This window comes from Tamandua tetradactyla, chromosome 7, assembly GCF_023851605.1.
Source record: "Tamandua tetradactyla isolate mTamTet1 chromosome 7, mTamTet1.pri, whole genome shotgun sequence".
Taxonomy (NCBI): domain Eukaryota; kingdom Metazoa; phylum Chordata; class Mammalia; order Pilosa; family Myrmecophagidae; genus Tamandua; species Tamandua tetradactyla.
This window is the reverse complement of record NC_135333.1, coordinates 45,099,872-45,242,529: the sequence shown is the minus strand read 5'-3', so window position 1 is coordinate 45,242,529 and position 142,658 is coordinate 45,099,872. Positions and strand designations below refer to the sequence as shown.

The 142,658-nt window shown below is 47.9% G+C and overlaps 3 protein-coding genes, 1 long non-coding RNA gene and 1 pseudogene across 4 annotated transcripts in view; 4 read left to right on the top strand and 1 right to left on the bottom strand.

Annotated features, from left to right (window-relative positions):
- The window catches only part of TTLL8 (tubulin tyrosine ligase like 8), a 92,014-nt gene extending 85,799 nt beyond the window's left edge, over window positions 1-6,215 (top strand). The window contains 5 exon segments of the mRNA XM_077168193.1: window positions 4,029-4,043; window positions 4,046-4,271; window positions 5,428-5,654; window positions 5,657-6,016; window positions 6,109-6,215. Of these exon segments, the coding sequence (XP_077024308.1) occupies window positions 4,029-4,043; window positions 4,046-4,271; window positions 5,428-5,654; window positions 5,657-6,016; window positions 6,109-6,215 (935 nt within the window).
- A 103-nt stretch (window positions 6,216-6,318) lies between these two features.
- LOC143691159 (uncharacterized) lies at window positions 6,319-8,174 on the top strand. The gene is made up of 2 exons (XR_013179380.1): window positions 6,319-6,522; window positions 7,737-8,174. It is a non-coding gene; the product is annotated as an uncharacterized LOC143691159 (long non-coding RNA).
- A 33,409-nt stretch (window positions 8,175-41,583) lies between these two features.
- Window positions 41,584-87,220, top strand: IL17REL (interleukin 17 receptor E like). Its single transcript, XM_077168192.1, has 15 exons — window positions 41,584-41,762; window positions 45,168-45,195; window positions 83,740-83,889; window positions 84,054-84,163; window positions 84,499-84,613; window positions 84,811-84,855; window positions 85,096-85,235; window positions 85,308-85,379; window positions 85,453-85,507; window positions 85,936-86,099; window positions 86,160-86,204; window positions 86,387-86,444; window positions 86,666-86,829; window positions 87,003-87,083; window positions 87,179-87,220. The coding sequence occupies exons 1-15, from the start codon at window positions 41,625-41,627 to the stop codon at window positions 87,218-87,220; spliced, it is 1,407 nt and encodes a 468-aa protein (XP_077024307.1). The 5' UTR covers window positions 41,584-41,624.
- Window positions 51,087-52,740, top strand: LOC143689631 (acyl-protein thioesterase 1-like; annotated as a pseudogene).
- A 32,713-nt stretch (window positions 87,221-119,933) lies between the features above and the next one.
- PIM3 (Pim-3 proto-oncogene, serine/threonine kinase) lies at window positions 119,934-123,358 on the bottom strand. The gene is made up of 6 exons (XM_077169220.1): window positions 123,039-123,358; window positions 122,836-122,945; window positions 122,676-122,726; window positions 122,215-122,584; window positions 121,093-121,269; window positions 119,934-120,993 (listed from the first exon to the last, which is right to left on the bottom strand). The coding sequence occupies exons 1-6, from the start codon at window positions 123,121-123,123 to the stop codon at window positions 120,806-120,808; spliced, it is 981 nt and encodes a 326-aa protein (XP_077025335.1). The 5' UTR covers window positions 123,124-123,358; the 3' UTR covers window positions 119,934-120,805.
- Window positions 123,359-142,658: the final 19,300 nt, after the last annotated feature.

The following is a 142,658-nucleotide window of genomic DNA, read 5'->3' as shown; positions in this document are numbered from 1 at the left end:
TGTCCCTGCCAGTGCCCCCCACATCAGCCATGAATGCAGAATTCCTTTACATTTTTCAAATAACTTTAATTTGGAAGAGTTTAGGATTCACAAGAAGTTGCAAAAATAATAGCTATTTACCCAATTGCATTGAAAACTTATGTCCACACACAAACCTGTGCAGCAGCATTATTTATTATTGACAAAACTTGGAAGCCAGCAAGAGATCCTTCCATGGATGGATGGATAAAGGGCACTCATCCATGCAGTGGAGTATGGTTCTGTGATAAAAAGAAACAAAGTATCAAGCCACAAAAGGGCAAGGAGGAACCTAAATGCATGTGGCTAAGGGAAAGAAGTCAGGCTGAAAAGACAAAACTAAAGAGACAGCAGAAAGCCAGGTGGTCACCAGGGGTTTGGGGAGGGAGAATGAGCTGCTGGAGCCCAGGCATTTTTAGGGAGGTAAATAAATGGTGGATACGTGACATTATACATTTGTCAAAACCCATGGAAATGGACAACTCAGAGAAGGAACCTAAGGAAACTGAGTGATTCAGCACATGTAATAGTAGCTCATCAGGGGTAACAAGTGTGCCAAGCCGTAGTCAGAGGGGAGGCTGAGTCTGGGGGGAGGGGTGCTTTTGCAGCATTCTGTTCCATCTGCTTAATTTCTATGTAAATCTAAAACTACTAAAAATAGTGTCAGTTATAAAAAAAGACAATGGGATTGAAAAAACCATACTGACAGTCCCACATACCCCCGCCCACTCAGGGATCAGGCCGTGGGTGAGCGGAGCTGCCAGCCCCAGCAGGTAGGCATGGCTGGCACAGATGCCAGCTTAGGCACAAGCCGTTCTCATTCTCCAGTCCTCATGAGACCTCCCGTGAGATTCTGTCATGCATGGAGGTTGGAGTGGCTGTGCTGGCGTCTCAGGGGCACTGTTCCAGCCCCTCGCGCTGCCCCCGACCTGGGCCCTGGCAGCCACCGTTCTGCTCTCTGCCTCTATCACGTTGCCACTCAAAGAACCTTCTAGCAATGGGATGCATGGAAGTGACCCTGGCGGATTGGTGTTTCTCCTTTGGCACAAGCCTTTGAGATCCACCCAGGATCAGTAGTGCCTTCCCTTCCGTGGAAAGATTGCTCCTCAGTCGGTTCAGCCACCCTCCCTTGGGATGGCATTTGTGCGGTTTGGGACTAGTTCAGATAAAGCTGCTTTAACAGTTGAGGCAGTTTTTCATGTGAACAGAAGTTTTCATTTCTCTGGGGTAAATACCCGGGGCACAGATTCTGGGTCCTAGGGCATGTGCATGTTTTGTCTGAAAAGAAGTGAACACATGGTTTTCCAGAGTGGCCACCATTTGTGTTCCTGCCAGTCACACGTGAGGCTGGTAGCTCCCTGTGCCTGGGACAGGCCGGTACCACCAGGGCTTCCCACCTCACCTGTGTTGACAGGTGGGCACGTGTATCTCACTGTCACACAGCTTTACCATCCCTAATGGCTCCTGGCCTTGAGCATCCTTTCCCAAGCTACTTGTATATATAGTTCATATATCCTCATGGGTGAAGTGTCTGTTCAAGTCCTTTGCTCATTACCTAATTGGATTCTTTGTTATTTATATATCTAGTTCTTTACATATTCAGGATCAAGCCCATTGTCGGACAAGTGATATGTGGTATCCCCTACCCCAGGCTTTTGTCTTTCATGGGGTCTTTCCCAGAGCGTCCTTTGCATTTTAAACCCCTCCACAACTTTGCACTGTCTGGAAAATGTAGTCCAGACATACCCTGCACAGCCCTGGAGGCTCTGTGTGGATGCCCTAGCCTCACGACCTGCTTCTTCTTCTGACTTGGGATCCTCAGAGGCGAGCTGCAGCCCCCGGGGGCACCTTGAGGACATGGTGGAGGCTGTCTCATCCATGGCCCATGGCCCATGTGACACAAGCTCCCACCACCAGCAACCCAGGGCTGAGCGGGCCTGCTGAGGCCAAGTAAATGCTACAACCTTCGGGCACTGTGTGACTGTGCTGTGGGGCTGGCATGTCGGGCTGGGGTGCGCTGGTCGGCTGTGCCCAAGCCAACCTAGGTGCCTGCCGCCCTCCTCTCCAGCTCAGAGAAGCCTTTGCAGGCGCCAACTTCCAGGAGGGCAGGCCTTGGCAGGGAGGCTGTCGCCACCTCCGTTGGCCTCTGGTGCCTTCATTAGCCCAGGAGGAGGCCTGTTATTGTGTCTCACCCTCACCCTCATCCTCTGCTGGGCTTGGCCACCTCCTGGGAAATGAGGCAGGGACATCAACCAGGAGCAGGGAGCCTCTTATCTGCTCCTCCCCCTGGGGGACCCCCTAGGGCCGGCGGCAGCCAGGTGAGGACCCCAGAGTTGTGCAACACTTGGGGTGTGGGTGCCACAACCTCTACCCCAACTCCCGCTCCTCCAGCCCATCCTCTGCCTCAGTTCTCTCTTCTCATCATTATTCCCGTAGCATTCTGTGGTGCTTAACAAACCTGCACACAGGCGCCAGCTCCCAGCCTGGCTCCTGCCTGTGGGCTCCCTGCGGAGCCTGCGCAGCCCATCTCTCTGCTCCCAGCACAGCCTTTGCCGGCTCGAAGCTTGGTCCTAGGCTCTCATCTCAGAATAGCAAGGCCTCAATTTACTGTAACTTGGGAAACAAAGTCTTATAATAAGGAAACATCTCAACTTCAAATTATTACTGCAGAAAGAAGTTTTGACTTTGTAACTGGTAAAAGAATTTAGCATGAGATGTATACCCATTGTCATTTGATGTTAGGACGTGCGTGTCTGACACAGAGGCAGCACTGGGTATGGTTCCCTCCACCTTTGGCCCCTGGGGAAATAGCTCCAGGCACCAGGGTGAGAAAAATTCACCAGGTCTCTGCAGGCATTGTTCCCTTCACCCTTGTATCAGTCAGGATAGGTTAGATTGTGCTGCCTGACAACAGTCCCAAAACCTCAGTGGATTTCAGCAACAAAGCTTATCTCCCACCCTGTTTGTGGTCCCTGCAAGACAGCAGGGCACGGTGATAGTTTCCCACACCAGTTGGCTTCACACAGGAATTTATAGTCTCAGGGTTTCTGAGGCTGCAAGTTCATAATCAAGGTGTTGGAAAAGCTTCACTTCCTCCCCAGAGTCTGAGGCCATCTGGGGCTGGTTGCCACAACCCTGGGGGTCCTCAGCTAGCATCTGCAACACCTGGCATCTCTCCTTGCATCTGCTGTCCTGGCTTCCACTGTCTTCTCACTGCTCCCTGCCGCCCCTCCACCTGGGTCTTAATTTCTTCTATAAAGGACCCCGTCCTGTGGATTAAGGCTCACCTGAACCTTTGGGCCACACTTCACAAGATGCCTCCTCCAAGGCTCCTGTTTGCATTGGACTGTGGGTTCACTCCCACAGCAGTGTGGCTTGCCCTCGAGCAGGGCTTGGTGGGCACATAATTCAGCCTGCCCCCCATGGCAGGGAGGGCACCCCTGGGGACCCCCACTGTCTTGCGACACCACTCTTTGGAGGCTTCACAATTTCCACAGACAAGAGAATTTTGTTCTGTCACTGGCATGGCGTCATCTGCTCACGGCTAGTCATGTGACCTTGCTCATCTTTGGGGTTGGGGGCAGGAAACTGCAGTCCCATTCTGTAGGGGAGAGAGGGCTCAGGGTGAGCCCGAGGCGGAGGGCGGGTCAGGGTGAGTCTTCGGGAAGAGTGGACCAGGGTGAGGCCTGGTGTCCCTGCCCCAATCCCAACCTTCCCAGCTGCACCCACTGGCCATTAGCCTCACTGCCCCTGACCCCTTGTTCACACCCACAGTGCAGCCCAGAGCTCGCTCAGCCACTGCTGGTCCCAAGGGCTGACCCTGGCTGCAGCTTTGCCCCTCTGGGGATAGCCTTCCCCGCTCCCAGCTCACCGTCCTGCCCTGGTCCTGGCGGAGGCCAGGGTGGGCCTCAGGGCTGATGTGGCCCTGCCTGGAGGTGGCCAGGTGCAGCGGGCTTGGAGCCCTGCGATGTGGTCAGAGGATTCCGTGGGCTGAGTGGCACATCTTTCAGACATCGTGTGCATGGACGTGTGGAGGACATCCTGGAGCTGGTGGCCACAGACCATGCCTCCAGCAAGGACAGCAGGTGGGTGGTGCAGAAGTACATCGAGACGCCACTGCTCATCTATGACACCAAGTTTGACATCAGGCAATGGTTCCTCGTCACGGATTGGAACCCCCTGACCATCTGGTTCTACAAGGAGAGTTACCTGCGGTTCTCGACGCAGCGCTTCTCACTGGACAACCTGGACAGGTCAGTAGGGGCATGAAGTTTGATGCCATGGACACCTAGGGCATGAGGCTGGGTGGGCCCTGGCTGCACTTCCCTGTGCATACCCTCACCATTGCTGCTGCCCTGAGAGGTACAGGTCGGGATATCTGTTCCTGGGAGGTACAGATGGGGAAACTGAGGCTCGGGGGGGGGGCGGTGAAGGAGCGACAGGTTGCCAGCCTCCAAAGCCAGGGGCTTTGCTCAGCTGTGGGCCTCCGTGAAATGCTGGTGGCATCTGCATCTCTCTGCAGGGAGGGTGAGTGGACAGCCATGTGCTCATGGCTGCCCATGGCGGGGCCACATTGGCCTCCAGCTGTGTGGTTGCAAATCCCAGGACTCCTCTGAACCCCAATCCTCGAGCTGGACCATAGCTCATTCATGACCCTGCCCCCCCCTGCCCGCCCAAACCCAGGCTGATGTGGGATTCCCTGAATCTGCCTCTGTGCAGATGCAGTTGAGCCCTGGTATGGACAGAAAGTGAAGAAATGGCTCAGTGGTTAGTGCTGTGTCCATGAACAAACACCACCATTCACTGTGTTTCAGATCTCTTCTCTGTACCATGTTTCCTTTCATTTACATTTTTTTGTGAGTGTAACCTGTCGTCACAGGTGTGGGTCCCACGTGGCCACCTCGTGTAGTCCCCACCCAAAACCAGATGGAAGCATCCCAGCCCCCAGAGGCCCCCTCTGGACACACCTCGAGTTTACATCAAAATGACCCTGAGAATGTGCGCACTATTTTATAATCTCTGAAGAGATGTGATTTTTTTGGAATCCTTTTTAGAACCAGACAAATTAACTGAAAATATCACCATTAGGTGACTCTTTCTTGTCCCGACCAGATCAACCCCCAGGGCCCCTGCCCCATCTCCACAGGAGAATCAGAGGCTTAGGGAGGCTGTCACTTGCAGGAGCCCCTAGTTGGTGGTCCAGCCTGTGGGCTCTGCCCTGCTCTGTCCTGCCAAAGTCCATGGTACCCCCAGAACCAAGTGGTCCCAGGGCTGCTTCTGGGGCAGGGAAGCTGCACCCAAACCCCACTCCAGCCAAGCCCTTCCTGCTACCCCTGCACCCAAGCGTGGGATCCCAAGGCAGGTCCGGCGGAGCCACCCAGCAGCCATAACGCGGGCCACACCTTACAGTGCCATCCACCTGTGCAACAACTCGATCCAGAAACACCTGAAGAACGCCAAGGGCCGCAACCCCCTGCTGCCGTGCCACAACATGTGGACGAGCACGCGCTTCCAGGAGTACCTGCAGCGCCGCGGCCGCGGGGCCATATGGGGCAGCGTCATCTACCCGTCCATGAAGAGGGCCATCACCAACAGTATGCGCGTGGCGCAGGACCACGTGGAGGCCCGTAAGAACAGCTTGAGCTCTATGGCGCCGACTTCATCTTGGGCCGGGACTTCAGGCCCTGGCTGATCGAGATCAATTCCAGCCCCACCATGCACCCGTCCACCCCCGTCACTGCACAGCTGTGCGCACAGGTGCAGGAGGACACCATCAAGGTGGTCCTGGGACGCAGGCTCGACCGCAACTGCGACATCGGCAACTTCGAGCTGCTGTGGCGCCAGGTGAGCGGGGGCGGCGCGGGCCTCCGACCCGACCCAGCCCGCCTAGTGGTGCAGTCTCCCTCCTTCTCCCTGCCAGCTGCCCCGGTGCCCACAGGAGTCCGTTTCCGGACCTGCAGCTGCCTCCTCTCCACCCAAAACCCTCCACGGGGTGGAGGTGGGGGGTTTCCTCGGGGCCCTCCTAACCCGCCTGCTCCCACCTGGCTTTGCTGTTTGAGCCCTGAGCCTGTGGGCGCCCCAAACCGGCAGGAGGGACGCGGTGGGTGGCCAAGCCGCGGGAGCTGGGCAGGGCTGAGCTGCTAATGCTTGGGTCAGGGGCCTTTAACCTCGCGCAGCAGAGCCCGGGAAGAGCGTAGGGCCCCTGGACTCCCGCCAGGATGAACCCCTCCCCGAGTAGGTGTCGGCCCGGCCCTGCTGCAGCTTGGTGCCCTCAACTGCTGCCTCCGTCCTCAGCCGCCGTGGAGCTGCCGCGTTCAGCGGGTCGGACTCTGCGTGGAAGGCTTCAGCGTGAAGAAGGCAAAGAAGCAAGTCACGCATCTCCAACTTTAACTTTGTAGCTTCGCTCTCAGGTATTCAGCCACTAAAAGCTAGGTGCCCCTCGGCCATGACCCAAGGACCTCCAAGAGCTGCTCCCAGCAAGACCCGAAACTGAAAGATGAAAAGGTACTTTCTGCACCTTACCTGGGCTTAAATAGGCCGCCCGGGAGAAGCGGCAAAGTAAAGGCCTGCAGAGAATTTGAGGGAGAGCTAGTGTTCCCACTTGTGATTCCAGCGTAGACAGTAAGGGCACGAAAAGCGGCTGGCCCGGAGCTGAGCCCGCCAGACGCTCAGATCCAAATCTGAGCGTCCACCCAGTAGCGTCGTGCTTCACAGCTTGAGGACGGTGGACCGCTCTGTAAGTCAGCACGCACAGCGCCAGGTAACCGTGGGGGCCGCGTGCTCGTGCCAACTGGCCGCGTCCCAGGGGCCGGATACGCCCCACGGTGACAGTGGGTACCCCCCACCCCATCCCGAGCTTGGGCGCGGAGTTTGGTGGCGTGCTGGGGCCCATAGAGGGCCGGCCCAGATGTCTCCAGCGAGGGAGCTCCAGGGTGGACTGGCTGCTGGAAGCCAGGGTCCTCAGGACCCCACTGCAGGCCCGGGGCGTCGTCTTTGCCTGGGTATCTGTGGTGTGTCACGCAGGTGGGGGCTGAGTGGGAGGATGGCACGTGGGAGCGACCCGGCTGCTGGGCTCTGGTGTTGGGTTTCCCGAAGCTTCCAGTGGAGCCAGGCACCAGCCTGGGGCACAGCCCAGACGTGGCGCGTCCATGGGTCAAGGGCAGGTCTGCAGTCTATGCACCTGAGGCCGGGATTGGGACTGGCCGTGTTGCATCCCCCTGCTCTGATGCCCCACAGTGCACCTGCCCCTCCTGTTCTACCAGTGCTGGCGCTTGCTGTTGCCTCTGCCAGGAGCCTTGCCCCTCCCTCCTATCGCCCCCAGTCCTTCTCCCAAAGCCCTCCTGCCCCCCCAGCACCAACAGCCCCCCTAGCTTACTTCTGCTTCTTTGTAATATCTGTCACTGTTGTGGGGGCTTCCTGCTGCTGCCCACCACCATATCCCTAGCACTGGGACCTGACTGACACGAGGCAGGTGCTTGATACGTACTTGCTGCACAAATGAAGAAGCTGAAGTTGGCTCACCCCTGGCTACAAGGAGCTCCTGCTTCCAGGACTGGCAGTGCCCTTGAAGGCCACCAGCCCTGCCTCTGCCTCACCCCACCTCCAGGCTGTCACCATGGCCTGTCAAGCCTTCACTTAACCACTTGCATCTCCCCATGAAGACAAGTTTCCCATTATGGAAAAGTGTCCCCTGGTACAGGTGTGTGCACTTTCTACAGGTGTCGTCCCTGGAGTGAGAGGTCAGTAAGGTATCCACGCTTTTACCTTAACTCCGTACCGCAAGGGAGGCCAGCATGATCGTGCTAATTTCTCCAGCACGCGCAGCCATAGTCTCAGCACTTGCCATCAGCAGACGTTTTACACTCACCTCCCTGGAGAGCATGCATGGCTGGTCGTGTGCACTGTTCTGATTTCAAGTGAAGCTGTTTTCAGGCTTTTTTAGCCTTAGGATTCTTCTCTGCAAACTCCCTGCCAAAATTCTTTGTCCATAGAATCACGTGTCTTACTGATTTGTAGGAATTGCATCTCTTCTGCAGTCCTGTCCGTTTTCAGTTAATTTGTTGCACATGTTGTCTTCTACTTGTGACTTTCTTTCTCACTCCTTTGTGTCTTTTGGTGTAAAGCAGTCTTAATTTTAATAAAATCAGAGTGATCCACCTTTTTCTTATGGTTGGTGGCTTTTGTGGCTTAAGGATGTGTCTTTAACCTGAAGTCATGAAGATAATCCCCTGCGGTACCTTCTAGAAGCAGTACTGCTGCCCCTTACGTTTAAGACTTTTAATATTCCTGGAAGTGATCATTGATTTGGCATGCTGTTTGACACAGGATCTTACCAGTTAGGGTTCTATAGAGAAACAGTCAATAGGATGTATTTTTGAGATTATTTGATTGATTTATAATGGCCCAAGCATTTGTGGACCTGGCAACTCTGAAATCCATTGGACAGGCCAGTAGGCTGAAACTCAGAAAGAATTTGATGCCAGGGTCTTGAGGCAGAATTTTCTTCCATGGGGAACCTCAGGTTTTGCTCTTCAGGCCTGCAGCTGATGGGCTGAGATCCGCTCATGTTATGAGGCCCATTGCCTTCACTCAATGTGAGCAGATGGTTGATGCCAACCTCATCTACAAAAGGCCTCCACAGTCACAGGGATGGGTGTTCCATTGAACAATGGGGGACACATGAGACTGACCATGCCAGGACCTAATATTTTTACAAGGCACCCAACCTCCAGGTTGGAAGAAGCCTCTTCCTCACTGCTACAGATCTACCTTGTCACCACCTGCTGTCCATGTATGCAGGGGTCTGATTCTGTCATTTTCCCTGGGTGGGCACCACATGTGTCCATCACTCTCTTCACACCAATCCTGCAAAGCTCCCGTCTCTTTCTTTTTCAATGTCTTGGCTGCTCTCGACCCCCTGTACTTCTATATAAATAACAGAATCATATTGTCAGTATCCATCAAAAATTAAAAAAAAAAAAACTTTTGGAATTTTGATCGAAATTCAATTCAATTATGTATCAATTTGGGGAGAACTTGGCAATGTCAAGTCTTCCAATCTATGAACATGGTGTATCTCTCTGTTTATCCCTTAATGTCTTTCAGTATAACTCCTGTAGTTTTCTCTTTAATAGCCTTGCCCATTTTGTTAGATTTATTTATTATGTTTTGTTATTCTATTATACCTGACCTCTTTTGTCAAAAAAAAGTTTCCACAACTTGTGGCTGGTTTATAGAAATATAATTGATTTTGTGAATTGAGTTTTTATCCAGTCATCTGGCTAAACTTTGTGTTCTGGTTGCTAGCTGCCGGAATGCAACACCAGAGACGGACTGGCTTTTAATAAAAGGGGATTTATTTTGTTGGTTCTTCAGAGGAAAGGCAGCTAACTTTCCACTGAGGTTCTTTCTTACGTGGAAGGCACAAGATGGTCTTGCTGGTCTTCTCTCAGGCCCCTGGGTTCCAACAACTTTCCCCAGGTGACTTCTTTCTGCAACTCCAAAGGCCTGGGCTGAGCTGCAAGTGCTGAGTGAGGAATGCCGAGCTGCTTAGGCTGTGCTGTTGTGTTCTCTCATTTAAGCACCAGCCAATTAAGTCAAACGTCACTCATTGTAGCAGACACGCCTCCTAGCTGATTGCAGATGTAATTGGCAACAGATGAGGTTCATGCACCATTGGCTTATGTCCACAGCAACAAGACTAGGTATGCTCACCTGGCCAAGTTGACAACTGAATCTAACTAATACACTTTGCTATCAATTTATTAATTTATTTGAAGATCCTTTTGGACTTTTCACATGCAACATTATAGTATCTGCAAATAATGACAGTGTGGTAGTTAGGTTCAGGTGTCAACTTGGCCAGGTGAAGGTACCTACTTCTATTGCTGTGGACACAAGCCGATGGTATGTGAACCTCATCTGTTGCTGCTTACATCTGCAGTCAGCTAGCAGGCATGCCTGCTGCAATGAATGATGTTTGATTTAACTGGCTGGAAGCTTAAATGAGAGAGGTTAACATAGCACAGCCCATGCAGCTCAGCATACCTCATCTCAGCACTTGTAGCTCAGCCCAGGCCTTTGGAGATGCAGAAAGAAATCACCCTGGGGAAAGTTGTTGGAATCCAGAGGTCTGGAGAGAAGGCCAGCAGAGATCACCCTGTGCCTTTCCGTGTAAGAAAGAACCTCAGTTGAAAGTTAGCTGCTTTTCCTCTGAAGAACTACTGTCTTTAATGAAGTAAATCTCCTTTTATTAAAAGCCAGTCCATCTCTGGTGTGTTGCATTCCAGCAGCTAGCAAACTAGAACAGACAGTTTTTTTTCCCTTGCAATCATTATACCTTTCATTTATTCTTCTTCTTCTAGTTTGCCAGCTGCCGGAATGCAACACAGCAGAGACGGATTGGCTTTTAATCAAAGGGGATTTATTTTGTTAGTTCTTCAGAGGAAAGGCAGCTAACTTTCCACTGAGGTTCTTTCTTACGTGGAAAGCACAGGATGGTTTGTGCTGGTCTTGTCTCCAGGCCCCTGGGTTCCAACAACTTTCCCCGGGGTGACTTCCTTCTGCATCTCCAAAGGCCTGGGCTGAGCTGCGAGTGCTGAGGTGAGGAATGCCAAGCTGCTTAGGCGGTGCTACATTGAGCTCTCTCATTTAAGCACCAGCCAATTAAGTCAAACATCACTCACTGCAGCAGACATGCCTCCTAGCCAACTGCAGATGTAATTAGCAACATGTGAGGTTCACGTACCATTGGTTTATGTCCACAGCAACAAAACTAGCTATGCTCACCTGGCCAAATTGACAACTGAATCTAACAAACACACTTCTTATTGGGTTACATGGGTTTAGGGTCTTATTTTATTCATTCTTTTTTCTTTATTATTAATTAATGGAAAAAAAAAGAAATTAACCCAACATTTAGAAATCATACCATTCTACATATGCAATCAGTAATTCTTAACATCATCACATAGCTGCATGATCATCGTTTCTTAGTACATTTGCATCGGTTTAGAAGAACTAGCGACACACCAGACAAAGATATAGAATGTTAATATAGAGAAAAGAAACAAAAGTAATAGTAATAGTAAAAACAAAAACAAAAACAAAAAAACAAACAAAAAAAAACAAACAAACTAACTAAACCTGTAGCTCAGATGCAGCTTCATTCAGTGTTTTAACATGATTACTTTACAATTAGGTATTATTGTGCTGTCCATTTTTGAGTTTTTGTATCTAGTCCTGTTGCACAGTCTGTATCTCTTCAGCTCCAATTACCCATTATCTTACCCTGTGTCTACCTCCTTCTGGACTCTGTTGCCAATGATATATTCCAAGTTTGTTCTCGAATGTCCGTTCACATCAGTGGGACCATACAGTATTTGTCCTTTAGTTTTTGGCTGGACTCACTCAGCATAATGTTCTCTAGGTCCATCCATGTTATTACATGCTTCATGAGTTTATCCTGTCTTAAAGCTGCATAATATTCCATCGTACGTATATACCAGTTTGTTTAGCCACTCTTCTGTTGATGGACATTTTGGCTGTTTCCATCTCTTTGCAATTGTAAATAACGCTGCTATAAACATTGGTGTGCAAATGTCCATTTGTGTTTTTGCCCTTAAGTCCTTTGAGTAGATACCCAGCAATGGTATTGCTGGGTCGTATGGCAATTCTATATTCAGCTTTTTGAGGAACCGCCAAACTGCCTTCCACAGTGGTTGCACAATTTGACATTCCCACCAACAGTGGATAAGTGTGCCTCTTTCTCTGCATCCTCTCCAGCACTTGTCATTTTCTGTTTTGTTGATAATGGCCATTCTGGTGGGTGTGAGATGATATCTCATTGTGGTTTTGATTTGCATTTCTCTAATGGCCAGGGACATTGAGCATCTCTTCATGTGCCTTTTGGCCATTTGTATTTCCTCTTCTGGTAGGTGTCTGTTCAAGTCTTTTTCCCATTTTGTAATTGGGTTGGCTGTCTTTTTGTTGTTGAGTTGAACAATCTCTTTATAATTTCTGGATACTAGACCTTTATCTGATATGTCATTTCCAAATATTATCTCCCATTGTGTAGGCTGTCTTTCTACTTTCTTGATGAAGTTCTTTGATGCACAAAAGTGTTTAATTTTGAGGAGCTCCCATTTATTTATTTCCTTCTTCAGTGCTCTTGCTTTAGGTTTAAGATCCATAAAACCGCCTCCAATTGTAAGTTTCGTAAGATATCTCCCTACATTTTCCTCTAACTGTTTTATGGTCTTAGACCTAATGTTTAGATTTTGATCCATTTGAATTAACTTTTGTATAGGGTGTGAGATATGGGTCTTCTTTCATTCTTTTGCATATGGATATCCAGTTCTCTAGGCACCATTTATTGAAGAGACTGTTCTGTCCCAGGTGAGTTGGCTTGACTGCCTTATCAAAGATCAAATGTCCGTAGATGAGAGGGTCTATATCTGAGCACTCTATTCGATTCCATTGGTCGATATATCTATCTTTATGCCAATACCATGCTGTTTTGACCACTGTGGCTTCATAATATGCCTTAAAGTCCGGCAGCGCGAGACCTCCAGCTTCGTTTTTTTTCCTCAAGATGTTTTTTGCAATTCGGGACACCCTGCCTTTCCAGATAAATTTGCTTATTGGTTTTTCTATTTCTGAAAAATAAGTTGTTGGGATTTTGATTGGTATTGCATTGAATCTGTAGATCAGTTTAGGTAGGATTGACATCTTAACTATATTTAGTCTTCCAATCCATGAACACGGTATGCCCTTCCATCTATTTAGGTCTTCTGTGATTTCTTTTAGCAGTTTTTTGTAGTTTTCTTTATATAGGTTTTTTTGTCTCTTTAGTTAAATTTATTCCTAGGTGTTTTATTCTTTTAGTTGCAATTGTAAATGGGATTCGTTTCTTGATTTCCCCCTCTGCTTGTTCATTACTAGTGTATAGAAATGCTACAGATTTTTGAATGTTGATCTTGTAACCTGCTACTTTGCTGTACTCATTTATTAGCTCTAGTAGTTTTGTTGTGGATTTTTGCGGGTTTTCGACGTATAGTATCATATCGTCTGCAAACAGTGATAGTTTTACTTCTTCCTTTCCAATTTTGATGCCTTGTATTTCTTTTTCTTGTCTAATTGCTCTGGCTAGAACCTCCAACACAATGTTGAATAATAGTGGTGATAGTGGACATCCTTGTCTTGTTCCTGACCTTAGGGGGAAAGTTTTCAATTTTTCCCCATTGAGGATGATATTAGTTCTGGGTTTTTCATATATTCCCTCTATCATTTTAAGGAAGTTCCCTTGTATTCCTATCCTTTGAACTGTTTTCAACAGGAAAGGATGTTGAATCTTGTCAAATGCCTTCTCTGCATCAATTGAGATGATCATGTGATTTTTCTGCTTTGATTTGTTGATATGGTGTATTACATTAATTGATTTTCTTATGTTGAACCATCCTTGCATACCTGGGATGAATCCTACTTGGTCATGATGTATAATTCTTTTAATGTGTTGTTGGATACGATTTGCTAGAATTTTATTGAGGATTTTTGCATCTATATTCATTAGAGAGATTGGTCTGTAGTTTTCTTTTTTTGTAATATCTTTGCCTGGTTTTGGTATGAGGGTGATGTTGGCTTCGTAAAATGAATTAGGTAGTTTTCCCTCCACTTCGATTTTTTTGAAGAGTTTGAGGAGAGTTGGTACTAATTCTTTCTGGAATGTTTGATAGAATTCACATGTGAAGCCGTCTGGTCCTGGACTTTTATTTTTAGGAAGCTTTTGAATGACTAATTCAATTTCTTTACTTGTGATTGGTTTGTTGAGGTCATCTATGTCTTCTTGAGTCAAAGTTGGTTGTTCATGTCTTTCCAGGAACCCGTCCATTTCATCTAAATTGTTGTATTTATTAGCGTAAAGTTGTTCATAGTATCCTGTTATTACCTCCTTTATTTCTGTGAGGTCAGTAGTTATGTCTCCTCTTCCATTTCTGATCTTATTTATTTGCATCCTCTCTTCTTCTTTTTGTCAATCTTGCTAAGGGCCCATCAGTCTTATTGATTTTCTCATAGAACCAACTTCTGGTCTTATTGATTTTCTCTATTGTTTTCATGTTTTCAATTTCATTTATTTCTGCTCTAATCTTTGTTATTTCTTTCCTTTTGCTTGCTTTGGGATTAGTTTGCTGTTCTTTCTCCAGTTCTTCCAAGTGGACAGTTAATTCCTGCATTTTTGCCTTTTCTTCTTTTCTGATATAGGCATTTAAGGCAATAAATTTCCCTCTTAGCACTGCCTTTGCTGCGTCCCATAAATTTTGATATGTTGTGTTTTCATTTTCATTCGCCTCTAGGTATTTACTAATTTCTCTTGCAATTTCTTCTTTGACCCACTTGTTGTTTAAGAGTGTGTTGTTGAGCCTCCATGTATTTGTGAATTTTCTGGCACTCTGCCTATTATTGATTTCCAACTTCCTTCCTTTATGATCCGAGAAAGTGTTGTGTATGATTTCAGTCTTTTTAAATTTGCTAAGACTTGCTTTGTGACCCAGCATATGGTCTATCTTTGAGAATGATCCATGAGCACTTGAAAAAAAGGTGTATCCTGCTGCTGTTGTGGGATGTAATGTCCTATAAATGTCTGTTAAGTCTACCTCATTTATAGTAATATTCAGATTCTCTATTTCTTTATTGATCCTCTGTCTAGATGTTCTGTCCATTGATGAGAGTGGTGAATTGAAGTCTCCAACTATTATGGTATATGAGTCTATTTCCCTTTTCAGTGTTTGCAGTGTATTCCTCACGTATTTTGGGGCATTCTGGTTCGGTGCGTAAATATTTATGATTGTTATGTCTTCTTGTTTAATTGTTCCTTTTATTAGTATATAGTGTCCTTCTTTGTCTCTTTTAACTGTTTTATATTTGAAGTCTAATTTGTTGGATATTAGTATAGCCACTCCTGCTCTTTTCTGGTTGTTATTTGCATGAAATATCTTTTCCCAACCTTTCACTTTCAACCTATATTTATCTTTGGGTCTAAGATGTGTTTCCTGTAGACAGCATATAGAAGGATCCTGTTTTTTAATCCCTTCTGCCAGTCTATGTCTTTTCATTGGGGAATTCAGTCCATTAACATTTAGAGTTATTACTGTTTGGATAATATTTTCCTCTACCATTTTGCCTTTTGTATTATATATATCATATCTGACTTTCCTTCTTTCTACACTCTTCTCTATACCTCTCTCTTCTGTCTTTTCATATCTGACTCTAGTGCTCCCTTTAGTATTTCTTGCAGAGCTGGTCTCTTGGTCACAAATTCTCTCAGTGACTTTTTCTCTGAGAATGTTTTAATTTCTCCCTCATTTTTGAAGGACAATTTTGCTGGATATAGGAGTCTTGGTTGGCAGTTTTTCTCTTTTAGTAACTTAAATATATCATCCCACTGTCTTCTAGCCTCCATGGTTTCTGCTGAGAAATCTACACATAGTCTTATTGGGTTTCCCTTGTATGTGATGGATTGTTTTTCTCTTGCTGCTTTCAAGATCCTCTCTTTCTCTTTGACCTCTGACATTCTAACTAGTAAGTGTCTTGGAGAACACCTATTTGGGTCTAATCTCTTTGGGGTGCGCTGCACTTCTTGGATCTGTAATTTTAGGTCTTTCATAAGAGTTGGGAAATTTTCAGTGATAATTTCTTCCATTAGTTTTTCTCCTCCTTTTCCCTTCTCTTCTCCTTCTGGGACACCCACAACACATATATTTGTGTGGTTCATATTGTCCTTGAGTTCCCTGATACCCTGTTCAAATTTTTCCATTCTTTTCCTGATAGTTTCTGTTTCTTTTTGGAATTCAGATGTTCCATCCTCCAAATCACTAATTCTATCTTCTGTCTCTTTAAATCTATCATTGTAGGTATCCATTGTTTTTTCCATCTTTTCTACTTTATCCTTCACTTCCATAAGCTCTGTGATTTGTTTTTTCAGTTTTTCTATTTCTTCTTTTTGTTCAGCCCATGTCTTCTTCATGTCCTCCCTCAATTTATCGATTTCATTTTTGAAGAGGTTTTCCATTTCTGTTCGTATAGTCAGCATTAATTGTCTCAGCTCCTGTATCTCATTTGAACTATTGGTTTGTTCCTTTGACTGGGCCATATTTTCAATTTTCTGAGCGTGATCCGTTATCTTCTGCTGGCGTCTGGGCATTTAGTCAGATTTCCCTGGGTGTTGGACCCAACAGGTTGAAAGATTTTTCTGTGAAATCTCTGGGTTCTGTTTTTCTTATCCTGCCCAGTAGGTGGCGCTCGTGGCACACGTTTGTCTACGGTTCCACCAGTAAAAGTTGCTGTGGGTCCTTTAACTTTGGAGAACTCTCGCCGTGGAGGAGGGCGGCAGCCGAAGCGGCTTGGAAGAGTGCCAGCCGGCCCGGGGGTCCAAACGCGGGGAGGGTTGCCGGCCGCCGCAGCCCGGGAGAGCGCCCGACTGAATTTCCTAGTCGGCTCGGGGCGCCAAGCGTGGCAGGAGGGCACCAGCTGCCGCAGCCCGGGAAAGTGCACTGTTCCCAGCTGGACCGGGGAGTCACGTGTTTGGAAGGGACCCCCCGGTCACCGTTCTCCGCGGTCTGGGGATTTCTGACTCAACTCTCTCAGTTGGTCCGGGGGGCCTCGCGTGGTGGGGGCGCCAGCCGCCGCGGCCCAAGGGGACCGCCTGCCCAATTCTGCCAGCTGGCCTGGGAAGGAGGAAGGGAGGGTCTCCGGCCGCTTGCTGTCCCGCCTGGGAAAGCCCGCGCCCCTCGGCAATCTCACCGGAGCTGGTTCTCCCAGACAGGTTGCCATTCCAGAATGGGGTACGCCATCCCTTTGATCTCCATCGTGGCTCCGGGAGCTGCTCTGTATTGTCTCCACTCCCCCAGTAGCTGTTCTGGAGGAGGAAAGGTGAGGGTGGCAAGGCTGTCGAGGCCGGTGGCGGAGGAGCCGGTGAAGGCGGAAGAGGGCACGGTGGTGGTTGGAGAGCTGCCAGAGCAGGAGGAGAAAGGGAAGGATAAGATGGCGGATGGAGCGCCGCCGGAGCAGAAGGGGGAAGAGGAAGAGGAGGGCGGGCTGGCTGGCAGGGCGTGAGCGCCGCTCTGGGCCGGCGGTCAAAGAGGGAGAGGACGGCGGGCTGGCTGGCGGGGCGTGAGTGCCTCGCCGGGCCGGCGGACAAAGAGGGAGAGGAGGGCAGGCTGGCTGGCGGGGCATGAGCGCCGCGCTGATTTTATTCATTCTTTCATTTATTTTCTCACTCCATTGGCTCTCAGGTATATATAATCTGAGTGATCATAATCTGGTCATGACACACTTTCATCTTCTGTTCTTGCATGGCTCACTTTAATTTATATATTTAGGAAGTTTTTATGCTGCACCTGCAAACAATGACCCATATCCAATCATCTGGTCCCCCCATTCCATCCCCTGCACCCCCACCAGGCATCATCATTTTCCTTAATCCCTTGTTCATCATACCCTTGCTTTCCTTTTTTTTTTTTTTCTTGGCCTGGTCAGGCACCAGGAATCCAACCTGTGTCTCCAGCATGGCAGGCGAGAACTCTGCCTGCTGAGCCTCCATGACCAGCCCCCTTGCTTTTGTTTTTGGTTTAGTTTTTTTTTTTTTTTTTGTCTCTATATGTGTTCTTTAAAAGATTTTAAATGTTGGTAGTTTTGACTTTTTAAGAGCAGTATCATACTGTATGTGTTATTTGGATATTTTCATTTTCACTAAATACCCTATTACTACATTGCTAGAGGCCAGGTGGTTCATGTGAATACATTACAATTCACTCACCCACTTTCCTGCAGTTGTGCCTTTAGATCGTGCTGCCATTAGTGTTTGTATATATGCCTCTCATTGTACGTGTGCAAGAGTTTCTTTAGAGTATATGCCTAGGAATGAAATTGCTAGGTTATAGGGGACATGAATACTCAGCGTTAGGAAGGAAATTTTACAGAGTGCTTGAAGCACTTTCTATCCCCGAGATCCTGTGGATGCCCAGGATCAATGACACTTGGGGTCTCCAGACCCTCTCATTTTCACAGATCAAATGGATGGAAGGAGGTAGCTCATGATTTTGAATTGCATTTCACAGGTTAATGGTATTGGATACCTAGCATATGTTTATTGGTTATGTAAATCTCTTCTGTGAAATGTCTGTTTATACCTTTTTTCTATGGAGTTATTTGTGCTTGGATTATCTATTGTGATTTCTTCTCTGAGTTTGTAACGTGCATTTTCAGTTTTTTTGAAGGTGTCTTTTGATAATCAAAAGCTGTTAGTTTTAATATGGTCAAATTTATCAGTCTTTTTCTTTTAGTCAGTGCTGTTTTTTGTCTTAAGAAACCTTTCATTACCCTAAGGTTTAAAGAATTATTTATCTATATTTATTAAAAGTCTCACATTTTGTTTTTGAAGTATAAGTCTGTCATGGTCAGGTTCATGTGTCATCTTGGCCAAGTGGTGGTGCCCGTTTGTCTGTTTAGGTAAGTACTGGCCTGTCTGTTGCAATGAGGATATTTCATAGAATTAAATCATGATCACGTCAGCTGCATCCATAGCTGATTCCATTTGTAATCAGCCAAGGGGAGTGTCTTCTGCAATAAGTGGCATTTAGTCTAATCACTGGGGGACTTCTAAGGAGGATTCAGAAGAGACAATCCCTCTTCCTGCTTCGGCCAGCGAGCCTCTCCTGTGGAGTTCGTCCAGACCATTCATTGGAGTCCTCAGCTTCACAGCCTGCCCTATGGATTTTGGACTCTACATTCCAATGGGTACGTGAGACAGTTTTATAAATTTTATATCTACAGCTATTTCCTGCTGATTCTATTTCTCTAGAGAACCCTAGCTAATACAAAGTCCTAATCCATCTGGAGTTGATTTCTATGTATGGTATGAGGTCAGGTTCATGTTTCGTCTTTGTCTACATGTATAACATTTTTCAGTCATTTCTTGAAACACCCTTTCTTTAACCCATTTCTTTACCTCATATCTCTGTATGTGTGTGGGTCTGTCTCTTCCACTGGTGAATTTGTACATCGCTGAGTGGATGCTGCTCTGTATTAATCACCACACCTTTATCTCTGGTTGGGTAACTTAACCCTTCTGCTCTTTTTCATATGTGCTCTGGCTCTTCTGGCCTCATTATCATCTATAAAGGTTTCTTAATTGTCTTATCAAGCTCCATAAAAAGACCCTATTGAGATTTTGGTTAGAATTGCACTGAATTCATATAACAATTGGGGGGAATTGACAAATTGATGAAATTACATCTTCCTATTTATGAATATGATATATCTCTCCATTTATTTAGATCTTTAAGTTTTACAATTTTCCCTATAGAGATCTTGTATTTATTTGTAGTTACTTGGTGTATAGATACTACTTCATATGTTGTCATCTCTATAAATAAATTTTTTCAATGCTTACTCCTGGTATATAGAATACTATGTGCCTTTTATGGATCGATTTCTATATAACTACACTTCTAAATTCCCATTATTTCTAGCAATCTATATCTATACCCTTTTGATTTTTCTATATAAATATATCATGTGCAAATAGTTTTATATCTTCCATTCCAATCTCGTTACCTCTAATTTCTTTGTCTTTTTGTAGTGGCCAGAGCTTCCTATCAATATTGGGGATTATTGTCTAATTTTTAATCTTAAAAAGGGGACGTTTCTAGCATTTCCTTTTGTTTGATGACATTTGCTGTCTTTATAAAGAAACTATTATGATATAAATACGGAAGTATAACACTGTAGCATGTTAAAGATGTTTCTTTATACTTCTTACTTGCTGAGTATCACTTATGAATGTAAATTAAATTTTCTAAAACAATTTTTACATCTATAAAATTACATTAAGATTTTTCTCTTTGATTCTGTTAAAGGTATGTATAACATCTACTGATTTTTTAATGTTAAGCCAACCTTGCATTCCAGGAATGAACCTTAGTTTTACAGAGTATCCTTTTGATATATAGCTGTATTTGATTTGTTGCCTGTAGTTAAAGTTCATTCTCAACCATGATTTATTCATTCATGCTACCATTGCTAGATATTTATTTAGATTGTTTCTAATTTAGGCTATTACAAATTGTGCTTCTATGAATGCTCTTGAACATTTCTTTGGTAAACAGATATTCACATCTTTGTATAAATGGAATTGTTGGGTCATAAATTCAGCTTTGGTAGACATTTCCAAGAGATTTCCCAAATGGTTGTGCCACTTACAACCCACCACAGTATATAAGTGTTGGAGTTGTTCCAAACTCTTGTCAACACTAGCTACTTTCTGTCTTTTTAACCATTCTAATAGATGAGTAATGGATTCACATCATGGTATGAATTTGCATTTCCCTAATGTCTAGTGAAGGTGAGTGTCTTTTCACATTTATGGCCTAGCTGAACATACTCTTGCAAATTGTTGTAAAAGTGTTTTGTCCATTTTTCTATTTGGAAAGATTTTTCTATTGGTCTATTCTTAATCACTTTGTTAGAAGTTTTTATGTATTCTGGACACAAGTCCTTTGGTGAATACAATATTGCAAATATCTTTTACTTCTCTATGGTTTGCCTTTCACTGTCTTAATAGTATCATTAAATGCACAGAACTATTAATTTTAATATAGTCCAATATATGTTCTTCTTTTATTATTAGAATTTTTGTGCTGTGTTTAAAGAATCTTTGCCTTACTAAAAGTCAACAAAATTGTTGCTTCTGTTTTCTTCTAAACATTACATTATTTCACTTTTCACAGATAGAGCTATATTCCTTCTGGAATTTTTTGTGTGATGTAGGTTTAAAGATTCATTGTTTTTCCATATGAAGATCCAGCTGATCCAGCGTAGTATATTGAAGGGACTGTGTTTTCCTCGCCTTGCTGCACCATTGTCATAAAACGGGGTGGTAAACATGTGGGGTTGGCTTCTGGACTGTACTCCAATTGTCTGACTGTCTACCTTTGTTTACTAGTCAGGTTTCTGCAGCAGTGATGCTACATAACAAAGAGCCCTAACCTCACTGGCAACAGCAACAAGCACTTATTCCTTATGGTCTTTGGTCAGCTGTGGTCTGCTGGGTTCCATTGAGGCAGGCCACACTTGGTCCCGGGCTGCAGGTTGGACTCAGGTCTGCTCCACAGGTCTCCATCTCTGGAGCCAGTGGCTCCTAGGGCCTCCTCTCCATGTGGTTTTCTGTCTACAGACAGTGCACAGACCACCTTTAAGCCAGTGTTTGGGGAGAGACTCTGCTCCGGGGGCAGAGAGGAGAGGAGCAGTTGTCCTCTGGACAATAATCTAACTCAGGGCAGTCCCACCTCTTCCCTCCTGCGGGCAGAACCCATGCACCTCCCGCCTCCCAGTCACGAGAACTTAGGGTCCTCCATCTGCTCAAGGTATCTCCTCATCTGGGTAACTGTGAAACAAAAAGATGAGTCATCAGACCTGGGACCTGATGCTACCGTCCTTTCAAGTGATGGATGTAGCCTGTCACTGTTCGGTGGACATGAACAGAAGACAAAAGCTCCTGGGTCAGAGGCGATGCACTTATACCCAGCCTGATTCACTTGGACCTCACCTTAACCACATGGGTCCACACCCACAGGAATTGATTGAGCTTAGGAACGTATTCTTCTGGGGTTCACAGATCCAGGCCACCACAGAGGTAGAGTCACATTGTTTTAAGTTGACTTTTTTTTTTTGTATGCTGTGTGGCGGGGTCACATTTCATTCTTTTTCCATGTGAATATCCCTTTATTGCAGCACCATTTGCTGAATATTTGTTTGGTTGGGTTTTCGTTTGTTTGTTTGTTTGTTTGTTTGGGAGGAACATGGGCTGGGTATCAAGGCTGGGTCTCCTGCATGGCAGATGAGAGTTCTACCAGTGAACTACCCTGGCTCTGCCTTAAGTTGACTTCTGAAGAGGCCCTTCCATGCTGGAAAACACCACGTGCCTTAGACTGGACACTCACTGGGCGCTGAGATCTTCATGGGCAAGGAAGCAGCATAAGGCTCAGGCACAGAGCCGAGGGTGAGGAGCCTGGTATAGGCAAAGGGAGGGGCCTTCATTGTCAGCCTTCCTGTCTCCATTTGGTGGAATGGCTATCGAATACCTTGACTGTCAGCCCCCAGCTGGGTGGCTGTGCAATAAAAGAGTCATCATTGATGGATTATAGCTCATCAGTTGGCAGAACATAGCCTGTGGGCAAACCTGACCCACAGCCTGTTTTCAAATGGGGATTTTACCAAATGAATTTTACATTTTTAAAAGGTTGCAAAAAAACGAGGAATAATATGTGACAGACCATGTGTGGTTCACAAAGCCTGAAATATGATTACTGAGTTGGAACAGGTCTCCCCCTGCCCATAGCGGTCAGGTTCTCCTGTTTGGGACCAAAACCCCCCAGGGTGAGGCACTGCAAGAACATGAGCTCTTGGGAGCAGGTTAATAGCTGCCCTTAGATTAAGGGTGGGGGTGCTTGGTAGCAGGTGCTGCTGGACAAGAGGTGGCAGCCCTTACTCTAAGCTGGGTTTCATCCTCCAGGAATTCCATGCCGTATCTGCAGGACTACCTAGAGGCAACGGGAAGCAAGTCAGAGGGACCAAGTACAGGTGTCCGCATCCCCTCCACTTGTGGCAGTCCCCCAGTGGTACATCCCACAGCTGGGAGAGTGCAAGTATATGACACATGATGTCTGTTACATGCTCAGATAGAAGCTGAGTGGAACCAAGGGCCACCCATGAGAACACTTTAACTTCCCTTCCCCACTGGAGACCCGTCCATAGCCCAACAGCTGAGGGGGTTGGCTACATGCACAAATTAGGGACTGCAGCAACAGCTGTGCAATTGGGTTCTTTGCTGTCTGGGAGTCTGGGGATGCTGGTGGGAGGGGGGATGGCAGGGACAGTGAGGAGGAACCTCTTTTGTTTCCTCTGGCCCCTCACCCTTGGCTATGTGCCTGAGCCTTATGCCACCTCCTTGCCTGTGAACGTCTCAGTGCCCAGTGAGTGCCCAGCCAAGGCCTCCCTTTTCCTGCTCCCTCTGCCCCCCCACTGAGTTTTGCCTACAGTCCTTGCCTCTTTCAGCTATCTCTGGTCCAGCTCTCTGACCTCAGCACCCGGCCAATCAGGCAGACACGCGGCTGGCTCTGAATTCACTTTTGGTTTTGAGTGGCCCCCGCCATGACTCAACCCAACAATTTTCTATTGTTTTGGTTGGGCCAAAGCTCAGTATCAGATTGCAAGGTCCCCATGGCTGACATCACTTGTTTCCACTCTGGCCACATTGGGCCCAAGACTTGGCTGCTGGTCGTGTAACATCCATCCCTCCCATCCAGAGGAGAAGGAGCTATAGCCATGGCACCAGCTGGGTGCTGGTTTCAGGTATACATCCTGCTGCTGAGCGTCTAAATGGAACTCAACTCCAGCTCATTAACAGGACACTGGGGACCTATGCCCCTTACCCAACACTCTGGTGAGCATGTTTCTATTGGATTCTAGGCAGCCTTCCCACACCCTTGAGCCAGACAACGACCTTAGTCCTTCTCTTCCAGAAAGCCACGTCCCTGCCGAAACCCCACCCTCATCACCCAGACTCCTGGGACTGGGATTTGCTTCCTCCCTCCCAGGCCACTAACATAGCCCATTACTGTCTGTGGCGGACACGAGCTCCTGGGTCAGAGGCAGTGGACTCAATCACAGGACAGCAGGTAGTACCCCAGGTCCCCAGGGGCCATGACATGTGGCCCAGATGGACCCTACATGTCACAGCTGAGGAACGTGGTGCCTCAGAGCTCACCCCACTCCTCAAGGTTGCCTGTGATACGCACAACCCTGAGAAATGATCTTGGGGCAGTGCTCAGGCCCTTGGATTCGGTGCTTGCAGAAAGGTGCAAGAGCATGCAGGGAGCCCAGGAGGGCAGATTCTCCCAACATAAGGTAGCTGTGTGTGCACATGCACACACATGCACATGCATGTACACACAAGTGCACACACATGCACACGTGTGCATTCCCACATAAGTGTATGTGCACACACAAGCATACACATGCACAAGTGCACTCACACACAAGTGTACACACACATAATCACACATGCACAGATGCAAATACACAATATGTACACACAACATATAGTGGTGGAACAGAGGCAGGGTAACTGCAATAAACACGTACATACAAAGTGAAACTATGGGAGACACAAAAGTGGCCCATAGCAATTCTGAAATCCCAGCGGGCACGTGTGCCCCCTTCCCAGGGGCAGGGACTGTGTCTTGATTATGCTCCCATTCTGCCTCCAATCCATTTTTCTCAGTGAGTCCTGTCTCTGCCCTCTGGGAGGTCCTTCCCCCACACACACATACACTTAGGGGCCAGGAGGTCTTCTATGACTCAAACAAGCACTCTCTTTTAGTCCAGGCTGGCAGTACTTTTGCTGATATAATTATTTCAAACAAAATTTAAATGTATTTGATTCCAGTGTACCTAAGTCCACACCCACAATACTTTTCAAGACCTGCCCCTATCTCTAACTTTATTACAGTTACTTTGAGAACGCCAGGCTTCTGTGGGGTGAAATGTTTTGTCTCCTTATGTGGAGTCATTTGTCTCACTAATGGGCTGAGAAGCATACACTGGACTGTGTTAGCAAAGGGTGAGGCAGCGGCTCTCGACTGGGCCACTGACCTGAGGCTGAGTCCTCATGGGCCTTCCCCCTGAAAGTATTCTCCCTTCTTCCACCCCCGCCATTCTGTGTGTCTGGGTTCTGTCTGGGCTCCCATGAGCCCTCCTGGTCCTGCCCGCTCTTTGTGTGCTTCCTTTTCTTGGACCCCCAGTTGCTGACCCCCAGTCGGCAACTTCCCTGCCTCAGTCAGCCCTCCAGCCCAGGGCTGTTTCTGCTACAGGCAGTGGTGTCTTCAACATCGTTTACGTATACCCTCATCAACGCTCGATGGGAGAGGCCAGAGAGTCTAACGTGAAATTCTCAAGAAGAAGTGGGGAGGTTTGTCCTTCTTTTTCCACCCATTTTCTAAATAAACCCCTTATGCCAAACACAAGACCATTAGGTAGATGAGCTGCTTCCTGAGTTGCTGCAGGCCACAGTCTACCCTCACCTGCTCAGGTCCCCTTTTTTGCCTCCCCACCTGCCTGCTGCCCACAGAGCCAGTGCCACAGGTGCAGGCGGCTTTCCCCATCACGCCAGCGTGCCAATTCCTATAGACAAGGCAGGGTTCTCCTGCCAGGTCACACTCAGCAGAAACTCAGATGCTCACTGCTCACAGCAAGCGTTGCTCGGGAGCCTACAGTCAGCTGTGGCTGCATGCACGTGTGGGGTTGCTGGTCCTGCTTGAGCCCCACCTCACCTCCAGAGCTCCACCCAGGTACCCGGGAGTGCTTGCTCCAGGCACCGTGCCTGCCAGAGGTGCATTTGCTCAGTGAGCCAACCTCGATGGTGCCATGAAAACTATGCCTGGAAGGTCCCTGGGCTGCCACGGGTCACTCAGCCAAGTCTGGTCAGCGGCCCAGGGAGCACACTCCCCACAGGGGCGAGTCTTGGCCCTTTGTGTTTCCATATATATTTCAGAATCAGCTCGTCTACTTAGGGGAAAAAAAAAAAAGATGCTGGCATTTTGATTGGGATCACATTGGATCTGCACATCAATTTTCTCAGTTGCATCTTGTGCTTTTCAGGGTAGAGTTCTGGCTCCTCCATTCCTTTTTCCCCAGAGACATTTGGTGGTGTTTAAAGGCCATGCCAAATGGCATCTTTATTCTATGATATAGTAAGACACAACTTACTTTCAGTGAGTGTGACTCTTAAGTATGCTTAGCTTGATGGGTTTACATCTTGTACCCCCCAGATCAAGGGCACTTCTTACTCTATAAGATTCCTTTCCAGTCCCCTCACCCCCAGCACAAGCACTCTTTTGACATATCTTTGGAGATTACTTTGGATGGCTCTTGTACACTCAGTGAGATCACAGTGCTTATCTTCTGGGTCTGGCTTTTTTCACCTTGAGATACAGTTGTTGTGTGTACTTAGAGTGGGTTCTTGTTTATTGTTGCATTATAATCAGAATTTCACTACCCAGTCTGATGTTGATGGAAATTTGGGTTTCTCCCAATTTAAGGCTATTGTCATAAATAAAGTTGCACTGATCATGGTTAAGCAAGGCTTTCTGTGGATTTGCGTTCAGTTCTTTGGGCATGTGCCTAGAAGTGACACTGCTAGGTTACAGAGAAGGCACACGTTCTGCTTTAGTTCAAAATGTCCAAGAACTTTCCAAAGTGCTTGTGGTACTTCACACTCCTACCAGCAGTGTCTGATCCACATCCTCACCAACACTTAGCATTGTGAGACTCAGTAATTTCAGCCATTCCCTTAGATAGGTAGTGGTGTATCATCGTGGTTTTGCTTTGTATTTCCTTTATGATTAATCATACTGAGAAACTTTTCATGTGTTTGTTGGCTATTCAGATATCTGTCTTTGGGGACTGCCTGTTTATCTTGTTCCTATTTTTAAACTGGGTTGTCTGTATTTTTGTTATTTACTTGTAGTGCTTTTTATAAATTTTGTACATTTTTGTCAGATACGTGTATTGGGACTATTTTGTCTGTCTGTGCTTACCCTTTTCACTTTTTAAATAATGCCTATTGAAGAATATAAATATTTTATGAAAAAAGGGATCACTTTTTCCCTTTTGTGGCTAATGCTTTCTGTGTCCTCTCTGAAATATCTTTGCCTACCCCCAAGTTGCAGAGATGTCCCCCTGTGCCTTCTTCTGGAAGCCTTTTGGCTTTGACATTCACATTTTGGTCTGTGACCCACCTAGAGCTGACTTTTGTGTATGGTATGAGGGGAATGGCACAAAGTCCATTTTGTTGTCATCTAGATGTCCAGTTATTCCAGCACCAGTTATTGGGAAGACTTTTTTCCTCCCACTGAATTGCTTAGGTGGGAGAAATGGACTTTGTCAAACAGAAATGGACTCTCCAGATTCTCAATTCTCTTCCATTGATCTAATTACCTATCTTTATGCTAATACCACACTGTCTTACTGTAGATTTGAAATAAGTTTTGAATTTTGTTTCTTATATAGGATTACCTGGGTTTTATATATCTTTTTTAAATGTTTTATTATTGTGAAATATAACATATATACAGAAAAAAGAAAGAAAAAGCAATAATTTGCAAAGTACATTTTAACAGGTAGTTACAAAATAGATTTCAGAGTTTGTTATGGGCTACCATTCTACTATTTCAGATTTTTCCTTCTAGCTGCTCTGAAATACTGGAGGCTAAGAGAAATACCAATACAGTAATTCAGCAGTCACACACATTTGTCCAATCCTGTTTTCTCTGTTATAACTCCTCCTTCTTTGATCCTTCTCGCAATCCTTAGAGATCTTTGGGCTATGCTCATTCTAACTTTTTCATGTTGAGAAGAGTGTTGACAAAAAAGGATAGGGGAGTGTAATTAGTTGATAGTCTTAAAGAGGCTGGCCCCTCTGGGTCTCAGGATTTATCTGGCCTGGGAACCCTCTGGAGGTTGTAGATTTCAAGAAAGCAAACTTAGTGCATGAAACTTTTTATGGAGTCTTCATTAGAACCCTAGGTGTTCTTAAAAGTTAACAGGAATGGTTTTGGTTGGGGTTGGCAAACTGTGGTAATTAGCAATGTCTAGCTGAAGCTTACATAAGAGTAGCCTCCACAATAGCCTCTTGACTCTATTTGATCTCTCTTAGCCATTGATAGTTTATCTGTTACATTTCCTTTCCACCTTTTAGTCAGAAAGGCATTGTCAATTCCACAGTGTTAGGGCCAGACTCATCACTGGGAGTCATGTCCCATGTTGTCAGAGAGATTTTCACTCCTGGATGTCATGTCCCATGTACGGGAGGAAGGTACTAATTTTCCTTGCACAGTTGGGCTTGCAGACAGAGAGGCCACATCTGAGCAACAAAAGAGGTTTCCTGGAAGCAACTCTTAGGCCTCATTATGAACAGTCTTAGCTTCTCCCCTATAGAAATAAATTTCATAAGGGCAAGCCTCAAAATCAAGGGCTTAGCCTATTTTTTTTTTTTTTTTTTTGGAATCCCCAAGATTTAAGAGGGTATCCAGAGTTTCCCAGTTCATTTATCTCTTCTTTAATCTTTATTTCTCTTCTTCTGTTTGCATTCTGGTTAGCTTGCTGTTCTTCCTCTAATTTCTCCAGGTGAGAAGTTAAGCCCTTGATTTTTACTTGTTCTTATTTTTTAATATAGGTATTTAGGGCAATAAATTTCTGTCTCAGCACTTCCTTTGCTGCATCCCATAAGTTTTGATATGTTGTATTCTCATTTCACTTGTTTCCAGATATTTACTGATATCTCTAACAGTATTCTCTGACCCACTCATTATTTAAGAGTGTGTAGTTTAATCTCCATTTATTTGTGAAAGTTCCAGCTCTTTGGTGGTTAATTTCCAGCTTCATTCCACTGTGGTCAGAGAAAGTGCTTTCAATAATTTCAATTTTATTAAATTTATAAAGATTCAGTTTGTGTCCCAGCAGATGATCATTCCTGGAGAATGTTTCATGAATACTAGAAAAGAATGTAAATCCTCGTGTTCTGGGGTATAACAACCTATTAGTTCTAATTCCCTTATTGCATTGTTTACATTGTCTGTTTCCTTGTTGAGCCTCTGTCTAGTTGTTCTATCTATAGTGGAGAGTAGTGTATTGAAGTCTCCCCCTATTATTGCTGAAATGTCTATTGTGCCCTTCAGTTTTGCCAATGTTTGTCTTATGTACCTTGGAGCTATTTTATTGAGAGCATGAACATTTAAAGTCTATTTTCTGTGATTTTAGTGTAGCTACTGTTTTCTTTTGGTAACAACTTGCATGGAACATATTTTTTTCCATCCTTTCATTTTAAATCTATTTGTATCCTTGGGTCTAAGGTGAGCCTCTTGTAAACAACATATAAATAGATTAAAAAAATTTTTTTATTAATTAAAAAAAAATTACAGGAAAGAAACACAAACATTCTCAATATGTGATCATTCCATTCTACATATATAATCAGTAATTCACAATATCATCACATAGTTGCATATTCATCATCATGATCATCTTAGAACATTTGCATCAATTCAGAAAAAGAAATAAAAAGACAACAGAAAAATAAAACAAAAACAGAAAAAAATTATACATAACCATACCCCTTACCCCTCCCTTTCATTGATCACTAGCATTTCAAACTAAATTTATTTTAACATTTGTTCCCCCTATTATTTATTTTTATTCCATATGTTCTACTCGTCTGTTCACAAGGCAGATAAAAGGAGCATCAGACACAAGGTTTTCACAATCACACAGTCACATTGTGACAGCTGTATCATTATACAATCATCATCAAGAAACATGGCTACTGGAACACAGCTCTACATTTTCAGGCAGTTCCCTCCAACCTCTCCATTACCTCTTGGATAACAAGGTGATATCTACTTAATGTGTAGGAATAACCTCCAAGATAACCTCTCGACTCTGTTTGGAATCTCTCAGCCATTGACACTTTAGTTCATTTCACTCTTCCCCCTTTTCGTCGAGAGGGTTTTCTCAACCCCTTGATGCTGGGTCTCAGCTCATTCTAGGGTTTTTCTCAATCCCTTGAGGCTGAGTCCCAGCTCACTCCAGGATTTCTGTCCCATGCTGCCAGGAAGGTCCACACCCCTGGGAGCCATGTCCCACGTAGACAGGGGGAGGGTGGTGAGTTTGCTTTTGTTGCGTTGGCTGGAGAGAAAGGCCACATCTGAGCAACAAAAGAGGCTCTCTTGGGGGTGACTCTTAGGCCTAATTTTAAGTAGGCTTAACCTATCCTTTGTGTGGTTAAGTTTCATATGAACAAACCCCAAGGCTGGGGGCTCAGCCTATAGCTTTGGTTGTCCATACTGCTTGTGAGAATATCAAGAATTCAACTTGGGGAGGTTGAATTTTCCCCCATTCTCACCATTCCCCAAAGGGGACTTTGCAAATACTTTTATACTCACTGATCAAATCACTCTGGGATTCATTGGGGCATCACTCTGGACAAACCAACAAAATCTCATGTCCTACCCAAGGTTCCATGTACTTATGGTGTTCAAGCATGCTATCTACATAAGTTATATTAGGAAATGCACTGGTCAAAATATTAATTTTGTACCAAATAAACATTTTTTGCTTTAGTCTCACACATAAGTTGAAATTTTAAAATATTAATTACCGTCTATTTTTAGCACCCTACAGTAATGACATTCCTTTGTTCTTCCTCATGCAAAAACATTTTTAAAATTTGTACATTTAGTCACTATCATTAACACTCTAGGCAATCCTAGATTATACCATCTCAATCTTTATCGTCTATCTTTCTTTCTGATTTCATTTGTGCCCCCAGCCCTCCTCCCTCTATCATTCTCACATGCAGCTTCATTCAGTGTTTTAACATAATTATATTACAGTTAGGTAGTATTGTGCTGTCCATTTCTGAGTTTTTACAATCAGTCCTGTTGCACAGTCTGTATCCCAGCTCAAATTACCCAATATCTTACCCTATTTCTATCTCCTGATGGTCTCTGTTACCAATGAAATTCTCCAAGTTTATTCACTAATGTCAGTTCATATCAGTGAGACCATACAGTATTTGTCCTTTTTCTTCTGGCTAATCTCACTCAGCATAATGTCCTTAAGGTCCATCCATGTTGTTACATACTTCATAATTTTATTGTGTCTTAACAGCTGCATAATATTCCATTGCATATATATACCACAGTATGTTTAGCCACCCATCTGTTGATGGACATTTTGGCTGTTTCCATCTCTTGGCAATTGTAAATAATGCTGCTATAACTGTTGGTGTGCAAATGTCCGTTTGTGTCCTTGCCCTCATGTTCTTTGAGTAGAGACAGCATATAGGTCGGTCCCGACCCTAATCCGTTCTGTCAGTCCATGTCCCCAGATTGGGAAGCTTAATCCATCAACATTCAGAATGAATCAAAATTCATTCTACCATTTTGCCTTTTGGCTTTTATATGTCCTTCTAATTTTCCTTCTTTTTACCGTTACTCATAGTCTTCCTTTCTACACTCTTCTCCACACCTCTCTCTTCTGCCTTCGTATCTGTCTCTAGTGCTCCCTTTAGTATTTCTTGCAGAGCTGGTCTCTTGGTCACAAATTCTCTCAGTGATTTTTTGTCTGAAAATGTTTTCATTTCTCCCTCATTTTTGAAGGACAATTTTGCTGGATATAGAATTCTTGGTTGGCAGTTTTTCTCTTTTAATAATTTAAATATATCATCCCACTGTCTTCTCGCCTCCATGGTTTCTGCTGAGAAATCTACACATAGTCTTATTGGGCTTCCTTTGTATGTGATGGATTGCTTTTCTCTTGCTGCTTTCAAGATTCTCTCTTTCTCTTTGACCTCCAACATTCTGATTAGTAGATGTCTTGGAGTATGTCTATTTGGATCTATTCTCTTTGGGGTACACTGCACTTCTTGGATCTGTAATTTTTAGGTCTTTCATAAGAGTTGGGAAATTTTCAGTGATAATTTCCTCCATTAGTTTTTCTCCTCCTTTTCCCTTCTCTTCTCCTTCTGGGACACCCACAACACGTATATTTGTGTGCTTCATATTGTCCTTCAATTCCCTAAGTCCTTGCTCATATTTTTCCATTTTTTCCCTATATTTTCTTTTTCTTGTTGGATTTCAGATGTTCTGTCCTCCACTTCACTAATCCTGTGTTCTGCCTCTCAAAATCTATCATTGTAGGTTTCTGTTGTTTTTTTCATCTCTGAATAAAGAATTCTTGGCTGGAAGCCTTTCTGGATAAAGAATTCTTGGCTGGAAGCCTTTCTCATTCAGGATCTTAAGTATATTGTACCACTGCCTTCTTATTTCCATGGTGCCTGTTGAGTAGTCTGAAGTCAGTCTTACATGGATTCCCTTACATGTAGTAGATCACTTTTCTCTTGCTGCTTTCAGGACTTTCTGTTTCTTTTCAACATTTAACAGTTTGATTAGTATGTGTCCTGGAGTAGGTCTGTTTGGATTTATTCTATTTGGGATTCATTGGGCCTCTTTGATTTACATATGTATGTCTTCTATTAAGGTTGGGAAATTTTCCATGATTTTATCTTCAACTAACTTTCCCAGCTCTTTATCTTCTCTTCCCCTTCTGGGACACTGATGATTCTTATACTTGTGTGCTTCATGTTGTCCATCATTTCCCTGAGATCCAGTTCCATTTTTTTCCACCTTTATTGCCATTTGTTCTGTTGTGTGTTTGCTTGCTAGTTCTTTCTTCTGCTTCATTGAATCTGGTATCCAGTGTCTCTAGTATATTTCTAATTTGATCTACAGTATCTTTCATCTCTGCAAGATATGCTATTATTCTTTTAAATTCTTCTATTTTATTCTTTTTGATGTTATTGTAAATGAAATTGTTTTTCTTTCCATTTTTGTTCATTGCTAGTGTAATAGAAATAACACTGATTTTTGCAATTTGATTTTGTATACTGCAACTTTGCAGAATTTGCTTATTAGTTCTAACAGTTTTTTGTCAATTCTTTTGGGTTTATATATATAAGATCCAGTTGTCTGTTCACAGAGATCATTTTACTTCTTCCTTTCACATTTGGATGCCTTTTATTTCTATTTTGTTGCCCAATTGCTCTGGCAATACTTCAGTAATATATTGAGGAGAAGTGGCAAAAGTGAGCATCCTACTCTTATTCCTGGTATTGAGGTGGGGGAGGGTTTTGTCTTTCACCAAGACTATGATAATAGCTGTGGGTTTTTCATATATGGCCTTTATCTTTTTGAAGAAATTCCCTTCTATTCCTAGTTTATTGGTTTTTTTTTTTTTTTTTTTTTACATGGGCAGGCACCAGGAATCGAACCCGGGTCCTCTAGCATGGCAGGCAAGCACTCCTGCCTGCTGAGCCACCGTGGCCCGCCCTTATTGGGTTTTTTTAATGAAAGGGTGTTAGATTTTGTTAAATGCTATTTCTGTGTCAATTGAGGTGATCATGGGGGTATTTTCCTTCGTTCTCTCAATGTATTGTATTGCACTGATTTATTCTGATATGTTGACTCCTCCTTGCATTCCAGGAACAAATCTCACTTGGTCAAGGTGTGTCATACTTTTAAAATGCTGCTGAATTCAGCTTATATTTTGTTGAGGATTTTTGCATCAATATTCATAAGAGATGTTGGTCTGTAATTCTCTTTTCATATCTTTGCATGGCTTTGGTATCAGGGTAATGCTGGCTTTATAAAATAAGTTAGGTCATGTTCCTGCCTGTTCACTTTTGAGAAAAAGTTTGAGAAATGATGTTAATTCTTCTTTGAATGTTAGGTAGACTTCACCAGTGAAGCCATCTGGTCTTGGGCTTTACTTTGTTGGCAGGTAGTTGGTTATGAATTCAATCTCATTACTTTCTATTGTCTAATTAGATTTTGTATTTGTTCTTCAGTCAGCTTTGTTACTTCATGTGTTTCTAGCAATGTTTTCCATTTCATTTAAGTTATCCAACTTATTGGCATACAGTTCCTCAGAGTATTATCTTATAATCCTTTTTATTTTTGCAAAATTGGTAATAATGTCCTCATTTTCATTTCAAATTTTATTAATTTGAACCTTCTCTCTTTTTTCTCAGTCAATTTAGCTGAAGTTTTGTCAACTTTGTTGCTCTTTTTACAGAACCAACTTTAGTTTTGTTGACTGTATTATTATACGTACACATATACTGTTATATATGCAATGTATAATATACTGTATACCCATGTACATACACACATTGCTGAGACTGTTCTCCTTCACTTAAAGTCAAATGATTGTGGATGCTAATCCCATATATGAAATACCTTCACAGTAACATCTAGGCCAGTGTTTGACCAAACAACTGGAGACCATAACCTAGACAAGTTGACACATGGAATCAAACACATTGTTTTTCTGTATTTTTTCTATTCTGTTTCATTTCTCTACACTAATTTTTTATTATTTCCTTCCTCTGTTAGCTTTGACTTTAGATTTTTTCTGCTTTTTCTAGTTCCTTAAGTTGTACAGTTAGGTTACTGATTGGAAATCTTTCTTCTTTTTCAATGTAGGTGTTTCAGCTATAAATTTCCATCTTAGTACTGCTTTCCCTGTATCCCATAAGTTTTGATATGTTTTGTTTTCATTTTCCATTCATCTCAAGCTATTTTCCAATTTCCATGGAAAAACACATTGATTGTTTAATTTCCACATATTTGTGAATTTTCCAGTTTTTCTTTTGTTATTGATTTCTAATTTCATTCCATTGTGATCAGAAAAGATAGTTTGTATGATTTCAATCTTTTAAAATTTTATTGAGATTTGTTTGGGGGCCTAACATATGGTCTATCTTACAGAATAATCCATGCACTGCACTTGAGAAGAATGTGTGTTCTGCTGTGATTGGATGGAGTGTTCTATAGATCTGTCAGTTCTAATTAGCTTACAGTCCTGTCCAAGCCCTCTATTTCTTTATTAGTCTTCTTTCTGGTTGTTTGATACATTACCAAAAGCAGGCTATGAAGTCTCTAGCTATGCTACCAAATTTTGCTTCATATATTTTGGGGCTCTGTTAGTGTCGTGTTTGTTATAATTGTTATATCTTCTTACTGGATTGTATATTTTATCATTATATAATGTCATTCTTTGTCTCTTGTAACCTTTTTGACTTAAAGTCTTTTTTAGCTGACACTAGGATAGCCACCCCAGCTCTTTTAGTTAGTATTTGCATGGAACATCTTTTTCCATACTTCTACCTTCAACCTCTTTCTGTCTTTGTATCTACAGTGAGAATCTTGGAGACAGCATACAAATGATGTTTTTTTAATCCAATCTGCCAATCTCTGCCTTTTAATAGGGGAGTTTAGTCCATGTAATTTAAAGTGGTTACTGATAAGGAAGGATTTACTTTTCCCATTTAGCTATTTGTTTTCTATATGTCTTATATGTTTTTGCTCCTGAATTTCTCCATCACTTCCTCTTTTTTTGTAGTGAATCTTTTGATTCCCTCATTCTTTCCTTTTCCTTTTATATTTTTACTTATTTTCTTAGTGGTTACCTTGGGCATTACAATTACCATCTTAAACTTGTAACAACCTAGTTTGAATACTACCAACCGAGCTTCAGTAGGGTAGTCATATTCTTCTCCTATACATCCCCATCCTTCTCTCTTTATATTGCTATTGTCTCAGATTACATTTTTAGACATTGTGGTCCCATTAACATAGATTTATAATTATTTATGCCTTTTAAATCATGTGGGAAAAAAAAGAAGCCTAACAAACCAAGACTAAAATAAAAATGGCTTTTTAATTTACTTATGTAGTTCCTTTATTTTCTCTTATGGCTTCAAGTTACTGTCTTGTGTCCTTTCATTTCACGCTGAAGGACTCCTTTTAGCAGTTCTTATAGACCAGGTCTACTGGCAATGAACTCTCTCAGCTTTTGTTTATCTGGAAACATCTTAATTTCTCTTTCATTGATGTGAATTATTGGTTGACATGTTTTTTTTTTCTTTCATGATTAAAATGTCATCCCACTAACCTTTAAAATTTTCCTTCTCTTTATTGATATTCTCATTTTGTTCATACATTGTTTTCCTGATTTCCTTTAATTTCTTTTGTCTGTGTTTGCCTTTAGTTCACTAAACATATTAAAACCAGCTGATTTAACATCTTTGATGGGTTTTAGTTTGCCAGGCTGCTATGACAAATAACCACATAATGGGTTGGCTTAAACAATGGGAATTTATTGGCTCATGGTTTTGAGGCTAGAGAAGTCCAAAATCAAGGCATCAGGAAGGTTGATGTTTTCTCCCCAAAGTCTGCAGCGTTCTGGTGCTGGTGTTTCTTGAGGTCCATTGTCTTGTATCCCTGCCTCATGTCACCTGGAGACGTCCTCTCCTTTCTCTTCTCTTCCAGCTCCTCCCTGTGGCCTTCTCTCCTGTGTCTAATTTCTTCTGCTTATAAAGGACTCCTGCATTCCTGGTTAAATCCCATCCACACTGATATCTTCAGAAGGTTCTATTGACAACAGATTCACACCCACAGGGGTGCAGAATGTGTCTAAATTAGGGTACACAGTTAAATCTGCTACAATTGGTAATTCCAATCTTGGCTATCACAGAAATGAGTTCTATCAAATTCTTTTTTTCTCTCTCTGACGTGGCCATACTTTCCTGTTTCTTTATATACTTGTAATTATTTATTGAGAACTGGACATTCTGAATATTATAAAATGTAGCAACTCTGGAAATCTGATTTACCCATTCCTCAAGGATTGTTGATTTTTGCTTGTGGAAGGTTAGAGCCAGCCATTTGTGACTTTTTCAAACTATTTTTGGCAAAGTATTATTGTTTATTGTGATCACTGGAGTTTCTCTGCAATCAGCAAATGACCTGACAAAAATTTTCTCCCTTAAAAAAGGGAGATGGATGGGCACCAGTCTTGGTCTCTCCTGGAGCTACCAGACCCACCAAAATATGCAGCTGCATATTTTTGGAGAACAAGGTCTATCTTAGTTTTCCAGAGCTGTATAATAAATACCAAAGACCAGATGGCTTAAAGAAAAGGAATTTATCTCATGGTTTGGGAGGCTAGATGTCCAAAATTATGCGTTCTCTGATGTGGAAGCATTCTGCTGGTGACTTGCATACAGCCCATAACTGGGTGTCTGCCCTCAACACATGGGCATCAGTCTCCTCTGTCTCCTCTTCTCTCCTGCTCCAGGGTCCAAATTACCTTTGCTGATAAGGACTCTAGTCATATTGGATTAAGGCCCACCCTGATTCAGTTTGGCCTCATCTTAAGAGGATCTTCAAAGTACTATGTGAAGTGAGTTCACATCCACAGGTCCGAGGGTTAGGACTTACCACTATGGGTGACATGAATCAATCCATACCAAGGTCCCTACAGTCTGCTCTGGCACCAGCAGCTGCTCTGGATCACTGGGTCACGTCTTCCCAGCCCTGGATTTGCTGAGGGATGGAGTATGGAGCCTCTCCCTCCATCAGGCATGCCTCCGGTGGTTGTAGGTATCTGATCAAGTTCCAGAGTTGCAGAATAGTTGATTCCAATAACTCTTTCTAGCTCAATGGTTGCTTCATGGAGAGACCAACCCCTGGAGCTTCCTACTCTACCATTTTGCATGACATCTCCCCATATCTCTTCATCTCCCATTAATATGCTTGGGATTCCCTTGGCTCTCTTTGTTGCATTCTGCAGTTGTCTCCTTACCTATCTTCTACTTCATTAATTCTGTCTTCATCAATGTCTAATATACTATTAACCCCACTGTTTGAAATTTTCATTTCAAATACAGTTTTAATTCTTCAGAAATTCTACTTTTTGATAAAACTATTTGGTCATTCTTTGTAGTTTCTTTTCCTTGTTTTACTGTATAAATTGTATTTTAATTATGTAGTTATTTAGTATTCTGTGTTGGGCAACATCTCATAATTTTCATAATTGGAGTCTTTGAGCATACTTGTCCTGTTGGTTGTTTCTGCTGGTGTTCATATTTTACTGTGAACTGTTCATTTTCTTTAGAAAATTAACTATAGGGATTCTTTGCATTCCTTCCAGATGCATGTGTTCCCTCAGGGATGGCCTCTGCTCTGCCACACCCTCAGGCATCACATTCCATGCAGCTGCAGCTCTGGGGGACCACTCAGGGATGAGACTTTGCCATGCAGACCTGTTTGTGGGTTCACTTCCATGTCCCTTTCTCAGGGATTTCCCAGCATTCCCAGTGCCGAGGCACCTTTACTGGCCTTCACCTTTACTGGCAGGGTAGGGGAGTGTGTTTTTGGTTCACCATGCACTGAGGGTATAGCCCTTCCAGGTTGCTGCTTTACTAGGGGTGGGGGGTGTCTTCCACTTGCCTTGTGCATGTCTTCTCTCCCTGCACCCAGGAGGCCTTGGAACCTAGAGCTCTGGGTGTCCCCAGTTGGCAAAGCTTCAGCACAAAAGGCTTTTGAGTCTCACCTTCCCTTCACCTGTGACCTGATTACTCCTTACTACTCACTCACTTTGTGTTGCTTTAAGATGCTTTTCATATTTTATGTCCCAAGTTTGGTTATTTTCACCAAAAGGTTGGTCTGTATACTTCATCCAGCAGAGCCCTGAAGCCCCTCTGAACCACCCACACCAAGTGCCCATGGTCCTTGGCCACAGTCTGGGTGCTCCCACCCCACAGACCTCTAAGCATAGCCAGCACTCAGTCCCCAGACCATCTTCCTCCACGGCACTGGCCTGCACAGGACGCCTCTGCTCCTGGCATGGGTTCACGGCCTCCAGCCCCTCACCCATCTTGGCTGCAACAGGAGCTGGCCTCAGTGCTCAGGCATGTCACACCTCCCATGGCCAGGCTGTGCCATCCACCCACGCCAACCCACCCCAGTCTCCCCAACCGCCTGCTTGCCAGGTGCAGCCACAGCACCTGGCCAGGAGGGCTCATGGCCTCTTGGATGCCCTCACACGCCCCCTTGTCCCAGACCCCCGCAGGGATGGGTGTGGCTATGGCTATCAGCCAGACACAGGGCCTGTGGGCAGCTTCCATTTGGCAGCTTCTGGGCTCAGAGAGGCCCACAGCCCAGCCACATCCTAGAGGCTCCAGGCTTGGGAGGCGCCTGGGCGAGGCTCAGGTGGCTGGAGTCAGCCACCACGAACACAGGGTACCCCAGAAGCCAGTGGGCAAGTAGCCTCAGGTTGGGACCTTGGGTTCATCCAGCACCTGGAGAATGCACCATCCTGGTGTCCACTCTCCTCAGCGGTCCAAACACTGCCCTGATGCCCTGCAGCTCCAGGGAGACTTGTTCCCAGGGGTACAGTGGCAGGAATGAGGTTCTGGATCCCAGCCCTGCAGCAGGCAACTGCTCACCCCCCTCTTCTTCTGACCTCGGCCCCGAGCCTCCTGCTTGCCTTGGACCTGGCCCAGGGGGACAGGAGGGGACAAGCCTTCAGCTTTGGGGGCTGTGTCCAGGCCCTGCCCGCGGCCAGCAGAGAGGCCACTCCTTCCGGAGCTGTCTGGCCTGGCCGACCTTGTGGGCACTGCCCTCCTGGAGAAGGCCAAGGGGAGTGAAGAGCTAGTGATGTTGGGGCGGCCCATCTAGCACCTGGAACCTCTGCCTCTGCTACCTCCTCCTGCCTCAGCCTCCTAGCAGGGCCTGGGACCAGCATAGGGGTCACTGGGTCCTGTCCACGCTGTGTGTCCTGCCCCTGAGTGTGGATGCCCCAGCTGCCTTTGTTTGGAGATTCTGGGGTGGTCATGGGGCTGGGGGGTTCCGGGGAGCTCAGGCTTGCTGGTCATATCCTCTGCCCAGACGGCCAGGGCCACTGCCCTCTGTCCAACAGGATGGGGTGGCCCAGGGCCTCTGTGGGGAGGGGGAGTCAGGCAGAGGGGCCGAGAGAACCAGGCCTGGGTTTGAGCCAAGCTCCAGACTTTTCTAATGCTAGGGGGCAGCAGTGGGGCGGGAGCCCAGGCCTGAATGGACTTGGACTCCCCTGTGCTACTGCCTCGGGGCTTCTGGTGGGAAAGGGTGGCGCCCTGGGGGCTGGAGGGGCGCAGGTCTCACAGCCATGTCCCCCCAGGGCTGCCACGGGACCTCCCAATGCCTTGCCTGATCTGCGGCAGCACCCTCCGAGCCACCAGCACCTGCAAGCACTGCCGCTCCTTCTGCGCCTGGGTGCTGCAGGGCACCGCCTTTGTGCCGCTCAGCGGGGGGCAAGCCCAGCTGCGGTGGGCTCTGATGCCCAGGCCGGGGCCAGGAGAGGATGAGGACCAGGCCACCTGGCCACAGCCACCAGAGCCACCTGTTTCTGACACCCACATATAGATGGAGAACTTGGATAAGAGCTATTTTAGAGAAATTGTGTAATTTCATCATGGCATTTTTTTATGGAGCCCCCCATGCAGGTCTCAGGTCTTGTACCCTCCACCCCATGACCTCACCTTATACCCCACAACCACAGCCCTAGTCCCCACCCTGTGTCCCTCACTTCACACCCCCAACCCCCACCCTGTACCCCACACCCCCCCAGGCCTCACCCCCAGCCTCACCCTGTGCCCCCACCCTACAACCCATGCCCACATCCCACACCCCAGCCCCCATCTTGTTTCCCCAGCTGATGCCTGCCAGCCCTCACTCCCAGCCACCAGCCCCCACCCTCGCCCTGCAGCCAACCGGACTTTTACCCTAACAAGGTTTAGAAAGGCCCCTATGGGCTCAGATCTGGCCAGAACGACCTCCGGAGCCTGTGAGCCCCTCCCCAGGACGCCCCCACCTAGCCAGGCCGCTCTGACCCTGTCTGCGGCCTCCTGGGCTGGGCGACTACGGGGCACTCAGCGTTTCTTAATCACTCGTTCATTCAACAAAACCTGCTTGTGCCGCCCAGGCTCTCACCAGGTGCTGCCTTCCACCCGGGCCAGGGGCTGCTGCGCAGGCGCCCTGGGGGCGGGGATGGGGGAGAGTCCCCTGTGGTCCTTTGGGCTCAGTCTTGAGGGGGGCGCGGCAAAGAGACTCCAGGCCTACTCTTGGTGGACATCGGGGCGTCCTTATACCGCGGCCCTCAGAGACCGGAAGGGGCCCCTCAGCCGCAGGCTGGGAGGGGGTGGGGAAGGGTAGCGACACCCGCAGCCAGGGGCGCCGCTCCATGTGCGCCTCTGGGCCTGGAGGCCAGCACCAGCCTACCCCCCAGGCCATCCACTCCTGGTCGCGGCAGGTCCCAGGGGTCTTGGAGGGGCTGAGGGACCCCCACGGGGACTCTCAAGTGGGGCTCGCCACCTTGAGGAGTGACGGTGCACAAAAATCAGCAGACGTCCCTCTCGCCAGCGCAGAGGTAGAAGGAGAGGCCTGCCGGGCTAGGTCACTGTCTGGCTCTGTCACCTGCCGGCTCCCGGGACCTGAGGGCCGCGAGGAGGTGGCCCACGCACGCCTTCTCCTACCCGGTTTGCTGGCCGAGCCATGCCTGGACCCCACTGCGGGGACCGGGGGGCGGGGGGTGGGGGAGCACTGAATCCTGCCCACCAGGCGGGAGGGGGCCGGGCGCTGAGGAGGGACTCGGCCCGTCAGGGACTGGTGGAGCCGCGGGTCTCCTCCAGAAGGCACTTCTCCTGGGGAGGGCCGGGCTGGGACTGGCAGCGCCAGGGTGCAGGCTTCTCTACCAGCGACTACCGTCCCCGCCGCCAGCGCCAGGATGCTAGCTAGCTCAGCGGCTCCGGCCCCCCAGGCCGCAGGCGGCCCTTCCGGAGCCCATTACCCGGGACCCAGCAAGCAGGTCGTCTCCTTGGGCCACTGAGAAGCTCCGCGCGAGCCTTGCCCGCGCTCCCCGCCCCTCGCCAGCCACCGGGGGTCCCCAGATCCCTACAGGGCCCCGCCCTCAGGACAGGCGGGGCTACGGGCCGCCCCGCCCACTCAGGGAGTGCCCCACCCCACCCCCTCGGTCTTTTCCCTCTCATTCGCTTGTGCTTGGGGCTGGCGTTACAGGCTGCGGTGCCCCGGAGCTCACTCCCTACCTTCACACACATGAGCCCGCACATTCCACACCAGCTCACCGGACAGATGCCAGCCCCGTGGGCGGTCGCCGTCCTCGCCCTGGCCTGGGGCACCTTCCAGAGCTCGGCCCTCCCCCGCATGGCAGAATGTGGAGTCTCTTGCTCTAAGGTGAGCCCGTGCCCCGCCCCTGCCTGTCTCTCCCCGTGGGGAGGTAGGTCCTGATCCTTCCACAGGTGGGCACGGGCCTGGCACCATCAGCATAAGAGTGAGAGGCAGAGGCAGTAGGGGGATGGGGTCTGTGCAGGGCTTGTGGGCTGGGGGTCAGGAGAAGAGTAAGTTTACTGAAGGGCTAAGTGGGGAGTTGCAGGCGGACCTCTGGGTCACCTGTGACCCGGCCCCTGAGCGAGAGCCTCTTCAGACCCACAACCTGCACCCCCAGGTGCCAGCCGAACTGTGCTGCATGGCCCCTGGGCGGGGCTTCGGGCGGTGAGCAGGCTGCACAGTGGATGCTCGGAAAATAAGCTTTGGGCTGTGGCCTCGGAGCAAAGTCCGGCACGCACCTGGGGGGGCCACGCACCTGCGGGGGTGGGGGCGCACCAGTGAGGCAAGCCCAGCGTGTCTCAGGAAGCAACCCCCAGTACTGGCCTAGGCGGGACACGGCAGAGAAAGAATCCAGGCTTGGAAGGCGTCATGGGGACAGGGACACAGTGGTGGCAGGGATAGGATGGGGCAGGGGTGGAGGAGGTGATAGGGGATGTTGGGGACAGGGGGAAGGGAGTTAGAGGACAACCGAGTGGTGGGAATGGAGGATGGTGGGGAGGGGGGACAGAAGATGGGGGTGAGGGCATAGGACCATGGGGACAGGGACAGGGGGACAGCATGATGGGATGGTGAGGAAGCAGGCAGGGGATGGGGACAGGGGATGGGGCAGAGGATGGTGGGGACACGGGATGGTGGGGAGAGGGGAAGGGGGACAGGACCCAGAAAACTCTCCCCAGCCTCCCTCCCGCTTGCCGTGTGCCCAGCACTGGGGCGAGGCTTGGCTCCTGTACTAGTTGGGGGAAACCAGCAATAAACAAAGTAGAAGTGTAGGCGGTGTTGGGGTTCTGACATTGAGGAGGAAATGAGAAAGGGCAGCGATCAACTGTGGGGTGGGTGCCTCTCCAGGTGGGGGCCAAGCTACTGCGGGAACACTTAGGGGACTGCCTCTCCTCCCTTAAGAGAAAAAGCAGCTTGATGAGGCCGAGGCTGGAGGCAGGGCTGGTCTGGACGGGCGGGGTTTCTGAATGGCCGGGGAACGGGGCATGAACATAGTCCACAGTATTTGACTTCAGCGTCTGGGCCAGTGGAGATGGTTCCTGAGATGGGGAGGTGGGGGGCGGGGGGCGGGGGGCGGGCCCCGGGGGCCGGGGGAGGAATCACTTGTGAAATGCTGGGTTTGGGGTGCCCGGTAGACTTGGAGAGCCGGTGGGAGCGGCAGGACACAGGTGCCGGCCAGGAAGAGGTCTGAGTTTGGGGAACGGGAGTGGGGGGGAGGATGGTGGGGAGGTGGCCCGGGCCTGTGACAACAGACAGGCTGAGGACTGAGCCCTGCCCCAGGGTCCCCAACAGCAGGACGTGTGATGGGGGAGGGAGAATCCTGGTGGAAGAGGGGAAGGGCAGCCTGGGGGAAGCTGTGACCAGGGAAAGAATTCTGGAGGGAAGTGGGCTGGTGGGCGTGGCTAGAGGAAGAAGAAGAAAGGTGTAGGGGTGGCCGTGGGTGGGTGAGGCCCCAGCCCCCACTGAACTCTGCCCAGACCGCCGACCCCTGCCACCGGGAGCCATGCTGTGGGAAATGGGGGAACAGGGCTGATGGAGGGCTGTTTTTAGGACTGCATATCGGGCAAATCCGAGTGAGGCGGGGATTGAGCCGGAACGCGAGAAAGCTGCGGAGGCAGCCCTAGGGAAGGGGTGGGGGGCCATGGGAGAAGCCAGGGTGAGAGGGGGACAGGCAGGGGGTACCTCTGAGGGACCCTCGCCCTGCACGACCCTCCCTACGGCCGGCACGTGCTCACGGCCCCTGCGCCAGGCAGGAATCCGTCGGCGAGGAAGACAAGCCCCCCACGGGGTCCGCAAGGAAGACAGTCGCAGGAGCGCGGCTCAGGCAGGTGCCGAGGTCAGGGCGACCCCTCCGAGGAGGGGGCAGTGGAGCAAAAGTTGAATAAAGTGGAGTGGCTGGCGCAAGTGCGCCCGGGACTGCCTTGCCACCACAGTGCCGGCCGTTCGCCCACCCTTCCCTCCCCCCCTCCCCGCCGGGTGTGACAGGTGTGGAAAGCTGAACAGTGGCCGGAACCGCGCGCCCAGCGAGATTTGAACGCGCGGCTCTGGCCGACCGCGGGGCCCCTTTCTGGAGTTCAGTGCCAAAGGGGACATCCTGGGGCCCAGCCCGGACTGGGCGTCCAGGCCCCCAGGCAGCCACCAAGCGCGGGGGAAACCCGATGGAAAACCCCGCAGCCCCTCCCCGGCCCCACCCCGGCCCCCCCTCCCGCCGGCTTCCCGGACACCAGGCGCGATGTCTTGATGGCGCTCTCTGCAGGCGCTCTGCCGTTGTTCCCTGCTGCTCGGTCGTTCTGAGTCCCTGGCCCGTCCAGTCCAGGGGTTTCCATGAGGGGTGTTGGGGGGCGTCACACCACTCAGCGGTGAGCTGCACAGAGTAGGGAGCTGAAGTGCCCCCAGGTCCACCAGGCAGCAGTGGGGCCAGAGCAGCTGCCGTCAGCCCCCAGTCCACCCCTCTGCTGTGTGGCCTCTCAGGGCTCTCTTTCCCTTGAGCCCCAAGGACATGGGGGAAGTGGGGGAGAGACCCGGGCCACCAGCCCTCCTCTGGCACCTTCTCAGCTATCTCCCCATCCCCACCCCCATCCCACCACATTCGGGAGAGAGCATCTGGGATGGGCTCAGCTCCTTCTGTCTGGACAGAGCCCTCCTGCAGCTGCCCCTGGTCAGGGGCTCCGGGCTGTGCCCCTCACCCAGCCGCAGGGGTCAGGACTCAAAGGTGTCAGCTCCCGTCTGGGTCCTCAGACTCGGCCGGCCTGGAGACCGAGGTGGAGGGCAGCACCACCGAATTCTGGCAGAAGTCATTATCAGAATCAAAGTAAGGGGTGGGGAGGCCAGAGGCAAAGGGCATGCTAGAGTGGATCTTGGAGCAGAAACGGGCTTTATCAAGGCAAGCCTGGGGTCACAAGGCGCCCTTTGGGTCCCTGGTTTTACCCATACTCCTACGAGATGGTATAAGGTTGCTGGGGTACACAGGTGTTGGTCCTGTCTTTGCAACTCTTCTATGAGTCAAAGTTACTCCAAAACCAAAAGTTATTTAAGATGGGGGCAGAGGTGTAACCGCCCAGTAGTAGCTACTCCTCAAACTCTGGAAACAGAAATGGGCCCACCTTCCCTTTTTCCATTTTTCTGCCTGGGCTGCTGGGAGCAAGTCCCCAAGTCCCACCAGAGACTAAGGGGCAGTATGGGGCCGGACAACGGGGGCCAGGTAGCTGCGCTGACCCTCTGGCTTCTCACTCCCTGTTGTTGTTCTGTCCCCAGGGCTTCATCTGCAAGAGCCGCATGAACAGTGAGTACACCCGGGCTGGGTGGGGGTGGGGGGACAGGCTTCACCCACGGCCACCAGGCCTGCCAGGGGCACCTGTCCCCTTGCACCAGGCAGATCCGCCTGCAGGGCCCCAAGCAGTTTGGGCCTGCCCACTCATGGCGTTGGCCTCCCTTGAGCAAACAGGCTCCCTGACTTTCTCCCAGAAGTGGGTTTGCTGGGTGTAGGAGCCGCATGTTTTCTACTTTATTGGACAAAGCTACACTGGTTTCTGAAGGGGCTGCACCAACTTACATTCCCACCAGCCACATGTGCAAGTCCCATTTCCTCTAAAAAAATCTTTTCATTTATGCCCAATGCAAAAGGACCTCATGGATTATTAGTTTTTTTAATCAACTTTACTATCTCTGTAAACATTGTATATGTTTATTAAAGGAATATAAGTGTGGCAGAAAATTTAAGGAAGAAAGTTCAAATAAAACTCCAAACCCTCTAATAGAAGTAAGAATTATTTACATTAGGTAAATATTGTTCTAGACATTTGTAGGTAAAGATACAGTTAGTAGGATAAACCAATAAAAATAATTTTATGAAATGAAAGTAAGGGTGCACATGTGGTTCAGTTGTTCAGTGGTAGAATGCTTGGCTTCCATGCAGGAGACCCGGGTTTGATTCCCAGACCAAGCACTTTTAAAAAAATGAAAGTACCCTGTATTTTATTTAATTTTATTTAAACCTAAAAGAAAAAATAAATTTAAAAATTGCTCAACTTGAATGAAATGTTTCTCCACTCGAAATGTTTCTTCTCGAGCAGAGTTGCTCTTTGCTCAAGGAGCCCCCCCAAGTTGAGAAAAGAGAGTATGCAAAACATGGAATGGGAGGCTGTGTCTTCCAGTCTTGGCATGTCCATTTGGGATACTGTGGGCTGACCGTCTTCCCTGGGCCAGGAGCTAGGGCCCTCTCCACTGCCCTGGGTTATCCATTGTGCTGTTGGTGTGAGATTGACCAACCATTTGGTGGTTGTGTTATTTAATGAAGTCAGATTGAGTCACCAGTATTCTGCTCCAGGGCTCTCCCCTGTCTGCTGTTTTATACGTGAGCCATGCCTTGTCTGATGGTGCTGCCCCCGAGTTACATGTTCTTTCTCTGCCCTCACCCTCATCAACATCACCATGTTGGATGCTTCAGGAGTCCTTCCACTGTCTCTGACCTGCCATTGCTTCTCCACCCAGCATGCTGCATCCCAGCATGCTCTGTCAATCCACAGATTTGGTTCCTTCATAATTTCAGGGACATTTTGTTGAATTATGTCTTTGAATGTTTTTGTGCATTCCCTGCATTAATGATTTCAATTCTTTTTATTTGATTTTGTCTGTGTTCCATTATCTGGTAGTATCTATGGTTCCATTAATCTCTTGTCCTGTTTACCTGCTTTTACTGTGATTATCTGAGCCATTCTAAGCCAGCAACTTAATTTTCAGCCCCATTCTCTATGCTGCTAATGTAGCTATGTATTCTATGATGGCATTGTTTGGGTCCTCAATTTGTTTCTTGGTTTGGCAGTCCTTTCTGATTATGTTGCTATTTGGCCATTTCTCTCTGAGTCCTTATTTTTTTAGTCTGTGTTCTTAATAAGATGTTCTACAACTGGAAGCAAGTGCAGGGTATTTCCTACTATTTATCTTTCCCTTAGGTTACATTTTTTTCTATCCCTTGTACTTCAGTGCATCTCGAGTTCTGTGTTCCTTTCTTCTTCCAACCAAAGCAGCAAGAGGAAGGCATGTGTTATGTACAAGGGAGTCCCAATTAGATTCTGTATAGATGTCTCATCAGAAACCATGGAGGCAGAAGATAGTGGGTTGAAATACTGAAAGTGCTGAACAAAAATAGCCAAGAATTTTGTATCTGGTGAGGCTTTCTTTCAAAAATGAGGGAGAGAAATGACATATCAGATAAAGGTCTAGTATCCAGAATTTATAAAGAGATTGTCCAACTCAACAACAAAAAGACAGCCAACCCAATTACAAAATGGGAAAAAGACTTGAACAGACACTTCTCAGAAGAGGAAATACAAATGGCCAAAAGGCACATGAAGAGATGCTCAATGTCCCTGGCCATTAGAGAAATGCAAATCAAAACCACAATGAGATATCATCTCACACCCACCAGAATGGCCATTATCAACAAAACAGAAAATGACAAGTGCTGGAAAGGATGCGGAGAAAGAGGCACACTTATCCACTGTTGGTGGGAATGTCAAATGGTGCAACCACTGTGGAAGGCAGTTTGGCGGTTCCTCAAAAAGCTGAATATAGAATTGCCATACGACCCAACAATACCATTGCTGGGAATCTACTCAAAGGACTTAAGGGCAAAGACACAAACGGACATTTGCACACCAATGTTTATAGCAGCGTTATTTACAATTGCAAAGAGATGGAAACAGCCAAAATGTCCATCAACAGAAGAATGGCTAAATAAACTGTGGTATATACATACGATGGAATATTATGCAGCTTTAAGACAGGATAAACTTATGAAGCATGTAATAACATGGATGGACCTAGAGAACATTATGCTGAGTGAGTCTAGCCAAAAACTAAAGGACAAATACTGTATGGTCCCACTGATGTGAACCGACATTCGAGAATAAACTTGGAATATGTCATTGGTAACAGAGTCCAGCAGGAGTTAGAAACAGGGTAAGATAATAGGTGATTGGAGCTGAAGGGATACAGACTGTGCAACAGGACTAGATACAAAAACTCAAAAATGGACAGCACAATAATACCTAATTGTAAAGTAATCATGTTAAAACACTGAATGAAGCTGCATCTGAGCTATAGGTTTTTTTTTTTTTTGTCTGTCTGTTTGTTTGTCTTTTTTTTGTACTATTATTATTATTTTTATTTTTTCTCTATATTAACATTCTATATCTTTTTCTGTTGTTTTGCTAGTTCTTCTTCTAAATCGATGCAAATGTACTAAGAAATGATGATCATGCATCTATGTGATGATATTAAGAATTACTGATTGCATATGTAGAATGGAATGATTTCTAAATGTTGGGTTAATTTCTTTTTTTCTTTAATTAATAAAAAAAATTAGGGGGAACAAATGTTAAAATAAATTTAGTAGATTGAAAAAAAAAATGAGGGAGAGATTAAGACATTATCTTAAAAGGTGAAGGAGTTCCTCACCACTAGCCCTGCCTTACAAGCAATGCTGAAGACAGTTTTTCAGCCTGAAAGAAAAAGGCACTAGACAGTGATTCAAAGTGGTATGAAGGAACAATAGCCTGTGGTTACGGTCAACATTTGGGTAATTATAAACACTAGTATTGTTGTCGTGTATTGTTTGGTATTTAATTTCGTTCTTCCTACAGGTGCTAAAATGCAAATTCATGAGAAGAAGTGATAAATCTATGTTCTGGACATACAGTATACAAAGATATAAGTAGTAATATGTACAAAAGCAAAGGCAGGGAACAGAGGGGTATAGGAAATGTATATGTGGCATGCTACTGAAGTTAAATTTGAATCAAACCAGATATGATTGTTATATATTTATATATTGTTATATATTTAGAATGTTACATTTTAACCCCATGATAACCACAAGGAAAATAGATGAAAAATTTATCCAGATAGAAATGAAAAGGCACTCAATATGGTACAAAACAAATAATCAATTAAATTAAAAAGTAGGCATTAATGGAAAAATTGAAAGACAAAAAGGTATAAGTCAGACAAAGGCTAACTATTAAAATGGCAGAAAGTCCTACATTATCAGTAGGGACTTGTTTGCTAGCTGCTGGAATGCAACACACCACAGATGGATTGGCTTTTAATAAAAGGAGATTTATTTCGTTAGCTCTTCAGAGGAAAGGCAGCTAACTTTCATCCGAGATTCTTTCTTATGTGGGAAGGCACAGGATGATCTCTGCTGGCCTTCTCTCCAGGCCTCTGGGTTCCAATAACTTTCCCTGGGGTGATTTCTTTCTGCATCTCCAAAGCCTGGGCTGAGCTGCTAGTGCTGAGATGAGGTATGCTGAGCTGCTTAGGCTGTGTAGGTTGAGCTCTCTCATTTAAGTAGCAGCCAATTAAATCAAACGTCATTCATTGCAGCAGGCACACCTAGCTGACTGCAGGTGTAATCAGCAACATATGAGGTTCATGTACCATTAGCTCATGTCCACAGCAACAGAACTAGGTGCCTTCACCTGGCCCAGTTGACAACTGAATCTAACTACCACACATACCATACCCTTACTCCTCCCTCTCATTGACACTAGTATTTCCATCTACCTAATCTGTTTTAACCGTTGTTTCCCCTATAATGTGTCCCCTTTTAAAGAACTCCGATAAACTAATCAAGACCCACCTTGAATGGGTGGAGTCACATCTCCATCTAATCAAAAGGCCACACCCACAAATTGAGTGTGTCATATCTCCATGGAAACAATCCAGCTGTAGCCTCCTACCCTAAACAATAGGTCTGGCCCCACAAGATTGGATCAGGATTAAAACATGGCTTTTCTGGGACACAAAGCCCAAAGAGGAAGTAGGGCATGAGTTGTTTTTTTATTGTTTTGGCTCTGGAGGATTCCCCCACATAATTTTATCAGGGTTGCTCTCCTGTGACCTATCATTCACACCCAGTTCAGTTGTTTGTTCTTCCTGTCCTTGACCCCACCCAGACTTTTCCTATTGTGGGTAACTATTCCTGGACTATCCTTTGACTCACAAATATCTTCCCCCACCCTATCCTTTTTTAACCCTGTTTAGAATATCTAGTGCTGTACAGAAGTTTTTAATTTTAATTTAATTTTAATTTTAATGTAATTTTAATGTACATTAAAGATGTAATCCATCTTTAATGGATTTTGTGAATTTTAAGTATCTTTTAAGACTGTCTTCCCTATCCTGAGATCATGAAGATTTTCTCCCTATATTTCCTTCTAAATGTTTTAGAGTTTTTCACATTTAGGTCTTTAATTTGTCTAGGGTTTATTTCTAGGTAGAATGTCAGGTAGCTCTCCAATGTTAACTTTTCTACCTGGAAATCTAGTTATGGCCACAACCCTCAGTACTTAGTTTATGCCCCCCTCCACAGGTGCCTGCCTTCCACGTACACTGTGGCTGGTTTCCTGGCCCCTGTTTCTGAGCCAGTATCACACCCTCTCAGTCATTATAAAGCTGTGCTATTATTGAGGGAGTGACTCCCCCTCATTGTTCCTTTTTTTTTTCCTTCTTCACATTTCTTCTTCTTCCATCGTCAACAGGAAGATGGTGGTGACAGTGACAGCACAGGTGTTGGACTTTCCTGAACCCTCAGGTACAAACAGAGCAATTAGAGGGTAAAGCGGGAAAATGCACATCCTTGATGACCAAGCTAGGAGCAACCCCCAAAAGCCTGAGACGCAGGCCCAGGAGGATGAAGCAGAAGGAGGCCCAAGGAGTCTGGCAGACACACAACCAGAAGAACCCAACATGGACCATGAGTATCCATGAGAAGTGGGCAGCCAGCCTGAGAAGAGAATGGGTGAGGAGGGGAGGCTGGCAGGGAGGTTTCCGGGCCAGGACTTGCCTGGCCCAGTGACTGAGAACTGGCCTCCCTGTGAGCAGACCCCACACGGTGAGTCACAGTGGAGCAGAACCAGGACAACAGAGCCAAAGGAAGGAGGAGGTGCCAAGCCAGTAGAAGAGAGAGGACACAAGAGATGTGGAAAAGCAATCCATGCTATTTTAAAATACTGCAGAAAGAGCAGTAGAGGGAGGTTCATGAAGTTAGTAAAGTATTCCAAAAAGCACAGGAAAACAAAATTCCCATAAACACAAGCAACAGAATCATATGAAGGACAAATCCCATACAAATTTATGACAGAGTAAAGAATAAGGAATGCCAAGCCGTGCATGTGCGGCAACAACATGACAGCCCCGCTGCCCACCATCGTGCTTGCCACCCGCAAGGCCACAGCGGCAGTTGTTTTTCTTCATGGATTGGGAGACACACGGCATGGATGGGCAGAAGCCTTGGCAGGTATCAGAAGTTCATATATCAAATATATATGCCCGCATGCACCGGTTATGCCTGATACAATTAAACATGAATATGAGTATGCCTTCTTGGTTTGATATTATTGGGCTTTCGCCCAATTCACAGGAGGATTAACCTGGAATCAAGCAGGCAGCAGAAAACGTCAAAACTTTGATAGACCAAGAGGTAAAGAATGGAATTCCTTCTAACAAGATTGTTTTGGGAGGATTTTCCCAGGGAGGAGCTTTATCTTTATATACTTGTTCTAGTTTGCTAGCTGCCAGAATGCAATATACCAGAAATGGAATGGCTTTTAAAAGGGGAATTTAATGAGTTGCTAGTTTACAGTTCTAAGGCTGAGAAAATATCCCAATTAAAACAAGCCTATAGAAATGTCCAATCAAAGGCATCCAGGGAAAGATACCTTGGTTCAAGAAGGTCAATGAAGTTTAGGGTCTCTCTCTCAAGTGAGGCACATGGCGAACACAGTCAGAGTTTCTCTCTCATCTGGAAGGGCACGTGGCAAACACTCTGTCATCTGCTAGCTTGTTCTCCTGGCTTCCCATTTCATGAAGCTCCCCAGGAGACATTTTCCTTCTTCATCTCCAAAGGTCACTGGCTGGTGGACTCTGCTTCTCGTGGCTATGTCTTTCTGCTCTGCTCTCTCTGAATCTCTTTTATTCTCCAAAATGTTTCCTCTTTTATAGGACTCCAGAAACTTATCAAGACCCACCCAAATGGATGGAGACATGTCATCACCTAATCCATCTTAACAACCACTCTTGATTAAATCACATGTCCAGGGAGATGATCTGATTACTGTTTCAAACCTACAGCATTGAATAGGGATTATTCTGCCTTTACGACAGGGATTTTGATTAAAACACGGCTTTTCTAGGGGGCATACATCCTTTCAAACCAGCACAATACTGCTCTTACCACGCAGCAGAAACTGGCAGGTGTTGTTACACTTAGTTGCTAGTTTCCACTTCGGGCTTCATTTCCACAGGGTCCTATCAGTGGTGCTAATAAAGATACATCTATCCTCCGGTGCCGTGGAGATTGCAACCCTTTAGTTCCCCTAATGTTTGGTTCTCTTACTGCTGAAAAGTTAAAAATATTGGTAAATCCAGCCAATATAACCTTCAGAACCTATGAGGGCTAGATGCACAGTTCATGTCACCAGGAAATGATAGATATCAAGCAATTCATTGATCAAGTCCTACCATCAGTTGATTGGCATTACTAAGAGGACTTGGGTAGAAGGACACCAGCATCATTGTAGTAGAGTAAAAACTTTTAATGTGCCCAATCCTGAAACTTCTTGTTTGCAGTGTTAGAATGTTTTGCAAATACATACCAATGATACAGACTAAATAATGTCTCCTCATGGTAAATGTACTTTCCTTTAAGTTTCTATACATATATTTGTATAATGTGATCCCAGAGTAATACTAATAATAAAATAGGTGAAGTAGCTGGCTTTTTCCCAAATGTGATTCAGAAAAATAATAAAATACTGCAACCAGAATATTTATTACATCATTGGGAAATTATTATTCTGCTTAATGAAAATTTGTTTTTGTATAAATGAGCAGTTAAGATATAAATGATTTAAGTGCACTGTGACTTAGACTATGGATTTATTCCAAAATTACCTAGTCACTATACAATGGCCATATTTTTATATATGTATTCATATATACATAATAATTATAATACAAAATAATGAGATGGTATATTATTCCTAATAATAGGGATAATACTTTGAAGTGTGAATGAAAATAATATTATTGCTCTCCTCAATTAATGGCCCTTTTATTTGGGGATTTCCTATCATTTCCATTTAACATTCTTTTCTCCTTTCTAGAAAAGACATGTTCTTTTATTATCCTTCAGAGGAGACCAAATATTGCTTCCCTGCCATAGACATCTGGTGTTAGTAAATGCTGTAATTTGACATTTAAATCTCAGACACATAGTATTTATGATATATTTATACTTAATGAAACCAGGCATCACTTAAAACTTCTGCACTGCTTATTTCTTCAACTGTATCTTAGTCCAAATTTAGACTTATTAGAATCTTTAGTTTAGGGAACAGGAATATTTCTGTGATTTTAACCCTTATGCACTTAATTGGAAGAGTGATTAGATCATACTTTAGTATGTTCTGAAATATTTAAGACTTGATCTTAAAAATTGTAATTTCTGGGTGGGCCGCGGTGGCTCAGCGGGCAAAGTGCTTGCCTGCTATGCCGGAGGACCTCGGTTCGATTCCCGGCCCCAGCCCATGTAACAAAAACGGAGAAACAGAATACAATAAAACAAGAAAATGTTTAAAAATGTTTCCCTTTCTTCCTTCCTTCCTTCCTTCTATCCTTCCTTCCTTCTCTCTGTCTTTCCTTAAAAAAAAAAAAAAAAAAAAAAAAAATTGTAATTTCTAAGATGATGTGGCTTAAGATGATTCTTCTTGTCACATGGAGTTTAAGTTTACTAATTTTGTACATGTTTGAAACCAACTACAAAGGAAAATTAGAATCTTTCAGAAAATTTTGCTTTATTTTTATCTGCCAATGAACTTTGAAATTTTGACTTTAGTCAAATGAGTTCATAAATTAGTTTTTGTACAAGCATAAAAATAGCAATCTTTTGATTTTATATGGTCAGTATTTTCAGAGTACTGGTAAAAATTATTTGAAAACAAATTTCTGGGTAAAAAAGGTTAGTCAGAACTTGATACACATAGTATAATTACCACACAATTTAATATTTAATTGAAGTGTATGCTTGGTATTTTTGAATTGCTAATTTTGGGGCTGTATTCCAACTAATCAAAACAATGAAGGGATTGCATCTGTATAAATGGGTGCTAATTGATAATGGAAATAGTTCAGCAGTGTACAGTATAGAATGTTAATAATTAAGCCATATGTTTATGTCTGAATTTAAAATTTTTAAACAATCATTTACAAATGCATTGTCTTCTACTTTGAAGAATATAAACAATTATATTCAGTTATATAAATCAGTGCCTTATTTATGGTAAGATATCTTATTCCATTGAAAAGTTTTGCTGTAGTGTGGGAAAATGTAAATCTTCTTCATGGTTTCTATCAATGTGAAATAAAATTTAATTCTGAAAAAAAAAAAGAATAAGGAACAGAATAATATCCCTACAGAAATTGAAGTGCACCTAAAAGGCATGTAAGAAAAAACCAAAACTGTAACATTTCATTGCAAAACAACTTAAAATACTCAGGAAAATGATACAAGACATTAAAGAACAAAATTATTCTAATTAGAAATACTCAGAAATTAGGTTTCAGAACTAAGAACTAGAAAGAAAGTGGAGAATCCTTTTAGAAAGGAAGACAAAATTAGAAGACTACAGAGTGGAAAAGCCCAATCCCAAGTACCTTAAGAGAAACAGAAGATGAGAAGGAGGAAATTTTTTTAAAGTAAAAAAATTTTAAATGATGTAAGAGAAAGTGATAACTGTCTAAGACAGGCAAAGGAATATCCAAATAACAAATAATAGGGGACCCTGAAGACAAAAACCAAACAACTTAACAAATATTAAGAACTATTTGCCAAGAAAACTTTTCAAGATAAAATTTTTTTGAAACTACATATTGAAAGGACAAACTATGTATCTGAGGATATCACCAAAACATATTCTAGTAAAATTACTGAATTGTAAAGAAAAATAAAAATTATCTTGAGTATCCTATGCACAAAAAAAACCATGCAACTTATAGAAAAATAAAAGTATATTATCATCAGTCTCTTCAACAGCAACATTTTTATGCTGGAAGAAAGTGGATGGCAAAACTGACCTTCAAGGATCAAGGACACAACGTGCAAGAACTCAGAGCACATTGTCCCCGTGGGCTCATCTTGAGGAATCTACCAGAGAGCAAGCTTCAGGCAACCAGAATGACTAAGAGACATCAATGTAAGAACTGGTGGTGAGACTGAAACGTCTGATTTTTGTAAAACCAAGACTAAAGGTTGGCTAAAGGAGAGACAGTGTGGTATGCAATAGCTGTGTGCTTTGACAATGGAGGTATGGGCCAGCAATAAAAATGGGAAGAGCACCTGCCAAGAGGTGTTTTTATTGTTTCTGGCCATTATTTTTGTTCATGTTGGACTAGCACTGAGACTTGTTATGTGGAACACAGCAAATGAGTAATTATGACAAATTTTAATTGTATTACCCCCCGTGTCTTTGAGAATCAAGATTCTCAGCATGGAAGAAAGGAGATGTGGCTGCCATCATGAAATGGTTAGGCACAACCTTTATTTTGACTTGGAAATATAAGTATAAGCTCTACCCACAGAAAATTCTAGAACCAGTGACTAACTCAGCAAGAGTCTCCCCTTTCCCACTAAAAGAAACCAGGCAGGGCATTTTGGAGAAAGGGTCAGTCCCCAGTCTGAGGCAGAAGATGCACAGGAAGGGGCTGGACCACCCTGTCACACCAGCAGGCAACATCAAAGACGGGGAACCTGTCAGGGGACTCAGGAGCCCCTTGAGGGATCTCACACTAGCCAAAGGGGACATATGTGAGCCTCACAAAAGAATAAGAATTGCAATGAATCGCAACCCATGTTTAAAACCATGAGTTCCTAGTGATGTATCTCAAAAATAAAAATAAACGAATTGTTCATCCCCTTTGAATACAGGGAAACAATTCATTATCTTGAAAACTGTAAATAAAAGAATCACGCCTTGATTCTGCTCTCCCTCTGTGAACTCCACCTCTAAGAAACTAAGACCAGATGAGAAGCATCTCACAAAACTATGCCAGCTAAGAAATGAAAACAAAGGATAGAATTAGAGTGTGACCATTTTGCATCCCCAATGAACTGAGCACCAGAGACTGCTAACATCAGCAAAGAGAAGCAAGCAGACACATGCACCCTGTGAGAGCGCCCAACTCCACCTCTCCTGCCAAAGGACCCAACTCCGACAGTGATCAAGCCACTGGGTCCCACTGCCCATTTGCCAGAAATATAGAGGACAGAAGAAAGTGTTGCAATGCACCCTGAGGAAAGCAAAATCCAGGCCACGGGACACTCAGCTGGTCAAAGAGCCTGGCTTCTTCAACAAAACATCTGTAAGGAAAAGAAAGAGCAAGAAAAAAAGCTTGCAGAAGAAAAGAGACCTAATGAATATATCAAGTTTTTAAAAATGGGCAGGACCAAACTATCGTGTCTGGAGAAGCCTATTTGAATGATAAAACTATAGAGAAATGCAAAGAAGTAACTGCTATAAAAATAAGAGTTGTAGTTGTTCTTGGAATAAGGAAGGAGCTAAAATTGGGACTGGCTACATGGAAAGGCAGTCTGGGTGTTTGCTCCAAGATGATTCACCAAGCCACACATTTCTCTTGTGTGATTTTCTATGTCTTCATTTTATTTTTCACAATAAAAAGATTTAAAAAGAATCTTAGTATTTTGTATACTGTTTCCTGAATTTTAGTAGGCATTCCATTGGAATTGCATTGCATTTGTTGATCAATTTGGGACAGGAATGACACCTTAACAAAGTTGAATCTTCCAACCATGACCATGGTATGCCTCTCCATTTAGCTCAGTCTTCACTCAGAAGTTGAAAAACACTGTGGATGTTACCTATTTAATTACTTTTTCTAATTGGTACAGCTGGTAAGCCACTGTAAATACAGTAAATAAAGCAAGGCTATTTTTGTATTTGATCTTGTATCCAATACGTTTCCTAAAATCTCTTTATTATTTCTAATAGATGTACCATTGAGTCCCTTAATTTCTTCTATATAATCACATATTCTGCACATAATGAACTTATGCATTTTATTTCTTTTTCTTGACTTATGGAATTGGTTCAAGTCTCCAGACAATATTGAATGGGGAAAATTCTTATTCCTGCTGTAAATGGTAATGATTCCAAAAGTTAACAATGTGTGCCCTGGGTAGGGGGGGGACTACAAAGAGAGAGCAAGCATATTTGAAAAAAACAAATAGAATTTATAGCATTAAGTTTATTGTATGTTTGTGGTAGAGTTCCCTGATTTAGGCAAAGAAGTGCCTTTTTGTTCCAGTTTGTATGATTTCTTTTTATCATGAATAAGTAATGAATTTTATTAAATTTTTCTGCATCTGTGAAAATAATCAAATGATTTTTCTCCTTTAATCTTTTAATGAGGTGAATTTTACTGAGAGATTTTCTCAGAGTACACCATGCTTGCAGTCCTGAAATAAATTCTAATTGGCAATGCTTTTAATATATTGTTTAATCTATTTTCCAAAGTTATGTTTAGAATTTGCAACTGTATTCATATATGAGACTGGTCTATTACTTTTAGGATAAGACTTGGAAAATTTAATCATCATCTCAAATACTGTTCCTTTCCTTCCAGAACTCCAGTGACAAATTTTAGGTATTTCATGTCATTCTCCACATATTTTTTAACGTCTTCTGTATTTTCCAGCTTTGCTGCCTCCTGGATAATTTATTCTGATCACTTTTCCAGTTCAAGAATTCTCTCTATAGTGATGTGAAATCACATTACATTTTTAATTTCTGTTGCCATAGGCTTCGTTTTTAGAAGTCCTCTTTGTTTCTTTCACATAGGCTTGGCCTCCCTCTACAGGTGTTTTCACTGCACGGCTCTTTGAGCTTGTCTTTTCTCCTTAGATCCAGCTAGCCTGGTGACTGGTGCCTCCCCGCCCCCGCCTCCCCCCCCCCCCCATGCCCAGCTATCTGAGGACCTTCGGGTGCGCACTGCTTCTAAGGCCCCCCAGTTTTCCCGGTGCATATATCCGGTCTGCGCGCTTACCTTTGACTGTGTCTGCTCAACACCTTGGAATTCCCCGCAGGCCGGGATTAAGGGACCTTCCCCAGGCAAGATTTGCATTTGTCTTGAGTCGTGTGTTCCCGTAAAGCCGGCTGGAGCCCGTCCAGGCTTAATTCTCAGGCTGAGACTTCCCGGCCCCTCCGGGTGCTGGGGCCCCGGCGCGCCGAGGCAGAGCCGCCAGCATCCCGAGAGCCTCGCGCGAGCCCCGGTTCACGGGCTGCAGCGTCCTCCTGCTTGACCCTGAGGCGGGGCGCCAGCTCTCCCAGGGTCCCCCTAAAACGGGGGGAGGCGCCCTAAGATGCACCCGGGGCCCCTAATTCTCTGGTTTGTGGCCGCTGTTTCCCCTTGGGGCAGAAGGGGCCCCTGCACGCGGGTCCTCAGTCCTCTCTCCTGGTGATTCCTTTAGTCTTTTATCAGCTCTTAGATGTTCTCAAGATTTTTTTTTTTCCAAAAAAGACACGTTTTTCTCCAGGGTTGTGTTGTTTGTAGCTGGAGAGTTGGACTAAGGAGTCTACCTACCATATAATGGGAAATGCAACTTCCAACTGATTTTATTCACACAAAAACTGGTTTCTCCCCCTCCTGCACTTCTCTCAGTTCTAATTCAAATTCATCACCCTGTTTCACCAGTTTTTTTGCTCTCTGCTCCTTTTTGTAACCTACTTCTTCCTTGTGAGTTCATAGTTCTCCTTTTTAAAGTACAGCTGTTACGTATTCTTTTAGGAAGACTTTTGGGGTGGTTTTCAAATCTTTGAATAAGGAAAACTGTACTTCTCCCTAAGTCTTTACGATGAAGTAACTATTTCCACATGGTACTTGATTCTCAGTGTTCTGTCCCACATACAGTTTGGCACATTTTCACTTCACTTGTCCTTTCTACTGGACAGTCTCCTCTTAAACAATTTTATAGGAGACTACTTTTCCTGTGAGCCCCATATTCACTTTGCATGCTCACCACTAGTTCTCTTCTATGGCATCCCCAGTTGCTATATTCTACTTTTGGTCCTTTTCCTGTTTGGCTGGAATAGATCTTTGTGCATGTCGTATTTTCAGAAAGGGTTAAGGGATGTGTGTTTCTCATTTTTTGCATAAAGGAGGAAGTTGAAAGGTTTAGGAGGCGAAAGGGTGAGAAAGAAGAAAGGTAGACCAGGAAATCTGAAGTGTGTGTGGGGGGGTTATTTCTGCGCTCCTGGGCAGAACACACCAAACCCAAGATGGAGGGAGGTGAGTGCACGCGCGGGCGTTGGCGAGGGCAGCTTTTAAGGATGGAGGTCAGGTGACGTCCGGAAGGGGCAGTTCAGTAGTTCCAGAAGTCAGGTTGGGAGGGGAGACACAGCCTCCGCAGCTCCAGTTGCAGTGCCCTTCCCTGTTCCGGCGACCTAACAGAAGTCTTTTAGTTGCCTTCATACATGAGGATGACAGCTCCGGTGAACAGAGAATCCTAAAGCACAGTCTTTCTTTGCTCTGAGAATGCTGTGGCCCTGGGGGTGGGGCGGTTTCCCACATGCCCCTCCCCCATCCACTCTTCCCCCTCCCTGTGTTAACCAAGGTTTTCTCCCTAATCCCTTGGGTTGACTGTTCAGCCTGTGGACAGCCAGGGTTTGGGGGTTTGGGGACGGAGACCAGGGTCTCCTGGGTGGGGCCGGCCTCCGATCCCAGCCTCCTGTGTGCAAGCATCACCTGTAGGTGCCCCAGAGGCCCATTAGATGCCTGCACTGGTGCCTCAGCTCCAGGCAGCTGTGCACGGGTGGCTGGGCTGGGGGCAGGGTGGGGGGCCAGGGGGGTTGCGCAGGGTGGGGGCAGGTGCAGCCAACAGGACAGGCGTTCTGTTCCTGACACGCGGGGTAATCACCAGCTCATGCTGACAGTTAGAAGCAGGCCGCCTTTCACCTGCTTTGTTGTTTTAACCATATGGGCATATGGGAGGTGAGGGGCCAGCAGTCACACCCCAAGGCCAGCTGAGGAGGAGAAATAAAAGAGGGGAGACACATGGGCACGTAGGGGTTAATGCTGCATACCATTTCTGGGCTTGTATAAACTTGAATCTGGGGTCTCCCTGTCTTCTCACCTGTGTCACAGGCTGGCAGGGAAAAAGATGATATATAGTTGACATACAATAAGCTCACATACTTAAATTTGCAAAGTTTTGACATATGTATGCACCTGTGTTTTCATTTTCTGGATGTAAACCATGGGATTTATTAGCTTACACTTTGAGATCATGAGAATGTCCAAATCAAGGCATTGTCAAGGTGATGCTTTTTTCCCAAAATCTGGGCTGCGGGGATCCTGGGCTTCTCTGCCACACGCAGGGAACATGATGGCCTCTCCTGCCCGCTCCCTTCTCTTCCGGGTTCCTTGCTTTCTGCTTTTTGCTTCTGTTGTTCTCTCTCTTCCTCTCTCCCTCTCTCCCTCCCTCCCTTTCTCTCTCCTGTAGAGGATAGAGACCCATGCTGGGTGAAGTGGGTCACCTCCTAACTGAAGAAGCTCCATCGGTAGTCCTGCTCAAACGGCCCACAGGAACAGGAATAGATTAGCGCCAAGAACAGGCTTTTCTGGGTAGACTCAGCTTCAAACCACCACAGTACCTAAAACCCTTCCCACAACCACGACAACCAATAGCCATCACCCCCAAATCCTCTTCACACCCTTTTTTTCTGAGTTATTTTACTTTTTTCTTTTTCTGTCAAAATACATTTATGCATTTTTTAAAACTTTTTTTATTAATTAAAAAAATTAACAAAACATTAAGATATCATTCCATTCTACATATACAATCAGTAATTCTTAATATCATCACATAGTTGCATATTCATCATTTCTTAGAACATTTGCATCAATTTAGAAAAAGAAATAAAAAGACAACAGAAAAAGAAATAGAACTATAACAGAGAAAAAAAGATTATATATACCATACCCCTTACCCCTCTCTTTCATTTACCACTAGCATTTCAAACTAAATTTATTTTAACATTTGTTCCCTCCGATTATTTATTTTTATTCCATATGTTCTACTCTTCTGTTGATATAGTAGCTAAAAGGAACATCAGACACAAGGTTTTCACATTCACAGAGTCTCATTGTGAAAGCTATATCATTGTTCAATCATCATCAAGAAACATGGCTACTGGAACACAGCTCTACATTTTCAGGCAGTTCCCTCCAGCCTCTCCACTTCATCTTGAACAACAAGGTGATATCTACTTAATGTATAAGAATAACCTCCAGGATAACCTCTCGACTCTGTTTGGAATCGCTCAGCCATTGACACTTAGTCTCATTTCACTCTTCCCCCTTTGGTGGAGAAGGTTCTCTCAATTCCTTGATGTTAATTCTCAGCTCATTCTAGGGTTTTTCTCAGTCCCCTGATGTTGAGTCTAAGATCATTCCAGGATTTCTATCCCACGTTGCCAGGAAGGTCCACACCCCTGGGAGTCATGTCCCACGCAGAGAGGGGGAGGGTGGTGAGACTACTCGACATGTTGGCTGGAGAGAGAGGCCACATCTGAGCAACAAAAGAGGCTCTCTTGGGGGTGACTCTTAGGCCTAAATTTTAAGTAGACTTGACCTATCCTTTGTGGGGTTAAGTTTCATATGAACAAACCCCAAGACTGGGGGCTCAGCCTATAGCTTTGGTTGTCCACACTGCTTGTGAAAATATCGAGAATTCAAATTGGGGAAGTTGAATTTCTCCCCACTCTCACCATTCCCTGAAGGGGGCTTGCAAATACTTTCCACTCACTGATCAGATCACTCTGGGATTCATCGGGGCATCACTCTGGACAAACCAACAAAATCTCATGTCCTACCTAAGATTCCAAGTACTTATGACATTTGATAAAACTATCTACATGAGTTATATTAGGAAATGCTCTAGTCAAAATATAAATTTTGTAACAAATAAACATTTTTTGCTTTAGTCTCACACGTAAGGTGACATTTTAAAGTATTAATTATCATCTGTTTTCAGCACCCTGCAATAATGACATTCCTTTGTTCTTCCTCATGCAAAAACATTTTTTAAATTTGTACATTGTACATTTCACTATTATTATACACTCTAGGCATTCCTAGATTATACCATCTCGATCTTTAACATCTATCTTTCTTTCTGATTTCATTTATGTCCCCAGCCCTCCTCCCTCTATCATTCTCACATGCAGCTTCATTCAATGTTTTAACATACTTACATTATAGTTAGGTAGTATTGTGCTGTCCATTTCTGAGTTTTTGTATCCAGTCCTGTTGCACAGTCTGTATCCCTTCAGCTCCAATTACCCAATATCTTACCCTATTTCTATCTCCTGATGGTCTCTGTTACCAACGACATATGCCAAGTTTATTCACTAATGTCAGTTCATATCAGTGAGACCATACAGTATTTGTCCTTTAGTTTTTGTCTAGTCTCACTCAGCATAATGTTCTCAAGGTCCATCCATGTTGTTACATACTTCAAAAGTTTATTCTATCTTAAAGCTGCATAATATTCCATCATATGTATATACCACAGTTTATTTAGCCACTCATCTGTTGATGGACATTTTGGCTGTTTCCATCTCTTTGCAATTGTAAATAATGCTGCTATAAGCATTGGTGTGCAAGTGTCCGTTTGTGTCTTTGCCCGTAAGTCCTCTGAGTAGATACCTAGCAATGGTATTGCTGGGTCATATGGCAATTCTATATTCAGCTTTTTGAGGAACCGCCAAACTGCCTTCCATGGCGGTTGCACCATTTGACATTCCCACCAACAGTGAATAAGTGTGCCTCTTTCTCCACATCCCCTCCAGCACTTGTCATTTTCTGTTTTGTTGATAATGGCCATTCTGGTGGGTGTGAGATGATATCTCATTGTGGTTTTGATTTGCATTTCTCTAATGGCCAGGGACATTGAGCATCTCTTCATGTGCCTTTTGGCCATTTGTATTTCCTCTTCTGAGAAGTGTCTGTTCAAGTCTTTTTCCCATTTTGTAATTGGATTGACTGTCTTTTTGTTGTTGAGTTGAACAATCTCTTTATAAATTCTGGATACTAGACCTTTATCTGATATGTCATTTCCAAATATTGTCTCCCATTGTGTAGGCTGTCTTTTTACTTTCTTGATGAAGTTCTTTGATGCACAAAAGTGTTTAATTTTGAGGAGCTCCCATTTATTTCTTTCTTTCTTCAATGCTCTTGCTTTAGGTGTAAGGTCCATAAACCCGCCTCCAATTATAAGATTTATAAGATATCTCCCTACATTTTCCTCTGTTTTATGGTCTTAGACCTAATGTTTAGATCTTTGATCCATTTTGAGTTAACTTTTGTATAGGGTGTGAGATACGGGTCCTCTTTCATTCTTTTGCATGTGGATATCCAGTTCTCTAGGCACCATTTATTGAAGAGACTGTTCTGTCCCAAAAGAGTTGGCTTGACTGCCTTATCAAAGATCAAATGTCCATAGATGAGAGGGTCTATATCTGAGCACTCTATTCGATTCCATTGGTCAATATATCTATCTTTATGCCAGTACCATGCTGTTTTGACCACTGCGGCTTCGTAATATGCCTTAAAGTCAGGCAGCATGAGACCTCCAGCTTCGTTTTTTTCCTCAAGATACTTTTAGCAATTTGGGGCACCCTGCCCTTCCAGATAAATTTGCTTATTGGTTTTTCTATTTCTGAAAAGTAAGTTGTTGGGATTTTGATTGGTAGTGTGTTGAATCTGTAAATCAATTTAGGTAGAATTGACATCTTGACTATATTTAGTCTTCCAATCCATGAACATGGTATGCCCTTCCATCTATTTAGGTCTTCTGTGATTTCTTTTAACAGTTTCTTGTAGTTTTCTTTGTATAGGTCTTTTGTCTCTTTAGTTAAATTTATTCCTAAGTATTTTATTCTTTTAGTTGCAATTGTAAATGGAATTCGTTTCTTGATTTCCCCCTCAGCTTGTTCATTACTAGTGTATAGAAACACTACAGATTTTTGAATGTTGATCTTGTAACCTGCCACTTTGCTGTACTCGTTTATTACCTCTAGTAGTTTTGCTGTGGATTTTTCAGGGTTTTCGATGTATAGTATCATATCATCTGCAAACAGTGATAGTTTTACTTTTTCCTTTCCAATTTTGATGCCTTGTATTTCTTTTTCTTGTCTAATTGCTCAGGCTAGAACTTTCAACACAATGTTGAATAACAGTGGCGATAGTGAACATCCTTGTCTTGTTCCTGATCTTAGGGGGAAAGCTTTCAGTTTTTCCCCATTGAGGATGATATTAGTTGTGGGTTTTTCATATATTCCCTTTATCATTTTAAGGAAGTTCCCTTGTATTCCTATCCTTTGAAGTGTTTTCAACAGGAAAGGATGTTGAATCTTGTCAAATGCCTTCTCTGCCTAAATTGAGATGATCATGTGATTTTTCTGCTTTGATTTGTTGATATGGTGTATTACATTAATTGCTTTTCTTATGTTGAACCATCCTTGCATACCTGGGATGAATCCTACTTGGTCATGATGTATAATTCTTTTAATGTGTTGCTGGATTCAATTTGCTAGAATTTTGTTGAGGATTTTTGCATCTATATTCATTAGAGAGATTGGTCTGTAGTTTTCTTTTTTTGTAATATCTTTGCCTGGTTTTGGTATGAGGGTGATGTTGGCTTCATAGAATGAATTAGGCAGTTTTCCCTCCACTTCAATTTTTTTGAAGAGTTTGGGCAGGGTTGGTACTAATTCTTTCTTGAATGTTTGGTAGAATTCACATGTGAAGCCATCTGGTCCTGGACTTTTCTTTTTGGGCAGCTTTTTAATGACTGATTCAATTTCTTTGCTTGTGATTGGTTTGTTGAGGTCATCTGTTTCTTCTTGAGTCAAAGTTGTTTGTTCATGCCTTTCTAGGAAGTTGTCCATTTCATCTACAATATTGTATTTATTAGCATAAAGTTGTTCATAGTATCCTGTTATTACTTCATTTCTGTGAGGTCAGTGGTTATGTCTCCTCTTCCATTTCTGATCTTATTTATTTGCGTCCTCTCTCTTCTCCTTTTTGTCAATCTTGCTAAGGGTCCATCAATCTTATTGATTTTCTCATAGAACCAACTTCTGTTTTTATTGATTTTCTCAATTGTTTTCATGTTCTCAATTTCATTTATTTCTGCTCTAATCTTTGTTATTTCTTTCCTTTTGTTGCTTTGGGGTTAGTTTGCTGTTCTTTCTCCAGTTCTTCCAAGTGGACAGTTAATTCCCTAATTTTTGCCCTTTCTTCTTTTTTGATATAGGCATTTAGGGCAATAAACTTCCCTCTTAGCACTGCCTTTGCTGCATCCCATAAGTTTTGACATGTTGTGTTTTCATTTTCATTCACCTCAAGATATTTACTGATTTCTCTTGTAATTTCTTCCTTGACCCACTGGTTGTTTAAGAGTGTGTTGTTGAACCTCCACATATTTGTGAATTTTCTGGCACTCTGCCTATTATTGATTTCCAACTTCATTCCTTTATGATCTGAGAAAGTGTTGTGTATGATTTCAGTCTTTTTAAATTTGTTGAGACTTGCTTTTTGACCCAGCATATGGTCTATCTTTGAGAATGATCCATTAGCACTTGAGAAAAATGTGTATCCTGCTGTTGTGCGGTGTAATGTTCTATAAATGTCTGTTAAGTCTAGCTCATTTATTGTAATATTCAACTTCTCTGTTTCTTTATTGATTCTCTGTCTAGATATTCTGTCCATTGATGAGAATGGGGAATTGAAGTCTCCAACTATTATGGTAGATGTGCCTATTTCCCTTTTCAGTGTTTGCAGTGTTTGCCTCACGTATTTTGGCGCATTCTGGTTCGGTGCATAAGTATTTATGATTGTTATGTCTTCTTGTTGAATTGTTCCTTTTGTTAGTACATAGTATCCTTCTTTGTCTCTTTTAACTGTTTTACATTTGACGTCTAATTTGTTGGATATTAGTATAGCTACTCCTGCTCTTTTCTGGTTGGTATTTGCATGAAATATCTTTTTCCAACCTTTCACTTTCAACCTATGTTTATCTTTGGATCTAAGATGTGTTTCCTGTAGACAGCATATAGAAGGATCCTGTTTTTTAATCCATTCTGCCAGTCTATGTCTTTTGATTGGGGAGTTCAATCCATTAACATTTAGTGTTATTACTGTTTGGGTAGTACTTTCCTCTACCATTTTGCCTTTTGTATTTTATATGTCATATCTAATTTTCCTTCTTTCTACACTCTTCTCCACACCTCTTTCTTTCGTGTTTTCATATCTGCCTCCAGTGCTCCTTTTAGTATTTCTTGCAGAGCTGGTCTCTTGGTCACAAATTCTCTCAGTGATTTTTTGTCTGAAAATGTTTTAATTTCTCCCTCATTTTTGAAGGACAGTTTTGCTGGGTATAGAATTCTTGGTTGGCAGTTTTTCTCTTTTAGTAATTTAAATATATCATCCCACTGTCTTCTCGCCTCCATGGTTTCTGCTGAGAAATCTACACATAGTCTTATTGGGTTTCCCTTGTATGTGATGGATTGCTTTTCTCTTGCTGTTTTCAAGATCCTGTGTTTCTCTTTGACCTCTGAATTTCTGACTTGTAAGAACGTCTGTTTGGATCTGTTCTCTTTGGGGTGCGCTGCACTTCTTGGATCTGTAATTTTAGCTCTTTCATAAGAGTTGGGAAATTTTTGTTGATAATTTCCTCCATTAGTTTTTCTCCTCCTTTTCCCTTCTCTTCTCCTTCAGGGACCCCCACAACACGTATATTTGTGCGCTTCATATTATCATTCAATTCCCTGAGTCCCTGCTCATATTTTTCCATTCTTTTCCCTATAGTTTCTGTTTCTTTTTGGATTTCAGATTTTCCATCCTCCAGTTCACTAATCCTAACCTCTGTCTCTTGAAGTCTACCATTGTAGGTTTCCATTGTTTTTTTTCATCTCTTCTACTGTATCTTTCATTCCCATAAGTTCTGTGATTTGTTTTTTCAGACTTTCCATTTCTTCCTTTTTTTCATTCCTTGCCTTCTTCATGTCCTCCCTCAATTCATTGATTTGGTTTTTGATGAGGTTTTCCATTTCTGTTCTGTTTCCATTTCCAATTCTGAATTAATTGTTTCAGCTCCTGTATCTCATTTGAACTATTGGTTTGTTCCTTTGACTGGGCCATATCTTCAATTTTCCTAATGTGATTTGTTATTTTTTGCTGGCGTCTAGACATTTAATTACCTTAATTAGTTTATTCTGGAGATTGCTTTCACTTATCTTACCTAGGGTTTTCTTGCTAGATGAGTTTGTTGTCTATCTGTCTTTTGACCTTCAGTTCAGCTTTTCCTGGGCCTCTAGCTTAAGTTTTATTTAACAGAGGGTAATTTTTCAATTCTTGATTTCTTGTTTCTTGTCCTGCTTGTAAGGTGCCTTTTCCCTCCCCACCCTTAGGAGGGTCTACATAGGTATTACAGACTCCAGCCAGGTTTTCCCGGACTAAACTGGTCTCCTATCAGGGGGAAGGAGTCACCTGCGTCAGTTTTCCCTGAGGGTGAGACCCAGCAGGTTGAAAGACTTTCCTGTGAAGTCTCTGGGCTCTGTTTTTCTTATCCTGCCCAGTATGTGGTGCTTGTCTGCCTGCAGGTCCCACCAGCAAAAGATGTTGTGGCTCCTTTAACTTTGGAAGGCTCTCCCTGCTGGGTGCATGGTGGAGACCGAGGAGAGTTTGTAGGCTGGCTTTAATGGCTTCAAATTGCCTAGCCCTGGGGTCTGAATTCCTTGAGAGAGGGATTCCACCTAAATTGGGCTTCACCCCTCCCCTGGGGAACAGACGGGAGACAGCCCTGAAAGCAGTCTATTTCTGCCTATGCCTTCGACAGTTGCAGCCCGAGTAGTCCCGCCGCTGAATCCAGAGGCAGCCAAACCTCCGTAGAAACAGTCACAAAAACTTCCGTTTCATCCCCTTTCCTCTTTTTCGGTTAGCCCAATAAGAGACCTCCACCTTGACCAGTTTCACCTGAGTTGGGGGCCTATTTTTAGTAGTCAGAATTTGTTTATTAATGCCACAATTGGTATTTGGTTGGACTCAGTCCCTGCTACTGTTAGAGTCTCTTTCCTTTCCCTCTGGGAAGCCACCTGTGTTGGAAGGGTGCCAGGCGCCAGCTGCCGTGGCTTGGGGAACTCACAGTTCCGGAGACTTGCAGCTGGTCCAGCTGGTCCAGACTGGGGTATGCTGTGTGTCCAGTCACTATCGTGGCTCCAGGAGCTGTTCTGTATTGTTTCTGGTTATTTAGTAGTTGTTCTGGAGGACAAATTAAAATGCGCACATTGCTAAGCCGCCATCTTGGCCCCTCCAATCCCCATTTATGCATTTTTAATTAAAACAGGAATTCATGGTCATTATAACAACTCAAATAACATAGAGGTACTTGGAATAATAAGAAATCATCTCTTGCTGATCTTTCCAGTGTGTTCTGCTTATGCAATAAACATAATTTGTGAATTCGTCAGTTTTTTTACGTAGCTTTATAAACAATATAAAATGTGCTTTTTTAAACAAATTTGGATCAACCTATATATTATAGTTCAAATTATTTTTTTCACTTATTATATATTGTCGAGATTTTCTATGTCTATATACATCTACCTCATTTGTTTTAAACTTAATTAATTAATAGAATGCTATTTAGTCATAGATACAGTGTAATTTATTCCAAAGCTAGCTCCTGATGGCCATTAAGGAAGGATACAATATTTTTGCTAATTCATGCAGTACCATAAGGGCCACCTTGGATTTATGTGCTTGAGTTTTTGTTACTGTGGGTTGGAATCCTAGAAGTTGTATTGCTGGTTCTATGTATATGTATTTTTTCCCGTGGTTTTCTTTCACTGTCTATTAGTGATCTGAATATATGAATAATTTGTGCTCTTTTTTCATAGTAACTGTATAATCATCGATCTTTTTTATTTTGTTATTTGAAAAGTTGTGGGTTTGTAGAACAATCACACATAAAATACAAGATTCCCATACACCACTCCACCACCACTTGCATTGGTGTGGAAAATTTGTACAGTTGATGATAACACTTTCTTGTTGGTCTACAAGTTTTTAACGGTAGTTACATTTGTTATAATTGATGAAAGATTATTAAAGTGGCTTTGGACGTAAGAAGCTATCTCCTATCACTAGGTCTTGAAGTTGATTCCCTGTATTTTCTTCTCGGAGTTTTATGGTACTGGCCCTTATATTTTTTTGATCCATTTTGAGCTAATTTTTGTATGGAGTGTGAGGTAGGGGTCCTCTTTCATTCCTTCGAATATGGACATCCAGTTCTCCCAGCCCTGTTTATTGAAGAGAGCATGATGACCTATTTTGGTGGATTTGGGGGCCTTGCCAAAAAACAATTGACCATAGATCTGAGGGTCTATCTCCTAATTCTCAATTCTATTCCATTCATATGTCTATCTTAGTGCCGCTACCATGCTTTTTTCACCAATGTGACTTTATAATGAGGTGTAAGGTCAATAAGTATAAATCTTTCCATTTCATTCTTTTTAAGGATGTTTTTGCTATTTGAGGCCCCTTTCCCTTCCAAATAAATTTGATAACTAGCTTTTCCAAGTCTGCAAAGTAGGTTTTGATTGGTGTTACATTGAATCTGTAGATCAATTTGAGTAGAATTGGCATCTTAATGACATTTAGCCTTCCTATCCAAAGAACATGGAATGTCTGTCCATCTGCTTAGGTCTTCTTTGATTTTTTAGCAATATTTTTTAGATTTCTGTATACAGGTCCTTTACCTCCTTGGTAAAGTTTATTCCTAGAAATCCATTTGTTTTAGTTGCTGCTGTGAATGAAATTTTTCCTTAATTGCCTCCTTATTTTTTCCCATTAATCTTGTATCCTGTGACTTTGCTGAATTTGTTTATTAGATCAAGTATCTGTTGTATATTTTTTGGGATTTTTCCAAATATAGGACCATGTCATCTGCAAATAATGAGAGTTTTACTCCTTCCTTTCCAATCTGGATGCATTTTATTTCTTTTTCTTGCCTAATTGCTCTAGCTAGAATTTCTAGTATTGCACCCCGGTCCTGGGGCACAGCCTTCAGCTGAGAGGCTTCCAAAACAAGACGTGACACCAGAGGTCAGGCTCAAATCATTTATTGTGCTATGCAGTCCACAAAGCTTTGCGGGTGCTGTTTCAAGTCAGGACAAAAGAGGTCCAAACAGCTGCAGGTTTTATACATAGTAGGATGAGGAAATGTTTGGATAAGGCATCAGGGACCAATGATAAGGCAAGTTAGAAACAATAACCATAATTGGGGCTAGCTGCAGATATGTTGTTACTGATATATTGACCTTTATACTATGCATGCGTGAGGGACTTTCCAGCTGGTATATGTGACTGCCATTAGGGTTAATGGCTGCCAGCTGACTATGGCTCATTTTGATAGCCTGTTGCAGGCTCCTCCACACTAGCACAATGTTGAATAATAGCACTGTCAGTGGGCATCCTTGTCTCATTCCAAACTTAGGGGGAAGGCTTTCAGTCTCTTACCATTGAGTATATGATGCTGGCCATGGGTTTTTTTATATATGGTCTTTATCATATTGAGGAAGTTTCCTTCAATTCCTACCTTTTGAAGTGTTTTTTATCAAGAAAGGATGCTGAATTTTGTTGAATGCATTTTCAGCATCAGTCAAGATGATCATGTGACTTTTCCCTTTCAATTTGTTAATGTATTGTATTACATTGCTTGATTTTCTTGTGTTGAACCACCCTTGCATGCCTGGAATAAACCCTACTTGATCATGATGTATGATTTTTTTAATGTGCTATTGGATTTGATTTTCAAGTATCTTGTTGAGTATTTTTTCATCTGTATTCATTAGGGATATTGGCCTGTAGTTTTCCTTTCTTGTAGTATCTTTATTAGGTTTTGGAATTAGAGTGATGTTAATTTCATAGAATGAGTTAGGTAGTGTTCCTTTTTCTTCAATTTTTTGGAAGAGTTTGAGCAGGAATAATTCTTTTTGGACTGTTTGGTAAAATTGCCCTGTGAAGCCATTTGCCCGTGGGCTTTCTTTGTAGGAAGGCTTTTGATGCCTTTTTTTTTTTTTTTGGCTTTTATTTTTTATTTATTTAATTAATTTTTTAAATTAGTTTTTTAAAAAATATGACAAGAAAGAAACACATTCTTAACATATGATCATTCCGTTCTACATATATAATCAATAATTCACAATATCATCACATAGTTGCATATTCATCATCATGATCATTTCTTAGAACATTTGCATCAATTCAGAAAAAGAAATAAAAAGACAACAGAAAAAGAAATAAAACGAAAACCAGAAAAAAAATTATACATACCATACCCCTTACCCCTCCCTTTCATTGATCACTAGCATTTCAAACTACATTTATTTTAACATTTGTTCCCCCTATTATTTATTTTTATTCCATATGTTCTACTCATCTGTTCACAAGGTAGATAAAAGGAGCATCAGACACAAGGTTTTCACAATCACACAGTCACATTGTGAAAGCTATATCATTATTCAGTCATCATCAAGAAACATGGCTACTGAAACACAGCTCTACATTTTCAGGCAGTTCCTTCCAGCCTCTACATTACATCTTGAATAACAAGGTGATATCTACTTAATGCATAAGAATAACCTCCAGGATAACCTCTCGACTCTGTTTGGAATCTCTCAGCCATTGACACTTTGCCTCATTTCACTCTTCCCCTTTTGGTCGAGAAGGTTTTCTCAATCCCTTGATGCTGAGTCTCAGCTCATTCTAGGATTTCTGTCCCACGTTGCCAGGAAGGTCCACACCCCTGGAAGTCATGTCCCACATAGTCAGGGGGAGGATGGTGAGTTAGCTTGTTGTGTTGGCTGGAGAGAGAGGCCACATCTGAGTAACAAAAGAGATTTTCTTGGGGGTGACTCTTAGGCCTAATTTTAAGTAGACTTGACCTATCCTTTGCGGGGTTAAGTTTTGTATGAACAACCCCCAAGACTAGGGGCTCAGCCTATAGCTTTGGTTGTCCACACTGCTTTTGAGAATATTTTGATGACTTATTGAATCTCTTTACTTGTGATTGGTCTGTTGAGATCTTCTACTTCTTCTTGAGTCAGTATAAGTTGTTTATCTGTGTCTAGGAAATTGTCCATTTCATCTAAATTGTTGTTTCATCTAGTTTGCACACAGTTGCTCATAGTATCCTCTTATGACTTGGAGTCCATGTAATGACCCCCTTTCATTTCTGATTTGGTTATTTGCATCTTCTCTATTTGACATTGTCAGTCTAACTAAGGGTTTGTCAATCTTGTTGCTCTTCTCAAATAACCAACTTTTCATGTTATTGATTCTCTGTATTGTTTTTGTTGATGCTGTTCTCCAATTCATTTATTTCTGCTTTAATCTTTGTAATTTCTCTTCTTCTATTTGCTTTAGGGTTAGTTTGCTGTTCTTTCTCCAGTTTCTTCAGTTATTGAGTTAGGTCTTTAGTTTTGGCTCTTTCTTCCTTTTTAATGTAGGCATGTAGAGCTATAATATTCCCTCTCAGCACAGCCTTTACTGCAACCCATAGGTTTTGATATGTTGTAATCTTGTATTTATTCATCGCCAGATGTTTACTCATTTATCTTGTAATTTCTTCTTTAACCCACTGATTGTTTAAGAATCTGTTGCTTAACCTCCATAAATTTGTGAAAGTTCCAGTTCTTTAGTAGTTATTGATTTCCAGCTTCATTCAGTTATAGTCAAAGAAAGTGCTTTGAATAATTTCAAACTTTTTAAAAGTGTTAAGATCTGTTTTGTGCCCCAACATATTGTCTATCCTGGAGAATGTTCCATGAGCACATGAGAAGAATGTATATCCTGGTGTTTGGGGATTCAGTGACCTATATAGATCTGTTAGGTCTAATTCATTTATCATATTATTCAAATTATTGATTTCCTTATTGGTCCTCTGACTAGGTGTTCTATCTAGTGATGAGAGCAGTGTATTGAAGTCTCCCACTATTATAGTAAAAACATTGATTTCTCCCTTCAGTTTTGCCAATGTTTGCCTTGTGTACTTTGGACTCCTTGATTAGGTATATAAATATTTATGATTGTTATTTCTTCTTGATGCATTTTCCCTTTTAATAATATATAGTGTCCCTACTTATTTCTTAGGACATTTTTACATTTAAATTCAATTTTGACTGATATTAGTATAGCTACTCCTACTTCCTTTTGGTTACAGCTTTCATGAAACATCCTTTTTCCATCCTTTCACTTTCAACCTATTTGTATCCTTGGGTTTAAGATGTCTCTTGTAAATCGCATATAGATGGATCATATTTTTTAATCCATCCTGCCAATCTTTATCTTTTAAATGGGGAGTTTAATTCAATAACATTCAAACTTATTTCTGTAAAGGTAGTTCTTGATTCAACCATCTTATCCTTTGGCTTTTATTTGTCACATCTATTTTTTCTCTTTCTTTTTGTCCTTTAAGTTACTGTTCTAACTTCTAATACTCTTCAATTCTGTGTCCTCCTCCAGGACTCTCTCCTGTCTTTTTTTTTTTTTTTTTTTTAGACAACAGAACTCCCTTTAGTAGTTCTTGCAGGGCAGTCTTTTGTTAACAAGTCATCTCAGCATTTGTTTATCTGTGAAAACTTTTAACTCTCCCTCACCTTTGAAGGACAACTTTGCTGGATAAAGAATTCTTGTCTGGAAAATTTTCTCTTTCAGAATCTTAAATATACCATACAGTGCTTTCTCACCTCCATGATGCCCGATGAGTAGTCAGCACTTGGTCTTAATGTGGCTTTCCTTGCATGTGGTAAGTCGCTTTTCTCTTCTGCTTTCAGGACTTGCTCCTTCTCTTCAGCATTTGACATTCTGATTCATATGTGTCTTGGAGTGGGTCTGTTTGGATTTATTCTCTTTGGAGTTTGTTGGACTTCTTTGATTTACATATTTATATCCTTTATAAGGGTTGGGAAGATTTCCTCAATTATCTCCTCAAATAATCTTCCTAGGCCTTTACTCTTCTCTTCTCCTTTTGGGATACACCAGTGATTCTTCTATTTGTGTGCTTCATGTTCTCAGTCAATTCCCTGAGTTCCAATTCAGATTTTTCCATCTTTTTCACCATTTTTTCCTTTGTATGTTTGAACTCAGTTGCTCTGTCCTCTAGTTCACTTACTCATTCTTCTGCCTCTTCAAATCTGCTGTTGTGTGTCTCCCATTCATTTTCAATTTGATCTACAGTATCTTTCATTTCCATTAGACCTGCTATTTTTCTATTCATTCACTCAAATTCTACTTTATGCTTTTCTAGTGTCTTCTTGATATCTTTATGTCTTTAGCCAATTCCTTGAGTTTATTTAGGAGATTTGTTTGAACATCTTTGATTAGTAGTTTCAAATTATGCATCTTCTCTGGCTTTTTAATTTGGCCATTTGGCTTGGCCATCTCTTCTTCCATCTTCATATGCTTTGTGATTTCTTTATTAGTTTCTTGGCATTTGATTATCATGATAAGATTATTTTGAAAGTTGATTTCCCTTGCTAGTCTCAGATTTTGTAGTTGCTTGGGTTTGCACTGAAGGTCTCCTTTGGCACATGGTTTGTCAGTAATTCCAGCCACACCAGGGCTGGGGTCTCACACAGCATGTGAAACCCTTTTCAAAAGTCCACTATGGTCCCTGTCTTCCCAGCAGATGGCTCTCCTGGGCCACCTCTTCTGCCTCTCCTAACCACATAAAAATCCAGTCAAAGCCACAGGTCCCTGGGTACATAGAAAGCCACCAACTCTGGGGGGTCAGGTGTGAGCACTATGCATGTTGGCTGAGAACCTGCCCGTGGGCACAATGCATCTGCTGATTCCCAGACTCCCACGTGGGAAGACTTCGGGCTGCAGGACTGAGGTTTGACTTCCCCACCCAACACCCAGCCCAGGAGTGCTCTGCTTTTTGCCATCCAGCAACCTGAGTTTGTATTAGGGCACTGCTTTGACAGTTGGATTGTCCATATTTCTCAGCCAAAACAGGGCCAGGTTCCTGTGCAGGGGGTGTAGATCAGCTCCTGCCTGAGACAGGGTCTGGGGAGGCTCTGCAAAGCTTTGCAGTTCCCTTAAAAGGGCTGGGTTCCCATGCAGGGGTGAAGACCAGCTCCAGTGGGCCTGGGGCAGGGTCTAGGGGGACTCTGAAGGGCCCTGAAGTCCCCTTAAAAGGTCTGGGTTCCAATGCAGGAGTGTAGACCAGCTCCAGTGGGCCTGGGACAGGGTCTCCAGAGGCTCTGAAAAGCCCTGCAGTTCCCCTGCACTTTCTGACCTTCCCAGAAGATGGCGCTGTTTGGTGATTTACTCATCCCCAGCAACTGTTAAGCTCCTGGAGCCCAGGCTGCATCTGACCAGGTGGGGCTGCAACTGGGGGTTCCTGTATCTTCGCTTCCCTCAGTATGGGGCTGTGTCCCCCATTTAACATGGGGTGCAGGACTCCCCCAGCTCCCCAGTCTGCAGCCATTGCCCAGGCGAGGATCAGGCCTCCTGCTGCTGTTTCCCTGAAGGTGGGGTAAGGGCCCCAGAACCCAGGGCTGGAAACACAGTCTCTGCCCACGTTTTCTCAGACCCTTTGTTCCTCACTGACCTGGGCCTCAAGATGTCCTCCCCTATCCCCAGGTTCCCAAGCAGTTACTTGGGTCATCTCTGCCTGGCTACTTGCTGCTTTTAAGGAAGATTTTGTGGTTCCCTCCCTGGCCCTCCATTGTGGACATTCCTCCCTGCTGCCCTTTTGCATTCCACCCTCCCTGTGGCTTAAATCCTGCCGTGGGTCCCTGTGGGCTGGGGTTTCTGTGTCTGGATATGAGATCTGTCTCACTGCTGTGAGGGATTTTATGGTCTGTGTCCCCAGTGGGATGTGGGAAGGGTCCCGGCTGCTGCCTCTGGGCACTTCCTGAGCTGCGTGGAACTGAGAGAGGGAAGGACTGGCCAGTCTGAAGTGGAAGTTTCCTACCTGATATTTTTCTTTCTTCAGTCCTTCATTTGTGAGATCCTTCTCCAGTCTCTACTTTCCTCCAGAGTTCTGAATGAGTGAGAATTATCTTCTTCTTGGATGAGTCTCTGGGGAGAGGTTTTCAGTAGCTGTTTACATCCCATGTTGATGATGTCACTTCCTTGTACCCTTTTGTAATTGTCTCTCTATCGGCTCCCCACTACCCCTTCCTCAGACAACCATCAGTCTTCTTTCTGTCCGTAGAGATTAGTTTCTAGATTTTTATATAAATGGAACATACTTTTGTGTCTGGCTTCTTTCACATGCATAATTATTTTGAGATTCATGCATGTGGTAGTACATGACAAAAGTACATTCCATTGCATGAATATACCTTAGTCTGTAGTCCATTTGGTCATTTAGGTTGTTTCCAGTGTGGGATACTAAAAATAGAGCCAAATAGAATGCTATGCACATTCTTGTAATGTTCTTCATTACTCTTGGGAAAATATCAAGAAATGGAATGGCTGACTGATATGTTAGGTGGATGTTTAACTTCTAAATAAATTGCCAAATTGTTCTAAGGTGGTTATATCATTGTACATCCTTATCCACATTGTATGAGGGTTCCAATGTCTCTACACCCTCACCAGCACTGACTGAGTATGGTCAATCTTTTTAATTTTAGCCATTCTAGTAAGTATACCCTGGTGTCTCATTGTGGTTTTAGTTTGCATAGCCTTCATAACTAATGAAGATGTTCATCTCTCTGTGTCCTTATTTGCCATTTATATCTTCTATGGTGAGGTGTCCATTCAAATATTTTGCCTATTTTTTCTTATTGTTGGTTTCTTATTATACAATCTTTATCAGATATATGATTTGTAAATATTTTCCCCTGGTCTATAGCATGTGTCTTTGATCTCCTAACAGTGTCTTTCAAAGAGCAAAAATTCTAAACTTTGATGAAGTCCAGTTTATAAGGTGTTTCTTTTACAGATCATGGTTTCAGTGTCATATCTTAGAAATCTTTGCCTAACCCAAGGTCACAAAGATTTTATCCTATATTTTCTTCTAATGGTGTTACAGTTTTAGGTTCCACACATCAGTCTATGATCCATTTTGAGTTTGTTTATTTTTCCTTTAAGAGTGCAAGATATGGATTGAAGTGCATTTTGCATTGTTGCATTTGCATTTTTTTGTGTTGTTTCAGCACTATTTGTTGAAAAAACTATCCTTTCTTCACTAAATTTCCTTTGCATGTTTTTTGAAAGTCAGTTGACCACACATGTCAGGGACTCTATGAGTATCGCATTGTCCTGAAAATGTATACTACATCTTGAAATTAAGTAATGCTAGTTCTCTGAATATTTCCTTTATATCAAAAAAAGGTTTAGTTATTATAGATCTTTGTATTTCCATATGAATTTTAGAATCACTGTGTTAATTTAAGCAAAAATAGACTTTCTATTTAAAAAAAGGATTTTGTTCAGCATTTCATTGACTGTAGATCAGTTTGGGGAGAACTGACATCTTAATGATATTAAGTCTTCTAACCCATAAACAATGTATATCATGCTCCATTTATTTATATTTTCTCTAATTTCTCTCTACCATATTTTGTAGTTTTCAGGGTACAGACTCTGAATATCTTTTCCAGATTTGTCCTTAAGTATTTCATATTTTTATATTATTCTTAAAGATATTTAAAATGTTTAATTTGCAGTTGTTCTTCACTAGTATCTAGAAATACAATAGGTTTTTGTATATTGACTTTGTGTCCCGCAAACTTGCTAAACTCACTTATTGGTTCTAGTAGCTTTTTTTTTAAAATAGATTCCATTGGATTTCCTACAGAGATGATATTGTCATCTGCAAATGAAGGCAGTTTTACTTCTTCCTTTCCAATCTACATGCCTTTTATTTCCTTTTCTTGCCTTAATGGACTGACTAGGATTTCTAATAAAATGCTGACAAAAATGGTAAAAGCAGAGATACTTGGTTTTTGCCTGATCTTAGGGGCAAATAATTCATATTTTTACCATTAAATATGCTAGCTTTCAATTTTTGCAGATGCTCATAATCAGATTGAGGAAGTTCCTTTCAATGCCTAGTTTGCTGAGACTTTTTATCAGGAATAGATGTTGGATTTTATCAAATTATTTTCTATGACTCTTGAGAAGATCATATGGTTTTTGTGTTTAATTTGTTAACATGGTGAATTATAATGATTGATTCTTGAATGTTAAACCAACCTTGAATTCCTAGGATAAAACTTAGTCATTATGTGTTATCTTATTTATATATTGTTGGATTTGATTTGCTAAAATTTCATTTGGAGTTTTACTTTATGTCCATGAGGTATGTTCTTTGTTTCCTTTTCTTGTAATGTCTTTGTCAGATTTTGGTATCAGGATAACGGCTGACCTCACAAAATGAATATTGAAGAAGGAATTCTTCATTGAACTACCTATATCTGTCTTCATCAAACTTGGAAAATTGCTTGCATATTATTTGTTCAAGTTTTTTTTTTTTTTTTTTCATTTCCCCCACTCCCTCCTCAGGGACTCCAATTACGTGTGCATTACACCACTTGAAACTGTCCCACAGCTCACTGGTACTTTGCTTGTTTATTATCATCCTCATTCTTCTCTGCTTCCTTTTGTGTAGCTATTACTGCTATGCCTATGCCTATGCTATGTTTTCAAGTTCTCTAATCTTTTCTTTTGTAGTGTCTAATATGCTATTAATCCTATCTGATGTTTTTCTCATCCCAAACATTGTAGTTTTCATCTCTAGAAGTTAAATTTGAATATTTTTGATATTTTAACAGGCCAATAGTTATCTTTTCTTAATTTTTTAAAATTTATTTATTTATTAATTTAAAAAATTAACAACAAACAAAAACATTAACATATGATCATTCCATTCTACACATATAATCAGTAATTCTCAATATCATCACATAGTTACATATTCATCATTTCTTAGAATATCTGCATCAATTCAGCAAAAGAAATAAAAAGACAACAGAAAAAGAAATAAAATGAAAACAGAAAAAAAAAAGATTATGCATACCATACCCCTTACCCCTCGCTTTCATTGATCACTAGCATTTCAAGCTAAATTTATTTTAACATTTGTTCCCCCTATTATTTATTTTTATTCCATAAGTTCTACTCATCTGTTCACAAGGTAGATAAAAGGAGCATCAGACAGAAAGTTTTCACAATCACACAGTCACATTGTGAAAGCTATATCATTATTCAGTCATCATCAAGAAACATGGCTACTGGAACACAGCTCTACATTTCAGGCAATTCCCTCCATCCTCTCCATTACATCTTGAATAAAAAGGTAATATCTACTCAATGCATAAGAATAACCTCCAGGATAACCTCTCGACTCTGTTTGGAATCTCTCAGCCATTGACACTTTGCCTCATTTCACTCTTTCCCCTTTTGGTCAAGAAGGTTTTCTCAATCCCTTGATGCTGAGTTTCAGCTCATTCTAGGGTTTTTCTCAATCCCTTGATGCTGAGTCTCAGCTCATTCTAGGATTTCTGTCCCACGTTGTCAGGAAGGTCCACACCCCTGGGAGTCATGTCCCACGTAGACAGGGGGAGGGTGGTGAGATTGCCTGTTGTGTTGGCTGGAGAGAGAGGCCACATCTGAGCAAGAAAAGAGGCTCTCTTGGGGGTGACTCTTAGGCCTAAATTTTAAGTAGACTTGACCTATCCCTTGTGGGGTTAAGTTTCATATGAACAAACCCCAAGACTGGGGGCTCAGCCTATAGCTTTGGTTGTCCACACTGCTTGTGAGAATATCAAGTATTCAACTTGGGAAGTTGAATTTCTCCCCGTTCTCACCATTCCCTGAAAGGGACTTTGCAAATACTTTTCCACTCACTGATCAAATCACTCTGGGATTCATTGGGGCATCACTCTGGACAAACCAACAAAATCTCATGTTCTACCCAAGATTCCAAGTACTTATGGTGTTCAATCAAGCTGTCTACATAAGTTATATTTGGAAATGCACTAGTCAAAATATAAATTTTGTACCAAATAAACATTTTTTGCTTTAGTCTCACACATAAGTTAAAAATTTTAAATATTAATTACCTTCTATTTTCAGCACCCTACAGTAATGACATTCCTTTGTTCTTCCTCATGCACAAATATTTTTTAAATTTGTACATTTAGTCACTATTATTGTACATTCTAGGCATTCCTAGATTATACCATCTCAATCTTTATCGTCTATCCTTCTGATTTCACTTATGCCCCCAGCCCTCCTCCCTCTATCATTCTCACATGCAGCTTCATTCAGTGTTTTAACATAATTGTATTACAGTTAGGTAGTATTGTGCTGTCCATTTCTGAGTTTGTACAATCAGTCCCGTTGCACAATCTGTATCCCTTCAGCTCGAATTACCCAATATCTTACCCTATTTCTATCTCCTGATGGTTTCTGTTACCAATGAAATTCTCCAAGTTTATTCACTAATGTCAGTTCATATCACTGAGACCATACAGTATTTTTCCTTTTGTTTCTGGCTAGTCTCACTCAGCATAATGTTCTCAAGGTCCATCCATGTTGTTACATACTTCAAAAGTTTATTCTGTCTTACAGCTGCATAATATTCCATCGTATGTATATACCACAGTTTGTTTAGCCACTCGTCTTTTGATGGACATTTTGGCTATTTCCATCTCTGCAATTTTAAATAATGCTGCTATAAACATTGGTGTGCAAATGTCCGTTTGTGTCTTTGCCCTTATGTCCTTTGAGTAGATACCTAGCAATGGTATTGCCGGGTCATATGGCAATTCTATATTCAGTTTTTTGAGGAACCACCAAACTGCCTTCCACAGCGTTTGCACCATTTGACATTCCCACCAATATAGTTATCTTTTGAGCATATGGAATAGTTATAATAATTGCTTTAATGCCCTTACCTACTAATTATCATAGCTGTGTCAGTTTCAATTCATTCATTTTTCTCCTCATTATGATTTGTGTTTTCCTGATTCTTTGCAGGCTTGTAATTTTTTATGCATTGTAGGCATTGTGAGTTTTGCCCTGTTGGTGCTGGATATATATTTTTTTCCAATAAATTCTCTAGTTTTGTTCCAGAACATAGTTAAGTCACTTGGAAACAGTTTAAATTTTGGAGTCTTGCTTTTGAGATTTGCTAGGCAGGGCCAGAGATCTGGTCAGTCTAAGTCTAATTATTCCCTCTACTGAGGCAAGACCCTTCTGGATACTGTACCCAGCTCCCTGTCAACACCGAGGCTTTCCAGTCTGGCTGCGAACAGGGACTATTCCCAGCTCTGTGTGAGTGCAGAATACTGATCCTCAAATCCTTTCAGGAGGTTCTTTCCCTGCCTCTGGGAGTTTCTTCACATACGTGCACTGATAGTGTCTTGGTGATGCCTTGAGGGAGACCCAGTGAAGATAAGGAGTTTTATATATCACTCTCTCCTCTCTTATATTCTACCCAGCATACTCGAGCTGCCTAGGTCTTGCAGACTCTCAACCGCACTTCCTCAACTCAGACTGTGCCAAGCTCCACCTGGATTCCCCCTCCTTGCTGCACTGTCTGGAAGCTCTTGAAATAGTGGAGCACTCATGAAGTCCCCCATGTTTGATTCCATCTCTCAAGGATCTCTGTCCTTCATTTCCAGTGTCCAGTGTCTTGAAAACCATCGTTTCATATATTTTATCTGGTTTTCCAGGCTATTTCAGGTCGGAGGATCAATCCATCTCTGACTTCCATTTCCTTGACCATAGTGCGGGTTATTTGAGTTGGATATCCTTCCCATTAACATATGCAATCCTCTCCATTCCCCTGTTGTTCTAACACCCAGAGCTCTACAAAGTCTTACCATGGCACTTTGGCTCCGTGTCATGGGCAGTACCACCGCCTCCTCTTTCTGTGGAATAGTTGAGTCTGGGAAGGCTTCCCATCACCTGTCCTGCCTTGTGTCTCAGCTGGAGAAAGGTCCCTGCCTTGGAACTGATCTCGACAAAACCACAGCCATGACCACAGGCTGGGGAGGGAGTTACAGCACTTTGCCCCTCGAGTCACAAGCTTGTCTCAGCTCTTGGATGTTTGGGGGCTTGGGTGGCAGCTGTTTCTGCTTCTTTTTCTGCAGAGAGATGTGTCTAGTGTATCATTTGCCTCTGCTTTCCCTCTTGCTTTCAGGAATGCTTGCTTGCACTTGAACAATTTAACCCCACCTTAAAGGTGCCTCTCTCCTCCTATAACACAGGTGGGGCTAGCTGCTGGGTCCTTTCACTTCCCTTTGAACTGTAGCCTCTACAGTGATCTTCCTAGGAGGCTCCCTAGGGTTTGCCTTGGGGTCTCCTCTGTGGGAGACATAAAGTCAGTAATTTCTGGGCCCCCTGGAAGCATCTCTGAGCACTCACACATCTCATCCACCTTCACCTTCCTGGGGTTCATCACCCCACTGGGGGGTTCTCCCTGAGTTCACACATAGGCCCCAATGCCACCTCTCCTGGTCCTGCCCAGCTTTCCACATGTCCCAATTCCATGGGCTCCAGGGCTGTGGCAGTAGGGGTTGCTCCTTGGCCTGGGGACAAATGGGAACCCCAGGCTCTGTGCTCACGTGGGACTCTGCTGTCCTTTAAGCCCTCACCTGCAAGCCTGGATAAGCAAAGGCAGCAAGTATTGCTGAAATCCCCCAGGCCTGAAAGTAAGAATAGCTTGGCCTCACCTCCATGGCAGGCCAAACTGCCCTGCATGGTGTGCTTGGCTGCAGCTACCTGCCCATAAAGGTGTATGGTAGTTAGAGTCAGTTGTTAACTTACTTGGCCAGGTGAATGTGCTTAGTTCTGTTGCTATGGGCATGAGCCAATGGTACGTGACCCTCATCTGTTGCTGATTACATCTACAATTGGCTAGGAGGCATGCCTGCTGCAGTGAATGACGTTTGACTTAATTGGCTGGTGCTTAAATGAGAGAGCTCAGTGTGGCACAGCCTAAGTAGCTTAGCATACCTCATTTCAGTACTCGCAGCTCAGCCCAGGCCTTTGGAGATGCAGAAAGAAATCACCCTGGGGAAAGTTGTTGGAACCCAGAGGCCTGGAGAGAAGGCGAGCAGAGACTATTCTGTGCCTTCCCACGTAAGAAAGAACCTCAGTGGAAAGTTAGCTGCCTTTCCTCTGAAGAACTAACAAAATAAATCCCCTCTATTAAAAGCCAATCCGTCTCTGGTGTGTTGCATTCTGGCAGCTAGCAAACTAGAACAGGGTGTTCAAGGACAGTCTACCTGTATGAGAGAGACCTACCTGCAGACAGAGCCCTGGGCTGCAGGGTCACCTTCAATTGCCCTCAACAGGGCCTGCGCTAGCACTTTCTGTTGTTTATTTATGAAAAGGGGCAAAGGGGCTTGCCAGGGGGTGGGCTTCTCTGCCCCTCTTGCTGGCCAGGTGGGACTGCAGCTTCCTCCACTCAGACCCAGGCCAGCAGGCAGTCTGCTGCCCCTGACCTGGCCCCACCTGTGATGCCTGAGAGGCATATCTGAGAGTGGCTAAGGTGAGCTTGCTGCTTCCAGGCGGCTGGTGCCTGGCCACTTTGGGCCAGGCAGTGAGGAAATAGGACGCTCCCCAGCCCCTGCAGTCCCCAGGGCTCTACCCCTCACCCACCCACAGAGCCTTACCTACCACCACCGTGGCACTCCCCTTTTCCTGTCCCCAGGGAACATTGCCAACAGCTTCTGCCAGGCCCCCCCCACACCAGTGTCCAGGTCGGTCCTGGAAGCACTGACGCTCTCCACTGCCATGAAGTGCGCCTCCCGCAGCGGCTGCTCGCTGCACCTGCGTGTACACGCCTCACTCAGGCTGCTGGGTGAGGGGCCTGAAGGGGCGGTGGGGCCTGACCACACGCATGGGGCCGGGACACCGAGCAGGGGGAAGGGGCATCTCATCATGGGGTGGTGGGGCTCACCATGGGGTGGGGGGCAGCCTGGCCCTGCCCTGACCGAGGCCTCCCTGCTGGGCCTCCCTCCCCAGAGAGCCTGCGCGGCCTGGAGGTCTGCTCCATGAGCCTGGACACCCAGGAGACCCAGTGCCAGAGCGTGTGGGTCCCCAGGGCTTCCCGCCGGCAGCAGGTGCAGCAGCAGGTGAGCTGTGGCCCTGCCCTCCCGGGACTTCCTCACAGCCCTCCCCCAACAGTCTGCCCTCCATGGCCCTCTCTTCATGACCACCCCACCACCACCCTCCCCCACTCCACAGAGGGACCTTTGGCCTCAGCCCGGCAGCAGTGGCTACACCCCAGCCCCTACTGGCTACTTCCCTCCCATCCCCTCCCCAAGACCCGCCTTCCAGAGCTGGGGGATGGGCACCCCCTCCTCCTGGCCCCCAGACCCACGTGAAGAGTCCTAGGGCCCTGCAGGGCAGGGAGGGGCCTGGTAGGGATGGTGGGCTCGCAGCCCCTCGCTGACAGTGCAGCGACCAGCTCCAGGTGCGCTTCGACTGCTTCGAGGTTGGTGTCGCCCAGCGTCTCCACGTCACCCTGACAACGGTCCCACACTTCTGCGGGGTCCAACTGGACCAGCTGTACCGAGTGGAAGGTGGGAGCCCTGCGGGGCCTGTGGGGCAAAGCCTCTGGGACTGGCTGGGGGCCTCAGCTGGGGCAGGCCCCAGTGCTGGACAGCTGGGCCGGTGCATTCTATGTTCTAGGGGTCACGGCCTTGCACCTCCCCCCACCGCCCTCAGTGACCCCTGGGGGTCAAGGCCCAGTGCCCACCAGCATCCCTTGCAATTGCAGACTGCAGTGATGAGGACGTGGGGAGACACGTGGCCGACTGCTCTGGTGAGTGCCCCTGGGGTGAGGCCAGCAGCTCCACCGCTGTGGGAGGGCCCTCCTGTCCAGAAAACACCGTCCCCCCTCACTCCCTCCTACCTCCTCCCATCCCGCTTGGGAAGCCATGGAGAGTCCTCAGGTGTGTGACCCTCCAAAGGCCTGTGCAGAGCAAGAGTCCCCACCTTGGGCCCTCTGGACAGGAGGTGCCCGCGTCCACGACCCCTGCAGGCCCCTTGTGCCCTCCTGCAGCCAGGAAGCTCAGTTACTGGGTGAACCGCCGCCGCAAGGCCTTTGAGGTCCAGGTGTCCGGCACCCCCGGGGACACCGACTACTACGTGCGCCTCTGCCTTCGGGGCTTCACTTGCGAGGATGCAGGGCCCCCGGTGCGGGTGAGTCCGCCCCCTCCATGCCCGGCTGTCCCACACCCACTGCCCAGGCTCTCAGCCCCTTCCTTGCTGCAGGTGAAGGCAAGTCGAGGCTCCCGAAATGTGTCTCTGCCCTACAGCCAGGAGCTGCCCTGCCTATGTCTGGAGGTTAGCGGGGGGCGGTGGGGGACGTGGGGATGCACTGGGGACAGGCCCTGCGCTGACCCTGCCCCTTCACCAGGGCTGGTCTGCGACCCCTGATGCGGTGCGAAGCCAGGTCTGCCCCTTTGAAGACGGCAAGTGCCCTGTCGCAGCCGGGGGTTCCCTGCCGTCCCAACCCTGGGTCCCCCACTCCCACCCAACCCGCAGTGTGGGGATGAGGAGTTCAACGTGGGAGCTGGGGCACGTGGCGGGGGGGTAGGGGGTACCCTGGGAGGGTGGGCCTGGCCCAGCTGGGCAGCGAGGGGTGGGGGGCAGCACGTGCGTATGGATGCGTGGGCACACGTGTGTGTGCACAAGCCCTGGCCTGGCCCCCCAGGAGGAGCCTGGAGGGGCTCGTTGTGGGGTCAGGAGGTTACTCTGCTTCCGGTGCTGCTCAGCGACCCCTTGTGCCCGCCCACGCGCCTACGCAGACCAGCAGAGAACTGGTCCCACAGGGGCCTGGGGGTAGGGTCAGCAGCTCACCTGGGCCCAGCTGACTGGTGCCCGGGGGAGGGTCCTGCAGACCTGGAGGTGCTGTGGGACGATGTGCGCTACCACCCGGGCAGCCAGGCGCTGAGCTGGGAGCCCGCCTGCCCGGTGAACGGCCACATCAGCCTGTGTCGGCGGCCATGGCCTGGGGCCCCCTGCCATGAGCTGGAGCATTCGGCCCGGGAGGCCCAGGGCACGGTGAGTATCCAGAGGGGCGGGGTGCACAGGACTTCCATGCCCTGACCTGCGCTCCCTTAGGTGCGGTACCCACTGGTGGACACGCAGCCCCAGCTCTGCTTGAAGGTGAATGCGCACTGCAGCCCAGCCCCCTGCCCTAGAGTGGGGAGGCAGAGGGGCACGGGCCAGGGTGCCCCTCTGAGCACCTTGCTCAGCCCTGGGACCCAGCTGAGGACCCCGGGGCCTTTGGGGCGCCCTCGTGGTCTGTGGGGAGGGCCCAGCCCCTCCCAATTCCCCTCTCTTTGCAGTTCTCCAGCCGTCTTAACTTTTGGGTGAGGTGCCCCTTCGCCGGCCGGCGCTTCCCAGGTGCGTCCCCGTGGAGCAGCAGGTGGGCAGGCCAGGCCTGGGCCACCAGATGCAGGGGGGCCCTTCACGTTGTCCCTGTGGACCCCCCCGGGTCAGACATGTACTCCTGGCGTGGGGCGCGAGGTGCGGGTCACCGGCCGCAATGGGTGGTGGGGCGTTCAGCCCGCCAGGAGGGCCGGGACCTGGAACTGACTGCGGGCCTCAGCTCTGCTCTGCCGCAGCCTGGAAGATGACGGTGGAGCCGGGGCCATCGCAGGGCCTGCTCCGGGCCGCCTTCCTGTCCCCCGGCCCTGCCCGCTTCCAGGCACGCTTGTGTCACCGCAGAGCAACAGGGCGCCCCGCCTGCCACCGCAGGCTCGAGACCACGCCCCTGCTGCCGGCCGTGGTGAGCAGGGGTGCTGGGAGCCCCTCCTCCCTCACCCCCCCATCCCCGCGCCATCCCCTCCCCCACACCCCCTCCCTGGGCGCTGAGAGGGTCCCCGCCTGCCCACCACACACATTGGAACACGGGGCAGCAAGGCCCTTCCGCCCTCCACCGCCTGCCACCCTCCTTCCCAGAGCGACCCCGCTGAGGACACAGTCAGTGCTGTAGTGGACATCCCCCAGGATGAGGCCTGTGCCCCGGATATCTGCATCCAGGTGAGGGGTGCAGTGGGCCCTAGCTCCCCTCTGCATTCAGGCCTCTGTTTCCCTCCTGTTCCCTGCTCACAGGGGGTCCCCCTCCCTCAGAGCAGTCCCTGGGGGTGTGGGGCACAGGCTGCTGGTGGCCACAGTGACCTAGCCCAGGTGCCCACAGGGCTGGAGGATCGACGTGCACTTCTCCGTGCCTCAGGAGCTGTGTGACCTGAAGTGCAGTGAGTGACTGAGCAGGCCACTGCTGAGGGTGCTGCACTGGCTGCTGTGGGAGAGGGAGGGCCAGGCCCCGGAGAGCTCCCATGCCCACTCTCTAGGGCACTCGTGGAGTGCAGGGGGCTACCTGCCCCATCTGGCCCCAGCCCTGACTCAGAATGCCTGCTGGGCCTTGGAAGCCACTGTCCCTGGCCTATCCTCGCTCCCCCAACAAGCAATGTCCTCCTTGGGGTCCCCCCCTGCCCTGACCCAGGGGCTCTCCTTCCAGCTATCCACTGACTTGGGATGTCCTTCAGCTTAGCCTCAGCCCTCTCTCCAGTCACCGAGGCCCCAGACACTGCCACAGCCCCAAGGCCACATTGGAGGAGGCAGTGGGGGCGGGGGGAGCTGGGCCCTGCCCCCCGGGAGATCTCTGGGGGTGACTGCTCTTGGGGTTCAAAACCAGGACCTCACTAGTCCTGACAAGCTCCCTGAAGAAGGGGCATGTGCCTGCAGATCACAGACTCCGGGACAGGGTGGCAGCCCCTTCTCCTTTCCTTCCTGAGGTCCGGGCCTGCCCCCCCAGTGTGGGAGGGCTGGGGGAGGGGTGTGTAGCTGCAGTTACGCCGAGCAACCTGAACTAGCAGCCCTATCCCTAGCTGCCCCGTGGGATGGCAGCCTGGAGGCTGGAGTCTCATCCGGGGCTGTGGGACAGGGGCTGGGGTGGGGAGGGATAGGCCATCCACACCCAGGGACCCCGCAACTTCTGACAGCTAAGGCAGGACACTTCTCCCTGCCCCTCGAACCATGGGAGCATTTGGGGAGGGGTCTCCCCTGACCCCAGCTGTGGGAGCGAGGGGGGCCCTCTGGAAGGCCTTCAGCCCCTGGGGCCTCCTAGGGGAGGGCAGCGAGGCCAGAGGGTGCAGCCCTGACCTGCCTGTTCTCGGTGCCAGCCCCCTACTCCCCACAGCCTCTCGGACTCCCCACCGGCACAGCCGCCTCCCTGGCTTGAAGACAAGGGCCAGGCCTCCTGCTTCAAGTGCTGCCGAGACCACCAAGGCCCTCGGGTGCAGGGTGTGACCCCTCTCCTCCCACACGAAGGGCCTGGTCAGACCCAGGGCGGGGTGACCCAGCCAGCCCACATCCACACCCACTCAGGGAGGCCCTGCAGCCTCTGCCCTCACCCACTCCCCTTCAAGGGCTCGGCCAAGTGCCACCTGCAGCACTGCACACACATGTGCACACACACCCGTGCGTGTATGCACTGAGCCCTCCCAGAGGCCAGGCTGCCTTCTCCTGGGGTATGTGCTGGTCAGTGGCACACTCAGGCATGATACTCACACGCATGCTTCACGCCTGTAGCACCCACTTGGGGCCTCTCACACTGCAGCCCTTGGGCAGCCAGTGGCACCCGCCTCACTACCTGGGCTGTGTCATGGGTGCCGTGGCCCAGGTGCGGGCTTGTGCCCTGTGGATGAGCAGGGCCAAGTGGAGCCCACACGCCACTTCCCTTCAGTAAACACCTGTCCAGCACAGCCTTTTCTCCTGAGCATGGGGGTTAGGGATCACGGGCCCAGGAGTACGTGTGAAAATGGGGCTGTGGCCTTGGGCACTTGGTTCTGAGGGCCTGTCCCAAGTAGGGGGCTGGGAAGGCCCGGCTGGGCAGGGGTTTCCAGACTGACGCTGCTGCCAGGAATGAGCTCAGAGCAGGGCCACAGGGAAGAGGCCCCCTGCCCAGTGCAAGGCGCCAGGTACCCTCCTCCCCAGGTGTGCTGGACGGAGGGTCACCTCAGGACCCAGATCCAGTGCGAGGACCACAGTGTCCCTGTAGCTGGCCCACAGATGCCACTTCCTGGGGCGACCCCCGCAGGGAGCAGCTGCAGCAGCCCAGGCAAGGCCATGGCCTGGAACACCCAGTACCAGCACGATGGGAAGATTTAGGCAGGGAGAGTACAGGGTGGGCAAGCAGAGACCTGTGGGCAGGGGGCTCTGGGCTGCCTGGGGACACCTGACCGTCATGGTGAGAGACGGGACACCTGATGGATGTGGTGTGAGTTGAGGACACCCCCTTCTTGGCCTCCGCAACTGGAGGGGTGAGCTGGGAGCTGAGGGGCACAGCAGGATGTAGGGCTGGGGGCGGGGTGAGAGGGTTAGACCTTCCCTTGTGCGGCACGACCAGGGCCTCAGCTGGCGCTGGAGCTGCTCCAAGGACAGAGGACACGAAGCCCTGCCCCAGGGAGGGGAGAGCACAAGGTGGGGAGAGCCCAAGACGGGGGTGAGGAGGATGGGGAAGGAGGCTGAGGTGGGGGGAGAGCCTGAGAGACCCAGTACCCAGGCAGTGGTTGGGGTGGAGCAGGATGGAGAGAAGGTGGTCGTGGGGGACAGAGTCACCAGGGGGCTGTGGAGGGGGTGACATTTGAGATGAGATAAGGAGGTGAGGGAGGAGTGGAAAGGAGTTAGAAATGAACTCTCCTGCCGACCGGTGAGTCCTCCCCACACTTAAGAAAGAACCCGTTCCTTATGGGATGGGCATCAAGCCAGGCTGCCCGTCTGGAATAGGCTGCAAAGGCAGAAGGAAGTCCCACCGTTCCCCTAGGGGGGCACTTCGCCCCATTACCTGTGGGCCTTGGGGTGAAGGGCAGGCGGCCGTGGTGGGGGGGGAGGGGTGATGGGGTTGGGGGTAGAAGCAGGAGCCCCGTAGAGCTGCCCAGAACCCAGGCGACCAGTTTGGACCTGCTGCGCAGTTGCCGGCTCCAGGGGCGAGGAGGGGTTTAGGAGAGAAGCAGGGTCTGCTGCCGTTTATGATAGTGGGAAATGGAGCTTGGGGGAGGGGGGTGTGGGATTACGTGCGGGGGGGGGGGGGCGGGGTGAGAGGAGAGGGCTGTGAGCTGCTCTGTGAGATGTGGAGGGGACCGGCTATGGGGTGGAAGAAATGGCAATAGGAAGTGGAAGGTGGACGGCATGAGGGCTGCAGTGGAGCCACCCTGAGGCAGATGTCCTGGGGGACTGCCAGCTTGGAATGGCTTCAGGGACCCCCTTCCTCACCCAGAAAGCCTGGGCACAGGGAGCACTGGGTGGAGGCGGGTCCTGAGCCCACTGCCCACTCCCCGGTGACCCTGGGACTGCTCTGGGTGCCCTATCAGCCTCTCCCCTGGCCTCACTTCCCAGAGGAGACCCATCACTGGAGATGACCAAGGGTAAGGCCCGTCGACACACCCAGGCCTGCCGGGCACCCCATCTCCATCATTCTCTCTCTTTCAAGTATTTCCTGAACCGGCCAATGCACGGGGTGGGGGACAGGGAGGAGACAGGGGTGTGGACTCCGTTCCCTGAAAGGCAGCTGTACAAGCTCAGAACAACCGTTCCTGACGGTGGAGTGCTGGGGCCGAAGCGTTTATTCAGGAAAAACGACTGAAAGCAGGAGGCCCCACCCGAGAGGGCTGCTGTCTGTCCAGCCAAGAGGCTGGGCACACCCCAAGGCTGAGGTGCCTGAGACCCCACAGGCGCAGCAAGAGAAGGGGGTGCCCCCGCAAACTGCAGAATGTGTGTATGTACGTGTTTATCTTTTAATTGTCGTGAAGTAAAATTGACTTTCATTTCTTTGGGTGTACAGTTCTATGACTTTTAAGACACTCGTGTGACCAACGCTACAAGAGTTAAAACTTACATCCTCCCAAAAAGCTCCCTCTCGCTACCCCTTTAGAGGCACACCTCACCCCACCCATGACCCCACGAGTCTGCCATCGGTTCCATTTTGTCTTTTCCAGAATGTCAAATAAATGAAGGCATATAGTAGGCACCCTTTGAGGACCAGCTTCTGTCTCGCAGCAAAACCCTCTCTTATTCATGCAGCTTGTCTGAGAACCCCCACCCGTTCAGCCACCCACCTATGGAAGGGCGCCTGGGTCGGCTCCAGTTCTGACATATTACAAATTAAAACCACCGTGAATATTAATGCACAGTTACCAGCGTGAACAGAAGTTTTAATTTCTCTGGGGTAAATGGCCAGAAGTGGATGGCAGGGTCCTATGTAAGCCTCTTACCAGACAAAGGCAGCGGATTCTTTCGCTAAATGTGCTTGATGACCAAATCCTAAGACATCAGGGTTTCAAAGAGAAGAAAAGTTTATTCCTAGGCACACAGTAGGAGAGCAGTTGGCCTACTGGCTCAAAATCTGTCTCCCCAAACTGCAATAGTTCTGCTAATTGGAGGAGAATGCCAAAGTGGCAGCTTAGCGAAATGTGAGATTTAGTTCATCCTCCAGAACAGCTACTAAATAGCCAGAAACAGTACAGAACAACTCCTAGGGCCACATCAGTGACTGGACACACAGGGTACCCCAGTCTGGACCAGCTGGACTGGCTGCGAGCGCCCCCCCAGACAATGAGTTCCCCAAGCCGTGGCGGCCAGCACACCTCCCCCACAGGCTGCTTCCCAGAGGGGAAAGGAAAGAGACTTTACTGGCAGCAGGGGCTGAGCACAACCAAACACCAATTGTGGCATTAATTAACAAATTCTGACTACAAAAAATAGGCCCCCAGCTCAGGTGAACCTGGTCAAAGAGGAGGTTACTGATTTTTGTCCTGGCGCCGAGGGGGCAGGGCTGATGGAAAAAGGAAAAAAAGAAACAGAGTTTTTTTTGGATCAAATAGCACATAATACTTAAAAGGGTCTGGGCTCTGAAGGAAAGGAGAGGGTACATAGGATCTGAAGGTGCACAAATCAACATACCAACTTATGCTCGATTGGCAAACCTGAGGAACAGGAGTTCTGCTGCTCTAAGAAGGATTTTTCTCTTTCTTTCTTTTTTTTTTGTGTGTGTGGCTATGTTTCTACAAAGGCTTGACTGCCTTTGGATACAGCGGCAGGGCTTCTCAGGCTGCAACTTCCCCAGGCATAAGCAGAAATAAGCTTGTTGGACAGCTTGTCTGGAGCCGGTACCTTCCCCAGGAGAGGGGTGGGGCACAGCTCAGGTGGAATCACTCCCTCAAGGAATTCAGACGCCAGGGTTTGGAAATTTAAAGCAATTAAAGCCAGCCTACAACCTCTCTGCTGTCTCCACCACACCCCCAGCAGGGAGAGTCTGCTGAAGTTAAAGGTACTGCATCATCTTATGCTGGTGGGACCTGCAGGCAGACAAGCACCATACACTGGGCAAGATAGGAAAAACACAGAGTCCAGAGACTTCACAGGTAAGTCTTTCAACCTGCTGGGTCTCACCCTCAGGAAAAACTGATGCAGGTAACTCTTTCCTCCTGACAGGAGGCCAGTTTGGTCTGGGAAAATCTGGCTGGGGTCTATAATACCTAAGTAGACCCTCCTAAGGGAGACAGGAGGAAAAAGCACCATACAGGCAGGGTAAGAAACAAGAAAACAAGAACTGAAAAATTCTGTTCTGGTAAACAAAACTAAACTAGTGGTCCAGAATAAGCTGAACTGAATGTCAAAGAACAGATAAATGACAAAGTCATGCAGCAAGAAAATCCCAGGAAAAAAAAGTGAAAACAATCTCCAGAATAAACTAATTAAGGTAATTAAATGCCTAGATGCCAGCAAAAAGTAACGAATCACACTAGGAAAATTGAAGATATGACCCACTCAAAAGAGCAAACCAACAATTCAAATGCGATACAGGAGTTGAAACAATTAATTCAAAATGTTGGAACAGACATAGAAAACCTCATAAAAATCAAATCAATGAATTGGGGGAGGATACAAAGAAGGCAAGAAATGAAGAAAAAGAAGAAATAGGGTAAGATATTGGATAATTCGAGCTGAAGGGATACAGATTGTGCAAACAGGACTGATTGTAAAAACTCAGAAATGAATAGCATAATACTACTTAACTGTAATACAATTATGATAAAACCCTGAATGAAGCTGATGTGAGAATGATAGAGGGAGGAGGGCTGGAGCCACAAATGAAATAAAAAAGAAAGATAGATGATAAAGACTGAGATGGTATAATCTAGGAATGCCTGGAATGTATAATGATAGTGACTAAATGTACAAATTTAAAAATGTTTTTGCATGAGGAAGAACATAGGAATGTCATTATTGCAGGGTGTTGAAAATAGATAGTAATTAATATTTAAAATTTTTAACTTATGTGTGAGACTATAGCAAAAAAAATGTTTATTTGGTACAAAATTTATATTTTGACTAGTCCATTTCCTGATATAACTTATGTAGACAGCTTAATTGAACACCATAAGTACATGGAACCTTGAGTAGGGCATGAGATTTTGTTGGTTTGTCCGGAGTGATGCCCCAATAATAAATCACAGAGTGATTTGAATAATGACTAAAAATATATTTGCAAAGTCACCTTTGGGGAATGGTGAGAAAAGGGGAAAGTTCAACTTCCCCAAGTTGAATTCTTGATATTCTTACTAGCGGTGGGGACAACCAAAGTTATAGGCTGAGCCCCCAATCTTGGGGTTTGTTCATATGAAACTTAACCCCACAAAGGATAGGTCAAGCCTACTTAAAATTAGGCCTAAGAGTCACCCCCAAGAGAACCTCTTTTGTTGTTCAGATGTGGCCTTCTCTTCAGCTAACACAACAAGCAAACTCACTGCCTGTTCTAGTTTGCTAGCTGCTGGAATGCAACATACCAGAAACAGAATGGCTTTTTAAGAGGGGGAATTTAATGAGTTGCTAGTTTACAGTTCTAAGGCTGAGAAAATGTCCCAATTAAAACAAGTCTATAGTAATGTCCAATCAAAGGCATCCAGGGAAAGATACCTTGGTTCAAGAAGGCCGATGACGTTCAGGGTTTCTCTCTCAAGTGAGGTGGCACATGGCAAACACAGTCAGGGCTTCTCTCTCAGCTGGACAGGCACATGGTGAATATGGCATCATCTGCTAGCTTCCTTACCTGGCTTCCTATTTCACGAAGCTCCCCGGGAGGCATTTTTCTTCTTCATCTCCAAAGGTCACTGGCTGGTGGACTCTTTGCTTCGTGGTGCTGCAGCATTATCTGCCCTCTCTGAATCTCTCTGAATCTCTCATTCTCCAAAATGTTTCCTCTTTTATAGGACTTCAGAAACTAATCAAGACCCACTCAAATGGGTGGAGACATGTCATCCCCTAATCCAGTTTAACAACCATTCTTAACTAAATCACATCAATCAGGGAGATGATCTCATTACAGTTTCAAACATACAGTATTGAATAGAGATTATTCTACCTTTATGAGCTGGGATTTATATTAAAACATGGCTTTTCTTAGGGGGCATACTTCCTTTCAAACCAGCACACTGCCCTCCACCTCTGTATGTGGTATGTGATTCCCAGGGGTGTGGACCTTCCTGGCAACATGGGACAGAAATCCTAGAATGAGCTGAGACTCAGCATCAAGGGATTGATAAAACCTTCTCGACCAAACGGGGAAGAGTGAAATGAGACAAAATAAAGTGTCAATGGCTGAGAGATTCCAGAGTTGAGAGGTTATCCTGGAGGTTATTCTTATGCATTAAATAGATATCACCTTGTTAGTCAACATGTAATGGAGAGGCTGGAGGGAACTGCCTGAAAATGCAGAGCTGTATTCCAGTAGCCATGTTTCTTGAAGATGATTGTATAATGATATAGTTTTCACAATATCACTGTGAAAACCTTGTGTCTGATGCTCCCTTTATCTACCTTATCAACAGATGAGTAAAACAAATGGAATAAAAATAAATAATGGGGGAACAAATGTTAAAATAAATTTAGATTGAAATGCTAGTGATTAATAAAAGGGAGGGGTTAAGGGGTATGGTATGTGTGAATTTTGTTCTGTTGTCTTTTTGTTTCTTTTTCTGAATTGATACAAATATTCTAAGAAATGATCATGATGATGAATATGCAACTATGTGATGATATGAATTACTGATTATATAGGTAGAACAGAATGATCATAATTTAAAAATTTTTAAAAATAATAAAATAGCTCTAATAATTTTATTAGAGGAAAAGATGGGCAGGGTTTAGGATAATAAGTACAGTAGCCCCAGATGATGTAGTTAGAGGTGATCTAGTTACTGAGCACGCACAGATTGATGATATGCTCAGTAACAGGATGTAGGTGACCGTGATTTTTAGTATGATAATGAGGTGTAGGTGACTTGTAGAATAAATTTGAAGCTACTGCGCATGTCAGGTGGGCCAGTGTGGTTAGATTCAGTCTCGATTATCAAGGTAACCTTGAATTTGGGGTGGGTTAGTTCTGGGCTAACTCAGGACCCTTCATTAATAGACTTTACGGGCTGCCTTTAGTGATTACAAGACTCCAAAACAAATGAAAAAAACAGATAAAATGGGTGCATGTGAAGGTCAGTCACAAGGTTTCTACAATCACAGGGGCACAGATAAAAGCTATACAATCATTATCAAAGATCAAGGCTGCTGGATTACAATTCAAGGATTTCAGGTATTTCTCTATTTTAATACACCAGAAAGCAAAAAGGAATATTTATATAATAATTCAGTAATCAAAATCATCCCTTAAATCCCAATTTCTGGGCAGTGCAATGGTGGCTTAGTGGCAGAATTCTCACCTGCCATGCTGGAGATCCGGGTTTGATTCCCCGAGCCTGCCTATGCAAAAAAAAATTACAATTTCTCAGTTACAACTCCTCCCTCTCATTTGATAATTATCTCTCAATTCTGAGGAATATCTGGTTGAATACACTTCTAATTTCTTCAAGGCTGAAAGGGGCTGTTGTCATTAAGGGACAAAGGCATGAAATGATGAAAACTGGTTGTTGTTCTTGGAGAGGCTGGTACTTTTGGGTTTCAGAACTTCTGCCGGCTTGAATCTGACATGTACCCCAGAAAAGCCAAGTTCTTTAAACCTCTTTGAATTTGTTGGTGGGAGCTTTTTGATTGTTCCCATGGAGATGTGACCCACCCAATTGGGGCTGTTAACTTTTGATTAGGTGGTTTCCATGGAGATGTGTCTCCACCCATTCAAGGTGGGGTTGCTTACTAGACCCTTTTAAGAGGGAACCATTTTGGAAAAAGTTTTAGCACCCATGCAGCCAGAGACCTTTGGAGATGAAGGAAAAAATTTTCCCTGGGGGAGCTTCATGAAACAAGAAGCCTGGACAGAAAGCTAGCAGATTTCACCATGTGTCTTATCAGCTGAGAGAGAAAGCCTGAACTACATAGGCCTTTTCTGAGTTAAGATAACCTCTGTTGTTCCCTGAATTTGAACATTTTCATAGCCTTAGGACTGTCAACTTGCAAACTAGAAAATGCTTACCTGGTATTGGAAGAATCTGGAGGTTTTAAGTCTCTGAAAAACAAAATAAGTAAAATTTTATAGAGCCCAGGGTATCTTTCAGTGTTCCCAGGAATATTCTTGGTTGGGGTTTGCCATGTTGTGGTAGTTTACAATATCTGGCTGAAATTTGCAGAAGAATAACCTCCAGAATGACCTCTCAAATCGATTTGAAATCTCTTAGCCATTAAAATTCTATTTCTTTTCCCCCTCTTGGTCCACTAATCCCATGATGCCAGGGCCAGGTTCATCTCTAGGAGTCATATCTCATGATGACAGGGCCAGGCTTAACATTGAGGTGCATGTCCCAGGATGCCAAGGCCAGGTTATACCCCTGGAAATAATATCCCATGTAGGGGGGAGTTCAGAGCTTTGCTTAGAGAGAGAACACATTTGACTAACAGCAAAGATTTTCTGAAAATGACTCTTAGGCATTAATCATAAGTAGGTTCAGTTACAGAAATATGCCTCATAAGGGCAAGCCTCAAGATTGAGGCTTTGGCTTATTGAATTGGGAGCCCCTCTAGCTTAAGAAAATGTCAGGAATTTCCCAGGTGGAGAAGTTTAATAGTTTCTTTTTATTTTTTAGTTCCTCAAGGGACTTTGCAAATACTTCCTTATTTTCTGTCCAAAATACTCTGAAATGCATCAGGGTATAACATTATCTTGTATAAAATATTAAGATTTTGTTCCTTATTTTAAGTCTCATATCAAATAAAGCTGAATTAGTTTGTTTAAATAAACTGAACAGACAGGTTAAATTAGATTATGTGCTACAGAAAATTTAAATTTTGGACAAAATAAACATTTTTTGGTCTCACACAAAAGTTAAAGTTTTAAAATACAGGCATTATTTTTAACCTTGCATATTGATTGACCTTAGTTTTAATCAGATCTGTTTCAGTACAACTTTAATCTTTTTTGGTTTGTTTTTAACAGTTGCTGTATGGAGTAATGCTGACTTTCAGAGCTGGAAAATTAAATCCTGAGTCACACAGATACTTTAAGTTCCAGGGAACTACTAAGTTATAAAAGAGCACAGCATTTCAGAATTTAAAGATAAAAGTTTAAGTTTAACAATCTAAGCTCTAATTTTTATAAGCATCTTTATTTATTTGCATAGGCAGGCACCAGGAAACGAACCCGGGTCTCTGGCATGGCAGGCGAGAACTCTGCCTACTGAGCCACCGTGGCCTGCCCTGTATAAGCATTTTTAAATGAAGCTACTTTCAGAAATAAAAACATAGGACAGTTGTTTTATTACTAGCAAACCACAGCAGAGATTTTGTTATGTTCCACTTTTACACATTTACCAGAGTTATGTTAATTAGCAGATAAAATATATTTTATATATTTGTCCTGCTTCTCTTTTAAAGTCTTTCCTTGTTATATATGAAGTTCTGACCCATAGTTGACCACACATATTTTATAGAAGTGTTCACACATATTTTATAGAAGTGTTAGAGCAAAGCAGGGTAAATGGCAAGTAAATTTAGATGTTTCTATGATCTATAGTTTGTTTTTTTTTTAAGAATAATTAAAACCATGACTGACAACACCATTCCATTGTCTAACATCATACAGATTAGTATCAGAATAAAATATGGAAAGTGAGAGAGCTATCAAATCTTTAGGAATTTTATACCATCTCTAAATATATGAATAACATTTTACCTGTACAAATTTAACCAGCAACAGGATAGAAAATCCCTTTGAACCACTGTATTACTTCCCAAATACCTCCTATGCAATTTGTTGAACTATTTTAGCATCTTACTTACACAAGATGAAAAAAAAATTCTTTGTAACAGTTTTTCCTTTAACAGTAAGAAGACTTCTCTTTTGAACTAAAGGCTGACATAAGCATACAAGGATATTATTCTGATGTAAAATCTTTGTTTTCTAGACAGAGTACTTGGATGATTAAGAAAAAAACATTTAAAAAACATTAAAAGCAGACTAACAATTCATGTTATTTTAACAGGGAGAAAACTAAACTTTAGTTCTGTACGAATACCCAATTTGACACAAAACCTTCCTATTTTTTAAATATATGATAAACAGACCTTAAATTTTTGGTCAGTGTTGACTATGGCAGACAAAATTTACTTTCATAAACATATAACTTTCTATATTCAACTCAAGAGTGAATTCAAAATGCATTCAAAATCAGAGGATATGATTTTTAGTATGGGAAATAATAAAGATACTATTTATCCCAACTATAGTTTTTATTTATCCAGACTGCAAATAATCAGAAATAAATTTGATAGCAAATTCACAAAACTTTTTGAAAATACATGCTTCCTTCCAATAACAGTAGTCATAAAGGGGAAAAGAGACAGAGATACTACAAAATAATGGAAGAAATAAGAAATTTATGTTTGGGTTTGGAACACAGCCCTGCATTTATATATTTTATATATAAAATATAATATACTTTATATTCACAACACACAAATGATTATTTTACAATGTGCTTAAATTGTCTCAGTCCAATCCAGCACTACCCTCAAAGGTCAGAAGGCCACAAGTTTAAAATATAATCAACTTTTCAATATTTAAGGGATTTATATGCAGGAAAAAACTTAATTTTTTTAAACATTAAGTGCAAAATAATACCAGGAATATGTTAGTTTACAAAATTAAATTATGACATTAAAAAAACTAGTTCAATTCCATTTGACAGCTGATCAAATGGTATGAAAGTTAGTTACTTAGGACTTAAGAACTTTGTTATCTGAATATGTAGATTTTTTTCCTTATTGCCTCCATTCTAAATTGGTTTATGAAACTTACTGCACAAACACAGGCTTTATGATGATTATATGGATAATTTCTTTAAATATGCCTATGGTTAACTTACTAAGAGATCCATTTTTGATGGTTCTAAGTGTATTACTTGTTTTCTTAAATTAAAAAAAAATTAACAACAACAACAAAAAACTAGTTCAGAGCTCAATTTTTTTAACTTTTTTTATTATTATTTTTTATATACAAAGCAAAGAAATAAAAAAGCAATAGTTTTCAAAGCACTCTTCAAAAAGTGGTTACAGGATAGATCTCAGGTATAAAGTTTAGGAAGCGACTTCCTATTACTAGGTCTTGAAGATGTTTTCCTACATCTTCTTCTAGAAGCTTTACTATGCTAGTTCTTGCATTTAGGTGTTTGATTCACTTTGAGTTAATTTTTATGAAGGATGTAAGATAGGTGTCTTCTTTCATTCTCTTGGCTATTGATATCCAGTTCTTCCATGCCCAATTATTGAAAAGATGATTTTTTTTCCCAGTTCAGAGGATTTGGGGGCCTTGTCAAAAATCAGTTGACCATAAATTTGGTGGTCTGTTTCTGCACTCTTGATTTGATTCCATTGGTCAATGTTCCTGTCTTTGTGCCAGTACCATGCTGTTTTGACCACTGTGGCTTTATAATAGGTGCTAAAGTCAGGGAGTAATAATCCTCCCACTTCATTCTTCTTTTTTAGGATGCTTTTAGCTATTCGGGGTTTCTTTCCCTTCCAGATGAATTGTTAATTAGTTTTCCCAAATCTTCAATGTAGGGTGTTGGAATTTTGATTGGTACTGTGTTGAACCTGTAGATCAATTTGGGGATACTTGACATCTTAACTATATTTAGCCTTCCTTTCCATGAGCAGGGAGGTCTTTTTCACCTATTTAGATCTCCTTTAATTTCTCTTAGCAATATTATGTAGTTTTCTGTGTACAACTCCTTTACATCCCTAGCTAAGTTCATTCCTAAATATTTGATTCTTTTAGTTGTTATTTTGAGTGAAATTTTTTCCTTAACCGACTCCTCAACCAGGTCATTGCTTGTGTATAGAAATGTTACTGATTTTTGCACATTAATTTTATATCCCTCCACCTTGCTGAATTTGTTTATTAGCTCAAATAACTATGCTGTAGATTTTTCTCAGGATCTTCCAAGTATAGCATCATATCAGCTGCAAATAATGAGAGTTTTACTTCTTCCTTTCTAATTTGGATGCCTTTTATTTCTTTGTCCTGCCTGATTGCTCTAGCTAGAATGTCTAGCACAATGTTGAATAATAGTGGTGGCAATGGGCATATTTGTCTTGTTCCTGGTCTTAGTGGAAAGGCTTTCAGTCTCTCTCCGTTGAGTACGATGCTGGCTATCAGTTTTCATATATTCCCTTTATCATATCGAGGTAGTTAACTTTGATTCCTATCTTTTGGAATGTTTTTATAAAAAAGGATGCTGAATTTAGTCGAATGCTTTCTCAGCATCAATGGAGATGATCGTGTGATTTTTCCCTTTTGATCTGTTAATGTGCAGTAAATTACATTAATTGATTTTCTTGTCTGAACCATCCTTGCATTTCTGGTATAAACCCCAGTTGGTCATGGTGTATAATTCTTTTACTGTGCTGTTGGATTTGATTTGCTAATATTTTACTGAGAATTTTTGCATCTATGTTCATTAGGGAGATTGGCCCGTAGTTTCCCTCTCTTATAGCATCTTTACCCGGTTTTGATATTAAAATGATATTAGCTTCATAAAATAAATTAGGTAGAGTTCCTTTTTCCTCAATTATTTGGAAAGGTTTCAGCAGGATTGGTGTTAGTTCTTTCTGGAATGTTTGATAAAATTCCCCTGTGAAGCATCTGGCCCTGGACTTTTCTTTGTAGGAAGATTTTTGATGACCGATTGAATCTCTTCACTTGGGATTGGTTTCTTAAGATCTTCTATTTCTTCCTGAGTCAGTGTAACTTGTTTGTGTGTATCCAGGAATTTGTCCATTTCATCTAAATTGTCTAATTTGTTGGATATAGTTGTTCATAGTATCCTTTTATGATTTATTTTATTTCTTCAGGATCTGTGGTAATGTACCCTTCTCATTTCTGATTTTGTTTATTTGCATCCTCTCTTTTTTTCTTTGCCAGTCTTGCTAGTGGCCCATCAATTTAGTTGATTTTCTCAAAGAACCAACTTTTGGCTTTATTGATTCTTTCTATTTTTTTTTTTCTTTGCTCTCCCATTCATTTACCTCTGCTTTAATCTTTGTTATTTCTCTCCTTCTATTTGCCTCGGGGTTAGTTTGCTGTTCTTTTTCAAATTCCTCCAGGTTCGCTGTTAAATCCTCGATATTTACTCTTTCTTGATTTTAAATATAGGAATTTAAGGCAATAAATTTCTCTCTCAGCACAGCCTTTGCCACATTCCATAAGTTCTGATCAGTTGTATTCTCATTTTCATTCATCTCCAGATAGTTACTGATTTCTCTAGCAATTTCTTCTTTGACCCACTGGTTGTTTAAGAGTGTGTTATTTAATCTCCATATATTTGCGAGCGTTCTCATTCTTTGAGGGTTATTGAGAGCCAACTTCATCCCATTATGATCAGAGAAAGTGCTTTGAATAATTTCAATACTTTTAAATTTATAAAGATCTGTTTTGTGCCCCAGAATATGATCTATCCTGGAGAATGTTCCATGAGCACTAGAGAAAAATGCATAACCTTGTGCTTTGGGTTGCAATGACCTATATATGTCTGTTATGTCCAATTCACTATCAAGCTATTTAACTTCTCTATTTCCTTGTTGATCTTCTGTCTGGTTGTTCTATCCATAAAGGAGAGTGGTATATTGAAGTATCCTACTATTATTTTGAAACATCTATCACTCCCTTCAGTTTGCCATTGTCTGTCTCATGTACTTTGGGGCTCCTTGATTGGGAGCATAACATTTATGATTGTTATATCTTCTTGGTGAATTGACCCTTTAATTAGTATATAGTGTCCTTCTTTGTCTCTTATGATGTCTTTACATTTAATGTCTATTTTGTCTGATATTAGTATAGCTACTCCTGCTTTCTTTTGGTTACAATTTGCATAGAAAATTTTTTCCCATCCTTTCACTTTCAATCTATTTGTATCCTTGTGTCTAAGATGAGTCTCTTGTAAGCAGCATTGTGGTAGTTAGATTTAGGTGTCAACTTGGCCAGGTGAAGGCATCTAGTTCTGTTGCTGTGGACATGAGTCAATGGTGTGTGAACCTCATCTATTGCTGATTACATCTGCAGTTGGCTAGGAGGTGTGCCTGCTGCAATGAATGATGTTTGACTTAATTGGCTGGTGCTTAAATGAGAGAGCGCAACGTAGCACAGCCCAAGCAGCTCAACATACCTCATCTCAGCACTCGCAGCTCAGCCCAGGCATTTGGAGATGCAGAAAGAAATCACCCTGGGGAAAGTTGTTGGAACCCAGAGGCCTGAAGAGAAGGCCAGCAGAGACCATCCTGTGCCTTCCCACATAAGAAAGTTAGCTGCCTTTCCTCTGAAGAATTAACAAAATAAATCCCCTCTTATTAAAAGCCGATCCATCTCTGGTATGTTGCATTCCAGCAGCTAGCAAACTAGAACAAGCATGTACCTAGATTGTGTTTCTTAATCCATTCTTCCAATCTGTATCTTTTAATTGGTAAATTTAGTCCATTAACATTCAAAGTTAACACTGAAAATGCGTTTCTTGATCCACCGTCTTATCTTTTTTATTTTATTTGTCAGATCTGTATATTCTTTTCCCTCTTTCTTTTTGTATTATTTAAATTACCCTTAGTGGTACTCTTCAATTCTGTACCCTCCTCCAGACCTCCCTCTCTTGTCTTTTTTTTCAGCTGGCAGAACTCCTTTTAGTATTTCTTGTAAGGCCGGACTCTTGTTGACAAATTCTTTCAGGACTTCTTTGTCTGTGAAAACTTTAATCTCTCCCTCAATTTTGAAGGACAATTTGGCTGGGTACAGAATCCCTGGCTGTAAGTCTTTCTCTTTTAGGATCTTGAACATATCATACCACTGCCTTCTCACCTCCATGGTGCTAGTTGAATAGTCTGAACTCAGTCTTATTTGGTTTCCCCTGTATATAGTAGATTGTTTTTTTCTTGCTGCTTTCAGGATTTTCTGCTTCTCTTCAACATCTGACAGACTGATTACTATGTGCCTTGGGAAAGACCTATCTGGATTTATGCCATTTAGAGTTCTTTGGGGTTTTGTTACTCGTATGTTTATGCCCTTTATGAGGGTTGGGAAGTTTTCCCCCATTATATCCTCAACTATTCTTCCTAGCCCTTTACTCCTTTGTTCTCCATCTGGGACACCAATGATTCTTATATTTGCACACTTTGTTTTGTCTATCACTTCCCTGAGTTCCCATTCAGTTTTTCCCATCTTTTTTGCCATTTGCGCTTTGAGTCTTTGAAGTCAATTATCTTGTCCTCTATATCACTTATTCTTTCTTCTGTCTCTTCAAATCTGGTGTTGTGTCCCTCTAGTATGTTTTTTATTTGGTCAACAGAGTCTTTAATCTCTGTGATTTCCACCATTTTTCTATTTATCTTTCAGATTTATATTTGTGCTCTTCTACTGTCTTCTTGATCTTCTTTATGTCATTTGCTATTTCACTTATTTTATTAAGTAGAGTTGTATCAACATCTTTGATAAGTTGTTCCAACATCTGTGTCTCCTCTAGTGTTTTAATTTTGTCATTAGGCAGGGCTATATCTGTCTGCATTGTGATATGCTTAGTGATCTTCTGTGTCTTCATCACATGTAAATATCTTGATTGATTTACTTTGGGAGTTGATTTCTTTCAGTAGTCTAAGGCCCTGTGTTTGCAGGTTGGTTGTACAGCAGTGAGCAGGACATGGGGTGGAGCACTCAGTACAGTGATTTGTTTCAGGTCAGGTATGGGTGCAAGTTGGGATGTTATGCTGATGCTTTTGAACGTGAATGCCCAGCGGCCAGGGAGGATGTAGCTGTGTGATGCACTGGTCTGGGGGGGTATAACCCAGGTGTGCACTAGTTGAAGGCACGGGGCCTTTGTGTGCATGCACAGAGCTGTGGCAGCATGTTTGCATTATGCCTTTGTGGATTGGGGGCAGATGTTACCCAGCTGCACAGGTCGGCACTTTCTCAGAGATGGGAAGGGAGGCTGAGAGCTGTGCACATGCCTAAGACTGCTGTAAAATGTGGTTTCCAGAACTGAGTGATGTGATTGGGGGCCCATGCACATGCATGAGCCTGGGAGTGCCATAAACAGAGCTCAGGGAGGGTGGAGTGTGGCTGTGTGACTCTATGGATGAGGGGCTGGAGTAGCCTCAGTATAGAGGTGGGTGCCGGCAACCTTTATGCACTGGCAACAGCCTGCAAGGAACAGGGAGGGGGAAGTAGTCCTTGGGCGGGGTGCAGGAGAGGTGAGTTGGGCTGCACTTGGGGTGAGGGTGTGGGGCAGGTACATGCACTGGGGGCTGGTGGAGTGGGGGTAACCTGGAGTGCAGGGAATAGGAGCAACTGACGGGATTCTGGTGCCTGGGGTGTGGGGTGAGTCGCTGGTCATGGGGCTGTGCTGGTGAGGGTAACACACTGAAGGAACGCAGCCTGACTTACTTCCTAGTTCCATGTTCCCATCTATACACTCTTGCGAGCTCCGTGGCTCCACGCCTCTGCACCAGGCTCCAGCTTTCTGCCTCTCAGCTCCTCAGCCTCTGCAACCAGGCTGCTGCATGTGCTGCAGAAGGCTCTCCCGAATTACTGCCTCAGTTGCCCTCCTGTCCGTTCTCTAACTTTTCTGTGGAGCAGGGCTAATCTCAAGCTACTCTAGTTCGCCATCTTCCCGGAAGTCCAGAGTTCTATTTATTTAAATGCTACTTTCTTATTTAAAGTTCTTACAAATGTCATCTCTTCTATGAGATCTTCTTAGGTCATTCTTTATCTGCTTTTTAAATTCCTTGAGCATTTTTATTCCTTCATTATTACTGTCATTCCTTCTGGGGTCACCAAATTATTACCAGGCAAAGGCAGTGGATTCTTTTGCCCCATCACTCAAATGACCAATTCCTGAGACCCCATGGTTTCAAAGAGAGAAAGAGTTTATTGCTAGATGTATAGTACGAGTGCAGATGGCCTAGCAGCCCAAAATCTGTCTCCCCAAACTGCAGAAATTCTAATAGTTGTATTAGAAGAAAAGATGGGCAGGGTTTAGTGATAATGACCACAGTGGCCCCAGATACTGTAATTAGAGGTGATCTAATTATTGAGCATGTGCAGATTGATGACACGCTTAGTCACAGGACATAGGTAAGAAAATAGTGGCCTTCATATGATGATGGTCGTGATTTTTAGTATTATAATGAGGTGTAGGTGACTTGTAGGTTAAAATCTAAGCTACTGCCCATGTCAGGCGAGCCCATTTTGGTTAGATCCAGTCTCGGTCATCAAGATAACTTTGGACTTGGGGTAGGTTAACTCTGGACCTACCCAGGACCCTTTATTAATGGGCTGTCTTTAATTTCTGACTCTAAAGTCTAAAACTGGATAAATGGGTACATGTGAGGGTCAGTCACAAAGTTTTTACAACCACAGGGACAGAAAATAAGGGCTATACAATCATTATCAGAGACCAAGGCAGCTGGATTACAATTCAGAGATTTCAGGTATTTCCCTCTGTTTAATATACCAGAAAGAAAAAAGGAATATCTACATAATGATTCAGCTATCAAATTCATCCCTTAAATCCCAATTTCTCAATTACAATACTATGCTAAGGTGATCAGAAACCACAAACCATTTTTCAGAATGGCTGGAGTGCTCTGCCCCAGATGCACGGTCCAGTTTCTAAATCTTTGCAGCCTTCAGGGCTGCCGCTGTTTTCTATTTTAGCCATTCTGGTATCTTGCCATCATTTTGTTTTGCATTTCCCTGATGGCTAATGATATTGGCCATCTTTTCATGTCCTTATTTACCATCTGTATATCCTCTTTGGTGAAATGTCTGCTCAAGGCCTTTGCTCATTTTTAAATGGCTTTCTTTGTTTTTATATTGTTGAGTTTTAAGAGCTCTTTTATGATCTGTATACAAATCATAGATGTGGTTTGCAAACATCTTCTCCTAAACTGTAGTTTCTTTCATCATTCCCTTGACAATGGCTTCAACACACCAAAAAACCGGTGGATATGAAGGCACATCTCACTTTATTGTTCCTTGTTACTTCACAGATACTGTTGTTTACAAACGGAAGGTCTGTGGCAGCCTTACATCCAGCAAGCCTCTGAGCGCCCTCTTCTAACAGCAAGTGCTCAGTGCCTCTGTGTCACATTTTGATAGCCTTCACAATATTTCAAACTTTTTATTATTATTATACATGTTTGGGTGATCTGTGATCAGATCTGTAATGTTACTAATGTAATTTGTTTTGGGGGAGCCACGAGCCATGCCCATATAAGACAGCAAATTTAACGAATAAATTTTTAGTGTGTTCTGCCTCCACCACTGACAGGCTATTCCCTGGCCTCTCTCCCTCTCCTATTCCCTGAGACACAATGATAGTGGAATTAGACCTATTAATAACCCCACAGTGGCCTCTAAGTTTCAAGTGAAGGAAGAGTCACACATCTCTCACTTTAAATCAAAAGCTAGAAATAATTAAGCTTAGTGAGGGAGGCAAGTCGAAAACCGAGACAGACCCCAAGGCAAGGCCTCTTGCATCCCCTTAAGCCAAAGCCTAATCCAGAGCTAGGCCCTAACTCTCCCCAATTCTATGAAGGCTGGGAGAGATGAGGAAGCTATAGAAGCAAAGTCCAAAGTTAGCAGAAGTTGGTTCATAATGTTTGAAGAAAGAAGCTGCCTCCATAAAATAAAAGCACCAAGTGCAGCAGCTGGTACTGAGGCAGAAGCTGCAGCAAGTTTACCAGATGATCTAGCTAAGATAATTGATGAAGGTGGCTGCACTAAACAACAGATTTCCAGTGTAGAGGAAACTACTTTACAATCAAGGAGGATGTCATCTAGGACTTTCATTGCTAGAGAAAAGTCAATGCCTGCTTCAAAGCTTCAAAGGGCAGACTGACTCTCTTGGCAGGAGCTAACACAGCTGGTGACTTTAAGTTGAAGCCAATGTTCATTTACCATTCCCTCTACCCTAAGGCCCTTTAGAATTATGCTAAATCTACCCTGCCTGTGCTCTGTAAATGGAACAACAAAGCCTGGGTGATAGTACATCTGTTTACAACATGGTTTACTGAATATTTTAATCCCCCTTTTGAGATCTACTGCCCAGAAACAAGATTCCTTTCAAAATACGACTGCTCGTTGACAATGCACCTGGTCACCCAAGAGCTTTAATGGATATGTACAACGAGGTGAATGGTGTTTTTATGTCTGCTAACACAACATCCAGTCTGCAGCCCATGGGCCAAGGAGTAATTTCAACTTTCAAGTCTTACTATTTAAGAAAGACATTTGTAAGGCTACAGCTGCCATAGATAGTGATTCCTCTGATGGATCTGGGCAACATAAATTGAAAACCTTCTGGAAAGGATTTGCCATTCTAGATGCCATTAAGAACATTTGTGATTCATGGGAGAAGGTCAAAATAGCAACATTAACAGGAGTTTGGAAGAAGTGGATTCCAACCCTCACGGGCGCTTTGAGGAATCCAAGATATCCATGGAGGAAGTAACTGTAGATGTGGTGGAAACAGCAAGAGAACTCAAATTAGATGGAGCCTGAAGACGACTCAGTTGCTGCAATCTCATAATAAAACTCCAATGGATGAGGAATTGCTTCTTATGAATGAGCAAGAGAGTGGTTTCTTGAGATGGAATCTGCTCCTGGTGAAGATGCTGTGAACATTGCTGAAATAACAGGAAAGGATGTAGAATTTCACATCAACTTAGTTGATAAAGCAGCAGCAGGGTTTGAGAGGGCTCACTGAAATTTTGAAAGACATTCTACTGTGGGTAAAATGCTATCAAACAGCATTACATACTACAGAGGACTCTGTTGTGAATGAAGAGTCAATCAATATGGCAAACTTCATTGCTGTCTTTTTTTAAGAAATTGCCACAGCCACCCCAGCCTTTAGCACCCACCACCCAGGTAAGTCAGCAGTGTCAACACCAAGGCAGGACCCTCCACCAGCAAAATGATTACAACTTGCTGAAGGCACAGGTGATGGTTAGCATTTCTTTTTTTAGCAATAAAGTATTTTTTAAACAATGTACATTGGTTTTTTTAGACATAATGCTATTACACACTTAATAGACTATAGTACAATATAAACATAACTTGTATATCCACTTGGAAGCCAAAACATGTATAGTCTCACTTTATTGCAATATTCGCTTTATTGCAGTGGGGTCTAGAACTGAACCAGCAATATCTCTAAAGTGCACCTGTAGGGTTCTGAGTTGACAGTTCTTTTGTTATTTCCTTCTGTCCGCCATGGTTCATTATGAAAAATCCACAATCATTTGAATAATTATTACTCTATAGGTAATATGTTGTTTCCCTATCTACTTTCAAGATTTTTTTTCCCTTGACTTCAGTTTTCAGCCATCCGATTGTGAGGCATCTGGGGTAGATAAGATTTGTGCCACTTCTTGAGTCTGTACATTTATGTCTTTCACCCAACTTGTGAGGTTTAAGGCTATTATTTCTTCAAATAGTTTTACAGCTCTGCACTCTTTCTCCTGTCCTCCTGGGACATCAGTAACACAAATGTTATTGTTACTCCGCGGCTCCCTATTCTCATATTCTCTCTATTACTCAGAGTAGATCATTTCTGTTTATCTATCTTCAAGTTCATTGACTCGCTTCTCTGTTATATCCATTCTGCTATGGAGTCCATCTAGTTAGCATTTTTTCTTTTTATTGTTATTGTATTTGTGCTGGTTTGAAAGGATATATGCCCCCTAAGAAAGCCATGTTTTAATATAAATCCCATTTCATAAAGGTAGAATAATCTCTATTCAATACTGTATGTTTGAAACTGTAATGAGATCATCTCCCTGGTTGATGTGATTTAGTTAAGAATGGTTGTTAAACTGGATTAGGGAATGACATGTCACCACCCATTTGAGTGGGTCTTGATTAGTTTCTGAAGTTCTATAAAAGAGGAAACATTTTGGAGAATGAGAGATTCAGAGAGAGCAGAACGATGTAGCCATGAGATGCAGAGAGTCCATGAACCAGCAACCTTTGGAGATGAAGAAGGAAAATGCCTCCCCGGGAGCTTCATGAAACAGGAAGCCAGGAGAGTAAGCTAGCAGATGCCGCTGTGTTCGCCATGTGCTCTTCCAGCTGAGAGAGAAGCCCTGACTGTGTTCACTATGTGCCTTCTCACTTGAGAGAGACTCTAAACTTCATCGGCCTTCTTGAACCAAGGTATCTTTCCCTGGATGCCTTAGATTGGACATTTCTATAGACTTGTTTTAATTGGGACATTTTCTCGGCCTTAGAACTGTAAACCAGCAACTCATTAAATTCCCCCTTTTAAAAGCCATTCCATTTCTGGTATATTGCATTCCGGCAGCTAGCAAACTAGAACAGTATTTTTCATTCCTTAAATTTCCATTTGCGTTTTGTTCCTATTTTTAATTTCTTTGTTGAATCATTCTATTTTAATATTTGTGTCAGGACTGTTTGCAGTTGCTAGTTCAAGCATTTATAATAGTTGCTTTAAAGTGCTTGTGAGATCATTCAAATATCTAGTCACCTTGCCATTGGTACATCTTGGCTGTCTTTTCCCCTGTGAGTGATTTTCATGTTCTTAATATGCTAAGTGATTTTTGCATCTATTCTGGACATGTAAGTATGATGTTATGAGACTCCGGGTCATTTTTTTCCCCTCTGGAGAATGTTGATGGTCTTGTTTTAGGTTCCTGTAGGCTAGCCAGGTCTCTCCTGTGTGTGCATTCTGAGACCTGGTGGAAGTTTACCTGTCAGATCAGTTCTCCAGGTATTTGTTATGCTAATTAGATCACACAGGTAAATGAGGGATGAGCCAAGAAGTTCAAAATTTTAAACCTTATGTGGTCATTTCCTGGGCTTTTTCTTCTCCAAGGTCTTCCTGGTACTTTCCAGCTCCCTGGAGTTCCCTTTTTCTCTATTCATAAACCACTAACTTCTGCATTTGTGACGCATCTGGGCCCAGAAGGACAAGGAAGGGGAAACGGCTACTAATAAACAAGTTCAGCAGGGTTGCAGGATCCAAGATCAATCAACATGCAAATATCAACTGAATTTCTATGTGGTAGCAATGAATAATACAAAAATGAAACCAAGGAAACAATTCCATTCACAACAACATTGATAAGAATAAAATACCTAGGAATAAGTTTAACAAAATCAGTATAAAACTTGTACATTTAAAATTACAGAGCATTTCTGAGAGAAATTGAAGACCTCCTTAAACAGGGAGACAGTCCATGCTCGTGGGCTGGACATTCGAGATTTTGAGATGATAACATTCACCAAAGGGAATGCAATATCAAATCTGAGCAGGCTTTTTTTTTCTTTTTTCTTTTTCTGCAGAAATTGGCAATCTGATCCTATGGGAACAAATCTGATCCTATGGGAACATAAAGGATCCAGAATAACCAAACAATTTGTAAAGGAACAAGAATGGAGGATTTACACTTTATGATTTCAAAACTTATCATAAGATTATATTAACCAAGACAGTGTGGTGGGCCTAGGATAGACCGAGAGATATGTGAGGCAGAACCAATAGTCCACAGCTAGTCAACGGGCAAAGAATAATTTTTTCAACAAATGTGCTGCCATTATTGGATATTCCTACATAAAAAGATGAAGTTACAAAAAAAATTAAAACAGCAAAGAAGGAAAAAAAAAGAAAAAGATGAAGTTAGACCTTTATCTCACACTTCACATAAAAATTAACTAAAAATGAACTATAGACCTAAATGAAAGAGCTGAAACTATAAAACTTTGTAAAGAAAATATCTGGGATCTAGAGTTGATCTAAATATTCTTATATGCAATATACCAAAGCAAGATCCAAGCAAGAAAATATTGATAAATTGAACTTTATCAAAAGTAAAGACTCTCGTGCTTCAAATGACACCACTAAGAAAATGAAAAGACAAGCCACAGATTGGGAGAGAATATTTGCAAATCATATATGTAGTTAAGAACTTGTATTCAAAATATTCAGAGATTAATATTCAGAATATGTAAACACCACTTACAATAATAAAACAAGAAACCCAAGTAAAAAGTGGGCAAAAAAAATTGATTAGACATTTCACCGAGGTTTTTAAGCATATGAAAAGATGTTAAAAATCATTCATCACTAGGAAAATGCAAATTAAAACCACAATAAAACACTACCTCACATCCACTAGAATGGCCATAATTAAAAAGAAAGACAAAAAAAATATTAGTGAGGAAATAGAAAAATTGGAACCCTCACACATTGCTGGTGTGAATGTAAAATGCACAGCCAATTTCCTCAAAAAGTAAACACAGATTTACCCTACGACCCAGAAATTCCACTCGTTGGGGTAGGACCAAGAGAAAGGAAAACATGCTCACAGGAGGACTTGTACATGATGTCCATCGCAGCTTTATTCACAATGCCATAAAAGTGGAAGTCACCCAAATGCCCACCAGCTGGTGAGTGGAGAAGAAAAGATCCACCACAGGCGGGAATACTAGTCCAGACATAAAAGGGAACCAGCCCTGGAAGATGGGACCAGGGGATGGACCCCCAAGTCACTGTGCTGCAGGAAAGCACTAGACGCCTACAATTTGTAGATTCCATTGCTACAAAATTTCAAAAAAAGGAAAAATCTATAGAGACAAAAAGCAAATCAAGCGACTGCCGGGGGGTGGGGGCGAGGAGTGACAGCAAATGGCAAAGGGATCTTTGAGGTGGCAGAAACGTTCCAAGCTGGGCTGCAGAGATGGTTGTACAACTCAAAAACTTGCTAAAAATCATTGAGCAGTTCGCTTAAAGTGGGCGGATTTTATGGAATATAAATTACACCTCAATAAAGCAGTTTTAAAAATACCTTTCTTGGGTTTTATTAGATTTCCGTTTAATTCTCTGAAAAGGAAATGTTTAAAGTGGCATAGAGTTTAAATGGGGATTTTATTTATTACTAAAAATATAGCCTAGCCAGCTGGGGGAAACAGCCCGACCGGGCCCACGGCGCGGGAGGCGCACGCGGCAGTCAGGGCCCCCAGTCACCCTCCCGGTTCCGGCCGCAGCTCACCGAGCCGCCCGGCACGCCCTGCGCCCCTCCCTCCCCGCGCCCTAGAGAGCCCCGGGGCAGCCTGGGTGGGCCCCGCCGGGCGGAAGGAGCGGTGGGAAGGGCCGCAGATGTGCTAAGACCCCGCGGGCTCGGCCCTTCCTGCCTCCGGCGGGGAGCGCAGAGCTCAGATGCTGTCGGGGGACCATAGCCCATGCGGGACGGCCGGAGCGGAGCCAGGGGGCTGGGGAAGCCCGAGGGAGACCGGGGAGGGTCCCCGGCGGCTGCGGGATGGGGCGGGAGGTGGAGGGGGCCTGGGGAGGCCGCAGGAGGGGGCGCGGTGTCGTCCCGGGAGGGAGACTCTGAGGGGGATGGTTGGGTCGCCGGGGGAACCTTGGGCCGCATTTGCAGGAGGCGGGAGGGGATCAGGGAGCCTCGCACCGGCGGCGCCTTGAGAACGGTCCTGCGTCGGGCCCTCGAGAACAGAAGCTTGGGGGGCGTGAGGCCTGGGAAGACACCGCGTTTTTGAGAGACCAGCCGGGCCCCAACCCCAGACGGAGGGGGAGGCACCCAGGGAGGCTGGGGCAGGGTCCCGTGCAGATCTTGAAGCAGGGCTGCGCGTCCAGCCTGCCCCCTCCCACCCTACCCTCAGCCCTGCTCCTCCATGAGCACCCACCCCAAGCCGGGTCTTCTCCACCTGGCGTTCCTGGGTCCCCAAGAGATGAGACTCTAGGGGATGACCAGGGTGCAAGCCCCACTCCCTCCCCTGCCCCATTGTCCCTGTACACCTGAGCCCCAGGCTGTGTCCTCGGCTCCCTGTCTCCCTGTCACCTCGTGGACCCCACTGGCCCTGGGGGGAAGACAGGTTTTCAGCCCCATTTTGTATCTTGGGATCCTGTGCGGGGAGTGAGACCAGAGCTGCAGAGTGCAGCAGGCAGAGCCGCACACACTCCACAGCCAGAGGCAGGCGGGGGAGTTCCCTCACTGGACATTGCACAGGCAGGTAGCTCCTTATGGCCTGGGGCAAAGGTCCCCTCTGGGCCCTAGCCTGGGTTCCTTCCCTGCCCACTCTCCTGCCCCCCAACCAATGGGCCACTGGGAGGCAGGCCAGTGGGCCAGGTTTTGGTGGCCACATAGATTCGGGACAGGGACAGAACCTTCCAGAGGCTGGGCCAGGCGGGGTAGGGGCCAGTGGACTGGGACGGAGGCCCTTTGGAGAGGGGGTCCTCAGTGTGTGCGCCTGCGTGGGGGTGGAGCCCCTTCAGGAGTCCTCAGCCTGCTCCTTGCTTGGGCCACTGGACTTTCCGCCTCCCAAACCATCTCGAACAGCCTCCCACTCCCTTCCTTGGAGAACCCCAGCAGGACTCGCCATCGCCCTCCTCTGGAACGCAACCCCCCCATCCCCTGGCCAGCCCCTTGCATCACCTGCCATCCACCCCCCACCACTCCAGCTGCTCGCCATCTCCACAGGACCTCAGGACCCCACCTGCCCAGCACACCGCCTACCTCTTCCCTGCAGCAGCTTGGCCCATTGGACAAGCTCCCATTGTCCCCCAGGCTCTAGCCATTTCCCGCCTCCCATCTTAGCACCAGTGTCCCTTTGGGGATCCAAGTCCCCCTAATCCCATATTATCTCAATGCCTCTGTAGTGGCTGCCAGCTGTGAGCACACCAGGATGCTGATGGTCCCAGGACAGGGGCCCGGAGAAGCCCTTGAAGCCCTCCAGGCAGTTGTTGGTGGCCTGGCCACAGCACACACAGCACCCACTGGTACCCCAGAAGCCCGGGGGCGCGAGGTCTGGAGGGCAGAGCCTCTCAGTGGACCTCAGGCCCCTGCGCTCCCCGGGTGCCTCCACCTCTCTCCCGGCCCCAAGCCCTCCTGCCACCACCTCTCCGGCCTCCAGGGGCCCTGGCTGGTCCCAGGAGCCTTCCAGCAGGTAGCTGAGCCCATAAGGGAGTGCGCCAACCCCATGGCTGCCGCACCCAGTGGCAGAGGAGGCTCTGAGTCTGAGTACACAGTGCTGCCTGGACCAGGGCCTGCACGGGGCATGCGCACACGTACACAGACCCATTCACACATACATCCATGCACACTCAGACATCCAGAGATTCATGCACACTGGCACACACACCAATTTACACAGCAACATACATGCACACACAGGTGTGTCCATACACATGAATACATGCATGCATGCACATTCATGGGCACATACTGGTATGCACACACTCAGGATTACATGTGCCACATGTAACCCCACAGAGCCACAGGCACATAAAGATCCTTTCTGGGGCCTGGTGGATCTGTTGGCCTTTGGACGGGACACTGAGGCAGCTCCTGAGTGTCCTGTGCGGGCGCAGGGCTGGGACTCTGGGCCCCTCCAGCACCAGGCCCCAAGCTGCCTGGCCCTCACCTGAGCCCTGCAGCAGCCACTGCCTGCTCCAGCACCAGCCGCGCTGTCCAGGAGCATTGGGGGTTCCTCTGGTCCTGGGTGTGGTTGCCCCCCCATGCACACACACACACTGCAGCCCATGGAGAAGGACACTGAGGAATCCGGGCCAGGCGGAGCCCCCGCCTCTGGCTGTGGGGTGGAGTCACTAAGCAGGAGGCTGGCGAGGAGCCTGGGCAGCCCTGGGGCCTGAGTCCAGAGTTGCAGGTGACCCCTGCAGACCTGCCCCCGCAGAGTGCCCACCACGGGGGTTGGGGGCACATAGGCTTCCCTACATCGCACATCTGGCCAGGGGCCTTATCGGGTCCTCTCCGAGTAGAGCATGCAGTTCGGGGCTGGACCAAAGAGTGGGGGACCAGGTCCAAAGCCACCCCTAGGCCATGCTGTCACCCCTGGAGCCCCCACGTGGTGAGATGGGGTGAAACAAGATTCATGTTGCTCCTGCCGCCAAGCCATCTCCTCCTCTGCCTTGCTTCGAGTGGGGAGGCCCTGGGACCGAACTCAGCTCTTACAGCCTGGGGTAGCACCCGACCTCCCTGAGCCTCAGTTTCCCCACCTGGCCCACGCCCAGGTGAGGTCCTTATTAGGTCTTCTGAGAGTAGAACCCCCCCACCTCACCCACCCAAGCTGTCGTCTGGGGCCCAGTCCGCCTGGGAGGGGCTTTCTGTGCTGGATCCCTCCACACGCCATCCACCAGGTCTGACTGCCAACAACCCTGGGGGGCGGAGTGGCTGAAGGTCGTTGTGTAATCACATCGGGCTTGCCTAGGCTGCCTGGAGGGCGGGCAGTGGGAAGTCATGTGCTGGCTTCCAGGCCCAGCCCCCTGGAATCGGCAGAAAGGGGCAGGGCCCCCTGGGAAAGCTTGACTACAGCCAAGGTCATCCTGTCCATGCCCCTGTGCCGAGTACTCAGGCCTGGCAGCCTGGCAGCCCAGCGGGGGGTGGGGCACCCAATGACACCCCCAGCTCGGTGACCTGGCAGCTCCCTCTGAAGAGCCTGGCTGCCCAGCGCTCCCCGCATCCACTTGCCACAGCCCCGCATGGCGCTGGCCTGCATGCACCGGGATGGGCCAGCCTGGGGGTGCACAGGACAGGCCAGACTGGGGGCACATAGGGGCAGGGCCTGCTGGGGCCCATTTTCTGTCTCCTCAGCTTTGCCCCGAAACCAGGCTGCAGTTTCATTTCTCAGGCTGCTAGGGGAAAAAACCTCAGAAGGGCCCTGGCAGCTACAGCACGTGGCTGAGCAGGAAAGACTATTTCCAGCCTCTCTCTTTCTGGGAGCCGACTGGCCAGGCGCCAGCGGGTAAGTGGCCGAGGTGGCCCTGGGACTCTGCCCAGCCTGCAAGGCCCAGCTCGGAGGCACCACGGCGGGCAGAGTCTCCGCCAGCCACGACCGTGGGCACCGGGCACCCACTAGTGGGCAGGGCAGCCCCCCACAGACCCACCACCCAACCAAATGTGAGGCCGTCGGGGGCAGATGTGAGGCCTGAGGGTAGGACAGGGCTTTGTGGGACCTGCCCTAAGCTCCGGCCCCAGACGCTGGCACAGCCGCTCGCCCTGGTCCCCTCCCCAGACAGGGGATCCCACACAGGGGGTGCTGCAAGCCCCAGGCTGGGCAGATGGGTCTGCCACACCAGCCAGCACAGACGCTGCTCCCTAGGGGCCCCCCAACACCCCAGGCCTGCAAAGCTGGACCTGAGGTCAGGCAGCTCCCACCACCCTGCTGCTGCCCAGCCTCTCTGCACCAAGTGGGGCATCACTTGACCTGGAGAGGCCTTGGAGGGGAGGTGCAGATCCCCAGCGCCCCAGGCCAGGGGAGGGGCCCATCTGGGAGAAGACCTGAGCACACAGACTGCCCCAAGCTCTCTCCCCAGGGAGAGCAGAGCAGGCACAAGGTCTCAGGGGTCCTGGGGCGGGGCCTCCGTCACCCTAGGCCTATCTGCCATCATTCAGACCCTGATAGCACCCGAGGAGTGCATCTTGGGCTGGGGTGGGGGTCGGAATGGGCCCAGGGGTAGAGCTTACCGACAGGGAGGCCGGCAGGCAGGCTGGGCAAGCGTTGGGGCGCAGCGTGCTAACAGCCTTCTGAACAGGTGGGCCTCCCCGCCGAGTTCTGGGATCCCACCTCTGCGGCGACCTCCTCTGAACCTCCCTGTCAGGGGCCCAGAAGCCAGGAAAGCCCCCGCCCCGCTGCCTCTTTGGCTCCCAGCACGCCCTGCAGCCTCAGACCCCCAGATGGCACATCTACGAGAAGTTAGGTACCAGGACCCAGGCATGGCTTGGAAGCCTTTGCCTCTTCCCGTGTGGTGGGGTGCATAGCTAGGGCCCTGACATGCATCCCCACCCCCATGGGTCTGCCTCAGGAGTACTGTCCTCAGGGGTGGGGGTGGGGCCAGGGGGCTGATTCATACCCTGTACTCTGAGCAAGGTATCGGTTTCCCCAGGGCCTGGTGGAGCTGGCAGGTGGGCAGACAGCAATACCCAACTGTCCCTGCTGGCCAACGGGGTAGGACAGGCAGGTCCCGGGTGGTCCAAGGGTGTGGGCAGGGTGGGAGAGGGCACGGGAGGGCCACCCAGGGGTGGGGAAGCTGGTGGGGGGGACACATGCCCACTTCCTCCTTCCTCCTGTCCGCTGGGGGTCTTGTGCCCTGGGGGGGCTGTGGGCTCCCTCCCCAGGGAGAGCAGAGCAGGCACAGGGTCTCAGGGCCTGCTACGACTATGGACAAAGGCTTCTGCTGGAGAGGGTAGAGCCAGACGTGGCAGCTAGCCTCCAGCACTCCCAGCCTGCCCACTCTCCTCGGGGACCCCAGGCTGTGCCCTGCCTCCCCCCCTTTGCACACAGGTCCCTCAGACCTCACACCCCACACCTGAAGGTGGAGCCTCACACGGCTCCGCCTGAGGCAGTCCCTGTACCTTGCTGCCTTCTCGGCTCCCCTGGGCCCAGACCAGGCCCCCTCAAGTCTCCACTCCCAAGGGACCCCAGAGCTGCAAGGTCCTGGCAACTAAGACACGGTGTCCTGGACCTGGCAGAAGGAGTTGTTCACTGGCTGACTATTGGTTGGAAAGACAGACAGGACAGATGAGCAGGTTGGGGAATGGGTGGATGGATGACATGACTGGGTATACAGAGGGGTAGAAAGTGGGACAAGCTTAACAGACGGTTTTGCGGGTGGACAGACAGGAGGTGCTGGGTGTGATGGGGCCTGGTTAATGGGTGGCCGCTGCCCAGCCGAGTGGTAGCCAACTCCAGCCAGTTGCACAGTCCATGCCTGGAGCAGCAAGCACCACGAGCCAGGTGGGCAGCCCCAGCACATGCTCCAGAGACCTGCCCAGCCCCACCCTCAGCTTCCCCCTTACGGGTTCACCAGGACCCCCTCTCACTCTACAGGGGGAAAGCCTGACTTTGAAGCCAGAGGAGAACTGAGAACTGAGGAACCTGCCCAGCATGGGAAAGGGTCTCTGGCCAGCCAGGGCTCCCAGGGGAAAAGGGAAGGGGAAGGGGCAGCTGGTGAGGCCCCTGAAGGAGGGATGGAGACCAGGAGAGTGAGGGTCTCCATCCCACCCTCCCAATAGGGAGTGAGTGGGAAGGGCCAGCAGAGCCTGTGATGCTGGAGGACAGGCAGAGCTGGCATCCCAGGAACACACGGATAATGTTCTAGAAGGTAGCGGGTGGAACAAGCTTTGTGTTCAGCACTGCAGATAGGCAGAACAAAGCGAGGCCTTAGGTCTTAACGAGGGTTCTGCCCCATGGGTGTGGAAGGGACTTGGCCGCCTGGAGCAGCCACAGGGCAGGAGTCAAGGGACCCCACACTCAAGGTCAGGCACCCATGGAGACCAGCAGAGGGCCGCATGGCCAGCAGGGCCTGCAAAGATGCTGCCTCCAGCTCAGGGACATCCATGTACTCGCCGCAAAGGGCCACTGCGGGGAACAGTGAGCCTGAGAGGCAGAGCCGCGGTGGGCCTGAGGACATGGGAATGGAATTCTGCCTTCCTCCACGCCCCACTGCTGGGCTTAGCACGGGAGGCAGGGGGACGACAGACTCTGTGGGATCCACCCAGTCCAGCTGCCACCCTCGGGGAGCTCCTGGGCCTGGGGAAGCAGCCCACCAGCACCCAGGGATGATGAGAGGCTGAGGCCCTAACTGAGGACCCTTGGGCAAAGGGAGGACGACTTCTTATCCCTGCTTCACTTTTCCCAACCTCCTGTTTGGGCTTCTACCCACCAGACCCTCAGTGCCATACTAGGGGCACCCAACCCCAAGGGGCTCACCAGCATGCCTGGCAGACCTGCAACCTCCTTCTTGGGCACCATGGTGGCACAGATGCCCAGGCCTGAAGTAGGCAAGCTAGCCCACCATAGCCCTCCAAGCCACCTGCCCCCTGCGTGACACTGCCTGGGCCTGTTTCTAGGCCCAGACCTACCCCATCCCGAGTCAGCCAGGCCCCAGCTGTGGCCAGCTGCCATCCTCCTAGGCACAGGTTGTCTGCCTAGGCACGGGTTGTTTGCATGGCCTGCTGTGTCCAGCCAGACTCCACTTGGCAAACTCCTACTTGTGCTTCAGAACCCCTTTCCAGCTGTCTGTGGGGCACATAAGCTGAGAATCCTTAAGGATAAAGGCTACAAAATGTCTTCTCCCAGGGCCACCTCAAGGCCTGGGACCCCTTCTCTGGGTGCACAGAGCACGATGGCAGGAAGAAGGGCCAAGACTGCTGGCAGGACCCCAGGGCCTTGGTGTGTACACAATAGGGTGGTGGGAACCTGGTAACCTCCGTAAGAGCCAAGGCTAGGCCCCCACAATGGGCAAAGCTATTCCCCCTCCACAAAGGAAACCTGGAGAAGCTTATATCCCAGGGATCCCTCTTCCCAAAACCACCCTTTCTTGCCCCTAACTACCCAGCCCCAATAAGCACATGGCATTATGTACCAAAAATTTAATTGAAATGCCTGTATAAAAAAATAGGATCTCCATACATCTCACACTTTTGAACTGAAAGAAACCCCATCCCTAATGCCTGGACACACCGGGACACAAAAACCCAGCTGCTAAAATAAATTAAAGGCCTATGACTCTGTCCCCCACCCCCCCTAGCTTTCAGAGCCAACAAGGAGACTGTACAGGGTCAATAATTTAAAACCTGCCACTCTGGGCGTGGCACTGCGACATGGCACAGCACCCACTCCCCTAAATCAACCACTATCCAGACAGGCTGGGTGGGGACACACGCCAGCTAGTGACTGGGTCCAGGGTCCACAGTCCACACCAGCAGCCGGAGGAAGGGCTGCTTGGGGAGTAACCTCGACAAATAAATTAAACCAATAAATAGCCCGGGGGTGCCCTCCACAAGGGCCATACCATAAATAGCAGGCAACCAGGGCCTGGACCACACACTGCCTGTGAGGGACACCCAAGCTGCTGCCACGAGGGCAAGAGGGACAAGGGTCCTCGTGTCAGCAGCGAGGTGAAGACCAGACAGTGCACGCCCGGTCAGACATAGGTCAAATAGGGTTGCTGAGGCCTGGGCAAGGGAGCGACCAGCCCGGTGGCAGGACCCCACTCTGACCTGGGTCGGCTTTGGACAGACAGGGCTGGAGAATTCCAAGTCCGTTAAGCAGCGTTCGAGAAGGCACTCAAAGCAAAGGAAACCAAGGCCCAGCGCCAAGAGCAAAGGTCACCCGAGATTGGTAGTCACTGCTGCTGGCCAACGGGAGACAGGCCGGACAGAGAAGTGGCCAGTGCATCTGGTCGCCAGGGGGCCAGGTGGCGCCTCCACGCCCCAACCTGACCGCCTCACAAGCTCTCGCTGCTGGAGGTGGTGCTGGTCCCGTCGTCAGGGTGGAGGACACAGAGCCGCAAGTCGCAGCTCTCTGGGGTGCCACCATCAGCCCCCAGCATCCAGGGATGGGCTGCAATCTGGTCCAGCGTGGGCCGCTCTGAAGGCCGCAGGGACAGGCACCACTCAATGAGCTGCTGGCACTCTATGGGAAAAGGGCAGCTGGGGTCAGGAAAGTAGCCGGGGTGAATAGCCTAGCCTGCCTATCAGCCCCCACCCCTAGCCGCAGACCTCCCCCACGCACCTGAGGAGACTCTCCTGCGGAAAAAGAGACGGCCACGGAGAATCTCTTCATCCTGCTCGAAGGGGATGTCCCCACAGACCATGTCGTAGAGCAGCACACCCAGGGACCACACAGTAGCTGAGCGCCCATGGTAGCGGTGACAGCGAATCCACTCTGGGGGGCTGTACACCCTGGTACCTGAGAAAACATGGTTAGGGGTTCAGGTCCAAGGCAGAAGTGCCAGGCGCTCCCAGGGAGCTCCCCTCCCTTTCCCCCTGACCCACAGGAGAGGCACCTGAGGATCAAAGCCGGCCATGAAATCCTGCCTATCACCACCCTGGAAAAGCCTGAGAAGCGGCCACACCTCCCCCAGAGGCCCGGGGGTGGGGGTGGGGGGCCGCTAGCGCCCCCCGCCCCGCCCCTAGCTGCCGGCGCCGGAGAGGCGGGTCACATGAGCCAGGATTCGGGTTTCACAACAAACAGACTTGACGTGAGGCTGCCAGGCGGGGCGCCGGCGGGAAGCGAATCCGCGACGCGATCCCTCCGCCGCCCGCAGGAGAACGGGAGGGGGCGCAGGGAAGGATTGAGGATCACCCGGCCTCCTGCTCAGGAGGAGCGGAGGGGGGGGGGGGGGGGAGGCGGGCGGGGAGCCCGGGCTTCCCCACGCGCTCCGCATTGCGGGGATTTCTGCTGCGGCGCCCAAGCTCGAGCGCACACAGGGCCCGCCCCACGTTCGCGGGAGGCTCGGTGGCAGCCCTGGCTACGACGTCAGCCGGGGGTGCTCCAGGGCAGCTCCCGGTACAGACCCACGTGTACCTCCCTTCACACAGACACGACCTCCTACTGCTGCCACCCTACCTTTGGTCCCCAGCTCAGAGCAAGAAACCATGAAGGTTCCCAAGTGCTCCCCACCCCCAATGCAACCAAGGGAGCGGCTGTGTGTTATCACCTCGCGCAAACTCGTCACGAATTGACTCATGTACACCCTCTTAGTCCTGCCAACAACAGCCCCACGCACCGTGCGGCCTCCCTCCCTCCAACTGTCGCCAGAACGACCAAACCAGACCCCCTGCGCGTCCCCCCACCCCGCCAGCCCTCCATGACCGTTACCCCCACCCCCACAGGACCCACGCGCGCGCATACCATCAAAGTCGGTATAGACTGTATCCTTGAGCAGCGCGCCGGAGCCGAAGTCGATGAGCTTGAGTTCGCCTGAGCGCAGGTCCACCAGCAGGTTCTCGTCCTTGATGTCACGGTGCACCACACCACAGCCGTGGCAGTGGCGCACGGCGGCCAGCACTTGTGCGAAGAAACGGCGTGCCAGAGGCTCATCGAGGGCGCCACGCTCCGTGATGAAGTCGAAGAGATCCTGCGCCGGCTCGGGCCGCTCCAGCACCAGGAGGAAGCCGTCGGGCCGCTCGAACCAGTCCAGCAGGCGGATGACGCCTCGCGCACCGCCCGCCGCACCCACCTTGCGCAGGAGCACCACCTCCAGGGGCACGGTCACACCGCCCTGCCGGACACGCAGGGTCAGCCGCCAAACAGGGGCTCCCAGAGCACCCCCGCTCCGCGCAGGGACGCCCCCACCCACCCCCGGCACTTACGATACTACCCCACTCGGTCACTCGCTCCCTCACCACGTGCTTCACAGCGACCTGGGGGTGGAGGACACCAGCGGTCAGGCCCGAACCGGGCCGCGACAGAACCAGCGCTGGTGTGGGGGGTTAGAGGGAGCAAGGAACCCGGCCCGGCGGCCCGACTCACCGGGAGCCCGTCAGCGAGGCGGCTGCCCGCATAGACCGTGCCGAAGCCGCCGCTGCCCAGCACGGCGCCGACCTGGTACGCCTTCTCGAAGCTCTCCTTCTCCGCCTTGGCTGTGGGGAGCGTGCGGGGAGCGTTGATGGCAACCGAGGACAGCCGGGCCCCCGGCCCCCGCCCGCCCCCGCGGCCCCGGCCCCCGCGCCTACCGGGCTGCAGGATCTTCACCGGGAGGTGGTCCACACCGCCGGGCCCGCAGAGGTGCGCCAGCGACCCAAACTTGGAGAGTAGCATCGCGGGCGGCAAGGCGAGGGCCCGGCTCCCCGCCTCGGCCGCGGCCGCGAAGGGCGGCCTCCCCCGAACCTCGGGTACACGGCGGACGGCCGGAGGCGGGCGCGCCCCGCGCGGGTGGGCCTCCTAGCGCCGAGACCCGTCGGCGCGCCCGGGGCGGGGACCGTCGCGCGGCACGGTCCACCTAGATACCGGCCGCGTAAACACGCAGCCGCCGAGCCGCTCACACGCCGGCGCCGCCTAGCCCCACGGTTTTGGGCCTCGGCGGCGCGTATCCCTCCGCGGGGGCGGGGCGGCAAAGGTTCCGCCCCCTTCCGCCAGGGCCGCGCTTGCCGACGGCCGCAGGGCACAAGCCGTGTCGGGCCGAAACACCCGTGGAAGTCTGACTCGGCACCGCGCTCCGCAGGGCCGGACGGACGGGGACGCGGGCAGGGGGCGCGGGGCTTCGGGACTAGATTCCCGTAGTAGGTGTCGCGGAGGCGCACACTGTACCGGTTCCAGGGCATTCGACCGCACGCACCTATCCGCAAACACACATACACAAACACTGCGCAAGCGCATGCCTGCGGGACGCGCGGGGCGGGGCCGCGGGAACCAATGGAAAACGCCCTTTCAGAGAAGCACAGGATTTCTGCCAATGGCGGCGCCCGGCGCGGGCGGGGCGGGAATTCCTCGGACCCCAGGCGGGCTGCCGCGTCGCGGAAGGTCACCGCGCCCCCGAGAGCCACACGCTCCTTCTTCCCGCTGCGCGGAGGAGCTCTCGGGAATCCGGAAAGCGACCCCCGTCCCGGGTGGTGCGTTGCGGCCGTGCGTGTGCGTCACCGTCGGCCGTGGTTCCCCCTCGCGGGGGCGGCTCCTGTCCCCCGCGCACGTGGCCCGGCCTCCCGCGGCGGTCCCCAGGGACCCCACGGGCTGACTCTGCCCCAGGCGCACCTTCTCCGTAGTCCCGGCCAACAGGCTGCCGGTCTAACACTGAGTCTGCCCTGGCGCTCAGCGCCCCTTCCCCCGGCCACACCCGTCCCTTCGGACCTTGGCCCTGCGCAGCCCAGGCCTGGACTGCCTTTCCCTGCTCCTGCCCCTTTGGCGCCTTTCAGGTGCAGCTACTGGCTACCTCCACCAGGGAGCCTACCTGGACCCCTGCGACGTGCTGGGCTCAGGCCCATATGGTCCTGATCTGGACTTGACTCTGGTCTGAACGTATGAGCACTCGGGTTGCTCCGTCCAGCCCCACAAGGCCTGGACCTCGGCCCAAGGTCACTGGCCTAAAAGCTGCTCCTAGCTGGAGGATGCTGGGGAGGCTGGAGGGAACACGACCAGCTGTGCCCCAGAGGCTGAGCTTGGGGTCCTCACCGCCAGCACCTGGCCCCAGTCTTGAGTTTGTGGGAGGGGGGAGGGGCCAAGGCCCTGATTCTGCTTCCTTGCCCCCATATCACTGCAGCGCATCGAACGGACCCTGAGGGCCTGGCAGCAACCTCTGGGTGTTCACCCCCTACAGGGACCGGAACTGGCTCAGCTGGCTCACTCCCCCCTTTCAGTCTCCCCCAAGCCCAGCCTCTTGCCTGTCCCCAGACACCATCCCCGTCCCAGGACAGCCGGGGGACCTTCCACTGGGGCAGCTGAGCCTACCACTACCCCACTGCATAGAGCTCTTCTATGGCCTTCCCTCACCTTGCCCATCCCAGCGGCCACCTATAGGCCCCAGGGTGCGGCCTGGCTGTCCCCTCCCACAGCTCCTGACATGGTCAGGAAGACAAGGACCCTGGGGGGAAGCAGAGGGGAACCAGCTCCCAAACCTTTCTCCAAAAACCCCAGGTTTCCCCAAATAAGAGCAAGGTGCCACCACTTCTCCAGCAAGGGGCCCCTGGCGGCACTCCCTAGCTGTCCCCCACCACCACTCTGAAGGTGGGGGTGGAACCCCAGAATCCCCCACCCTGTGCTGGACACGATGGTTGAACGCTTCCTTCAGAACCCAGGCTCTGGCTGGTGCTCCACAGGTGTGCCCTCCTGTGTGCACACGCCTGTGTCTGCACATGTGTATGTGTGCACATGTGTGTATGCATGTGCTAAGTGTGTGTACCCATGTGTATGGTTGTGTCCGTGAGTGCTGTGTGTGTGCACCTTGCATGGATCCTGAGCTTGGTGAGGAGGCAGAATGGAGCCTGGCCTTGGCGCAGGCTGTCCACCTCTGCTGCATCCTCCACTAGATGCCTTCAGTCCCTGGTGTGGGTGACAGGGAGCCTGGCATCCCACTTCTGTGACTGCCCTGTGTGCCCCCAAGGGCCTGCGTGGGGCGAAAACTCCTGCCCCCGCATGGAGCCACTGCCCCTTGTTTGAGTGGGACAGGTGGATTCAGGACCAAGGGCTGGGGCGCTCCGCAGGACACGATGCCAGGACCACATGTGTTTTCCTGGTTTCCAGAAGGCCCATCCGGCCTGGCCTTAAAGATAGCTCTTGGTCCCTCTAGGCAGGTCCGGCTGAGACAGCAGACAGCTCTTCCTCTGCACATCCCCCGAGAGAGACCTGCCAGGAGGAGGGATTCCCTCTGTGTGTGTGTGGGGGGGGGGGGATCAGAGCCTGGGCCCCTCATACACACACCTGATAACAACAGGCCAGGCCCTGCCTCTTGGCCTTGGCCTCCCCATCCCACATGGGGTCTTAGGCTGCCCCTATCCCCTAGGCTGTCCAGCTGAGAGGGGCAGCCTCACACCCAGTGGTTCCCATCTTTCTGGAAGCAGTTGCTTCTTGGGAGGAATGGGGGGTGGGGTGGGGGTTCGCATCTGGGTCATCCCACCTGTGCCTCCCCTCGCCCTGGACACAGCCCTCCTCTGTCCTGCAATGGGTATACTGGGTGCGGCACCTCACGCCCCCACCACCATCGCCACCATGTCCTGCGGTGGGAGAGGCAGGTTGCCCACCCTGCAAAGGGAGGAGGTACGGCCAGGACCGAGGGGTCTCCTGGACCACCCATGTGCACACATATGCTGGGGCACCTCATGGGGGAATGCCTGGGGGGGCACTCTTTGCCTCCAGCTCTCCTAGGTCCCCCAGGCCCTCCTGGTTCTTGGGGCTTCGGCTAGGCCTGTCCTGCCCCAGTGCCCCTCAGGTCTTCCTGGACTCTCTTCCCACCTTCCAGGAGATCTCGTCCATCCCCACGGTCCCAAGGTCGGTCCCAAGGTCCAAGCTTGCCTCAGCCAGCCTCTCCAGCAGTTTCTTGGTCATCCCACGCCTTCTTCATTGGGCCATGCCCCCAATCTGTGACCACAGCCTGTGCTCTGTGCCCCCCAAGCCCACCATCTTCCTCTGTGGCCGCTACCCTGCTCCCCACCCCCCCATAGTCCCCAGCCCACACAATCAACCAGCCTCATCAGCACATCACCTCTGTGCCCCTCTCCAGTGCCATGAGCCCCTTCCCAGCCCAGCACCTGCTGCTGTCCATCCTTGACCCCCACAGGGCTCCTTGAGCCCTATCTGTGTTGCCCCTTCCCCCACCCCCCCCCTCCCCACAGCATGACACCAGGCCCAGCCAGTGTCCTGACCCATGCAAACCCCCACTGCAGGGCTCCGGGAGCCAAATGGGGTGGGGTGGGGGGGCGCAGAGCTCCCTGAGCCAGGCAGGATCCAACAGTGTTGGTCAGGTGAGTTGCCCCAGCTGCCCCGAGCTGCCCCGAGCTGCCCCAGCCCTGCCCCGCAGCCTTTCACCTGCTGGGGCCAGGAGCCAGAGGAGCTGGCCTAGGATTTTGCAATGTCTCTCAGGCAGCCCAGGGCTGGTGCCCAATCCGTCAAAGCCAGCGGGCAGGCGGTCAGCCCACATGAACTCTGGCCCAGCCACCACAGCTGCCTGTCCATGCCTCTGTCCCCAAAGGCTGACAGACACCTCCTCCCTGCCTGGGGGACATGAACTGGTCCTAACTCCTCAGCCAAGGCACAACCCCCATGCTAGTCAGGCCCCTCAACACCCCACCTGCTGTTACAATCCGGTGTCCATCCCCACAAGCCACACTGCACATGGACCCACCTGGACACTTGGCCAGAAAAGACATCAAAAAGCAAAGGGTATGCTATGGGAGCGCCAGCCTAAACCAGTGCAGAGGGCGGGTCTGCAGTGGGGCTGACCTGTAGGCACAGCTGTCTCCCTGGCAGGTCTTGGCAATGGTGGCAGTGGCCCCTGCCCACTTCACAGAGCAGAAGCCAAAGGCCAGAGGCCAATGTCCTGGGAGGAGCACAGTCTACCGAGCTGCGGGTAACAGGCCAGGCCTACAGGGACCCTCCACCCCACCAAAGGCCTCTGGTGTTCCCGGGCAGTGGACACAGGGAAGTCCCACCAATGACCCTAGCCCTACTGCCTCAGAACCCTCTCTGCCCATGCCCTTGCTGCCTTTCCCTCCAGCCCTCACATGGGAGCATCCTCTGACCCCACCTGGACCGAGTCTCAGCTCTGCCACTGCTCGACCCTGGCTGTGGGCACTCCCCAAAGCCCCCCAAACCTGGCCCCTGGCACAGGGTGACAAGACTTTCCCCTGAGGATGTGCCTGTGAAGTACTTCTCAGTAGGTATACAGCAAGCACCTAATAAACATGGTTCATCAGTAGAGCACGTATAGGTCCAGATGCCAGCCTGGGCATGCTGGGGAAGCCAGGCCTGCCCTCTCCAGGGGCCCCGCAACCCAACCGGCCCCGAAGTAGCTGTGGCCTATTAGTGTGGGCAGGGGGACGTGCCAGGGGACCAAGGGCTGGAGGCCACACAGATTCCGGCTTGGCGGATCACCACCTGCTATCAGGTGCCAGAGGGCCCCCATGGGGCCAAAGGTGCAGGGGGTGGAGCTGTACAGGGAGAGTCAAGGCACCCCCTTGAGGAGGCGGGGCTGGGGCCTGAGCTTATGGCTTTTGGGGGGCCCCAGGCCTGGGGCTGCTGCAGGTGGTCCGAGGGCTGCTCTGGACCATGCCTGGGCCTCTCCTGGAACACTGTGGGCCTGTGCAAGGATTGCCTCACAAAGGGTTCATCCCCAAGGGCCTGGTCCCCGCAGGCGTCCCCAGTATGAGCTCAAAGCAAGGGCACAGCTTGGTGACTCACATTTAATGAGCACCTGCTGCCTACTTGCCACTTCTGCACTGGGGGTGGGGATTGGCACTTTCACACCCCTGGCACCAGGACCGACGACAGCAGCTTTAGGTCAGGCTCGATCTGGCCCTTCCCTAACAGCCCGATCAGCACCTGCACAGCTCACAGACCACAAGCCTCAGGCTTCCCAGTCCCTCTGGTTCCCTTCCTTTAATGGCCAGGAAAAGACCCCAGAGGAAGAGAAGAGGGACCCCGAGAGCTGGGCACGGCCGGGTGCTCAGTGGGCCTAGGGCCAGGTAAGGGCCGTGTCTCCTTGGCCATGACTTTCCAGACTCCTTGCTGTAGCTGATGCCAGAGGACTTGGGTTTGGCAACTGGAGTGTCCCCAGGGACTGCTCCAGGGATATTTGCTAATAGAACCCAGGACATGGTAGGGGCAGGGCAAGGGGGGTTCTGGGGACCCCAGCCTGGGAGAGGCACCCATGGGAGTGTCCATGTCCAGGCCCTGCTTGCAGGGGTGTGAGGATGGGGGAGGCGTATCTAGAGACCCAGAACGTGGCGCCCCTGTGAAGCTGTGGCCTCCCCAGATTCATGGGGGTGCCAGGACTCCATTTCCATCGTGTCATTCTGGGAGGAACTGAGAATGGCTAGATAAGCAGTGGGACTGATGGCTTCTGGGACTCCAGCCTCCCCAGGTCTAAACCCTGACCTGGGGCTGCAGAGTACAGAGGGGCCCAGTGAGCCCAGGCTGGGCCACTTCCCTATTCCTGGGAAGCAGCAAGTGCAGAGGAGGAGGGGGCCCAGGAGCTGAGGGGAGGGTCGGTAGCTGGGAGAGGCCCAATCGTGGTGGAGGTAGGCTGGTCCTAGCCCCAGAGGACATTGCCCAGTACCCCAGCACCTGGGGCTGGTCGGCCAGTCCTGCAGCAAAGAGCCTGTGCCACACACCTGTTCACAGGTGGGCCCTGGGATGCACATACCTGCAGCCAGCTGGCCCATGCGAATGGGGGGGGGGGGTGGCACCCAGACACTGTGCACAGCCCCCACGCAGGCTTCTGGGTCCCCACCAGCACCCACCCACCCCCAACTAATGGAGCCCTGCCCTGGGGGAAGGGCCAGGCCTGCCCTTGCCTGGAGCCAGGAGGGCAGAGGTGTTACCAGAAAGGGGATGGGTTCTCAAATGATCAAGTTCTGAGACCCTGGAGTTTTAAAGAGAGAGAGTTTATTGCTAGGTGCGTAATAGTAAAGCAGATGACCCAGTGGCCCAAAGCCTGTCTCCCCAAACTGTAGTAATTCTGCTAGTTTTATAGGATCAAAAGATGAGCAAGTACTAGGAAAATGAGCACGCTGGCTCTAGATGCTGTAGAGGTAATCTAATTTTTGACCATGCGCAGTCATAGGACGTATGTAAGAAAATGGTGGCCTTCATATGATGGTGGGCATGATTTTTAGTATGATAATGAGCTGTGGGTAACTTATAGGTTAAAGTCTAAGTTACTGTGCATGTCAGGTGAGCCCACTTTGGTCAGATCCAGTCTCAGTTATCAAGATAACTTTGGACGTGGGGTGGGCTAATTTTGAGCTGACCCAGGACCCTTCATTAATAAACCTTAGGTGCTATCTTAAGTGTTCACGAGACTCAAGGTCTAAAAACCAGATAAATGGGTACAAGTGAGGGTCAGTCACAGGTTCTTACAATCACAAGGGCACAAGATGAAAGCGCTACAATCATCATCAGAGACCAAGACCACCAGTCAACAATTTAGAGACGTCAGGTATTTCTGTCTACTCTAATATGCCAGAAAGCACAAAAAGAATGTCTGTATAATGATTCAGTAATAAAACTCGTCCCTTAAATCCTAACTCCTCGATTGCAGCACCTGGCATGGCTGAGAGCCAGAGACAGATGAGCTGGCCTTGGCTGGCCAACCTGCCCGCGTCCAGATGGGAGCCGAGGCCAAGAGTACCAGTGTCTGTCACCCTGCCCAGCCCCCGCAGGTGGGGCAGTGTTTCAGGGGGGTGGGGCAAGGCCTGTGGCAGGCACCAGCTCTCCAGCTGGGCTTAGGGTCAGATACATGCCTGCCCTCCTCCCCTACATCCTCTAGGCCTCCCTGGGCTCTGACTGGACAGGAAAGGGTCAGCTCCATGCGGGCAACACCCCTAGAGCAGGTAGAGGAGCAAGGCTGAGTGGGTGCAGGAGTGGGGGGGATGTCTGGCGTGGGAGGGGGCAGCTGACCTCCAGCAGGATCAGACCTGTCCCCAGGCCTGTCTACAGAACGTGGCATCTGGTGAGTCAGCACAGAGTAATGGAAAGAATTTTACACTTTATTCTCTGGCTGCCTCCATCCCAAGGCCCCAGCGCCCCCCCACCTGCCCAGCCAGGACCCCTCCTGTCCCCTGCCGCTGGCTGGCCCTGGTGTCCTCCTGGGGCTCACGAAACTATGGGTGCCGCCCCCATGCCACTGGCCCCACCGGCCGGTTTGCTCAGGGCCTGCATAGGGTGTGCAGTCCCGGCAGTGGGTGGAAGCAGACCAGTGCCGCCCTCCCTCCTCCTCCTCCTCCTCCTCCCAAGGCTGCAGGTGGGTGATGGCACTGGGTGCTTGGGGTGCTTGTTGGGGGCAGCAACCCCCAGCCCAGGCTCGCAGAGCCCAAGTGGGGCCGGGAGCTTCACGTCTCAGTGCGCAGCCTTGCCTCCCTTCCCCAGGCCTTCTCACAGACCCGAGGCCCAGTCTCTGAGGGCCACCCCTGTGGGGGTTTCTGCTCTGAGCCCCTTCTTCTATCTGGGCAGCAGGGGCCCTTTGTGGGGGAGGTGGGGTGACCCCTCCAGGCAGTCAGAGCAACCGCCTGCCGAACCCCGAGCCAGCCCAGGTGCTTCTGCCCAGTCCTACTGCGCAGTTCAGGGCCAGCGTTCAGCCCCCCAGACTGGGGAGGCTAGTTTGCGGGAGCTGGTGCAGGGTGGTGCTGCCGATTTGGGGTGGGACTGCCTCTTGGCTCCCGGCCCAGATCAAATGCCCCACTGCACTGGCCCAATGTCTGTCCCCCAGGCTGGACCACCCCCAGCCCTCCCAGGACCTGCTGCTTTTCACTGCCCCAGGGGACCTTCCTCACTGCTCTCTCCATCTCATACACCCCTGGGCTTCCAAACGTGCCCCTCCCCTACTCAAACCTCCCAGGGGCTCCCTATGGCCTGAGTCCCAAAGGTGAGGCTGTTGCCTGGTGCGCGTCCAGCAGGCCCTCGAGGCCCAGGGTGACCCTCCTGTCCCCATCTCCCGGAACCCCTCTGCCAGTGCCTTCTCACCTCCAGGCCTGCACTCACACCCCTGCCTTCAGCCTGGGTGCTGCCTCTTCCCAACTTTCTCTGCACCCTGGGCAGGGGCAGGGCTGGTGGGGCAGTGAGGGGCTGCATGCTGGGCTCCAGTGGCCTCGGGGCAGCTGCAGGAACTCCCTCGGGCCTGGGGGTGATGGGGGATAACGAGGCCTTGTGTCCAGTTCCCAGCACCCCTGGACTTGCCCTGCCCCCCTCCTCTCATCCTCACTTCAGATAAGGAAACCGAGGTTCCTGGGGACAGGGTGGCCATGGGAGGCTGGGCTCGTACCCACAGCACCCTGAGTCAGGTACTGCCAGGAAGGAGCTTACAAACGGGGTGCCAAGGAGGGTGGGGTGGGGAGGGGAGTAGAGGCCACAGGCAAGGCTCAGAGCCCTGGACCCACCAAACGGGCTCTCACCCAGGTGAGGAGGGATGGGGGGCGGGCAGGGTGTAGGGATTGGAGAGGGCCAGAGGTAGGGGAGGACTGGGGAAGGGGGAGGCCCAAGAGGGGGAGGCCAGAGAGGCAGAGGAAGCCAGGGTGGGAGGTATGGGCAGTGCTAACCCTGAGGGCCTGGAATGGCGGGTCCCGGGCACCACTTGCTCTGCCCTCCCGAGCTTCCTACATGGGCGGCAGCCCCAGGTCCCAGCATAGGTGACTCACTGCCTGTTGGGAAATGGGGCAGCTCGATGAACCCTGGGTGGGGCGAGCCATGGGGCCAGCATGTAGCAGACAAGGCTCCTCTGCCCTGGACCCGGCTCAAAGTCTCCAGAGGGCACCAGCTGTCCAGGTGGAGGAGGGGTGGACAGAACCAAGGAGGGGCCGGGAAAGGGGTGCCATGTTCCCCAACCCCCACTGGTCTCCATGTCCACCCCACTGAGCCCCTGTGACCTGCGAAGGGGGGTGAAGTGGCCCCCACTCCCTTCTGCCACTACCCGCCTCTGGCCCTGCCCCGCCCCCAGCTGGGCAAACGGGCTCTGGCAGGTGGGCTAGCCCCGCCTTGCTGCAGTGGCAGGGACACCAGTGACGCATGTTGCGGCCTCTGTTCCACTTGCCTCCTGGCTGGGCCCCAGTCCGCATGCTCACGTGAGCACACATACACACGCGTGAACACATGCACAGGCAGGCAGAGCTCACACCTGATCATACTGGTTTGGGGGATGGGAAGTGAGAGGCGGGGCCCAGTCCTGGGGCTCAGTGCAGACTCCACCTCTCCATCCTGTGTAGGAGACCACACCCCCTAACTCACTCCCCCGACCCCACCTGGGGGCTGGGCAATAGGTCCCACCTGAGGCTCTGGCCTTACTGGGGCCTGTGGGGAGTATGTGCCATGTCCCAGCAGAGTGGACCAGAGTGGACGAGCGGCCACCCCCACAGCCACATACCCCGGCCCCCAGCGGGCCCCTCCTGACCCTGGGGGTGCCCAGGAGGTGCCCTCAGTTCTACACTGTGTTTAAGTCCCTGTTACTCAGATCATGGGCCTGTACTCCCCACCCCGTGGAATCCACTGCGGCCATTCCGGGGTAGCTGCAGGGCTGTGGGGTGAGCGTGTACAGTGGGGTCCCAGCTGGGGCCTGTGTCGCCGCCATGACCTGTGGGCCTGCGCGCCCCCTCCCCAGAGGCCCCTACTGCGGAACCCAAGGCAACTCCGCATCCAGTGCTCCAGACCCCAGCTCGCCTCCAGGGACCCATATCACTCCTCGCTGCACCACTGGCCAAGTCTAGCGCCTGCCCTCCCCGAGACCCCCGAAGGGGCCTGTACCCCAGGACCACAGAACCCACCCCGGGGAATTCACCCTTCTCCAGGGCTGTCACCTTGCCCTCAGAGCCCTCTGCCTAGACGCCCATCCTGACCCTGACCACCCAGGAGCCTTGCTTCAGTGTGGGGGGAGGCGGGGGTAGGCCACTGCGTTCTGGGGGCACCCGGTAGGAGCGGGGCAATGGGGGAGGGGTAGGCCCGGCTCAGTGTGAGCGGATCTGGGCCAAACCGCAGATGGGGAACTGGGGGGCGGGTGGAGCAGCACCGGAAATCCGAGTTCCAGCGATCCGGAGAAACCTCAGGACACAGAGCCATCAGGGGCGGGGGCGGGGGGGCCGGCAGGAGGCGCTGGGGGGTGCGGGGCCGAGGGGCCGGGCGCGGACACAATGAGCCCTTGTCCGAGGGCCGGTGCGGCGCCCTGAGCAAACACACACCCTGTTCCCGGGCGGCACGCCGGGGGCTAGGGACACGGCGGGTCGTGGCGCGGGGCCAGCGGGCGGGGCTGCCGGAGGGCCTGGGCACGCGCCACTGACGCTCTAGGCCACCGCCCTGTGCCCCGCCTGGCTGGGGGTGGGGCCCCTTACGGCCCTTTCCCCTCTGGAGCTGGAGCCCTTGCCCGGAATCCCGGGTAGAGGGGTCAGCTTGGCCCAAGCCTGGCCCTGCCTGGGACTCCCCAAACTCGGGTCAACCTCAAGGGCTGGGGAGTGTGGGTGCCAAGGCCTGGACGGTGGGGACCGGCTTGGCTGGGGCACAGGTCAGCGTGTCAGGATCTGCTTGGGGCACCCTCGGGGGGTGCATACCCTCTTGGGTGCAGGCAGTGAGTAGAGACCCATGCCAGTGCTTTGCCCACCTTCTTCCCTCGCCCCTCCCCGAGGCCCAGGGTTCTGACACCACACACTGAGCATAGAAGGGGCCAGGGCTGGGGGACAGCAGAGATGGGGGGGTCTCTGGGTTAAGTGGGGGGCATGAGTAGAGGGATCCTTAGGGCTGCCTGTTTTCCCTGGGGTTGGCGGGTGCATGGGGGGGCTTCACCAGGGCAAGGGTGCCCTGGGGGCGATGAAGGGAAGCAGCAGAGCCAGGATGAGGCAGGCAGAAGGGGAAGGTCCTGGCCCTTCCCTCTTTGCCCTTTTCCACTGGGTGGTAGGACCTGGGCCTCTTGCTCACTGGGGGACTGTCCAGGGCCAGAAGACCCAGTGTAGACAGACACCCCCAGCTGCCCCAGGACCCACCCCCTCAGCTCATCCATGGGGGCAGATGCAGCTGGGATTGCCCATCCGGCTCTGGGCCCTTTAAGGAAGCCCCAGAAACCCCCAAGCCAGCAGTGCTGCTGGTGCAGGGGCAGCGGTCACAGGGCCCTATTGGCCAGGTCTGCCGGGTGGTAGGTTCCAGCATGTGATCCATTGAGGGGACGCTGCCTGGGGGCCAAGGCGCCAGGCACATGCTCGAGGTGCCCTCCTGCTCCCCCTCCTGCACCCCTCCCTAAAGGCATCTTGATGACCAACCTACATGGGGGCAGGCGGCGTCCCTGGGTGCACTTCAGAGGCTTACTGTGCCCCAAGAGCTCCTCTGCAGGTGCTCAGCCATGGAATCTGCCAGTGCCACCAGCAGGACACCCTGGTCACGCGTGATGCCTGGGTGGGCCCAGAGGCCGTGGCCCAAGCACAGCGCTCACCTGCAGCCCAAACGCCTGAGTCTGTTCCCTGGGGTGGACATCAGGCAGTGGAGAGCTGTCCGAGGTCCTGTCCTCCTGAGCCACCTTGTGGGGGACACGCAGGGGTTGGGGAAGCCTGGGGGCAGGGGGGGGGGTGTCGAGGGACCCAAGAAGGGGGAAGGCCCCCCACTGTGGGGAGGGTGTCGCAGGGCTGGGCACACCTCCCTGTTTAGCTCACCACTCTGGAGGCAGCCCAGCAAAGGAAGAGACTCTGTACAGCCCCCACCCCCCGCTGGTGTCAAGGAAGGCAGGAGGACATGGAGGGCACAGGCAGTGGCCTAGCCAGGCATCGAGCAGGGTACCCCATCCTAGCTGGGCAAGGGGCACATCCCAGACAGGTCTCAGCTTGGAGCTGAGCCCCTCAGGGGTGTTTGCATGACAGGTGAGTTCTCTGGAAGGCTGTGGCCCAGGAGCCCATGGTACCCGTGTGTGTGCCAATGTGTGTGCCCGCCTGAATGCGTGCCTGCATGTGTGTGCCCACATGTCTGTGCCTATGTGTGTCTGCATGTGTGTGCCCATATGTGTGCCCATGTATGTGCCTGTGTGTGCTCGTGCCCATGTGTGTGTGCCTGCATGTGTGTATCCATGTGCGCCCGTGTGTGCCTGCATACATGTGCCCAGCATCTCCGCTGCTTTGGGCTGTGCAGACAGCCCCGGGTCCAGGGAGTTGTCTGCCATCCTGAGTTGGGCAACCAGGCACCAAGTGTTCACGTCCATCCCTGGCCAGGCCCGTCCCCAACTGGGCCTTGGCCACGACAGTCCACAGGCCCCAAGCCTAGTCAGGGTTGAGCCCAGGGCTGGAGCTGACGGGGGGTAGAGAGGGGGTTCTGGGCCTGGGGCCTAATCCTCAGTGTGGGACGCCCCCTACTCCTCCCCCTTCCCCTGCTCCTCCACCCAGCTCTAGCCCTGGGGTTCTGTAGGTTGCCAGGTCCCAAGGTACCTGCTGCACAGGGTCCCGCCCCCTCCTTTGTCCCCCAGCCCCTCCCCACCCCCCTGCTGCGGGCCTGGTGGGCAGTCTGGGGAGTGGGGTGGGGTTTCCAGGTGGGCTCTGGCTCCCTCCAGAGTTGTCAGCCCACCCTCAAGGAAAGGTCTGTGGTGGCTGTGTGTGTGTGGGGTACACGTGCTGGTCGGAGAGTGTGGTGGTTTGGAGCTCTGCACCCCAGAAAGACATGTTCCTGAGCCTCACCCTTTCCTGTGGGTGTGGACCCCCATAGACAGGGCCCTTGGGTGAGGGCGTGGCCCTCCTCAGCTGCTGGCTGCTGTGGGTCTCAGGTCTTGTGGGAGAAAGTGCAGAGGGAGCAGCCAGAGGCTGAAGGCTGAGGGAACTGGGGAGAAGGGAGGGGGCAGCCACCTGTGCAGGGACAGAGGAGCAGGGGCCAAGCACTGCGGGCAAGAGGCAGCGCCTTGACGGGCCTCCATCTGGACTTTTTCCCCACACAGAAGAGGCCGCTCCATGCTGGGGTTCTGCCAGCCCATCACCCGGTGATTGCTTGAGTGGCCAGGGAAGCTAACCCCAGGAGACTGCCAGAGGTGGGGGCAGCGGGTGCTGGCGGGCATGAAAAGGGAAAGGATCTGATAATGTGGGCAGGCAGACGGGCGGGCGGGCAGCAAGGGCTGCCCAGGAAAGAGACCACGCAGGCCACGTGGGTGTGTAAAATGTTCTAGGAGGCACATAAAGAAAGGCTAAAAGATACAGGTGAATTGATTTCATTGATAGATTTTATTTATCGATGTATCCAAAATAACCAATTAACATGTAGGCAACATACACATATGGGTCTGTTGACCTGCCTTTTTCATGTCAGGACTGGGAACGCCCTTTCCATTCCCGTCCCAGTAGGCTGTGGGGCCAGCCCAGTCCCTGGAGCCCTGGACAGTTGCGGCTGCCCCAGCCCCAGCCCCAGCACCAGCCCCAGCGCCCACCCAATGGATGGGGACCTGCGTTTGAACAAAAGACCCTGGTGATCCCTTCACACTGCTGTGTCCCAAGCCCAGGGGGCCGGAGGAGAAGCGCCCTCGGGGCGGAGAGATGGGTCCAAAGAAGGTCCACGAGCATTTTCCATGTATCAGTTCATCACTACTTCTGTGGACTTCCCCCCGTTGGCACTGGGCTGTGCCGTGTCTACAGTGGTGTGGGGACATTTCCCCGCAACCCTTCCCTGTGTGGGTCCAGGTTCCAGTTGGCAAAAGAAGTGTGTGGTGGGGGTGGGAGGGACGGGGCACTCTGGGGCTGCCTTGGTGAAAGGCCCCGCCCCTGCCCCGCCCCCGCCCGCTAGGGTCAGCTACATAATTTGCGCTCCAGGTGCGAAATGCAGTTGCTGGGCCAATTGTTCAAGAAGCAGGAAAAAAGGGAGTGCTCGACGCACTGAAATATAAACTTTTTACCTCCTGGAGTGGTTTATTTCTCAACTTGTCATGGTGCTTTTTAGTTACTATTTAATGGTGTTCTAAGTAAAGAAAAATTAAAATGTAAATTACCACGAACGTCACCTTTTATCCTTTTTCAAACTCTTTTTTTTTTTTTTTTGCATGGGCAGGCACCGGGAATCGAACCCGGCTCTCTGGCATGGCAGGTGAGAACTCTGCCTGCTGAGCCACTGTGGCCCACCCCCTTTTTAAACTTTTTATTTTGATACACATTCAAACTTACAGGACAGTTACAAAAATAATACAAACCTCGTAAGAGAACTCAGAACACACACAGCCCATACCCAGATCCAACGATTCTAACATTTTGCCACATTCACGGTATCATCCCATCTCTCTGTCTGTCTGCCTGTCTATTTACCAATCCATTTACTGGCCACTCAGGTGTGGATCATATACGTCACGCTCCTTGAACACTAAATTCTGCCACGTATATTTCCTAAGAACAAGGATATTTACTTATGTAACCACCTTAAGTGCAGTTATCCAGTTAAACAAACGAACATTGATGGAAAGCTTACATCTTATATTCCCCCCCTTTTTTTTATATATCCCAAGAATGTCCCTTTGAGTCTTTTCTCCTCCCTTGTTAGATTCCACCCAGGATCATGTGTTGCATTTAAGTGTCAATGTCTCTTTGTGTGCGTGCGTGTGTGTGAACATATGCACAACCTGAACTTTCCTATCCCAAGCCCTCCCCAGGACACCATTCAGTGGGACAATCACAGTCACAGTATTGTGATGTCCTCTCACCTTCTTTTCCTAAAACTTTCTCATCGCCCCAGACAGAAACCCTACACATGGGCAGTAACTGCCCATTCTCCCTGCCCCCCACCCCTTGCAACCTGTGTTCTAATTTCTCTCCCTGAGCTTGGATATTCTCCCATGTTTTCTTTGGAGTTACTGTGGGCTTAACTTTTATTTTATTATTATTTTTGGGGGTGGGGGAGTGCATGGGCTGGGAATTGAACCGGTCTTCCACATGGCAGGTACGAATTTACCGCTGAACCATCCATGTACCCCACGAACAGTGGGGCTTAAGTTTAACACCCTTAATCTATAACAATCTCATCTGCTTTGATCCCAACTCAACTTCAATGGTAGTTTTTGTCACAAATTCCATGTTTAGGCACTATGAATCCAAAACCACTGATTTATCATGACATTTTACACATTTGTCTTTTAGGTCCTGCAGGAAGTAAAAGGAAGAGGTACAAACCAAAGGCACAGTGTTACTGGCATTTGTTGTTATCCTGGGCAGAGGGAGCTATTTCTTCCTGAAGCTTCCCTCTATCCCCTGAGATCATTCCCTTCCAACCCGCAGTGCTCCCTCAACGTCAGTCATGGGCCAGTCTTGTGGTAACAAGCTCCCCCAGCTCTTATCTGGCAAGTCGCAAGTCTTCATCTCTCCCCCATTTCTGAAAAACAGTTTTGCCAGACATAGAATTCGTGGTTGGCAGTTTTTCGCTCTCAGCACTTTCGAGTCTGTCTTCCCACTGCCTTCTTGCCCCCATAGTTTCCAATGAGAAATGGCACTTTGTCTTACTGCATTTTCCCTGTCGGTCACACGTCGCTTCTCTCTTGAGGCTTTTGGAATTCTCTCCTTATGGTTGGCATCTGAGTTTGGGTATAATGTGCTGCAGTGTGGGGCAATTTGGGTTTATCCTGCTGGAGTTTGTTGAGCATGTTGGATGTGCATATTCATGTCTTTCGTTAAATTGGGAAAGTTTCAAGCCTATTTCTTTGAATATTCTCTCTGCCCCTTTCTCTCTTCCTTCTCCTTCCGGGACTCCATGGTTCATATAGCAGGACATTTGATGGTGACCTGCAGGGTCTTGGCTCTGTTCCCATCTTATTCTACCTTCTGCCCCTTGGACTGGGCGATTTCAGCTGTCTATCTCCAAGTTCTCTCACTCTTTCTTCTGCCGGCTCCAATCTGCTGCTGAACCCCCATAGGACATTTTTCAAAATTTCTGTTACCATGGTCTGCAGCCCTGTTCGGTTCCTTTTAGTAATTTCGTCTTCTTCTTTTCCTTTAAAACCCCTTGCCTGGAAATGCTCAGACAGGACGCTATTTGAGTTGCCATCTGAATCTTAGAATTACAATTCTAAGACCCAAAATAAATGCCTTCATTGCTCAGTTTAATTCTCGGTTGGTACCTTTGGATATATTTAGGATCATTTGTTTAAAGTTTTACCTGGTATGTCCCAGGTCTGGCCCCTCTCACTGATGGTTTCTAATGCTTCCACCCTCTCCTTTGCCTGGCCACTGCTTCCTGTTTCTTTGTACATTTTGTGGTTTCATGTTGAAACTGGACACTTTGATATTGTAATGTGTTCTTGCTGGAATTCAGGCCCTGAGATGTTTGTTAGGACAGAATCCAGACAGTGTCACCACAGAGCTATCCTTGAATGCTGGGAACTAACAAAAAAATAAAAATAAAAAGGAAAGAAGGAAAAAAGAAAACCCCTTTCCTAGTCTTTTCAGCCTGACCTGTGCAACGCTCTCCTTCAGGGCACATCCCTACAATGAGCTTAGAGAACAGCTGCAGGCCAAAGTACAGGCCTCCCTCCTCCTTTCTGCATCTGCTTCTTGTCTTTGGCACTCACGGTGGCCCAAGTAGTCCCCTGTTGACAGGGATATGAAGGTCCCCTCTTCCCTAAGAAACAATTTCCTCAGGGTCCCTGAGGAACCTCGTGTGTCCTGAGCCAGCAACCTCCTGCCCCAGGCAGTCCAGCTGACTGTTCCCCACCCATCCCATGGGAGAGCTCTGGAGGCGCCATTTACACCAGGGCAAGTGTAGGGACGGCAAGTCCCTCAGGCCCCCAGGTGGATGGGGCCAGACATAGCTGCTCCCAGGACCTGCACAGTCTAGAGTCCATGCTGGGAGCTCTGAGCCTGTGAGGGGCAGGGAGGGGGCAGCCAAGGTGCCAATAGAACCCAACACTTTGGAGCAGACTTGGCTTGGCACCCACCTTCCCTGCAGTATCACTGTCTTCAGAGCTCTGTAGAAAGGGGTCTGCCTGTTCCTGCTGGTTGTCAAAGCCCCTGCAGGTGAGGTGCAGGGTGGGGTGGAGTCTCCGCTTCTCTCTGCACTATGCCAGTTTCCCTGCAGACAGCAGCACCTAACTGACAGGTGGGACCCCAGCAACGCCCAGTTCACATGTGTTGCCTTCTGGTGTAGCTCATTGGCGATCCATAACTCAGTGTCCTGCCTGCTCCTTTGGCTTCTCCTGCTCCCACATCCAGCATCCTCACCTGCAAGGCCTCTGGTCCTGTTGGCTTCAGACCACCCTGGTGCACTTCAGTTTTAACATCCCCAGAGAACCTGTGGGGACGAGCTCACGCCCAGGATGGGGCTTAGGATGTGAACATGTCTTCGTGTGGGGTCACAGGATTCAATCGCCCAGAGGTCCCACCAGAAAGCGGGCCTCTGAGGTCACCACACCCGTGACACGCATACCTGGCACCCCCCCCCCCCCCGAGAGATGCCAAGCCCCTTGGCCGGGGCTCGTGGGGCATTGTGGGCAGCAGGGAGAGGCCATCCCATGTGTCCTCTGACATAGCACAAGATACAATCCTGGAGTCTCAAGATGGTCTAACTCAGGTCCTGCTGCTGACCCTAAAGCACCTACATGGGGGCAAGCAGGGCCACCAGGGTTCGCAGGATCCCTGCAGCAGCATGTCTCTGAACAGGGATCACTGCAGACCCATAGCAGATCTGGGTGGGGTGGGGGGTGCTCTTCAGGGCCCAGATCCCCAGCACCCCGATCCCCGACAGGCAGTGTAGAGGGCTGCAGGCTGAGAATGCTGCCTTGTGGCCGGCTGGGGCTGGGGAGGGGGCATCTGTCTGCTCTGGGGTCTCTAGTGCTCCCAGGCCTTCACCCTCTGAGGGACCTGCCCTCCAGCACTTGGGGTGCCCTGCACTTCTTTCCCTGGTCCACCCATGGGCCCGCGCCCCTCCTGGCCACCTCCAGCCCCGGGCTGTGCTATTGGCTGGCCTCTTATGCAGGAATATCTCACAGAGCTGGGCAGGGCCCACCCATACCCCAGGGTCCCCAGGCCTACCCCCTCCCAGTCATCTTCTGTCTGCACTTCACCTTCCCCTGCCCTTTTCTGGGGTCCCCATGACGAAGCACCCCCAATGGGGCAGCCTAAAGCAGCAGGGATTTTCTTGCTCGGTCCTGGAGGCCAGAAGCCCAGCTCCAGCTGTGGGTAGGGCCACCCCCAGCACTTGGTCCCTCTCCCGGCTCCAGGGCCCACGGCTGCGCCCCTCTGCCTCTGCCCCATGCTCAGTGCCAGCTCCTCTGCCACTCCTCATGGGGACTTCGGTTTGCTCTCCTCCAGCCTGGCCATGCCCAAGACCGGTTCCGAACAAGGTCGCATTCTGACACTCCAGGTGTGCAATCCCTCGGCAAGGCCTGCGTACCTGGTGCCCTCCGCCACCCCGCCACCTTGCCCAGGCTGTGGTTTCTCCCTCCTGCCCTCAGGACCCAACACCAACCAGCTTTGTCCCCCAGCTTCTCCCCACCTGGCCCCTTCCTCATGTGCCTGGCTCAGAGTCCATAGCCACTACCAAGCTTACCCCTTGCACTGGCCCCAGCCAGCCTGTCTCTGTGGTCACTCCCTCCTCCCAGGGGGTGGGGGCAGCAGGGCGCGGTTGGAGAAGGATCCCCATGCTGACCATCGTGCTGAGGGCCGTGCTCCCAGGTGGGCTCGAAATCCACTGCCTGGTCCCCCCAGCCTAGTTGCCCTCCCTGCACAGTGAGCCCCACACTGGCCCTTCCCGCCTCCACCATAGGTTCCCCTTTACAGTGTCAGATAAGCTGTCCCCTTTGCTATTTGAGCAGGCCTCTCCGGACCGCCACACCCCGCTCTCAGCACAGCTCCATGGAGGAGGGCTACCCTCCCGTGCCCCCGACCCGCCCTCTCCTGCACTCACAGCTCCCTAGTGTGGCCAGCCTTAGCCCCTCACCACCAGTCCCTTCCTGGGCCTGGGACCCCCACCCACTCTGCCCCGACCCCTGCCCTGGATGCCCTGGCTGCCCCTCGTGCACCCTTCTTGGGCTCCCCTCCTTTTTGCACTGACAAACATAGGTGGCTGGAATGCTGTTTGCTGCTTCTCCCCCTGGAGCATCTCCTCCGTGCTCTCCAGGACTAATGGACACTGCTTCCTGTAGCCCCCGCGGCGCCCACCAGCTGCCCGGCTGCCCCAGGCCCTCCACGTGCTGCTCAGTCTGACCGCTCAGCACCGGGAGCTGTCCGCGGCCTTCACCCTTG

Excerpts from the sequence above, each read along its gene's own strand:
- IL17REL (XM_077168192.1), top strand. The coding sequence starts at position 41,625 with ATGAGCCCGCACATTCCACACCAGCTCACCGGACAGATGCCAGCCCCG. Across the intron at positions 84,164-84,498 it reads GGCAGCAGGTGCAGCAGCAG|CTCCAGGTGCGCTTCGACTG; the intron begins GTGAGCTGTGGC and ends TGCAGCGACCAG. Across the intron at positions 86,830-87,002 it reads CGCCCCTGCTGCCGGCCGTG|AGCGACCCCGCTGAGGACAC; the intron begins GTGAGCAGGGGT and ends CCTCCTTCCCAG.
- PIM3 (XM_077169220.1), bottom strand. The coding sequence starts at position 123,123 with ATGCTACTCTCCAAGTTTGGGTCGCTGGCGCACCTCTGCGGGCCCGGC. Across the intron at positions 121,270-122,214 it reads AGTCTATACCGACTTTGATG|GTACCAGGGTGTACAGCCCC; the intron begins GTATGCGCGCGC and ends ATGTTTTCTCAG. Across the intron at positions 120,994-121,092 it reads CCGCAGGAGAGTCTCCTCAG|AGTGCCAGCAGCTCATTGAG; the intron begins GTGCGTGGGGGA and ends CTTTTCCCATAG.